Raw genomic sequence first — 121,896 nt, 5'->3', positions numbered from 1 at the left:
TATGATGTCATTCAGTCATCACTTAATGTTTTTTCCAACCAGCTTATATTTGACCTTAAATGACCTGGAGTAAAAAGCCCACGCATTATTCGACCCATGCGACTCACGTAATTGAGTTACTTCTTCCTGTGATACTTTGCTATGCACTTTGGTCTGATATTCTTCGCTATTTAAGAACACAACAACACTCAGATAGCACACAAACATGCAGCAAGTGACGTTTCGAACGTGTCTGGCGACCACACTAATCGCGCTAAACTTTATGACAACGTTAGGGAAACCTTTGTGGAGTAGTACCCCTGTGTGCAGCACCCGTGCAAAGGGAAATAATGCTGGCGATTCACTGGTAAGCATGCAGTCATTTTATAATTACAATGCTATTGAAGAGAGGCAGCGAACCTCTCAGTGAAGCGAAGCGACCTTTCGCCTGAACAGCGACGCTTCTTCTTATTATACTTAATATGAGTAAATAGAATTCTTCTTTACAGGATCTCTGGCTCGAGACCTCTAAAAGTCTTGTCAAGCCCAATGGAAATCCGTGTATTATAATTCTTATTGAAATATTGATAGTCCTACTTCCTTTTTATTATTTTTTCTTTCTTCTCTTTAGAGATTTCAGAGCGCTTTAGTTTAGATTGCCACAGGGTCATTCCTACAGCAGGCTCTCGTTATAGCCCGTTTACTCTGTAAATGGGCGTGCAGGTGGCTAACCCATGTTCTGGATAATTACATCACGCCGATAAACACAGAGCAAAAGGCTTCGGCAAACGGCAATACAGGTACGTCAGCTGTCCAAAAGTCGATGATTAAAATTTCGCTTGCGAAATTAACCATGACAACAGAACTGTTCTGTTCAAAACGAATCAAAACTGGAAATACGTTGTGAAATTTCGTTAGTTTGACATGCGGTATGACGATTACACACACGCGCTCGGTTACCAGCTTTCAATGGAAGTCACTCAAAAAGTTAAACAGCGAGATTATAAATCTTTTCGCTGTTTATTTTTATAAATGCTTACTTTAAAGTATTATTTTTATAAAGTACACAAGTTAAGAATATAAATTATTAATTAGTGATATTATGCAAATACGTGATTATTAAATAATATTATCACCAGGGGCGGCTGATGCGTATGCACTGCGGAACTGTAGCACACCCAATTTTCCTCGATATATAAATATATTTATTAATTTATTTATATTTGCTTGTAATATTTAATTTTATCATCAACAATCCTATACAGTTCTCTTAATTTGTATAAAAATAATAATAAAAATCCATCTTGTAGCACTTAGCAGGGCGAAGGACGCTAGCAGCACTGTGGTTACCACAGTGCCATATTGCTACGCACGCAAGCATATGCACGTCATAGTGAGATGCGAGCTATTAGCGTAATGCCGTACTGTCCGTCGCGCAGTTCCACTGTTGTTTAAATGCAGTTTGTGACAGTAGTAGGGTGTTCGTAGTGCTTATCGTGTTTACTCCGTCTCTTTAAATATTTGGACATTACAATTAAAGACATAACATTTGTTATAGTTTTTATTTTAGAACATTATTGGGGTTATGATAATGGATTTTATTTTAAGTAATTTTGAATTATACCAAACTGTATAATTTTATTGATAATAAACAATATTGTTTCATGTTTATTTTTTTTTAATTTTTACCATAATTTTGATATTTTATCCAAACATGTATTATACACTGTACTTACAGTGTGTATGTATATTTCGAAAGTTGCAGCACCCTCACGATTTCAAGCCACGAGCCGCCACTGATTATCATTCTGTCCTACGATAATAGAAATCCAAACAGGAGAACATCTCTGCTGAATTATTTTTATTTTATTTTTGTTACTTGAAAAACTAACGCTTTTCGACACGAGAGGGAGAGAGAGAGAGAGAGAGAGAGAGAGAGAGAGAGAGAGAGAGAGGGTGTAATTGAACAGTTAAAGGAATAGTTCGGTTTCTGGAGAATCCGAATGACCATTCGGTTTGGAACATTCAAAATTATGTTACAATCTCAGTCTGTGGAGACACCGATTGGAAATCTTTTACGTATCAACTGAAACCTCTTCGTGAAAGGCAAGTTTCTATGGCGCTATTTCAGTTTGCTGACGTTGTCTGGTCTGCTACCACAAGGAGCTCCAAAGGAGTAGCGTCGTGCCTGCTCTTCTTATACCCGCTTTTCAAGCATAAATGAATGCAATAAACAGAATATGCATTAGTCACGCAAAATGGAGATATGGAATACTTATAGACCTGCTTCTCGCATCATAAATTAATTCTTCTTTTATCATTTTTATTGGAAAATTCAACAAACTATTATTCAAACTACTATCAGCCACCAAGATGGGAGTAGGGAATAATATTTGTCTCAGGTACTGAGCTGGCTCTCAGTTTCCCTACGCCGAGTCACCGATGGGTGGATAGTTCTATCATGGACTGCTTAAACCCTGATGATAAGCTTCGCGCTCTGATCTCGCGCCTCTTCCTTTTCCTTCCAAATGTGCACCTTACATTTGGAAGGAAATGACCACCCCAAATGTGGAAACAGTGTTCCAAGGTTGGTTGGATCTGAGTCTTATAGTGTTAGGAGTTGAGCAGAAGAGAAGTAATGTTTTGAATGGAAAAGAAGGCCGATCTTTTTAGAGGCTGAGGAGACTGTGGATGCAACATGTTTGTGACGAGATAAACTGGATGTGACAGTCAGGCCAAGAAGAAAAAGCTGATCTTGAAAGGAAATTGGTGCATTATTAAAAGTAAGCGGGGTAAAAAGGATCTTTCTTGTGGCACGTGCTTGGTCTTCTCGGTAGAATTTCCGAGTAGTCTAACCTTTAACACACGGATGGCGCTGAAATGTGGGGTAAAATTAAAATCTTTCATCGGTGTGATTGCCATAAAAAAAGACGCTAAAATAGAAAAACTAAGGCGAATATTTATCTAATGTCACAAAAAATACTTATTTCTAGACAAATCTGAAATCCACCGATATTTTTGCTCATGATGCCTCCTGAGGGGGAGGAGAGGGGGTAGTATAAAATGCAGCGCTAAGAATGTATGGAATTCCATCTTTTGTCATAAAGCTTTCTCTCTCTCTCTCTCTCACACACACACACACACACAAAATGCACAGTTAACAGAACTAATGTTCTAATATAATTTGTTCTTTCTTTCCCTTCTTTAGTCCCTCGAAGACCTTGCTTTACAAGACACACCAGGTAAGAATACAATAAAGTAACTGTGAGCAACTGTAATATTTTTGTGTAATTCTTTTTATTTCTGTTGCCATCCTTACATCTAAAATCCCGTTGACTGATCTTGTCATGGAGCCAGCCACAAAACAGTCCGTGCTTTTATATTAATATAATCTTTTCCCCGTGGTGCACCCTAGGGTGTTGGGAATCCTAACCATTATCGGACCTGGACCCAACACCACTAACAGAGCTCTGGTGAACACTTCAGAACCCTGGTTAGGAGAAGTGTATATGCGACCACAGTAAAGATACCACTACTGCAACAACAAAAACGGGCCCGAGTCCTGTAAGGCCCACACTAACCTTCTTACAGCGGGGGTCAGGCACCAAGTGAGGCCAGGGGGTGCTAAGAATCTCGCAGATGAAAACAGGCAGCCTCTTAAATCAATGGAAATGGCAATCGGTACCCTCAGTACTCGAACTTTGGCAAGAGACTACATAATGAATTTATTAATCAAAGAACTAACCAATATCAACTTAGATATCCTGCTAGTGAATGAAACAAAAAGATTGAAAGAACTGACAGCAAGATGGTATGATGGCTCACAGATACTCCTTGGAGCATCCTCAAGCAATGGCAAACAAGGCGGAGTGGGCTTCATTGTTAAATCTAAGCTCATCAAGTCGATCCTTTCTTTGCATTAGGGGAAAATATTAAGGAAAGTGATCGGAACTTACTCCACCTTTACAAAAAGTTGTCTCAGACTTGAACTATGTTCAGGTGCAAACTTGACTTACTTGTCTGTTTGCTTACTTGGGAAAAAGGATTAAAACCTATCTTATAAAATTGCTTGCTTTAACATATGATAAGCTACTTTGTCAATACCACAGAGGGGGTAGTGGCGTTTTCTTTCCTAAAACTATTTTTATGTGTCTTCCACTGACGGAAGGTTTCAGACATACAGTACATTAGTACCGAGGGGTGGGGGAACAAAGGATTTTTATGATTTATAAAAAATATTTCAATTGTATTTATTTATTTATTTGAAATTTACATATTCGAAAAACCCGGCTCTAGAGGGCAGCCATGGAATTTTTTTGGCCATTTTTAGTCTCGCTCAGAGAGATAAAAATCGTTTATCACTTAAAATCATAAAACCTCAATGCTCACGACGAGATGATCCGAAACCGTAACCAGTTCGTTGGAAAGCAAGTACGTTAACTACCTCTCACTTCTGGCTATTATCGGCAGAAGTGTGAAAATGGTCCGGAAAAGGCATGCACAGCATGCTCATGAAATAAGGTTAACCACTCCGTTTTGGAATAAATTAGATTTATGTGAACCAAGTTGAGTTACTGAGCCCTGAATGCTTAGTACATCATCTGGTCCTAAGTAGTCACAAAAGACTATCGGGGGCCTTATACACAAAGGAGATGGGATGAAGAAAAAATTCTCCAATAAATAAAACGTTTAAATTAAGGCAGTCTTCAGAAGTGCAACCGACCCATTTGTTTAATTAGAGAGAGAGAGAGAGAGAATTATTATAAAGCTTGCAAAGGCTAATAAAAAGGTTTCAACACTCTGCGACCAGAATTTGTTTTCTTTCTAGGAATGACTTTCATTTTCGGGAAACACATTTATTTCTTGCTGGTAAGAAAAGGAATTCTGTCAGATTAGAAAAAATGGAAACCATCGTACCAACGAGTTTTTTCTTTCGTCTTTTTTATTGTTAGTCATTTCTTATAAAGCGTTGCATTTAATTCCAAGTTTTCCTTCCTTGGAGAAATCAAACTGCTCTTCTTCGAGATTGTTGATTGCTCTTTTCCAACTATGAAGATTTTTCAAACAAAGCTGAAGTGCAGTTTGGAGATTGATGCCTTCAGTGATGCGCTTTAACGTTTGGAGCGCAGTTTTGCACTTGCGATTAGACAGAGAGAAGTACAATTTTGACTTTCTGTTCCTTTTAAATACAAGCAGCTATCGAAATCCTGCTCAAGAATTGAGTGGGCGCACGATCAACTTCTAAACGTGACCCACTTTTATTTTCCTGCTCTCTTTCTTTATAAACTTTCAATCCAGCTAAAACAGTTAAGCAATTAGATATAATTTAACTAATAGTTACATTTTGCTTATAATAATTTGCCTAATTAAATTATCACCTTTCTGTATCCAAAGGAGATTCCGGGGGAAACTTCACCCCCCCGAGATAAGTTACTAATGCTACTCATCGTTTACATTTGAATATGCAGTTTGAATTAAAAGTTTGCCATTTGATTTTACATCGGTGTCAAACGACTTAGTGACGAAAATATTAAAAACACCCTTCTAAGTGGAACAGGGTATTATTCATGGACTAAGATTAATTTAGTGGCTATATTTATATTAGTTTAAATCCAATAATTATTCAATAAAAATCAGGCGGTGTTATCATACCTTGCAAATGATAATCACTAATGTCTAATATAACAGCATTTAGAGTCCTAATTATTATAATAAATAGTGCAGAGGAAAATGGCAGACATTTCTATTTCTTTCTTCACTAGGTTTGCCCATAAATCCTGATGACGTGGAAATGGGAAGGCATCTGCGAGGTAAGAACCTCTATTAATTATAGAAATGGATAATTTTATTAATTTTTTCTGAATAGGCAAAATACGTTACGCAATTTCCTTTTAGAAATGAGTTTTCATTAATCTTTCATAAACGAAGGTAGAACAGGAAGAGCTGGGTGGCGTTCAGCAAAGCTTGATAACAGAACGGATGGACCTAATTAGTTAAGCGTCACTGGGCTGTCTATAATTGTGGGAAGAAGAATGCCGTCAGATGCACAGAACTAATATTTATTTCCATCGGCTAGAATGTGTCTGTGCATCGCGTGCGTTTCTTACAGATTAAACTTTATCAAATTCATTTATAGCGATGCAGGACATTTAACTGCACTTCATGAGTAAGCTCGTTTCGACTTCATGGGGGTCACCGAAAAGAAAACTTCTATTTTTAAATGTAATTCCTAGTCTGGATGTATCGATTCAGCGCTCGCTGCTCGATTTTGTGTTATCGCTGGATGCGGTAAAATCATTCATATAAATTTCGTGGTTACTTTCGAACGCGAGAATCTCCTATAGGCATCAGACACTTGAAGATGAGAAGGGGTTGCTTCTTATATTACAGAGTACAGCATTAGCTATTTACATTGATAAATGCATGTGTTCTCTGTCTGTCCTGTTGGTTTAATGAGGAGGGAAAACCCTTCACTATCGTTTAAGGCGTGGTGAGCCTGCAGTTCCTAAAAAAGATAAGACCTCAAAAAAAATATTGTCTGCTTCACGGAGATCGAACCTACCCTCCCATCTTGAGACACCGAATTCGTGACGCGCATGCTCTGTCAATCACCTGGGAAAGGAGAGACATCAGGACACAATAGAAATAGTAAGGGACATTACGTCGCTAGTGAACGCGAGCAGGATAATCAGCCAGGCATTAATGATTTTAAGGGTTGTCTAAAAGCTACTCGGATTTCACTTAGCGCCACATGTCACCAAATGAAGAATTTCGAAGCGGTCTTCGATGAAATCCAATTTCGAAAGCTCTAAACACGAGCTGGTAGCCATTAACGGTGTCGTATCATCACGAGAGGAATCAAATTCCTCGTACAATGGACGACGAGAAAATTATCTAGTTTACATGTAATGAAAATAATTACACAGCCATTTCCAGAGTGCACAATCCTGTATTTGAATAACCGAATACGACACATTCGGTTATGTACAATTAAAATATAAATTTCTAGAAACGAGGATCTTCATTAGAAAATTCCTGTTTTCCCCTTGGCATAAAACCATCAAAGCAAATGTTAATCGCTCAGAGAAGAAATTAAAGTCCCTTTAAGTTTCCCAACTGAGTAATTTGCATCGTGTTCGCAGTTATTTCGATTTTTCCCTAAAGAGAAAAATTGCAATTTTGCGACCAAGATTTTCGTAAGACCTCCTTGGTAGAAATCCATGCTTCTAACTCCAGCTGGACGTTGGTTCACTTGAGTTCAGTTTGAAGCCCGTTTGTTTTGGTTTGGACTATACTATTTTGGCTATTAATGGATATCTGAATTTTTGTTTCGGTAAAATGATAAAAACATAAGATATCTTCGAAGTGCTACATTAAATACGGCTGAGAGTAAGAGAATCAATCAGTTAAAATTCTTGTTAAAAACGGCAAATATAAAGACTTGTGTTCATTAATAAACCCATGTAAAAAGTATGCAAATAGTTAAAACTGAATCGTGGTAATCGTCGATAAGCACATAGATCACCCCCTTTCTATAGGAAGGAAGGAGTAAAATACCCAGTGTGAGAAGCAAGGAAGAAAAGGTCTCTCTCTGTAATCTGGTAAAGTTCGTTTCTGTTCTTTGTGTACAGATTTGGTAGTTTTAACTTTATGTATTCTAGACTTTGTATTAAAATACCCAAAATTAAAACGGACCCAAATAACTTAACAAAACCAAAATAAAGATTTTCATTCATAATAGGAAGGCTGTATCATTATTATATGAATTAAAACATGCAAATTGACAAATAAGAAGCCAAATTACATACTTTACGCAAACGCTGAATGCTATTAAACTCAGCCTTGTTTTTCAGGAATGAAGAAGATAGGAGTATGTGATGTAAGCTAAAAGAATTGTGCGTGGCGTCATTTGAAACGCTTTAGCAGTGGAGAGAGAGAGACGTTGACAATTTCCCTAAAATACATGATGAGAAGCTCAAGTGTAAAGGTTTAGACTTTGATGAGGGTAATACCGTCTATTTTTCTCAATTCCTTGTTCCTGTATGAGTTCTTATGCGTAGACTGTAGCATTTGCTTAAGTTTTCGCAACGGGGGTTAGCATATATATATATTGATTAATGTGGTCTGAACTGGAAAGACGTTTTTTTTTTTTCCCAAAGCATACCTTAAAGACAAATGTTGCTCTCGAATCTGGAGCGAAGTTTGTTCACTTTAACACGAATGCAAGCAATGGAAGATGTTCGTAATGTTCAAACTGTTGTAAGAACTGTGTGGCAGCAGATAATATTCAGTCATCGGACTCTGTCGGATCTTGTTGAAGCATACATCTCAATCTTGTAATCCAGTTTAGAAATACACGCATGGCAGATGCAGATAGAAGTCTGTTATAGAGGTTATTATTAAAAGTTATGCAGCATTTACTCCTTAGCTGGAGAATTTTGAGTAAAATGCTGAGTTTTTTTTTTATCGCATTTCTTCTCTTGCAACTGGTTTTGCTGCTTTTGCTAATCTTATTTCTAAGTCAGTAAATATTAAGTTCGTATGAATTGCATACAAACGGTCTTTTGTGTGCAAGTTACACAAACCATAAACTCGTTTGCAAAACGACTAAGAATCTACACGGTCGGTCGGTTGCTTGCTGTAGTTGTCGACTATTACTTTATGATCATCATATCACAGAAGTGAGAAAAATGTTATTACCAATAAATGAAACAACTTAAGTTGCTGATTTCACTTTGACAGAATATTAAGAAATGTAACGGATGCATGTAAGGGGGGGGGGAGGTTCTCTTCGCTTTGGCTAAATTGGCTAAAAACATTAGCGTCAACGTTACTTGGGCTTGGAATCTTCGGCTACATCAATGTATGAAATGAGGCTTCCTTCAGGTTGAAATTATAGAATTCGTTCAAATTTCTCGAAATTTCAAGCAGAAACGCGACATTGTTTTATTTAAAAAGAGACCAACATCAGACTGTCTTGAAAGAAAATGGTTTCTAGAGAGGAACATCGTCAAGATGAGAACAGATAATTGTGTTTCAAGATCTTGCACAAACACCTAATCACAGCTGTTGCTCAATAATTACTGGGAGTTTTTGCGAAGGAAATAATTTCTTTGGATAATAATTCGAAAACAAATCAAGAAGATGTTTAAAGTGGGAACAATTCATCCCTGGAAGAGAGTGGGAAATGTTTCACCTTCTCATAAATGATGTGATGTGGATGCTACATGACTGAAGAAAAGAAGTTCCACATTTGTGAACAGCCAGTTCTAATGTTGCAGAATATTCAAAGATGTTTTACATCTTTGCTGTTCAGAGCTTGGCATGCCGAGGAATAAAAAGCTGCTGCTGATATCCTGGCAAACCTTTTCCAGAAACCATCTGCAATTACTGAGGTGTCTCTCTTGTACCAGTACTGAGATTAAATGGGGGGGAGTGCTATATCTGTTCTTCATTTCGTACATTTTATCCCAGACCCCTTTGCTGTTTGTTGACCCAAGATTTTTTTTTTTTGACTCTGATAACTAACGTATCCTGCTCGAGTACATTTGAAACAAATGTTACTTAGTTGTGGTGTTAGCTACAAAAGAGTCCCTGCTTCATTTTGAGCTTTTAACTGCGGTATATTCTACATTTCACCACAGTTTGGAACAGAATGGAAATATTCAATTATCGAATTTTGGTACTTTGGGATGTACGTTCTCTAATGCACAAACAGGCCACAGAATTAAAAACTTCTTTATTACGGTGTTGGACCTCCTTTAGCCGGAATTACAGGGCATATGCAATTTGGCAGATTCCACAGGTTGTCGGATTGCATCTACGTCTATAACATACCACACGTTCACCAGACAGTCCTTTAACTGACTCAGATATGAAGGAAAAGAATTTTTCTCTTGGATCTGTTTATCTAGGATATTCCATACATTCCCAATGCGGTTCAGATCCGGGTTTTGTGGTGGCCAGGATAAGATGGTGCAAGTGGCTCTAATGCTCGCTGAGCAATTCGTGAGCGATGGACAATATATTGTTGTCCATGAAACAACCGTCCCCTGCTGGATGAAAGTTAACATTGAGAGATGGATTTGATCGGCGACAATGTTCAGATTTGCCTTGAAGGACATCCGACCTACCAGCAATATTAGGGGACCCGTTCCGTACCAACAGAACATGCCCCACACAACGAGTTGTGCTTAAAAGCCCAGCTGGGTTCATTGCTTCATGGGACTCCCACCAAACTCTCTCTCTACCGTCAGTACAAAACAAGTTATACTGTGATTTGTCGGACCGCGTGACTTTTGTTTAGTCTTACAGTGTCCAGTAACGGTGTTCCTGATACCATTGTAGACAAACGTTCTGGTTCTTCGCGGAAATCAGTGGTTTCCGTATAAGCATGCCACTGCCAAGACCGATCATCTGCAATTCTTTGCACATAGTTCCGTGAGATATGGGTCGGTTCTGCTTCACACAGGACCTTTAATGCTCAGGTTTTTTTATTTCATTTTCCTTTCATTTTCATACTCACTCACTCGATATCGTGCTGAACGTAGGGATGCTGTTAGAAAAGAAATGCCATAATAAAACTAGATTCATATTAGGCGGATGGACTACGATGGTGGTCGGAAAAGTTCTAGGCCCCAACCATTGATGTTGCCATCTATGGTTGGGGCCTAGAACTTTTTTTTCTAATTTGGTACATCTGTCATAAGTATCCATGTGACATTGCAAGTCATTCTATCAAGTAGTTTGTTTTATACAACTGTCTCAAGCAATAGTGTTGTCTGTATCCCTTGAAATGGATAAAATCGAGTATCGTGCAGTTATAAAATCCTTTGTAAAAGAAGGTTTAACGCCAAAAGAAATTCATTCGAAGTTCATAAAAGATTATAGTTTCTCTTTCCTTCGTTTTGGACAATTAAGAAATGGGCTGCCGACTTTAAACGTGGTTGTACCAGCCTTGAAGATGATCCACGTGAAGAACGTCCAAAAAGTCTAACAACACCAGAAATCATTGATCAAGTGCGACGATATCGTATTGGATGACCGGCGAGTCAAAGTGTGTGAAATTGCTGAGACTACAGGCATTTCAAAAGAACGAGTAAGATATATTTTGCATGAAGAATTGCAAATGAAAAAGCTTTGCACATGATAGGTGCCCTGCTTGCTCACAGCAGATCAAAAAAACGCACTCGCATGAAAATCTCTGAACAGTGCTTGGAGCGTTTTAACAAGAATAAAACTGATTTTATGCGTCGATTTATTACTATGGATAAGACTTGGATTCACCATTACACACCAGAATCCAAACAGCAGTCTAAACAGTGGACAGAATCCAGTTGTTCAGCGCCAAAGAAGACAAAGCCAGTTCAATCAACAAGAAAGGTCACGGCATCGGTGTTTTGGGATGTTAAAGCATTTGTTTATTAATTATCTTGAAAAGGATAAAACAATAACCGGGGAATATTATTCCGATCTTTTAACCAGACTAGAAGAAAAACTTGGTGAGAAAAAACCCAGTTTGCAGAAGAATAAAATCATCTTTCATGAGGACAATGCACCTGCCCACAAAGATGTTTTGGCAATGGGAAAATCGAGGGATCTGCAATATGAATTGTTGGAACATCCACCCTATTCCCCAGATTTGGCTCCCTCCGACTTCTATCTCTTCCCAAAACTAAAACTCTTCCTCGCTGGTTAGTGTTTCTTCGAATCAAGAGGTGACTGCAGCTGTAGAGGGGTATTTTGAGATCTTACTGAGAACCACTACAGGGACGAGATAATGGCGCTGGAGCATCGCTGGAATAAATGTCCAGTCTTAAGGGAGATTATGTTGAAATATAAAAATTATTTTGAAATTATAAATTCTTTTTTTTATTGTTAAGATGAGAACTTTTCAGACCACCCGCGTGCATTTGAATGGATTTAATGTCAGTGTCTTGATAAAATATTGTTCAGAGTTTGGAAGTGCAGATTCAGCGAAACTGGGATGTTTAGAGGGGACGGTTGCAGGTGATGTCGGTTCAGGCAATCGCCTCAGGTTCTTAACTTTAGTGGACTAATTAACACAAACAGAGGAATTGACGCCAAAAAGAGTAGAAGTACATCAGGAGGACAGGGATGCAAATAGTAGTTCATTTGAGACTATCTGAAATTTGGCGTCTATCTTGCCGCCAACATGATATATATATCTGTATATAAAATATTCATCAAAGCTCGATTTGCTTTCTCAGCAAATTAAGTAAAATTAAGTAAAATGCTGGGTTATATTCCATTAATTCTAGCCCTACCCAAGGGCCTATGAGTTGTGGAAATACTTTCTGAAAATGAATGCTGTGGCGAACAACAAAGCGGCCTTTTGCAGCTGCCCAATTTTTAATCCATCTAACTCGAGTGCTTCTAGATGTTTTTTCAATGTTTTAGGGATGGCGCCTAAAGCACCTATTATTATGGGAACAACTTTCGTTTTCTTTTGCCAGATTCGTTCAACTTCGACTTGCAAATCGCGATACTTTGTAATTTTTTTCATTTTCTTTGTCATCAATCCGACTATCTCCTGGTAATGATATTTCGATAAACTTAACACCATTGTTTTCACTTTTTTCAACCACTGTTATATCGGGTGTATTAGATTCCAAGCTTTTGTCAGTATGGATTTTGAAATCCCAGAGTATTTTAGCTTTTTCATTCTCAATCACTTTCTGGTGGACTTTATGCTTCCAATAGTCATTAGACACTTTAAACCCATACTTTTTACATAAATGCCAGTGAATTATCTTGGCTACGTTATCATGCCTTTTATGGTACTCAATTTGTGCGATTTTGCTGCATCCACTTATAATGTGGTCTACCGTTTCTTCCTTTTCTTTGCACAATCTGCATTTACTGTCTTTTTGAAGTTTTTGTATTTTTGCTTTCATAACGTTAGTTTTAATAGCTTGTTCTTGTGCTGCAAAAATTACCGATTCTGTTTCTTTGTTTAGTGCTTCATTTCTCAACCATTGCCAGGTGAAGTTGCTGTCAGCGCTGTCCTCTATGCTGTGAAGGTATTTTCCATGCAATGCCTTATTTTTCCATCTTTCAGCATTATATATATATATATATATAACTACTTTCTTACATAATCGAGGATCGAGATGCGCTATAAGGGAGAATGCCTGCGGCATTCTTGCGACAAATTAGCACGATGAGTGCAAGTCGAGAAGATTTCAACTATGGAAATGTACATATTGGAATAATGGGTCTCCGCGATGAGACCTCTGACCCCATGGAAATACCCGTATAATAATAATAATCAGTTCTGTACTAAATGTCTGAAACATTTTTTACATCATGCAAAAATATTTTTAAATCTGGTTCCTGTTGTTCAGGTCAAAATGGAAAAGCTACCTTCCTTGAGGGACGGGGGACGAAACCACTTATAGAAAGAAGCAGAGAACGCGAGAAGCAGAGAATGTAGTTTTCAATGGAAAATAAAAGGGTAAACTAGCGGGCTGATGTCGCAGAGCAAATGAAGAGGACGAAGCCTATAATCAAGTACTTCTTAAATCACTTACGTGGACAGTGCAAGGAGTGATTTTTTTATTTGGTATTGCTGGGAAATTGAATTCCTCAGACTTATTGAAACTAGACCGGGAAATTCGTTCTTGCAAAAAAATGCAAACACAACATTTCGATCTCTCTTTCTTTCTCTCTTTCAAATCCCTCCCTCATGTCTTGCCAATTTTTCCAGGACGAACTTTGTCCCAAGTGCAGTTTCGGTCTCTTTTCAAGTTCTCGGAGAAGTGGTTTTTTCCAAACACGATCGCTTAGCGCTGTTCATTCAGCTAAAGCGTCAGAAAATAAGAAGATTCCCGAGTTGAAATCTCTCTGCTCAGTAAACTGAACCAAAGAAGTTGATATCGCAAGATGAACTGCTCGAATCGCTTTCGTGTGCTGCTTCCTCATTTTGTAGATGCAAACTTGTGCAATAAAAGAAAGCAAAATACTCGCATTTATATTTAAAAAAAGAATACAGAGGACATTATAAATTCATAAGGTTGTTGCTTACTTCTTTTGATGTCTTCTTTTTACCCTCTCCTCATGAAAACTCGGGGTTCCGAATTTAATTTGCGATAATTGGATGAATGCGATGCCCTCAGTAGCTCATAAAATGCCGAGTTGATTTTTTTTTTTGCATTCTCATCTGAATACAAACGAGCTGTTTTGGCATTTAAACAAATTGGAGACGCGCTCTTCTCGTGAGCGATTGCTGCATTAACGAGACTGCATTCCTTTTTTTTAATTATAGTAAGGTCGGGGTTTGCGAGTGGTCCTTAATACAAAAAGCACTTAACATTTATCGTGAAAAAACTGAGTTATAAAAGAAGGAAATATTTCATTTGAAATGAAGTTTACATTTTTCAATTTCAGAAAATAATTTCGACGTGTTAAAAACATAATGTGTAATTCGAGAGCAGCAGCTCGTTTAATAAACGTAAACTCTAATTATGCAGCTCAGAAGTAGCTCTGGTGATAAACAACATTAATTTGTAACAGGCTGAAAAATAACTATAATGAGGATAGACCGTGAATAAAACAGCCGTTGCCATGGCATTTGCTACTTGCGAGTAAAATCACGCATTCGCAAAACTTAATATATATATAGGTGCATCTATTCTAAACAAACCGTCAAGCTTATCGAAGTCTTCAGTGAATTTATTTCTCTTTTAATATTAAGATTAAATCTTAAACATCTTTGGTACCAGATAGGCCCAATGTTTATGCAAACATTTCTTTTTCGAGTTCTATTGAAAGATGCGTCTTGTTTAATGTTCGCGTGTTTTACTTTTTAATCAGATTTCATAAAAAGAAGCAGCGTGTAGACGCATAAATGTGTAAACCGTAAACTATTTAATGAAATCTACTTATTACTTTTTCCTGTTAATAACTATAATTAATTATTATGTATTATTGCACGAATGTATCAGTGTGGTGTTGGGAAGGGTTCCACTACAGATTTAGAATGCCATACTGTCCACACAATATAAGTTTAATTTATTAATTTGCATTTTTCTCAAGACGTTCACTGATTGAAACCAAGTAATTGCTAAATTTATCTACTGAATGTTGTTCTTCGTTTAAATCTGTGCCAGATTTTAAAAGTCTTGGCGGCGTTGGTTTCTTCCCATTACTTACTCATCGCCTTTCCTTTTATATCGTTCCCTTCTAAAATTATTTCAATGGCATTTTCCTCTTTTAATTTCCAGTTTACCCGATTATTATGGTAATTCCAGTCAAGCTTGCAGTATTCATTGCGAGGATATTTTGTGTACATTTTATTGTTTTTGTTTCATGCACCATTTTATTTTATTTATTTATTTGCCTCGTTCATATGATTTTGTTTTGTTTTTCAGTTTATTTTTTAAATTTTATTTTTTTCATCCATCCATCTTCAAGGCCCACCTTTCCTAATTGGGTTGTTGGGGGAAGCAGCTGCAAGATTGACTTCCAATGGTCACGATCCTCAGCTACCAAGCTCAGGTGTTCTGGTGGGACTCTCAGACGTGTCCACCCAAGGTTTTGGATATAGTCTATCCAGCGAGTCCTTGGCCTTCCGCGTGGCCTCTCACCCTCTGGCTTAGCAAAGAGGGCCTGTGGGAGCCTCTCTTGTGGCATTCTGACCAGGTGTCCGTACCATCGTAACTGTGATCTCTCAACACGAAAAAGCAGCGGTTGAGTATTGAGGGTTTCCCCTAATTGCAGAGCTTCTATATCTTGTCAGCCCCGCAACCCTCGATGGAACCTCATTTCAGCTGCTTGGATTCGTGTCCGCATTCTTTCGATCATTACCCAGCTCTCATGACTATAGGTGAGGATGGGGACATAGACTGTATTGAAGACAGCCAGCTTTGCCTTCTGGCTTAACTCCCGCTTCAATACTACCGAACGGCCAAGCTCCCGCAATATTGCGCTTGCTGATTCAATGCGAGTATCTAGCTCTACGTCCCACTTTCCATTACTCGTGAATAGGGACCCAAGGTATTTAAACTTCTCCACCTGCCTCAGTGGGGTTGCACTGACATGTAGAGTGCACTAGGATGGTTGTCTTGAGACCACAAATGTCCGTTTTGGCCACACTGATTTTCATCCCGGCTTCTGCACATACAGCTACAAACCTATCCAGAGTCTGCTGGAGGTCATCTGTGGCAGAGCTAATCAAAACTAGGTCATCTGCAAAAAGCAGACGTCCAATGCCTCGGCTGTGCTTATCAATCTAGTCCATAAATACGATGTGGTATCAAACATTTGCGAGACTAGCTCTGTTTACGAGAAATTACTTTATTTATCTACGTTTACAAACTATTACCTTCAAATAGTTCCCTTGCAGCAATACAGCGCTCCTTCCACTTCTGGAATGTGTCCTGGAAGTCTTCTTTTTGAAGCGTGTCAAGCACCTTCTGCGATTCGCGCTGGATCTCCACAATGGTGTCAAAACGGCGACCATTTAGCTGGATCGTCATCGTAGGGAAGAGGGCGAGGTCCGCAGGAGCCAAATCTGGCGAGTAGGGTGGGTGCGGAAGTGAGATCATGTTGTTTCTGGCGAGAAACTCACGTGTGAGGAGAGCTCGGTGACAGGGTGCATTGTCGTGGTGAAACATCCAGTTTTTCAAGCGCCACAGATCCGGTCGCTTTTGCCGAATGTCCTCCCTCAGACGCCTTAAAACCTGGCAGTAGAACTCGCAACTGACGGTCTGGCTCCTGGGGATGAATTTTCGATGCACAATGCCGCGAATGTCGATAACGACGATGAGCGTTGCACTTGGTCGAGCTGGGGACCTGCCTCGCCTTTTTCGGTCATGGAGATGATGGGCTCTTCCACTGTGAAGACGGTTGCTTCGTCTCAGGGTCATACCCGTACACCGAAGTTTCTTCACCGGTATTGATCCTCGACATGAAGGACGGGTCGTCCACGGCACGCTGACGGAGTTCTTGACAGACTTCTACGCGGTTTTCCTTCTGCTCCTGGGTCAGCAGCCTAGGGACGAACTTGGCAGCAACATGGCGCATGTTCGAATCAATATCGTGATTATTGCCTGGATTGTTCTGTATGACACAATGACAATGGCAGCAATGTTGTGGAGTATTCTCCGACGATCCTCATGCACAAGTTGCCGAATGGTTTCGATTTACGGAGGTTGAGCTCGTTGCAGGTCTTCCTGATCTCTCATCGTCTTCCAGTGATGTTCTTCCTGAGGCAGATTTGCCCAGTTTCACGCAGAATTTCACGTTCGCTCTTTGTTCTAACTTGCTGTCCATGATGAAATCGCAGACGTGGTAACACACGTGATCAGAATAGCACCAGTTGCACAGCTCCCGATTTACACAGAACGATGTCTTTTGGCACACTGACTTACGAAGGTCTGTGCTCCCAGTGACTGTGCGTGCAGCCTTGTACTGCAATCTATTGGCGTATTACAAAACTAGTCTCGAATCTTTTTGATATCATCTCGTATCATGAAAAGGAGGGGTGACAGAACACACCCTTGGCGGAGACCAACGGAGACTGTAAAAGGTTCAGAAAGATCTTCGTTGCTCCCAACCACACCCCTCCATTTCTGGTCATCTTAATTGCTCTTTCCTGTTTACCCTGACACAAAACTCCGGGCATTCATACAGGGACTTGCGATATAGCTGCTTAGGTCTATCAGCGTTGATGGTAGCATTTAGTTTCTGTAGCCGTAGAGTGCAGACAACAAGGTGGTGGTCAGTTGACAGTTCTGTCCCTCTCCTCACACGAACGTCCAGTACTGAGGAAACTAGGTCTGCTGAAACTATAAAGAAGTCAATCAGAGATCTTTGTCCAAGTGTATCCCTGTACCAGGTATACTTATGGACTTCTCGGTGCTGAAAGAAGGTATTCATTATGGACAAGCTGTTAGTATAGCAGAAGTACAATGATTTCAACCCATTCGCGTTAAGGTCGGGGTCTCCGTTCCTCCCAACCACACCCCCTCCATGTCTGGTCATCTGTTCCAACATGTTCATTGAAGTTACCCATTAGCAGGATTGGTTCCATGTCTGCCACTCTGTCCAAAACAACATCCACTTCCTCTAAGAAGGCAGAGTATTCTGACGATGCATAGGCTTGCACAACAGCTAAGTTGTGGTTTTTCACCTGGAGCCTTAACACTCATACTCGGACTCCCACCAGACACTACTGGTTTCACTGCTGTACTCGCGGATAGTGGAGGACCAAAGAAACTGAAGTTCTTATCTCAAGACTAAGCATGGAAGTATTTACCGCATCCCTCCAATAAATATGGCTGCGTCTCACCGGGTAATGAATTACATCTGGCACTTACAAGTCATATAATATTTTTTATCCAAGAAAAACGGGGGGGAGGGAAGCATCCATTATTTTATGCCAAATAGGCAAAGGCAAACTTTTTGCATATCGAAATTTAAAAAAAGGTTCGCAAAAAGCTTATGTTTCAGAGTATGTCCTTTGCCATAAAGAAATAAAATGAGAAGCCAAAAAAAGACTTCAGTCGACTCCCAGAGTCGAGAAAGAAAAATGCGTTACAGGTTGCCAACCTTCCTCAGTGGAGTTGACAAACAAAATGATTAGTCCAGGAAATAACTCGTATAGCAACACATCCCTTATTAGTTCAGTTTACAAACCAGTTCCCTCATAAGTTTTCCCATTTTTGGGAAAACTTATGAGGAAACTTATCCTCTTAAAAACTTATAAGATGATACTACTACTACGTGTGTATCATCTTATAAGAGGATATATTTACATTTTTAGGCAATGTATAGAACTTGTTGCTTCTATTCGGCTCTATTGAAATATAAAGTGTAAAACATTAGCATTTTGTGAAGCATTCCAAAGTCATCTTCCTTATGGCGACTACCAAATACGCATGATCAAGACAGAATGCAATTTAGTGTGTGTGTGTGTGTGTGTGTGTGTGTGTGTTTCAAATTTATATATATACGAAAAGTAGAAAGATTAATATATATTCAAGCCGAATAGCATTCTGTGCCTTCGAGGTATTCTTGGCCTGGTTGGTTTCTGTTTTGAGTTGGATCGTAGCTGACAGCGAACTTAGAACTGTAAGATATAAATAAATGAAAAAGTAAATAAATGACGTAAAATAGAAACAAACCGATATTGGATAGTTGATGAAAGAATAAGATAATAAAATGATCTCTAGTGAACAAAAAGTGCTGTGAAAATCCCCACGGAGGAGTGAGATTTTCTGATATGGTTAACCCGTAAAGAATGATGAGACGTGGGAATGGAAGAGAATTTTCACAGTCCTTCGTTTCCGTACAGTAACCCCCCCCTTTTTTTTTTACCGGAATGTACAGCACCATCTGAGTCCCCCCAAATTTTATCCGGGCTCCGGAACCGACATAGGCTGACGAATCAGGTCTATGGCTGGGTCAATATTCCTGGCTTTAATCCGTGTGTTCAGGGGGCCGGTTTGCCTGCTTGCCGGATGAAACCCCCCAGATAAACTGGCGGAAAAAACCCTGCTGTCCACGCACAAGACCCGCTAACTTGACTATGGCTGAGGAAGATCCTTAAGTTCTTCACGTCGTCGACGGAAATCGAACCTAGGACACTCCTTCCCCAGGCATATTGGCTGAGAAGCCACTAGGCTAACCGCGCGGACATTTTCACGGTGAATTGGCCGTTGCGAGCAGGCGGTCGTCTTTGGACGACCGCCTGCTCGCAACTAATTATGTACGGTGGGTGGATGAGTGAGTATAGGGGACGATAGTATTCTCTGCACCAAACAATACGCCTGATATAAATATATACTCGTTTATATGCAGCGATTTAGTTCATTATGTGTATTATGCTTGATTATTTGTGATCTTTCTTTATAAGAGAAGTTCATGTAAGAACTAATTTGAAGTTGAGTCTCATCAAAACGAGGCTGCATGCAAGTGCACGATCTTTGAATAATCCTCGCATTCAATGCCAACTATTATCAAACTACTCTCAATCCGAACTTCAACTTAGCATGCATCCAGTAATTACGCTACATTTCAATGTTCTGTTGAGCTTGTCTCAAAGGCCGTGTTGCCGGCTGGTAGATATTAATGATCGAGATTAAAAGGCAATACGCGCCGTATGGTGTACTAGAGTAAGGTTGGACTAGAAGCTAGTGAGCTGGTCAGGTCTTCTATACTAAACTAAAGTATGAACCTTCGAGATTCATAACCGGACTGTTTGGAGTTACAGAAGCTATTGAAGTTATTAGCTATTACAGCCGAAACAGTGAACACTGAGAGGCCAGCATGTTATGCATGCGTTAATTCCTTGTATTTTTCTGGTTTGCCTCTTTCGAGGAGCAAAAACTCTGCATCCAGCCTACGAGATGGCTATGAACCTTATAAAAGCTCAATTGGGGGGGGGGGGGGGCTCAGCAGCAAACGAGCATATCCACAAACAGGTATACATAAATGAAACTAATTCACACAACTCAAATTTGTTCTAAATAAGCGAATACTTGAGCAGTGAACAATACCAGACAGACTGAAACCAGTCATAGATGATCTTAGTATCATTAACTGCCTTTCATGATGCAAGTTAATGTCTTGTAGCGCTTATTTCACACTTCGTTCATTTTCTTCTCATTATATCGCTCCTCTGTTATCCAATAGAGCAGACTGCTTGTCTTTCTACAGCGTAATCGTTTATATAGTTTGCAAACAAGCCTTGTTGGTTCTAATTTATTTCTTATACATAAATATCTATTCGAAACAATAGCTGAATATTGTATAGCACGGCCAGACATTAACACACTGTGGCAATTATGGATTTAGGGCCGTATTCCGGGATAATTACAAACCACTTTCTTAAGTAATAATGTCTTCAAGTCGCATCGTAAGTGATGAGATTAGTACACGGTGTGTCCGTAAATCACATTTTAACTTCTAATAGCTTCTCAGTTGAGTCGAGATATAGGAAACGGGTTCTGAAGACGTGCTGACTGAGCGCAGGGAATATACGCACACTATTATTATTTTGAAATTATCCATTTGCGCCCTTCTTGGGTAGATAACATAGCTGCCGAGCATACAGAGCACGAAGCATTGCTAAAATACCAGCATGTGTATGAAATGATGCCAGTTCATATTACTGTACAGTCTCCACACTATGATGCCGTTTCTTGCACGTGATGGTTCATTATTAATATCATCAATGGTTAAGCGGCCACGACGACCCTTAACCTTGCTCCTATAAGTGTATTTTTTGGTATGTAAACGCGTGTGTTCTCCTCGCCGTTTTCCCGAATTGCTGAATCCCAAACCCTGGCATCCCCCTCCGTATGAGACTGATTAACTCGCCTTCACATGAAGGCCCATATGACCAAATTATCTTGTTTAAGGGATAGTTTTCATTGATTACAAGTTAAATGAATTCTGCACAATCTTCATACTTGGTGTGTACTGCGGATGGTGAGAAAGAACAGATACCAAGTTCGCATAATAATGTGAAAATTTTGGATTATTAACGCGAGTCTCATCCACGAAAGACTGTTAGCTTGTTACTCACCCATACTGGTATCAGTACGGGTGAGCTTAGGGTTAGATAACACATGGAAAACCTGCTGTTGAGAACAGCGAGATTCGAATCTGAAGAGCGTTAACCACTCGGCCAACCAGGCTGGCATCGTTTTTATTCTTTTTATTTCATTGCAATAACAGAGGCTTGGAAGATGGATTTCATCTTTTTATTAATAAAATGATTATGTAATTTTCACATCAAACATGTAATCCTCTAATTTTTTTTTAATGGAACTGCACATTTGCGCAGAGGACCTCTTTTTTCATGGGCCTCAAACAGTGATCAGAGCCGAATACCGTTAAAATGCATGCCTAGCTGAAATGTTTCGGTGAATGTTATAACGAATGTTACCTCACTGTTCCTGTAAACCAATTTCACGACGAGAAAAATCGGAGTACTTGAAAACAAAAGAGAATGAATTAGTTCGTCAAATTCATCAAAAGATGAAATTCATAATCGAAAATCTCTCGTCTCAGGAAGACAATCTTCAGATTCCGTGTTAACTTTTAATCCGCTTTGTGTAACCGCACAGCAAACATAATTTTTCTTGTACTTTCTGATTATCCTGACTAACGAAGTTCTATTTAGGGATGAAGGACAGCAGGATTAACTTTAATTCTCTCTCTCGAAATGTTATTAAATAATCATATTTATAAGGCTTTACCGATAATGCATTGGGTAATATGATGGAAGAGCTCCAACTCGATAATTAAACACGATATTTGTCATCAGAGATTTAATTTGTATTAAATCTCTGATGACATCATCCTCTCTATATGAGTTAGAAGAGAGAGAGAGAGTTTTGTCTTAATGCTCGGATCTTTTTATTTTTTAGATTCTATGCTGGAGAATGTAATCATGCAGGATATTAACGTGCTGAACCTTCTCTCTTAAGGCCTAACAGCACGTACACTTTCTTTTCTTTTAAAGCAAACCATCAGTAATTACAATCAGCAGAAAGGATTCAAAATATTTTGGTGCAGAACTTGTTCGACCTGACTAAAGTAAGCGTGTGTGTCAGCGGGGATAATTTAGATTTTATCTGAAATCCATACGCATCATACCTTTGTATGTCACAGCGTTTAATGAAAAGCTGAGTACATGAAAAAAAATCACTCGCTCAATGAATAAAGGAATGAATAACCAGTCTTCAGCAAGTTTAATGCAATAAAAAATTATGCATCTGGTTTAACGCTCTCATCAGAATTCACACCATCATAATACTTAATACTCCTAATACTTAAGTAAACTGCAGGGCGTTATACAGTCAGCCTTTTCCTGAATCGCTATTTACGCAGACTGGAAAGCTTTCGCTACAGTCTGGTGGGTGTTCTCCGTCTGGTTTGTCTGAAGGGAGGGAATCCTAGTTAAAAGGAGAAACAAATCTTTCCACGTAAGAATGGTGCACTCAGCTTCAGCCCTTGTAAATCTTCCTTTCCGTCATAAGCGGGATTTGAACCCAATCAGACACAATGCATGGCTCATCTAAAGTAATCGTATTTAAAACTCAGAAAACAATTATTTTGAAATTTGTTATCATTTTTATTAGGATGCTTCAACAATTTCTTACGGTTCAAGAATTAAAAATATAAAAAAATAAGTTTAAAAAAAATACTGGGAAGAAATTTTGTAATCGAGTCTGAAGATTCTTAGGCTGCTCTACGAGTTATCTGAAGTCCTTTCCACGCCATTACCGTCCATGACCTGTCAAGCAGGTCATGGACGGTAATGCTTACGAAGTAAGCATTACCGTCGGTATTGCTTATGTTATGTTATGGACGGTATTATGGACGGTATTGCTTACGAAGCCTTAATTTAGGATAAGATGGCTAGATTTTTCCAATTCCAGCGAACCTAAATTGGAAAAAATCATTTAATGCCTTTTATTATGACAGACAAGTTCCGCTGACTCATTAATCGAAATTTTAACAAGTGCACATACTCAAAATTAATGTGGTTTCTGCTGTTGAGTTTTGAGCTGCGGGATTAAAATATTACTTAAATCAATACTAAAGTGTAAATCATAGAAGAAAGAAGTTCCTCCAATCGGCAACTAGAATCGAATCTATAACCATCTTTCTGAAAAACGTTACAAAGGCAATCCATCAGAATAATTTGTCTATAAATTGCGTGTATTCTCTCTATCCAGTTTTGGGAATGAAAAACCAGAGTTTGCTGGAGTAAAAGTGATGGCATCTCCATACCTGGCTTAGTTGGCCAAGTGGTTAGCATATGCACTCCCTAACCAACTGGCTGCCGGTTTAAATCTCACTGAGTATTCATGTTCGTGCTTTGTCTTTAGATGAGAGATGAGTTCCATTGACCAGAACCTCACATGACTACCCGCTTATTGGAGGTCTGAAGTGGCTTGAAAAGGTTCCATGTTTAGTTGATAGAGCAGTTTCTGGACTATGTAAAAATGTATTAACAATTAACAAAAATAGAAAAAGTAAGCCCAACTCCTCCTACGGTAATGATAGTTTAATGATTTTTAATTATAGTTTTTAGCGGATACATTAACCGATTGGTTTTTGAAAAAAATACTGTAAGTAGACTTCCAAATGTTCGATTCGAATTCCACTGTACTTGTGAAAATAAATATAACTTGTTTCAATCAGAAAAAAAAATCGCTATAAATGTTTTAAAATTTTCAGATGAAGACAGTGGGGTGTCCGATACTGAGGTTCCAGGCTTATTTCCCATGAGCAGTCATCCATATTTCGAAACGATGGTAAGCTAATATCGGCTTTCATTGATTATGTTATATAAATTTAGAATTACATATAACAAATTTATATATAATAATATATAATTTATATATACTTATATTATTATATAATATTATGATTATTATTACGGGCAACTCCAAGGAGTCCTTAGACTCATCGAGGGAGACCCTAACATCATGTCAAGAACAACTATTCAACATCCACACAGTATCTATCATACTTTGCCTTGAATTCATTCACAGTCATGGTACCCACAACAGAATCTAGCAGCTTATTCCACTCATTTACCACTCTCTCAAGTACAAAATCTAGCTCTAACACCCTTGCTAACCACACTCTTTCCCAGTTTCCATGGATGGCCCCTAGTCCTCCCACGACCAGTCCTGTTCTCAAATATATCCTCTGAATTAATCTTATAGAAACCCCTTCAGTAATTTGAATGTCTCAATCATATCATCCCTTATCTCCCTATCAACCAATTTCTGAAACCCACAAATCTTCAACCTGTTCTCATAAGGTTCATTCCATAGACCTGCTATCATCTTGGTCACTCGTCTCTGGATCCTCTCCACCTCCTCCCCATCAAGAAGAAACCCTGGCGCCCATATCTGGACACAGTAGTCGAGATGGGGTCTTATCAAGGCTCGATACAGAGGAACAATAACTTGCTTGTCTCTGCTTGTCAAAATATTCTTCAGTAACCAAGTGATTTGATGAGCTGATTTAGCCACTTTTGCAATGTGCCCCCCTAAACTTCAACTCCATATCCACCGACACTCCCAAGTCCCTGGCCTCATCAATCTCCTGGAGTGCAGTTCCACCAATGTGGTATACTGCTGCTAATCTTTTCACCCCAAAATGCATAACCTTACACTTTGCCACATTAAATTGACATCCATTCTCTTTAGCCCAGTCCTCCAAACTATCCAAATCATCCTGCAAAATTTTGACATCCTGAGCATTCACTATTGCTCTTCCCAACTTTGCATCATCGGCAAATAAATGAACAGTTCCTCTCAGATCCTTTCCTATATCGTTAATGAACAAATATAATGCATATAATAACGTAATTCATATTAGAATTACTTTATTCATATTTTAATGGGCGTAATTTTCCAATGCAATAAAAATAAATATTTATTGCATTGGAAAAAAATAAAAATAAATATTTATTTTGAGCGGTTCTTTCCCTCTCCTTTTTAAATAACAGTGCATTTTGTAAGGCGTTACTAGCATAACGGTAGTCAAAATTCAGCAGGCTCTATGGTAACAAATTTACAGTTGTATATTCCTTTCATTAAACACGTGGCTGCCAGAATGAAATCCTTTTCCTTCTCTACGATTGAAGTTACTAATATGCGACTCTGCTATGATGTTGCTGTTGTGTGGGATTTCCTCAATTTTCCTCATCCGTCCCTTAGGATGGATGAGGAAAACTAGGGGAATCCCACACTGTAGATCCGTCTGTGTGTTCACGGGCCGGTTTGCCTGTTCTGAGGAACGAAAAACCCGAGTTTCCTGGGAACAAACCCTTTACCTCCTTGTGAGACCGGCTAACTCACCTTTAGTCGAAAGAGACCAGATAGAGGTTCCTCAACGTTATGGACTCTTCGACCAGTAGAACATTACCTTTTTGCCTATTAGAGGCGTTGAAGTACTACAAAATTATATTTTGTCTGTCCACACGAAAATACTAGTGCTTTACAGTTTTTTAACATGACAAATTCCCCCCCCCCCCACACACACACAATATTTATTGGGTGAATGCCACGGAAAGATCATTCTACTTGCTAATGAGACTAATTTTATACGTCGTACATCACGAGGAGTTTAAAAATAAAGACATCAGCAAGCCGATGTCATATTACTCGCAGATCACGTACAAAAAGAGTAATGGTTTCCTTAGTAAGTCCCAAAAGGGGAATTTATCAGTGGGGCACATGTGGATTTAATGTCTCCACGGCTGGCTGTGGTGCTGGTTTGGAATTACCACAGAATGCTAAGAGACGGCTAATATGTGTATGGATTATGTTCTTCTGGTCAGTTTGCCTGTTTCGGAGTGAAAAACATCCACCCCCCTATGATAGCAGCTAACACCTAGAAAATATCACTGATTTTTTTTTAATTGATCAAATAAAGGAATGGAAATCGACATCTCAGACAACGTGCGAAAATGTTCTCAGAGGTTATCGCTGGTGTCAAAAAATTATTTCCGCAGCCGTCAAGATGAGGTTCGAAATAATAATGACTGTGAATTGACAGTATGACTTCTTTGTTGAGAGAGTTTTCCGTGAAGATGATAATTGTCCACTTCAAAGGGCACGTGTCCCCACTTAAAACTAGGAATAACGTCTTATGAAATTTGCGGATGTTTGCCTTTAAACGTGAACTTCCGGAGCTCTCCCAATATTCGGATCTTATCCCTCCGACAAGTGAGATCTAAAAGCTTAAACCAATCTCCTGAGCAGAATTTACGGAATTAACAGCGGAACACTCGCGTGCACAGTTTCATACTTAGTTGACATTTCGTGGCTGTTTACAGATTTCTAACTAGTGGCTAAACTTTTAACGAGTAAAATTAATATTTTTAGTGATAAGCAATCGAAGCGTAATCTAAAGCGAGCCAAATACTTAGTAAATCTGCGGAGCATTTTTTTGCTTTAAGGAAATGAGAATTCTTCTTCATTGCTTCCATTTCATCTGTTGGAATGGATTGTCGGCTCGCTCACAGTAATAATGCCTGCGGATTAAAACCTTTCCAAAGTGCGATTCGCAAGAAAACGCGCTTCTCTTCGCACACAGTCTTTCCATTTTATGCAGTTCCGAAGTGTGGAGTTCAACAACCTTACAGTGTGCTAATCTACTTTCAGAATATTTTATAGAAACTCAGTCATCTTGTTCTGCCTCTAAATCTAGCAGTGGGTCTATTCATACGCCGAACATTATTTTTGCAAAGCATTAAGATATCGCAAATTTGTTTAGTAATAACGACACTTAAATATGTCAAAATGCGATTCACAATACATCTGAAGGTTAGCGAACTTATCTCGAAGTTGTTTGCTTTAATTTAGTGTTTTGGTTCACAAGTATGAAAGAGAAGAAGATATCTAACTTGAGACCTGGTGATTCCAGATAGTTGATGGGGTCTGAAAAAAATTGGACATTGGGGAGCAATTAGGTGGGCTATCAATTGAACCGGAATGAAATCTGAAAAAAAAAAAAGGATGATGCAGAAAAGGGAGAGAGAATTTATGATAATCGTTACGCTACTATGGATCATGTTCCAACTAGCTGTTGAACGTTTTCCCGCTTAGTTAGAAGTAATTTATATTTGACAAGAAATCATATGCTTGTTTAATTTTTTTAAAACATCTATAGCACTTGTATATAGAAGCTGCTGACTTTATATCATTCGATTTAGCACATTCTATAATGCAAAAAACCGTATTTGCATAATGGAATTACATATATAATTTACTTTGTCACTAAGTAAAAACTTTCCACAACTAACTCTGATCGAGTATTTTAATAATAAAGTGCTGCACCTTTTTTTACTACTTGAATATGGAAAATATATGATTTTATGCATTGATCGCACCTTAGTATCTTTTAGTTCTGGTTCCTACTGACGAGACCTCAATGTTCGAAACTGATCTGGTTAATGATGCAAGCTTTTGATGTAAAGTCAACAGCCTTTTTATACAAGTAGAAAAGTCGTGAGGCTACTTCATTCACGAACTACTTTTGCTTACATTTGGGTAAAGGATTAAACCAAATGAAATTTGCCAAAAAAACTTCAGTCCAAGTAGTGGTAATAAATAAGAAAATGTTCTGGGAAAGTAATGGCGGGATTGCGATTCTGGTGCGCTGTCTGAAAGGCAAAATGCCATCATTCAAGCTCCAAAATGGAGAATATGCTGCGAGTTTCAAATATTTATGGAATCGACTTCTTTTTGATTTTCAAGGATCAGTGCTTGGCCCATTCCATGGGATTATCATAGTAGGTGCTTTAGAAATATTTCTTGTTTTGATTACACGAGAGGACAGTGTTGCAGTATGTTTTGATCCGCGGTTTCATTAAGCACTACCGAACTTTCTAGCGTTCCGCAAAACACATTGCAGAAAGCAATGTGCTCACATGCAAAGCATATTCATAAAAGTGAAACAGCCGCCGTAATGGGCACCACATCGGGACACAAAATGCCCCTATGAATTCCTCGTAAACAAATATCAGACGCATTCATTTTACACCCTCCATTTAAATATTTAAAACCATGCACTACCACTTTTAATAGTTTCCGATCTATCTTCCAAACATATCAAAATATGCTCTCCTTCCCCCAATGTATTTGTTGACTATCATCTTCTCAATGACCAAATGTATGGCAAAAGGTGATTCTTCTTTTATTTAAGATCACATCTCATAGAAGCTCAGACCAAAGGATGGTTTTCTCCTCATTCACTCGCTCATTTGACCCTAACTTCTCACTCCATAAACCTCTCTTCTATCTATCTTTCCATCCTCTCTTACTCTAAACCTCGTTTTCGAAATTTTAATCTAGTTCAAACTAATTCATCCATCCCCGTTCAGATCATAACGTTGTCAAATGACGGATCATCTGGCTGTTCAGTGCAGATTTCGTTCGTCAGAATTGCGACTTACCTTGGTTTGTGTGATTTTGGTGAATTTTCTGTGAACTTCACAGAAGGCTTTTTAATGTTTGCTTTAAATGAATTGGAGCATGATTAATAAATAACCAATTCTTGTTTCGTATGCACAGGACAGAACGTCTGAAGATATCGAAAATTCTTTATGGCCATCTGGAAGAATTCCGTATGTCATCTCCAGAAATTACAGTAAGTCATCCAAACTTTGGCTAATTAAATAATTTAATACAACCAATGAATGTAGAAAATGCTGAGTTTTAAATTTATCAAAAACAGAATAGTTTTAATGAACGTTTTGCGAGGGCGAGGAAACCGAACTAATCTAATGATAGCTGCAAGGTTAGGCTTTGATATTGATGGATAGATAGAAAGATGGTTGTCTTTTCGCATCTTGTGAAATACAAATTTCACAAGATGCGAAAAACTGAACAAACTGGCAAACGGAACTCTCCACTTAAGTTATTACATTTCGAATAGCGAGAGGGAAAACGAAAGAAGAATGTTTCAATTGAATTTTCTAAACTCAGCAGCTTTCTATTTAAATTTTGTAAATAGGCGCCTTTCCCTTTTTTTTTTTTATATATTTTTGTCATATGAGACAAGCTATTAAGTACTCATAATATCAACTTCTCTCCCCATTCCAACAACCTTCGCCATAAGATTTCCTAATTTCAGTTGCAGGAACCGCTTTACGAAAATATTAAAATGAACAAACGCAATCAGAAACGCAAATGCATTACCTTCATTTCTCCTTCACGACAACCTAATTTTTGAGTGTTGTATTGAGGAATGAGCCTAATCTTATTCAATTAAGATTAGGCAGTCATGAACACGTCTTTGTACGCAAACACTTCTACTTCCATACTTGTTCAGCGGTTGTAAACCCTTTTAAATTCTGCACGTTTTGCTTCTCATTGTCGGCTTTATTTTCCAAAATGAATAACAAAAGAAGCTCTTTCTTTGAATAAAATCTATATTCGTCACCCCACCTCCCCTCATCCTCCAAATAATTTTTAGCAAAACAGGATTGGCAATTTTGGATACTCGGCTATACGAGGCTTTGACTTTTGCCTTAATGAATGCACTGCAACTCGGTAGCCCAAAAACTATTCTTAAATGAATAAAACCAATAAAATATTTTAATTATTCAAAAATCATCCTGGAAATAGTGTTCAGCACGTCACTCGCTTTTATTACTGCTAATAATAATGTTAATACCTACGGTTTTTGTTGTATAATGAAACCTATAGAGCATTCATGACTAAACATACACACGTACCTACAGTAATACGATTTTTAATAAGTAAATATTTCGTCCTAAGTATCACTGTATATCTACAGTACAGTTAATTGAAACAATACTAGGAATTACACACAGTTAGGGACGCATTCTTACAATGGAATCCCTCCATGCGTGCAAGAGCGTGTTATAGAATTAAATTAAAATATAACTGAAAAAAAAGATTACATTTAAATGAGATAACATAAAAAATTATTTTACACAATTTAGGATGACAATTTCCCAGACTTTAGGGATAGTAAGAACGTCATTACGGTTTAAATTAGGTCTATGACATAGGGCTTCAGAACTTTCTTTATATAAACGTTCATGTCTATATGAAGATCTATGCAGAAGTTTGGTTTTCTTCCAATAAATCCTACGGTTTTCAATTACGTGTTGTGCGAGGCCAGATTTCTGCAGTTTAATGTGACGGATATGGTCTTGATGTTCCGAAATGCGTTTGTTAATGTATCTACCTGTCTGTCCACAGAAGGAGAATTTACAGGAGCAAGGGACCTCGTACACACCAGGTTGCATACGAGGTGAGCGTTTGTCTTTAGCAGAAGCAACCAATTGTGGGTTAAGTTGATTGGTTTGTAGGTAGCAGCCAATTTTTATTTCTTCATAATTTTGAAAGACGTTCGGAGATGCCTTTGACATACGGTATGGGAATACTACGGATTTGTTCTTGTCTAGGTTGATGTGCGGGGGGAGTGACTGATGATTTTGTGCGTTGTGTTTGGATTGAATCCATTTTGTATGGCTGTATTTTTGATTATTTCCAATTCTTAGTGCAAAGAGCCTTCGAAGGAACAAATCTCTGAGCTCTGGTTACTAATGATTTAATGATGCCAAATTTTTGAGATGGATGGTGAACAGAAGAATTGTGAAGGTAGCATCATGAAAAAGTCGGTGTTTCAATGTTTTTATACACAACATTGAAACAATATTTAGATTTTATCTAATGGAATGCGTTTAGGTGAAATGGCAAACGTATGTCCTCTTGCTAGAGCAAGAGGTCTAACATGTTCTAGTATGTCATAAGTTTTCCATTTCATCTAAACGTATTCCATATTTAGATTTTATACACAATATTGAAAGAAACATTGGCCATCTGTCCAATATTGAAACCAATAGACTGTGTTTCGAAATTGCAAAAATAATATATGATGCCAAACCTTTGGACTTTAATATTCCTCCATCAGAATTGAAAGCTCTTACCTCTGTTGTCCAAGATACCAATACTTATGATCGAAAAATGAATTTACTACTCAGAGATCGATCGTAATACATACGCCCAACTTGATTATGATCCTACAAAAAGACAGCTCAAGAAACTTAACAAACTACTAAATGAAACCATTTCCTTAGATCAAGAACAATAAAAAAACTCAGGACATACCATGCTAGGCCTCCTAGAATATACAGTCTACCTAAACTCCACAAGAATACCGTTTCACTCAGACCTCTCGTGGATTCTATTGGCAGCTCGACTTACAAATTATCAAGATTTTTATCTAGCCTTTTCCGGCTTCTCATAGGAGACTCAAGCATTATCAATTAAAAACTCCAGAATGAATGTTCCAGAATTTAATCCAGAATTAAAATGAATGCCGATCACCGTGTAACTCTAAAAGAAAGGATAAGAACTCCAGAGTTTCATGCAAAAATAAAAGACATTCAACTGTTGGAAACTGACATGCTAATTAGCTTCGACATTGTCTCCCCCTTCGCCCCAAAAGGAAGCAATATACGTGCTAACTCAGAAATTCCATCTAACATTGTCAGATTATTCAAATTTGTTATTACATCCGGATACTTCACTTGGAAAGAGAAAATGTACAAGCAAGAAGAAGGAACAGCAATGTGGTCTTCCTTACCACCAAACTTAGTCCCCTTAGAACATTTGGATGAAAACATTTCACGTTTAATTCTAAACAAAAAATCGGACTACGATACGTTGATGACGTCTTTGCTGTCTGGGGTCATTCTGAACAAGAACTACACTTGTTCCTAGATAAAATCAATCTTCTTCATCCGCGCATCAAATTCACGCCCCAAAACGAATCTCCACAGGGTATCTTCTTCCTGGATATACAAATCCAAACAAAAGATGGCTCCATCTACACTTCTATCGTAAGCCGACTTTTTCATGATGCTACATTCACAGTTCTTCTGCTCACCATCCATCTAAAAAATTTGGCATCATTAAATCATTAGTATCCAGAGATCTGCTCCTCCGAAGTTTCTTTAAACCAAGAATTGGAAATAATCAAAAATACAGCCATACAAAATGGATTCAATCCAAACACTAACAAAAATATCATCAGTCGCTTCCCCGCACATCAACCTAGACAAGAACAAATCCGTAGTATTCCCATACCGTATGTAAAAGGCATCTCCGAACGTCTTTCAAAATTATGAAGAAATAAAAATTGGCTGCTACCTACAAACCAATCAACTTAACCCACAATTGGTTGCTTCTGCTAAAGACAAACGCTCACCTCGTATGCAACCTGGTGTGTACGAGGTCCCTTGCTCCTGTAAATTCTCCTTCTGTGGACAGACAGGTAGATACATTAACAAACGCATTTCGGAACATCAAGACCATATCCGTCACATTAAACCGCAGAAATCTGTCCTCGCACAACACGGAATTGAAAACCCAAACCATAGGATCCATTGGAATAAAACCAAATTTCTACATAGATCTTCATATAAACATGAACTTTTATATAAAGAAAGTTCTGAAGCCCTATGTCACAGACCTAATTTGAACCGTAATGACATTCGTAAGAGAGAGTAATATCCCTAAAGTCTGGGAAATTTTCATCCTAAATTGTGTAAAATAATTTTATATGTTATCTCATTTAAATGTAATCTTTTTTTTTTTCAGTTATATTTTAATTTAATTCTATAACACGCTCCTGTACGCATAGCGGGATTCCATTGCAAGCATGCGCCCGTAACTGTATGCAATTCCTAGTATGGTTTGAATTAAATGTGCTGAAGATGTCCAATGATACTTTGGACGAAATATTTACTTATTGAAAATCTTATTAGTTACGTGTTTATGTTTAGTCATTAATACCAACGGTAATTTTCTCAGGAAACTGACCTGCTAGTGGGAAAAGTTCCTGGGGAACTTATGAACGTAATACTACCCAAATAGTGGGATTACGGTCAAAGATCTACTAAGGTTAATGAGGTCGGTATATGAATGTCTGTTAAGCGCGTAGATTCTCCGGCAGCTGCACTGCAAACTTCAGCTGTGAAAATTCCAGATTTCGTTTAGAATCAAACCATATTTAGTTTTATGGCCAAAGTTTAATGAACGCTTTGCACCTAAGAGGAAGAAATAATGTAACAAAGGCGAAGGATGTTTTAGAAATACGAAATGATCTTTTGAGCACGCATTTTACACAAATAAAGTCATGAACGCGTGTTCATCGTTATTTGAGGAAGATGCAAACATTCTCAGAACCGCATTTTAATCTCTAAGTATCTGAAGATAGGTCGTTTTCGTGTTCTTTGCATCGAACGTGCGAGGGATTCATATAAATATCATCGTTATATAAGATGTTTACATGAGATTATCGCGAATTCCATAGACGTGGCATGTGGCACATGCCACGAAAATTAATATGAAATGCATCGCTTGATTTCTTTTAATTTTCTTGTAAAACTGAGAACGCATCTTTTATTAAGACTTTTGCTTACACCAGGAAAAAAGTTGGTTATCCTATAACTTCTCATCACACGATTATAATTCTCAGACTCGTTTGAAAATTCAGTGAATTCGCGTGTTGTTTCGAAACGGAAACGACACATGAAATAGTCTATGCCTCCGTATTTAATAAACATCCCTTTTAGATTGAATTATCTGTTTATTGCACATGGTATTTATTCAATCATTCTGGGAAAGATTTCATTCTGTAATCCGATTCTTCAAGCCTGTTTAGGCGACGACAAATAACTATTACGAAGTCAATATGTGATCAACTATTGATGATATCTACTCCAGAAAATAAATGACATCACATATTCCACATAATATTCTGTTAATTGACCTGACATACTAATGCGTACTTATATTAGCATCTTGACAAAATCTCTTGTCAAGATCTTATGACGTTTGACTGATCATTGGTTTCAAGAAATCAATTCTTACATACCATATGCACACTTCGTTGCTTCTAGAATTCATTTAACAGCACAATTTGATAACATTTCATCGCCTTAGATCTCGATACATACATACATATAGTTTAAATAGATGAAAGATTTCAGGATTATATGCTAAAATACTCGGATTAATCTTCTAAAAATCCTGTAGTCTTTTTACTCTTCTTGTACTCTTTATCATATCCTCGAGATCTTCCCTTTCATCAGACTATTTCTGCTGTTGTTGTTTCTGATATTTGATGTCAGATGAAGAGATGAGGAAAAGGTTAGGCGAGTGACAGCAGCTTACGGATGTATATAAAATATTTTAAATGCAAAAATGTTTAAGAACTTAAGACGCCGCAATTTTTGTAAAAAATATCCTAATCTGCTGCTCCGCAGTGCATTTTGTGTCATACGCAGTATCTTTTAGATAAAAAAAAAATCACAAATCCTAACTTCCATTAACAGAATTCTTTCGCTGTGCAAATTGGCAAAGGCCAGTTTTAATTTCACTCTTGGCAAAAAGAAATGAGATAATACAGGTATCTAAATATAACATTTCTCTCTAGTATTTCAGACAATTTTTGTCTGAAGCATCTTTGAGTTTAATGGTGCTTCAGTTGAAGAATCGACTGATACTTGTAAACAGAGGGATAAAGTTTTCTTATTCACTTGTTAGATTCTACTAATAAAGAAGCCCACTTAATGTCTGAAACATCTGCCCATCTTCTCAGTAATTATAGCAAACTTTGCGGTTATATACGAGCATATAAAACTATATTATTTTCCGACTCTCCTGCAGGTCGTGTTGACAGTAGTTAGCATATCCGCCTCCACCCACCAATCTATAGACTAATTCCACCGTGATTACACAGATTAGAATGCCTTTAAGTGTTACATGAATATCATCCTGTTTATTAAAGGCATCAAGTGGCTTCAAAACATCCTGATCTCTAGAGCAGAGTGTCTGAATTATTTAACCCTTAGCCCACCCTCATGGTTCTAAAGTGCTTATAAGTTAAAAATATTTCGCTAGAAGGATTTGCATAAAATATACAGAACAAGACTACTGACGGCAGGGAAACAATACACGCATGTAAGTTAAAAACTTCTCTTGAAATAGTGCTCACATTCATGAAGCTTATGATGTTTCAAGAAATTAGACCAATTATGGGTGGTCCAATTCTCTTGAGCCCTCGCCATACTTCTTCAACGTTTTCCTTTTCTACGGATGGTTTATGCTGAAGTACAGTATGTAATTAGGTAAATCATTATTTGCGTTTCTTTAATTTTCTCCATCCAGACGTGTTTATGTTTCTTTATTTTCACTATTACTACTTCTTGGTTTAATTCTTTCATTATTTCCTAGCAAAAAATACAAAGTTGCATTTTGTCTTTTTTTTCCTTTAACTTACCTTTTAAACAGGCAGTGTCAAAACATTTTCCTTGGACTGACACCTTTTGCGTTCTCCGGCATCACTTCTATGGTATCTTGGGTTTCACTTAGTTTTTAGCTCAACAAGTTGTTTTTCATCGGTCCAGCTACTACTTCATTTCCTCCAAACCTTACAGCACTGCTATAACATTTCGACTGGTGCATCTAAGACCTCTCTAAATTTCTTGATGCTTTTCCAAAAAAGAAAAGTTCATTTAACTGATGAGCTCCTTCTCACGCAGACTCCAGCTACTGTCTGCGTGGTCAGCACTGTGTCTTTATAGATATTTCCAGAGCGGTGTTCAGCAGAACTAGCTTCATCGTGTTTCCCCTTCCTCCCATTCATTTTCCGCTAAACCTAAAATATCACGAGCAACAGCAAACCAACATCCGCATACAATTCAATTACTAATTCAACGAAATCTGCTACTCCCATTCATCGATGATTCCATCTACTTCAGTTCTCTGGAACGGTCTACTCCATGACGTACTTCCCTGAAGACTAACTTCCACCTCGTTCAAAAGAATATCAACAGATTACTTTTCACTTCACCTATGTGGTGCCCGCCGTAAAAAGTTGTTGTAAATCTATAGTACATTTGTACTGTGAGCGGGCTAAGAATTTTGTTCAATATTTATCATAACACACACACACACACACACACACACACACACACACACACACACACACACACACACACAATTAATAAAACTTCTCGTGATATAATATTAATTTTTACAATAATCCAGAAACCCTGCTGTAGACACCAAAAATGGAACTTTTACAAATTAAAACGATCACGACATCTAGCTGGAAAGCCAGCCTATTTTGAAACTCGTTTTGTGGTGTTGTTTTGTTTTTTGGACGACGTGACATTGTAATAAAGAAGTCATAATAGCATTCCCTTACCAATGCCATTAGAACATTGTTTTCATTTTCAGGTATGCAAGTAAAAAAAATCAGGTAGGAACATGAACTGTTTATTTCAGAATAAAAGAGTGTGTTATTACTGTCGTACAGAGTTACCTGGCCACATTTCACTTTTCCCCTCCAGATGATCAAGAAAGAGCTGCTATTGCTAAAGCCTTTGAGGAATACCACACTAAGACATGCGTTCGTTTTGTCCCAAGGGAAGAGGAAGCCGATTATGTCCACCTAATAGGAAGCTACGGGTAAGACGCGTTATTTATTAACATTCCATTGCAGTGAGATAAATAGTCTACTTAGTCTACTTTGTAGCCTTTAAAAACTGTTTAGTCTTCAAAAAACTTCATAAAAGAACCACTTCTATCTATAAAAGTAATTAAGAACCATATCAACTTTTTCTATACTCCTGTAGCTTTATTATTATAATAGGATTCTAGGACTGAGGCGGGAGGCCACTCTACACTACACAAGTAACATCTGAATTGTACCATCTGTTGCACTGTATTTTGTACAGGATTTCATCTGTTATTTTTCGATATTCAGACAGAAAAAGCTCGTCAAAAGATTCCTAGCGTCATGAGAAGAATCGAGCCTAGCTCTTATCTAATCGAAGTGCGCATGTCTCGTCGTTCGTTCCTTCACCTGTTGCTCACGGTTTACCAAATACAGATAACAGTTATTACCCAGTGAGCACTCAAATGCAATGTTTTGATTCATTTCGAAGTTGTGGAGAAACTTTTGCGTGCGAAGTACAAACATAATTTTGCGTCAAGGTACAAGATGTATCATGTTTAGTAACATATCGGATGCACTGTATGTAATTAGACTGCTACAAAATACTACAGGAAAAAACATTCTCACGAAAAATAAATTATATTTCTAAAGAAACACCATAAATTTTCAAAATGGCAATTCGGTTATTTTAGAGTCCATATTGACCGCATTTGCTGATGCAGTTTACGGATATAGGTTAGTCTGAATAATCTACATCCTTCAAGGAATGTTCGATTTCTTCGAGTTATGTTTTCAAATTAACTTGAAAATTCCAAATTTCATTTAGAAACAAAATTTTATTCCTACTAACGATTTCACCTCAATGAATGTTAATTTATGAAATAAAAAAAGTTCCTAAATTGCTATTATTACGCAGATGATCACGCTGTGTTAATTTTATAGTATAATTAGGATTAGGCACATTATGAATTGGGATTAAAAAGAGCAAACATCCATCATTGGTTAATATAAGGTAGGCAAAAATATGTAATTTTGAAGTTTGAATATATTCGCGAGAACTGTATTAGTACTCTTCCGAACACTGTTGCATTGGTCCGTTCAGCTGTTTGTCCCAACAGTAAGTTCGCAGGTAACAGCAGGTGGGTGTCGAAAGGACTGCGGTGGCTCACGTTTTAAATGTTAAAGTTCATAAACCAACTTTATCGGCGCGTAAATCACAATTAATGAAGATGTTTTTACCAAAAGTGACATCACTTGCAAACTATCATTCGCCCTGCATCAACTGGTGTGTTCTGAATTTCTGCTTGGCGACAGCGAACAGTTAGAAATTACTATCGGGTCAATGGGGGAAAAAAAGTAAAGGTATTATAAGGATGAGGAAAAAAGAAAGGAAGAAGAAAATAGTACCGAAATTGGTAAGCAACTGAGAACAGTTTGAACGAGGTCATAATGATGTTCCATTAACATTCCGAACGATGAACTTGCGCTACATGAAAATGATTCAAACTGCGCATAGAGGGGGGGGGGGAGGACGTTTCTCTGTTTGGGCGAATTTAATAAACGTCTTACACCTACGAAGAAGTCGAAATTACTTCTTCACTGGAAAGGTTTCATGTAATTCTTTTGCACAAGATCAGAAAATTTCCGTTTCGCTTTGTAAATTACTTTTGGCTGCGACTTGAATGCATCACTGAAAGCGCGTGTCAAGTTTAGCTAACGACTGCAACTTTAGTTTCAAGTTAATGGAAAGTTTAGTCGGCCCTTATCTTCCTTAAGAACGCAAACGCGTTTTGTTCCACTCGTTTTTGCTAAATTTACTGGTTTCTTGTGTTCTTTTCTCGCTCTAGAAGAAGCAGATGTACGCGTTAGTGCTCAAAGCAGTTCGGCTAAGCTAACGACACTCGAAATTGCAATCGGTCTCGACGAGTTGCTTAGTTCTGTAAATCTTACTGATTATTCCTGGAGAGGTTTTCGATATAATTTAAAATGAATTAACTCAACATACCTTTAAAAGTTTAGAAGACTGTCGCGCTGAAAGTTTTATGCTCACACTTTTGCCTTAATGGTTGACCTTCTAAATGGAGCCGAACCGCAATGATGGTATTTAATTCATACTCGATATTTCATTTGCATGCACACATGTGCACGCACGCTATTCGAGGCGCTTTTCCTACGCACTTCCTTTCTCAATTCTTTCATTTTCTTCCATATTCACATTTCTGTTATTGAAAATGTCTTAAGTACACGGAGCGCACTCAATAATATGATACCGTATGAAGAATCGCAATTGAGGATCCTGCAGATACCTTCAGAAAGAGTCACGAGTGGCGATGAGAAGCTTTAGGAACTTCTCAAGACGTCATATTTCGACATTTCTACCGCTGTTGGAGTGATGTATGTTTATTTATTTTTTTAATTGTTACTTATTTAGTCAGGAAGCGCGTCATTGTCATGTCCAATCAACATCGAATTCCTTTTCTATTAATCCGTTACAAAAACGGTGCACTCGCCCCGTGGCTTCAAGGTAACCTGCGAAAGGAATCAGAAGTCATCGCATTTCAGAAGTGATAAGAAACTTAAATAATTCCAACTGTAGATCTTCGAATTATTTAACAAACAGAAAGTCTTGCTAAGGCTTCAACAAGCTCCGCAGTACTAACGGCATCACATCCGATGGAGCAAAAGGACGACCAAAATGATCCAAAATGATTTCGCTGCTGCCGGAAAATCGTGTGGAATTTTCCGGCAGCAGCGAAATCATTTTGGTTATCGACTTTCTTTGTGCACGAACGCCAACGTTTAATACAGAACCAGGGTCATTATGGAACACAAAAGAATAACAAATGATTAATCCCAAGTTCTTTCCTGACAGCGCACTCAACGAACAAAACCCAGTATATATATCTATTCCAATTCCTTTTCATCCAAGGGAAGTTCCTGATCGATTTCGTTTTCATTATTGATGTAGGAGTTGCATTAATGCGAGCGAGTACACCCATTATTGGGATGCTGTACATTAGCGATTCTACCCTTTTTTGATCTTCACATTCGCTATTACAAAAATTCATTATTCGAATTATCTTGTAAATAGCTCTGCTTTAATATATGTTTATTCTTTTTAATTTACATTCGTGCGTGTTTGTATTTCTTTATGTTTTTTTTTTTTTTTTTTTTTCAGATGCTCGTCAGCAGTTGGCAAGCACTACGGCATTCATCCCGTATCTCTGGGTCGCGGATGTTTGACTCATGGGATAATAATTCACGAGTTAATGCACACTTTGGGATTCTGGCATGAACACTGCCGACACGATAGAGATTATTACGTCACTGTTCTTTGGGAAAACATTCAGCCAGGTAAAATAATATATGTCGACTGGCTTATACTGTATACTTTACATTTCTTTATTATTCGTCCTCTCTGCCCACTGGTATAATAACAGTCAGTCTTAAAACAGTTTATTTTTCTACTAATTCTGCTCTACACATCAATCCATATATCTAGACTCATCCCCCCCCTACTCCCCAAAAATAAAGAATGAAATTGCTCTAATGACTAATATTTTCATCACTTTTTGTTAGTGGTCATTATCAATTTACTTGCATAAAAATACAGATGTAGTTGTTTATGATATTTTTTATGTGGCAGAATATTGCCATCGATATAACCTTTATTAATGATATCGAAACCGAACTGGCCTGTCGTTAATTTGAAACCACCTGCTCGACATACTCAACCCAGCAGCGCAGCTGCTTTTCAAGCAGATTATAGTTAAGTAGAGGTTATTACATAAAGAAAATAAAAAAGAGATGAATTGTAATAGATATACTAAAGCTCTCATTCACAATGGAAAATAGTAATTTTTTTTTTTCATTCTGTATTATGCACTGAAGTACAGTTAAAACTAACTGATACTCTTTCGAAATATTTATGAATCTGGGGTATGGAGATACTGTGCAAGAAACACATCGATAGAAGCAGCCGACATGGATCGCGTAAAGGAGTTTCAGGTTTCAATTAGAGGTTGTTACGACAATTATTTATTCTTTCCTGCTACAAAACCGCTTGAACCAACAAATTCATTATTAGCTAATCTTATGAAAGCAGAACATGCAGGTGTACAAATCACGAAGTAATCCAATGGACCAAGAAAGTCGAAAAGAAATTGTATCGACGCGATCCTTGAGATGATTCACAAAGAGTAGCATCGGAGTTACAAATGGGAAATCGAGAGTGGAGGCGTTTGCTTTCCCTTGGTTTCCATGGCGGTCGTGATTCCCACACATCACTGACGAACGCCGGATATCGTTTTCAGGGGTTCACGAGCTGCCTTACTCAAACTTGGAAATAACGGAAGCGAGTGACCTATAGAACGTGCAACAGAAATAATTCACTTTATATGCGGAGTTCTTCGCATATTTCAAGTGAGCATTTTTACCATGCTGTGAGTTGGAGTGCAGCTGCTGCCAGTGGTTCAGGCTCGTGCAGAAACACTAATATGTATTATTAGATCACAAACTGATATTTTGGACAGCTCGTCGGTCGTATATTCTATAAAAGTGCACACTGCGAGGTTTCTCATTATCCAACATGATAATGTTCCTGTATAAAGTTCATTGTGGGGGAAAAAACAACAACTCCTGATTGTAGCTTTAAGATTACATAAATATAATCTTATATTGGATCAATATATATTGACCCAAAGATGTAAGTTTCATCTCAGACATCTAAAAGTAAGTAAAAAAAAAAAAAGTTACTTTACCAAAAGTACTCGTTAAATGTCAAATAACTTACACAGAATTGAGTGTCCAGTTAAATCAGGTTTGCCAAATATATATAGCCAATAAGATTACTGTTAATTGTGAAAATAGTAATTGAGCTGTCACTGACTGCGAAATCAATCTAACGCGTAACTTCCAGTGTGCGTAGCTACGTACCACTCCGCAGTTATGATCAATATTCCGTAAATTAGTCTGCTTGCTAAAAGGGAATCTGAATATGCATTGAGTAACATTTACTACGCACAAAAATTCGTGAAATGCACTTTTATAAATCCGTATTTGTCCATATTCTTGTATAGCCAGATTAAACTTTTCCTAAGAGCTTATAACTTTCGCACGAGGATTGCCTTTGTTTTCAGTACCTAAGAACACGAACTCAACCTACAAGTCAAGTATATACGAGTATACAGATTCGCCTTTTATTAGCACGTTTCGATTTCGCTAGCCTGGCAGCTTCCTGACGGATATGATGTGGCAATCATCTCAATATGAGACGATAGCCACGGTTGGTCGGAGGATTTTTGCTCTTTTTAGTTCTCATCGGAGACTAGGCATAACTAACAGTTCGAAACAGGCCAGTGAAACCTAACGCCCTAAATAAACGTCGAAATAGGTGGGTTTGAGTTTGCCTTTTAACTAGTACAGACCAAGGCAGCTCCCAGGCCGAAGGTTATATTTTCATAAGCTCTCGGAAATGGATGTGTAGTATCCCTTACACATTTGGGAATCGATATTTATCAAAATGTCCCATTGATTCTGGTGTTTATTGCTGTATTGGTGGTTATTATGCACGAGATGTTTTTCTCTCTTAGTCTAATCAAGTAAATGAAACTGTTAAAAATTCTCTTTTCATATTCAGTAAGTACTTTTCTTCGGTTCTTTATATGTTGAAAAAGACCAGTATTCTAGATCATTGATAGAGAGGGAAGGAGGGTGGGGGAAGAGGCGAAAAATTAATCCGTAAACTGTCCCATCATTTGGTTAAACTTGATATCTCCGTCACCCATTTGGAAACTGCAGAGGAAAGACCTTGGGTACTTCCCATCCAAACGAATTTCGAACATCTTTAGTTTTTTAAATCTTTCCATGACAAGTGCTGGGAGATCGGTAAATAACGTAGACAAGATAATCCTCCTGCCGATCGAAATTGATGAAGTCCATCTTATTGTTGATTATTATATGTGCAAACAGCAAAATAATTAGCTTCTGGCGGATTTCTCCGTTTAGAAAAGAGCAACGTGAGACGAATGAGAAGTGGTTCAGGGTGAATATTGACACTTTAATCAGGAATGAGTTGAATCCAGGCCATCTTCCAATATCAAGGCATTCACAAATGTTCCAAATGTTCAAAATCTAATACATGGCAATTATAGAATTACAGAGAAATGTCAAATTATTCTTGTTTTGGAAATTACGAGATGCTTTTAATAAAGACTACGAGGCCGGAGCGTTGCGTCTGTTATTATGAGCAGGCGCATGAAACATTCCTGTTTAATGCCGGAAGGCAAAACTCTGCTGCTTCCCTCGTGAGGCCTGCTGACTGACCATCAGTTGAAAATCTATATGAAGTTCTTCCAGTTCTGGACTGGAGGAGAGCAAGAGTACTAAAAAAACCCTGGAGATATCTGCTGCTGTCAGGACTGACAGATCACGATTCTCGTGAGATTGTTACAAACTCCTAAAAATAAATAAAATAGAGTCTGGTACCATCATTAAAATGATTCTCTAAATACTTACTAAAATAAAGAGCCAGAAGGCTTCACTTCGGCGTTGAAAAAAATTATAAAAATCAAGTGGGTATTAAATCCAACGTTATTTCAAAGCCGAATACAGAAACTATAAAAGTTTCGTACGAATTTTGACCAGAGAATTTACGGGAATACACTCGCCAGCATTTACGAGGTGCCCTAGCGGAACCTTACAGGAGAGATGATTGCTTTGCCCAAGCGTCCATACACTGGCCTCCTGTTGGTCCATTTTGATAAGGTTTCACTAGTCTGACAGCTGTTTTCAACTGGTTGGTTTTCGTCAGAGGCCAGGCAGAAACCTAAGAGAGCAAAAACTCTCTTTCGATACTAAGGAATTTGAAACGTTGGAGAGGTGCATTTATCGTAAGCGAACTCTGGGTCGGTGCGTAAAAGTATTTACTAAAATAAAGAACCAAAAGGCTTCACTTCAGCGATGCAAAAATTATAAAAATCAAGTGGATATTAAATCTAGAGCAACTCGTAAATACCGGAGAGTGTATTCCCGTAAGCTCTCTAGCCAAATTTCGTACGAAACTTTTATAGTTCCTGTATTATTGGACTTTGAAATAATGCTGGATTTAATAGCCACTTGATTTTTGTCATGTTTGCATCGCCGAAGCGAAGCCGGCTCTTTATATTTAGTAAAGATTTTACGCACCGACCGAGAGTTCACTTACGGAAAATATGCCTCTCCGATGCTTCGAGTTTCTCAGTACTGAGAGTTTTCGCTCTTTTAAGTTTCTTCTGGAATTTCGCTCCAGGTAAGGGGGGAGGGGCTTAGATTTCGGGGGAGTTTTGTCTTGAGAGAGCTTTTTGAGTGTCTGTGGGAAGGTTTCCGGGATGATTCGTGTGGGGCCGTGTCAGTGGGTAGTTTTCCCTGGAATATGAGCGGTTCTGCCCAGTGGTAGGGTGAGCCTATCACTGAGTGAAACCAACGCCGAGTTCGACGATCACGCTTAGCGGGTGGTCTGGGGAATCTCCTAATTGTTAAAGAGGGCTTTAAGTATCTGCCTGGTCTGACGAACACCAACCAGTTTGAAACAGCTGTCAGGCCAGTGCAACCTTATCAAAATGGACCAATAGGAACCCAATATATTGACGCGTGGGCAAAACGATCATCTCTCCTATAAGGTCCGGCTAGGTCAACTCGTAAATGCCGGCGAGTGTATTTCCTTAAGCTCTCTGGTCAAATTTCGTACGAAATTTGACCAGAGTTTCTGTATTATGCTTTGAACTAATGCTGGATTTAATATCATATCCACTTGATTTTTATGATTCTCTAAATGTTTGTGATGATAATGGGAGGATCCATATACAAAATCTCTTTGATACAAATAATGTTCGGTGTTATTTCATGAAGAAGCAATTCTGAAAGCGTCTAATTTAGAAACGCTTTCAGTTTATTTAGAAAGTGATGCCTTCGATCTCTCTTCTTTCATCACTTTCGAGTGTGCAGTAACAGTCGCTCTTCCCCGAAATCATAGGCAGAAAAAGCTACGAACTATTTTTCAAACAGAATCTTTCTTTACGATTTTTTTTTTCATTCACAAATAACGTAACTCTCTCACACACATAAAATGCACTGCTAAACAAGGCCGCTTCCCGAACAAACGATAGCAGAAACTATCGGGAACCGATACGTTTCGGTTAGTTTTTAACGAAGGCGAATGTTCACTAATACTTTTTATGAGCAGCACTTCACACTTGGCTGATACTTATTACGTGAAACTCTTCACGATTATTGACTAACCTGGGCAGTTCGATCCTCTCTCAAACAATAAGGAGTGGGTTCAAATCCCATCTTGAACATGGATGCTTCGTGACTGTTTAGGAGTGAAAAGTTGTATAGTGCTGTGCGAAACACGCCCCTGCTAAGGTGGAGATTTAAAGCAGTTAGAAACAAAACATGTTTATCATGTCACAAGAACACAGTTTCTCTGGATCACTTGTAGTTAGGTCGATTTATCCTATCCGGTAACACATTTCCAAATTTTAAATCGGTATTCGTAGAATATGAATAAAGGATGTTCTTTCAGCTACGAAACCTCCAAATCCACTGCCCAATCTGCAAATTAGCCTGCTTAACAGACTGCTAAAACATCTTACTGATTGTTTCTCTGGAAAGTTCGGTTCGGTTTATTATTTTGAAATTAATTCCTTATGCAAGCTTCCCCACCTTAAAAATTTCTTCTTTTCATCTTCAAAAGCTTTCAAGTCTCCTTTCCTGACTCCCATTCCATAATGCATTGAGTCTGATCCACAGTGCGCTTTTTCGACATCCATCATGTCCTTTATTACCACATTTTTTTTATCTTGTTTGTAACTTACCGGGAGCATCCGCAATTCATCTCAGAGAAGAATGATTTATGCTTTATATTAATATATTTTAGCTTACAGCGTAACCGTCGATTGATGGATGGACGGGCGGGGGGGAAAGTCGAGTAGGAATTTCTTAATGTCAGATTTCGAAACCTACAGATTGTACTTTATAGGGAATAGAATGACAGTATCGAAAGGAAAGCAGATAGAAAACATAGAAATAATAATAAAATAAAATAAAAGCTTCTCTTCAGTTTGGAGTCGAACAGTGTAGGAGCAGCGGCAGCGAATCCTAACCTGTCTTAACCGATTTAATGAGTCGCCAATTCCGATTATCAGAACCATTAATGACCACACCGATTTGTGATGCGCATAGAACTGCTTGTTTAGAAAGGGAGTCATGCCTGTAGTTAAAGAAAACTGAAGTTTCTGAATGCTTTGGAGGCAATACTTGCGGGATGTATTTAAACAATGGAAGACCAAAGAGGAAATTAGCACAACATAGAAAGCTAAGTTTTCTCTTCTTATCAAAACGTAAAGGCGAGAAAGAAGTGTTTTGATATGACCAAAATAAGAAAGGAACACGTGCGAGTTTTGCTCTCGAAATTAGCAAGGTTATCAAATTTCGACGAATAATAATTGTGCTCGGATATACGATTTAAGATTCAAAGTTCTAAAAAAGGTATTGTGTTTATTTGTGGATACAAGATCTACTTTAAAAAGGAAGAATCGGGTAAACTCTTATTAGCAAATTGAATTTAATAGTCATCTGGAGAAGGAACAAAATTCACGGAGCGCTGTGGTATTTCAGCATTAATTGGATCGCTTGAGGATAAACAGAGAAAGAGAAAAAAGGAAAAAAAAAACTACTGCAAACCCCGTTGCAAGAGAGCTTGTAGGCCCTCTCTTTCAACTGGGTAAATGGAAAATTACAATATGTCGAATGCCCTAGAGATATTGTTGAACAATTACTGAAATTTCTTCAGATTGTACCCACGACGTCTACCCAAAAGCAAGTGATAATAAGCCGGTCAGATCTTTTGTCGATTTTTAAATCCATTCTGAAGATCGTTTATTATTGCAAATTTTCCAAGCGGTGTTGAAATTAAATATTAATTAATCAGGTTCGCTCGAAGAATGAGTCGAAGGGAGAGCAGGAAGATAATTCGAGGTTAAAATATTGATAAAATATTCGAGGTAAAAATATACTTAGCAGAGATTTAAAAAGCAAAAAAGAACATAACAGGTCACTTGAATAGGATACAAATTTCCTGTTTGGGCCATTTCGAAAGCAACGTTTCACGACTGATACTTTCTTGCAAACAGAATGAAAGATGGAAATCTGAATCTGGATGACTGCCAGCTGCTTGATTCTTCTCTTGTACAGCCTTGTATCACTTCTCAAAAATGAAGTAGGGGGATGAGAAGTGAGAATTTAAAACTGGATGAATCTTTTTCATACCTATAAACAAAGAAATCAAGATGATTCTACTTGCATGATAAACGTTTGAGCAATTACGTTGTTTTGTTCTTACAACGCAAGACAACATCTGCGCGATCGTGGCTGCTTCTTTACGGAAGACTGTCCTGCAACAGTTGAATCTAATGTCATCCACAGTACAGATGAATCTTTCCATCATCGTTTCAAATTTTGGAAGCAGAACTGGCTTGGGTACCACAGTTATACATTCTTTCTTGGCTGTCCCAACAGAACATCCGATGCCTGCTTTTTTGGCCAACTTGATACTTTAATTTCTTTCTTTTTTTACATTTCTTGAAATATATTTTATTTATTCGAATTTGTTTGTTTTTCCTTCAGAGCTTTCCCTCTCTCCTTTTTGGCATTAAATACTTAATCTTGCCAAAACATATGGTCTAGCGCCATCTTTTAGATTTCTTCTTAGTCAACATGATTGATATTCCTTCAGATACTCCGTGGTTGGCATACAAGACAATTATGTACAACTGCGTGTCCGTTATATGAATGATTCAGCAAGTAGTAATACATGTATCTAGTCGGACACAGCAGCGAGTGCATGTAGGGCTATCAGTATTCACTAGAAAAGCTCAATCATACAAAAATTGTTTCGTCATATTCCATGCTATGAATGAGAAAACGTAGATTTTGTGGCACGAATGCTAAATACGAAGAGTGTCCAAAAGCAATGGTTGCGGTGATGAATAACTAATGCATAAATAATGCATAACTGATAACGAGAGTGGTATTGTAATGTGGAGTGGCGAATGTGTCCACAGTGTGAAACAGGAAATACATAAAAGGAGGGAAAACTATTTCGGCATGGATTACAATATTTTGTGTTTGAAATAATCAAAATTTGCTTTCATATTCTCATGTGTAGGGATTGGTTGATGCTGCTGCCGACGCCGCTGCAGTCATGACACAAAAGCCTGATATGTCTGTTCATTGTGAGTATTCTCTGCTGTGGCCGAAATGTATTTTGCGAAAGAAAAAAAAGTCTTACCTTGAAAGCAAGTGTTAAGTTTTGGGTGTGAAAATACTCTAACTCGCCTTCGGATGTAAAGAAGTTTTTACGAATTCGTTTCATGTACAATGAAACATTTCTGAACTGTTTAGTTTTTCAAGTCCAAACTCTGAATCAGAAAAGACAACAAAACTCTTTCTTTCTTTCTGTACCTTACAACATGGAAAGAGTCATTTTCAATATTGCGATATATTCTGAGATCATGTCCTTGACTGATGCATTATTTTATATTAAGACCACATCAACGTTTCAAAAATTTATTTCGCCTTCACTGTCACTGACCGAGTGGGGAGCGTCTCCCCATTGGACAACGAGTTGGAATCATCCCGTGTAATATGGGTATTTTGGGACAGTACACGATTTTCGTCACCCGATGTGAGACCACCTAAGCTAAATGAAGGCCCGTAGAGGATTTAAAAATTCCCACGTTTAGTCTTTACAGGGTAACCCATGAAAATTAACTCCCAATCACTCCACAGCACTAAGTGCGTACGAAGCTTTCGCGTGTGAAAGTGGTATATTATATTCCATATTGGAATATAATATACAACTTTTTACGCTCTCCACCGCTTTTCTGTTTTACTGATTAGTTGCGCGCATAGCGTCTCCCATAGAGATGTTGGTTCCAAGATCGCTCGCCACAATATGGATATTGTGAATGTCTTTACGTTCTAGATGATTTTCATGTGCGTAGTTAGCACTCTTCTCATTGGAGACCCGAAGTGAATGGAAAGAGGGCAGTAATCTAATTATTAGATTACTTTGGGATTGTACAACTTCTGAGATTAAAAAAAAAACCTTTGGATCATTTTAAGAGTTTCTATTTTTGTTGCTACTCAGATGTTTCAGTAGGTTTGAATAGCGTGCTTAGGAATTTCCATTTCTATTAAGACCATAAGATAGCATCCTATTGTATAATAGATAAAGGTAAAATTTGTTGCACAAGATAAAATTGCATAGTTGCAATTTTATCTTGTGCAACAAATTCAGATCTAAAATCAGCATGTTTATTAGATATTTTGGTCGTCTTCTCAGTCTCTCTCCAAAAATGTATGAAAGAATTTATTAATACGGAAATGAAGGCCTGTATTGGCACTTTCTTTTGCATTTTAAAGTCGCAGACAAATCACTTTACTTCTTATAAATTTAATCAGTTTATTGACAGCATGGTATGCCGCGAAAATGTATTCCCTGTGTGCTGTAATCTGTCACTGGCATGTTTGCGTATTAAAATTGGGGAGACCTATCTGTCTTGGGGATGAAAAGAGTTAGAAAAAATCCCTGTCACTTCCACATTATACTGGCTAACTCACCGTGGATTGAAGATACCGTATAAAAGTTCTTTGTTTTCTAGATGTGATTCAAAGGGTATCCGGAGAGTTCACCGAAAAACAGTTAACCGAAAGACAATTCATTCGAACGACAATTTATCGAAAAATCAATTCATCGAAAAAGCAATTCCTCGAAAGGTAATTCCCAGTAAAAGCAAATCATCAATCAGCAGTCAATCGAAAATACAATTCATCGAAAATACAGTTCACCGAAAAATGAATTATAAGGCAAGAGGCGTGAAGATGTGAGTGCAATTTTTTATTTATTTATTTTTTTTTTTTAAAGGGATATACAGGGTGTTCGGGATAAATTTGACATATTTATAATTAATTATATTTTTCCGTAAGTTACATGTATTAACACACACTTCTCTTCATTTAAAAGTTTGGACCCTTCTTCATTCATATACAAGATGTCAGAAAGGATGGATAGCTGGAACCCACCTGAATCATGGAAGAGAATAACTTGTATCATGATGATTCGTGCCCGCCATCAAAATAAGGATATTACGACTGCTGCCCAATGCTCCCTGAATACAGTAAAAACAATCAGGCATGAACTAGAGACTTGCAATGGTGACTACGAGGATGTAGCAAGAAGAAAGATCCCTAGCAGACGATCTGATTGCGTTCGTACAGCAGAATTCCTCGCAAATCTGCAGGAACAGGTGTTGAAGAACCCTGGCATTGGAATTCGGGCTTTGTTCGTGGAGTTGCTAACTGTAGTCAAGCCCTGGATAACAAGGGTAGCCAATGGTAGGCCGTATGTATGGCAGCAGGATTCGGCCCCTTGCCACACCTCTGGGAAAAGTCAAAAATGGTTGTCTGAAAATTTCTACGACTTCACCAGTCCAAATGTTTGGCCTCCAAACTCCCCAGACCTTAACCCCATGGATTATTTTGTATGGGGTGCAGTTGAAAAAGACACCAATCGCACTTCCAGTAATACAAAAGCCCAGTTAATGGATAAAATTAAAACAGTTTTTGCGGCCCTTCCCAGGGAGACTGTAGCATCAGCTTGTTCGAGGTTCCGAAGCAGAATTGAAGCTGTGATCGATGCTAATGGTGGTTATTTTGAGTAAATCTTGTTGATAGTATTGTAATTAACTCTGCCTGTAATGTTTTTTTGTCAATTCATTAAATTTAATAGATACAAAGAAGATTTTCTTTTTCCTTACGAAACTGTCAAATTTATCCCGAACACCCTGTATGTTTCAGGTCACTTATAAACGGTAAACTACTATTTATCCGACTTCGTCCGGAAAGCGATTTTCTGCGGGGCATACTAGTTGTAGTGAATGATATCCACTGAGGCGGATATAGTTGAGATGTTAAATGAGCATTTCATAAAGGTGTTTCATTCCTCAAGAAAATTACATCCGACAGAACTCTCTGGAGACATCCAGGGAGGGAGTTGGAGATCTGCGCATGCAGATACTCTCAGCAAAGTGTCCCCAAAGGTTTGAAAGCCGACCAAAAGAGAAAACGTGTGCTGTCATCAAGGGATTTTTGATCATTTTGAGAAATCAGGTGCAAATGTTTAGCTCGTATTGTGACAATTGATGAAATATGGCTTTGTCACTATGACCCGGAGAACATACAACAGTCAATTGAGTGGAGACACAAAGGTTCTCCATGGCGAAAGAAGTTTCGAACTAAAACGTCAGCAGGGAAGGAGAAACTGTTACATCAGCTCTTTAGGAATTGGAGGAGATACTGAAGGAAAAACGTTGCTAGAAACTAAGCAGAGGCGTGTTGCTTTTGCAGGACAATGCACCTGCTTATGAAATCCAGACAACATACAACTTGGGATTTCAATGTCTACCTCAAACATCATATTCACTAGAACTAGGGCTGACCCTAGGAATTTTGTCGCCCCGTGAAGTAACATATTTTGCCGCCACTTCCCCTTAAAAAATCTTTTAATGACGTCTTAAAAGCCATACTGTTAAGCTAGGCTTCAACATCTCTGATCATAAATTCTAAATAGCAGCATAAATTCATAATTTAATGGAAAAATGATCATAAACTATATTATTTTTACAGAGAGAGAGGGAGTTAACTCTTTAACACTACATTCTTTTAATTATTATGATTTTTAAATAATATACAGTACAATGAAGTTTTATTACGTAAAAATTTAACTAACGACATCCTGAAGTCTGGTTTCAATAGAGAAGGAATAAATGATTTTGTGATTTATTTTTCGTATACTTTAGGCCAATTTTGCCACCTCCCAAAATTTGACGCACCGTGCAAATGCAAGTTTTTCACCTTCGATAGAGCCGGCCCTGCCTGGCGCTCCATCTGACTATTTCCTATTCCCAAATTAAAAAAAAAACTTGAGAGGAACAAAATTTACAAATATGAATTCATATCTGCAGCTGAGGACTGGTTTGTGAAAAAAGGGAAAGATTTTTTAACAGAGGATTCGAAATGGCTGCATCGTCGTAACAAGTGTATAACAGTTCGTGAGGAATATGTAGACTAATGTGTAAGTTACTAAGTTCTAACTCAAATCCTTCACGGTGGTTATAAGAAATATTCCGCTCACCCTCGCAAGATTTAAAAGTATGGGAGGCACAGATGGGAAGCAGAATATAGAATGGTGGGGAGATATCTTAGAGGACGTAGAGGAAATGAAACATTTCAGATCCTTATGGATAAGGATCTGAAATGTTGAAGATATTTTGCTAAAATTGTGATGATTGCACAGCGCATTCTAGCATATCGAAAAGTGTCGAAATTATGTATACAATAACTCTCAGACTTAGCAGAATTCGCAAATGTTTTCAGAACAAGAAGCTGTCTGCACGGTTCAGTTTTAGTTCCAAATGGATCACTTTTATCGTAACATTTCCGTAAAGAAGTTCAGAAATAATATTAGAAATTCCGCTCTGGCTGGATGAAATTTAATGAATTTTTTAATTTCAGTCGGACTAGAGTTATTGTGACAAAATTTGATAGAACGAAATGTCTTCTCTACAGATAAATCGCTATCTGCACAATGAAGCAGGATGTACACTTATATTAAATGTTCTAAAATGCAAGAAAATAATTATTACGTATCAATGATCCCTTCCGTATGTTGTCTGTAATATGAGTAACGTTCCGTATTGTTACTGAACATTTTTAAACATTACTTTGCAAGAAATATGACTTTTCGATGAATTATAAAAGAATTCATCGAAACATTTTCGGTGAATTGTTTATTTCGATGAATTGCATTTTCGACGAATTGCCATTCGTTAAATTATCGTTCGATGAATTGTTTATTCGGCGAATTTCCTTTTCGATGAATTGTCTTTCTATTAACTGTTTTTTCGATGAATTTTCAAACCGATTCAAAGATTTATAACCGACTGGAAAGACCGAGAGCTTTCTGGCGAAAGGACATTTAAAAAAATTTTTTTTTTTTTATTATTATTATTACAGACTGAATTAAGGATTCTCTCAAAACGTAAATTTTATAAAATACCTTCAACTAATACATCTTAACTAATAAGAGCGGTGAACATTTAAACTCTATTGTTGTCCATGGAAGATTGCTCGCATCACATCTTAATTGTCTTTTAATTTTTAAGTTCAGATTTAAATGATGCACTCCGGATGAAACACAGAATGGATTCTGGAACACCTTTGAGCATATTAATTGGTTTTTTTTTTCAATAAAAATAAAAAATGCATTTAAAAAGGTTTCGTTATTGCAGCAGTTGATGCCTAACAAGTTCGACGTATGCGTATTTATACGTCAAAGTCACAAGAACAAGGGACGAAAGCAACTGAAAATTTTCAGTGAAAAACACGAAAAATCAATGGCAGTGTTTCCATTAACACACGCAGACTTCACATGTGCCTTTCTGTCAGGTTTGAATCTCGCGATGAATGTGGGATGGTGGTGGATTTTTATTCCAGGAAGCTCGGGTTTTTCACTCCGTAAAGAGGGAACCCAATTGATAAAAACACGTAACTGACAGATGCAATATACTGGCCGCCTAGCCTTAGTGCTTCGGTAATAATTGCAGCCAACTTAAGCTGGCCAAAGAACATCGTGACAAAGGGGATTAAATCATGGTAACCCGATATATTAGAACTGGATGTTCATCAGAAGATAACTGGGAAAGGACTTCCTCCTCGATATAAAGGAAACTAATCTACTCGAAATATTCCTTCCGGGAAGAGAAATTTTAGTACTTTTTATTGATGAGGGACGTTTTCCGTAACGAGAGCGTCCAGTTAGAAAGATGAGAAACACTTGCTTCGGCATAGATGACGACGATACAGTTGCAAGAAGTCCTCGATATCAGTCGCAGCAAGAAAGCATCCAATTAAGGGAAAAGCATGACTGATTTAATGAAGCTTATTTTTCATTACTGTAACAACATAAAAATATCCATTTGAAAAGATTTCAAAATCATGAAACCTGAAAAATATTTAATTCAAAGTTTTATAGTTCCACGATTTTGAAATCCGTTTTAAATGAACATTTTCCTGCTGGATTTATTGCAACAATGAGACGAATAAATATCATTAAAAGAAAAAAAGTTACACTCGTTTACTACAAGTCAGACGATGATTTGTTCAGTCTGACATGAAGGGCAACTTGGGCATCATAGCATATTGTTGTGACGCTCCATTTTACTTACCTTGTGACTTCTGTTTTCCGTTGATTACCTTCGTTTTGGCTTTTTATGAATCACATGATAACTATTGAAAATAATGTCAGAAAAGTAACCGATACTAATATTATATTATTTTTATATCATTCCCAACATGCGAGTTGCCAAGCCTATAGCAGATAATATTGCAGCCAACTTCCTGCCATCTCACTGTTCTATATAATACCTTGAGATTTCGCTTATTTTTATAGACAAAAACTGTAACACAAATCTGATTGAGAAAAAAAACAACTAGAAATCGTGTGAACCAGAGTACGTGTTCTGCGCAGAACACGTACTCTATTTTTAATCTATCTTGAATGAAATTCGCTGGGTGCTCGGAACAAGAGAATAGCGATATTTCATTCCAATTTGGTTCAAATCCAGTGGAACGTGAAACTGGTAGACGGATTTTTCTGCCTTAATTCTTAAGTTTTGTCCAACCCTCATCTGGGAAAAGTGCCTGCAGGGGCAACCCCAAAATGTGTGTTTATTTTTCTTTCCATGTAAGAAAAACGAATAGGTCAAAGTGATCTTTTATTAATTCGATCACCTTGGCGAGCTGTCCTGTCTGTTAAGTATTTTTGTCAAATGCAAGTGGCAAAGTTGAAGATATTCAGCTTTGAACCGAAACTGCAGCAGTCCGGATTGTGGTGTCGATGATTGTTTTAATTCGTAGTCGGCGATCGCTTAGAAGTGTTGCCGTTGCAACTACTGAAATGCTGTGACACTCCAATAAAAGGACATCCCTCGCATTTTCTGAGAATTAAAATTTAATGTAATTAAACTGGACTTTCATTACGCATCCGCGAGTTAACAGTCAATTACTCGTTCTTGACGAGGCATTTCGTAAATTTCACGTAAGAACTGCATCACCGTCTTAGTGGACAACAAAGGAAGCTGTTACCATGAAGGCCGATTATTCAATAAGAACTCTCCTACAGGAAATTAATTCGACTGACATCAGAGAGTTCGAAAACAGCGACAATACAATCGTCGGTTTGGTTGTATTTGCGATTGAACGTACTGGGTCGGGGAAGGACTTCACTTGTGTACCAATTCCATCTCTTCTCTGCCGTTCCTGTTGCTTGAGTGAAATTCAGTTGCTCGGGTGGGCTTCTCCGAAAGAAATGCATTTAATTTTCATTCCTTTTGTTCAGTAAGAAATGGAAATTCTACGGAGGGACCTCATGCACGTGCTTTTGATCCCCGTGATCCCACATACTTTTCCAAAAGGTTGGGTTTTTCAGTTAGAATTAAATTGTTTCGCGCTCTTCGAGAGAGAGAAACGAGAGTATAATCAGGCCACTGCTCCATCTTAAAGGGCATTGCGCAATGGAGGTAAAAAGGCCCACCGTAATATTCTGAAGATTTTAAAATGAACGGGTTAAGTATTTTTTTTAATTAAAAAATGACTACTTAAACTCAAACGTTTCGGGTAGTTTCCATTCGCTTCACGCTACTAATAAGAAGAGAAGTGGTCTTACAGAGAGTGATGAAAGTCACTTAATGACACCCCCCATGCCAGTATGTCGAGTCCACATCCACTTGGTAACGATTTAGAACAATCTCCTCTTTATTTATATTCTAATCGGCCATCATAATTCAATGGAGAATTCATTAGCATCCGCTAAGTAGTAAGATGTATTAGAAGGTATTAGTGTCGGTCTCGTCCATATTTAAATTTCCCTGATACTCACGAACAAAAGCAGGTCAACTCTTTTGCGATTTCAAGTGCTCAATGGCAGTCAGTTATTGCTTAGACATCGTCGTTGAATTTTGACGGACGTGTAGTTTTCATGATGCTTGCTTCTCACCCAAAGTTAATTACTGTGCTTATTCTTGGGCATTTTAAGCATACGACAGAGCAGATTCTCGCTGGATTAATTAAGTAACCCTTCTTAAATTTGGAATTGCTTCACTATGAATATGAGGTTTTTTTTAATTATTTCACATAATAATTGCTCTTAAATTGCAGATCCGTAAAGTTTTAGAAGAATTATTTTGTAAATGTTATGCAAAACAGAAATTAGAAAAATGTTTACCAGGTTTTATTCATGCTTTCGTTAAATTTTATTCATAACTAGGAATCATTCCACACTTTGCTTTCCAAATTTATCAATTGAAATTTCAACAACTACAAGTTATACTCGCAAGTTAAATCTTCTCTTCTCTCTCTGTTATAGGGATGGAGTACAACTTTGCCAAGTATTCCTTGGAGAAAATGAGGAATCTAAATTTGTCTTACGATTATCATTCCATCATGCATTATGGTTCGAGGGCTTTCTCCAAAGATCAAAACCTTCTCACGCTTCTTCCTAAAGTTGTGGGTGCAACCATTGGACAAAGACACGGACTCAGTGATGGAGATTTAAGGAAGATTCAACTCTTATATAAGTGCGACACGATTTCAGCCTCGTCTCTCGCCCTAAATGGTAATTGTTTCATTCCATATCATTTATATTAAAGCTTGCATTAATGCATAAATAGCGATCGTGCTTTGGTACGATCGCAATTCATGCTCATTATTTACCCTTCGTGCTTCAGCAATATTTTGCTGCACTCTCGAGTGCAGTACTTATTCTTAAGCGATAATTGGTGCTAAATGGCGTGAAAGAAAAATTCCTGGTATGTTCTTGTTCACACAGACCCACCATCTTTATTTCTTTAGATTCGGCTAGAAGTATTTCGGGTGTGCTCGCTCTCTTCTCACGCATTCGTATTACTTGTAACAATATTTTTGAAAGAAGCAAGTAAAAAGGAATATTCACAATTGCAATTCAGTTGCTACAAAAAGTGGCAAATAAGTTCATCTCAAGAGAGATGAAATATCAGATTTCATTTTCTTTATTTTGGCCCATTAATGTGCAAAACTAGCGAACAGTTTTTTATCTTTTTTTTTTGAAAGCCTAGACTTCTTTTATTTACACTACACTGAGGTCATGTGTGTGTACTTCTAATAACCAAAAGAAATTCTTATGATAAACTTTATTCTAATCCATATCAATGACTCTTAGAATTAAGACATTGTTTAGGATGGTAACCTAAATCTATTATCAGCATTCACCAAGAGACGTATCTCATGTGGCGATGACATGAACCCTGCTAATTATCCAAATTGATATTCAACCTAGTATTCAACTACATCGATGAAATTTAATAAGGGTTCGTGGGATGTATAATCTCTCCATAGTTTTTCGTATTTCTTTAATAACTTGATTATTAATTCAGCCGACTTCTTACGAAATTCACTTGTAGGGATAAATTTGGCCATGAAGTTATGCAAATATCCCTGAGTGTTGTCCATTCCATCAGAACAATTGCGACCCAACGGTGTCTCTCATTTAATGTTTTTCAAATTCTTTTATCAAAGCAATCTTTTGCGATAACACTCAAGATGCTTTCTAATTATCATTCCAGAAAGATCCTTGGCTTTAATCTTTGTTGTTCAATGGTCAAGTGATTAATTACCTAGAATCCTTATGCGTTGGTAATGTGGTACATCAATACTCTCTTTGATGTTACATGAAATCCAAGATCCAACCCCTCCTTGGTAGGTTCTTGTGTACGATGCTTCAGATATTCACGAAGACGCTACAAAAATTTATTACTTATTGTATTATTTGCTCTTTTTCTTTCATCAGGTAAACATCTCCCATATTAAATACCCCCATACTAACACTTGACTTTCCTCATTCCTCCAAGTGAGTGACCCATAACCTTCCTCCAATATAGTAACACTCCCACTTTAAGCTGCACAGACTCCATGGGTGGCTCTTGTCCGTCACGGTCTTGAACTCTTTTTCTGAATAATTAAACTGTCAGATGAATGATGCAATAATTCTTTATTCTTTGTCATTCTATAAATTTTGGATATTAGAACATAATACCATTCAAAATGTACTTTAATCTCAAATTTTCTTTTACACCTTTAATGCGAACTTATTAGACCACCCTTTATATATTCTATCCTGACGATGGTTCCAAATTTCCTTTACTGACGCCATATAATCACGTGCAACACACAATCCAATTAGCTGCCATTTCTCTGAGCATTCATTCTTTGCTTTCATAACACACACACACACACACACACACACACACACACACCTTCACGGTGTCCAACCAATTATTCGACAGCGAATAATTAAAATCAAAGTTATGAGGAAATAATTTCAGTTTTTTTTCACGATTTCCAGAAAAGTTCAATAATGAATAAAGGCTTCGCTTTGCAACTAGCACTTAGTTTCAGAAAGTTCTTCCATATTTAGCAAAGATTCCTGATGATTGAACTCTTAGCCCCTTTAATTTTTCATGGAAAAATTTATTTGCTATTGCTTTGCAGTCTCTTTACACGAATTAAAAAGGTGCTGCTCGATAGCAAGCGCATATGTTTTTCTTTTTGCTACCAAAATTCAGATATCACTTTATGGGTGTTGCTGATGTTTGCTTGCGCTGTAGCGGTAAATCTCGAAAGAGTGAGTAAAACAACTAAGAAAATTAGGGAGGAATGTGTCCATTTTCAACTGTTACCATTTCTTGTTGCAAAATGCGTCCAAAATGACGACTTGCTACTCTCTCCAAGCAAGCTGTCATTCATGGTGTACTTAAATCTCTTCGCTTTTTAATTTTAAAAATAATTAAATTATAAAATTAGTAAAAATTAAATATACTTTAAAAATGTTTATTACTAAAAAGCGATGTTCTATCGAGATTATCTTAATTCGTTCCTTCGAAACAACATTCTTTTAGTGATGCCGATTTTCTTCTAATATTCTATTTGAGAAGATATTTCGTTTATTTCTTTTTTTTTATTTATGTATTTTCTTACTGAAAAGTGTCTGCCAGTATGTGGTCCCCGTCGACTATTAGATGTGCCATATCGAGAAAGCTTGCTGTGGGGTGGCCATACTTAGGAACCTTTTGTTGGCTAATGTGCCATTAAATTATAAACTTGCGGCAACAGTTAGGAACCATGTCCGCACAGAAACGACTTGATTTGGACAACTCTTTTTTCAAAATTCAGGTAACCCTCATATAACGCAGTACTTATATGGCGCGGTTTTGATATAAGACGGTCTACAAATTGTAGTAACCCCTTATCTTTTCATATATTTTTCGACGCGAGACTTAAAACTCAAATTTTATCTTAGTTAAATTTGCGTATGCCCGTATCGCGCATGCAGTTATAAGTAGCGAATTTATATTAGGGAAAATGCCATTTAGCACTCATGTACGTCAATTCTTTGCCGTATAAAATATTTATTGTTGAAAATTGTCTTCGTTTCTGCTAGGAAAGTGCATTAAGAATCAAAAGTGTGTTCATCTCAAGCTGAGCACTTTATTTTCTGGTGAGTTACATACAATATGTAACGCTTTTTTATATAAAAGTTTTATTTTTATAGTAATGGCCACTTAGAAGGCTTTTGCGATATGGTTGAAAACGAAATTAGTAAATTAATTGATGGGGAAATAGATTTAAATGAAGAGGAACTGGTACAATTAATAGATGACGGCGAACCAAATGGAGAGGAAAGTTCTGCCAAAGATTCTGATTGCGATGAATTCGTTAAAGAATTCAGTTTAAAGAAATTAGCAGAAGGATTGAACTTGGCAAGAAAATAATTTTATGGATAATGATCTCTCAATGGAGCGCTCTGGAAAATTCACGAGACAATTCGATATTTGTTTAGCTCCGTATTATGAACTTAATAAGAAACTGCAGCATGGTGGTAAGCAAGGCCTTATTACTGACTTTTTCATAACTAAACCAGCTGAAGTATGTAATGAAAACTATACTAATGATGTCCAAGAGATTCCAAGTGATGACGACGTCCGGCCACTCATAAAGAACATCTACGAAGTGATATATTTGAAGAGAGTGACGACGATTAAAATGTGCACTTCATTTTATTTTGCCTAAAACATTTATGAATTATGTGCAATGAAGTTTACGTACAATTTGTAATTTTTTTATACTTTTATACTATGTATTTCGTTTCATAGTTAATGTTGTCTTAACTTTCATGAATTCATTGAATTAAATAACATATATTTTTGTTGGATATGTCATTGTTTAAAATCTTTAAAAAAAACTATTTCGGAACCTAATCCTACTTTTTCTGTGTGATCTGAGTCTCGCATAACGCGCCTTTCTATGGACCCTAACATCCGCGTTATACGAGGGTTATCTGTTCAGCATCAGTTTATTTCAAACTGATGCTGGCAATACGGTGTCCACGTACACGAGAAAGCAAAAAAACGTTTTCTTATTCATACAGCATCCTTGCAACTGAACATGTAGAAGAAAGATGTTGTTGCAGCTCGTCTAGTAATAGGTGGATAATCAAGCAAGAATTGCTTGATTATCCACTTATGGCGCGTTATGTAAATCGCGTTATGCGAGACTCAGATCACATAGAAAAAGTAGGGTTAGGTTCTGAATTGGATGATGATCCATTTTTTTTACTAAAACAAAAAAAAAAAAACACCTTTAAGTCGCCTTCAGATGAAAAGCTTTCATAAACGGTTCTTCGCTTTCGTACAGGACCTCGAACCGAGGCCTTTCCAAAGGACAATATCGTTGACGTCTGAGCTAAAGTGGCTCCACTCATTCGCTGCTTAACGTTATGATTTTATTATTGCTGTTGTTTTTCTTTTTTATCGTGTTTCTTAGCTATTTCGAAACGAGTTCTACAATTATACTTCACTTCTGGGCGCAGTTAATTCGGCAATAAGCTTCAGAATAAGTGGACACAGAAAGGAACACATTTACTCTTACCAGGCAATTTATTCGTTTCCGTTTGATGTAACGTCTCTAATGAAGATGCGTAATAAGATGATGCTTTAGTTCCTGAATCAACAACAATCCGAACGATTTGGAGAAAATTTACGCAAAGATTACCGAGTGTTTTCCTAAATGCGTTGCCTTAAAAATGTCAAAATGTTTGAAAGATTGATAACATGAACAAATGCAGTTATGATTTCGAAACATGTCGCTTAGTTATCCGCGATTTTTAACTAAAGTAAACAAAACCCAGAAAAAAGTTCATATAGCAAATCTAAGGTGAAATTTTTATATTTAAACTTTTTCACAAAAGATGACTTTTTCCCCAGCATGAACTAGCAGTAATGGACTCCGACCTCCTCCTCCTGATAAGCATTGCTGAGTCTTATCTTGCGCACGGGGATATAATTGATTCAATAAATCAAAAAATGAAAGAAATTAGATATTTTAATAAAATGTGATACCGACAGATGTGTTATGAAACTGTGAATCCACAGTTCTAAGTTTATTCGTAAACGAATAAAACTAGACAGTTGTGACTTCTGTAAGCATTTTCTCACTAATCCAGACCCGAGTATTTTGACGAAGCGCATATTAAAATAGCACGTGACAATTCTCATACATATTTCATTTACGATGAACAAGCAGCAGCGTTTTTAACATCTGCTTTTGTGGAGCAGCTTCATTAAAGCGCTGTTCGGCTTCTCGAGGCTAATGGTGCCTCAAGAAGTTTGGTTGGAAACTAGAACTGTTACGCTGCTTGATTACTGATGAATAAACGTCTTAAAATAAAAAGATTTCCGGTGTCAACACCCGCTGAGATTCTTAAAAGGAAAATCGAGAAATATTAAACACCCACTCGGTCCGTCTATCGGAATAGGAGCTGCTTTCAGAAATTACGATACAAAACGTGTCCAATCAACTTCGCGAAAATAAGGAGACGTTTTGCCTTTTAAAGATATTTGAACGCCACTTCTGACTTTTTCAGCATAAAAGGGAAAATCACACGCACCAAAGTCCAATATCAAAAAGCCTTCAAAAAATTCAGTCAGCGATTAAGAGAAAAGCTCTGCGATTCAGTCCGTTTAGAATTATTACGAATGAAGTCTGCACGTGCAATAAGAAACGAATGTCTTTTGTGTGTAAACCAAACGCTATCAGCACGAGCCGAAAGATTTTTTAATCCCGTGTGAAACCTTCTTCGAACAGAAAATGCGGCCATTCGGGAAACTCGAATGTTGGACATCCCTCGATTTTACACGCGATTTATTTGAATTCTCATTTTAATCGAGGGAATAAATGAAAGCTCGAGCGCTGTATAAGAAGATCGACTTCTTCTGAGCATTAATAATTCGTATTTTTCCCCATTTCCTTTCCTAGTAGTTCCGGGTTTCATAAATCTGACTTCTTCCTTCATATTGATTACAAAATTCACTTAAAACTTTTGACAGTTTAATCGAGTTTTAAATTATTTCGATTTCATGCTGTTTTGAAGGTTTCCCCTAACAGCTCAACATCGAGAACTCTCTGCTACGGACTGTGCTATTCGTAATGCCCGCTTCATCTTAAAATCACTTAGCGAACATTTTTTTTATTAGTCTACATTGTTTTTAATTTTTTTAGATGTTGTACGTTTCTGTGTTTAAGATGCATTTGTAACAATCATCCCTGTAGATGTAATGCACTAAAAATAATTGAATACAGGAAGCGAGCGAGGTAACGTTCGAAGCAAGAATGGAACTCATGCTGGCATCACGAAAATTGCTGTCCTGATGTTCTCGCACAGCAAGCTTCTGGGAGGGGGGGGGCTAAAACGTGTGCTAAAAGAGCTGAACACTCTTTTAGCACACGTGCTAAAAAAAAAAGAGTGTTCAGCTAAACTGGCTATTCCTTTGATCAGGCTGCTCAATAAGTATTAGAACAGGGAAGATTCCGCAAGAGGTGAAAGAATGATAAAAGAAAGAAAGAAACTCCATTGCACAAGGGGTGGTGTAAAGACCGATCTATCCAACTATCGACCAGTTAGTATCTCAAGAGTGGTGGTGACGATTTTGGAAAACTTTAGAGATTCTGCATAATTTGGAGGAAATGGATTTGGGTTATAGAATATTAGCATGGATAAGAGGACAGCTGACTGACACATCAAAAAGTGGTATACGGGGAATCTGAGTCTGCAAGATTTAAGATAATAAATGGTGTACCACAAGGATCGGTGCTTGGTCCACTGTTATGCGATCTGTACATTAATGATATTGGGAAGGATTTGACAAGCGACATGCAGCTATTTGTTGATGATGCAAAGATAGGTAGGGTAATCAAGAATGCTGCTGATATACAGTACTTGAAGAATGATTTCAATAGGCTGAAATTTTGGGCATGGGAAAATGGGTGTCAGTTCAATGTCAGTAAATGTAAAGTCATTCACTTCGGCATGATTAGATATCAAATTTCGTATTACATTGGTGGGATTAGGCTAGAAGAAACTGACCAGGCTATGGATCTTAGAGTGTCAGCAGATAGGAAGTTGAAGTTCGAGGCCATGTAGGAAAGATTGCAAATACAACTCAAACGATAATTTCAATGCTGAAACGGACGTTCACATGTGAAGACAAAGATGTCATTTCGTCTCTTTACAAGGCCTTGATAAGACCTCACTTGGGCTAATGCACGCAGGTGCGGTCTTCTGGTTTTCGTTGTGATTCTGATACAGTAGAGAGAGAGAGAGAGAGAGAGAGAGAGAGAGAGAGAGAAAATGATATCTGGATTGTGGAATAGTGATTATGAAGAGAGAGAGAGATTGAGAATTTGTAGACTGCAGACACTAGCAAACAGGAGAAAGATGGATGATATGATTAAGACTTACAAACTTCTGAAAGGGTCATGCAGGATTTCAACTGATAGAGGCTGGGGGAAAGGACAAGAGGACATCCTTGGAAGCTTACAATGAATGCCGCTTAAAAGGGGTAAGGGCTAGATTTTTCTCTAATAGTGATTGAAACGGATTGCCATTGGATGTTGTGAGAGCAAGCAGTGTAAATGAAATCAAGAATAAGTATGAGAGCTGGTGCGGTAGTATGCGGCCTCCCTCGATGAGTCCCTGACTTGCTAGAGGTATTTCTTAATAATAATAATAATAAGTTAAGGCAATTCGAATGAATTAAATTTGCTGTCGTCTCATCGTAGAGATCAATACAATACAATACAACAAATGTTGCTACATCTACTGTCACACTGAAATGTTGGCTGGATTGGACTGCAAAAATTAACATCTTTTTATTATCAGCATTATAATACAAAAAGAAACAAACTGAAAAATAGAGTGAACATTAAATCTCATCATGGGTTCAGATTTGAAAACGTTGCTTGCAATTATTGATTCAAAATGTTGAGAATAGGTCAACAGTCAAAAGCGCATTTTGCCAATTGGTTGTCTAACTACACACACACCTTGTTTATGTAAGAGGTCAATGCAGGGTCACAAGAATCGTGCAGTCCAAAGAAGATCGATCAATCAAATGACAACCAAGAACAGTAGTAGTTCTCCAGAGATTAGATCGAAGATCACAGCAGGTCTGACCGTATTGTGGATGACGATATAACAGCAGGTGACTTCGCCCAGTTCAACTCCTGTCAATATCTGCGAGTGTAGTATGCAAATTAATGCAGACGCCACACACAAAAAACAAAATGACCTGGTCCGACAGTTCCCAATTGGAGCTGTTACGCGGTCATAGTATATTGCAGCAGATTCATCCCTTCATGAACAGTTTCTATATCCGATAAATGTTATTCCAGCAGGATAAGGATTGCAGTCACTAGTCAAGAGGGGTGGGGTTAGAGGAGAACGAGAATGACTTTGCTAACTTCGGGAGTTGGTCAGTCACGAATTTCCATCGAACTGCGCTTCTGCGAGATTAAGCGAAACAGGATATTCGAGAAAAGGATGCGTTTCGGACACATTTCAACTGCTGGACGGGTCGATTCTTCATCGACTAGCATACACCACATTGGGAATGCTTTCACTTCTTCATACATTTCTATTCCGACGTTCTGGTCCTGTTTCGAGTGTTAAAGCAGCTGCTCTTAAGCAACGCATCCAATAAGCTGGACACGAGACGAACAGGGTTTTCTTTCAACGCGTACAGAAAACAAAATACTCAAGTAATGCGCCTTCGCTTGAGAGAGTTCACATTCCTAATTAACTCTCATTAAATACTTGATAATCCCGAAAATTTTAGTAGCAACGTCCGAATTGAAACTTGCCTTCTCCGTGGAAAAGATTGTAAAAATGATATTATTGTTGTTTAAATGAGCTTCCTGCTAAGAAAATAATTTCCATTTTGTTAGCGTATAGGAAAACATCGAGCTAATTTGCAATTCCGAATGGCTTTTAGTAGGTCGCCTGCCTCGTTTCATTAATTAGATGAAGAGCTAATCTTCCTTTGTTGTCCCTCAATTATGAGTCACTCGAATAGGAAACCTGCAACGACTTGAAAGCATAGCCGCAATCTAAAATTAATAGATGTGGAAAGTATTATTCCGTGATGAAGATCAGCGATGCTTTTTCCTGTCATCTCGAGCGGCTGCTCTTTCAAGTGCAAAGTGAGATTTTTCATTTAACATTTCATGTTTCGAAACATGCATCCTTTTAAAGCTTTACAGTAAGTTTTAAAACGCTTTCTAATAATGATGGAAGAGCACAAAGAGAGTTTGAGTATTAAGAAAGGAGAAACTACCTCCAAAGAAACCATTTCAGTAGGTAAGTCTGTTCCAAAATTTCCTCCTTTTACGCTTAAAATGTGCACTTAAAAAAAAAACTTTCTTCAGCGTTGCATGTGCGCAGTAATACATCGAGGAAAACCTTGAGGAAATCCTATCTCACAGCAGAAATAAATAATACGACATTGCTTTCAGATCATATATCACAATTGAAAGATGATGCGAACAGCAGATGGAGCACCTCCTTCATATTCATCCATCGCACAATCGATCACGACAGAAACATGCTGATTCGAAACCTGGACTAATAGAATTTTTTTATGAACTCGAAATTTTGAGTTCAAAAAAATTTCGATATCAATACTAATACAGTTTTTAATTATTGTTTCATTCCGTATATTAAATATTTAATCTTTAGTACGAGTAGCATTTTATTTCCCGAAGTAAATTCACACTAAATCCACTAAAAGATGTCACAGGAAACATCGGTATGCTACTATATTAGATGCGAGAGTCATTTTGCCATACGATTTTAACTACGGTTCGGAACCGTTTTGCTCATTTCGATACTCGCGAATATAACGGAAAAATTTATTCACTCCGCATTCTTCACTGTCGCTTAAATCAATAACCACCGTGTGACACCACGGATCCAAATGTCGATCTCCTTACTTGGAGAAGCTTTCGGTGCATACATTGGAATGGTTTATCCAAAACTAGGATCAGGAATCAATAACCTGGGATAGAGTACATGTGTATAACCACCGCGTGGTAGTGTGTGACAATCAAATAACAGCTGATTGAAGTTCGGAGCTGGAAATACTTGTTAGGGAAAAAGCCCAAAATTACACCAGAATTTAGCAAACCACAAGTACTTTAATAAAAAAAAAATAAATAAAAACTAGCGTTTAGAGACCACCAATTCGTTGTAAGCGCTAGTGAAATAAAAGACCGCAATGTGTACATTGCGGTCATTTATTTCTTATTTTAATGATAAAATATGAATACATTATCAATTAAATCACTTGAATAGAAAAATGCCAACATTTAATTATACTAAATATCAATAATCACCAGTAACAATCTTTATCTAATAGCATCTGCATATATTTCTTGTCATATTCGGCTTCGGTGGTTCTTGTTAACTAAAAACGTTAATTATTAAAGTGTACGCCTTAAACTCTAGAACGCTAAATATATTGAGTTTAGTGGAACAATTGGCTAAATAGAATGAGAGGAGAAATAAGATTTAAAAATAGTACACTGCTTGGAAATAAGTCAATGGACACCCCGCCTCATCCCATGGGCAAGGTGCATCACGTGCCATGTAAGGTGTCACGTGTTTGCAGTCGGTATACATTGGAAAAATATGATGCTTCCAAGTCAGTGCAACGCGTCCGAATGAGATGGTTGAGAGAAGGAAACTGATGGAGTTTGAAACAGGCTTTGTGATAGGGTGCCATGTTGTAGGCCTATCTGTTCGGAAAATTGTTGACAAACTGGGCCATCCTAGGTCAACATCAGTGACACTATACTGAGACGAAAGCGCAGGGAGTCAACTGCAAGTGCTATCCGCAGTAAACGACCCACTACACTCACAGAACGTGACCGTAGGGTGCTACGATGGAATTGTAAAAACAGCCATTCGTAGGTCGACATGTTGAATCCAGACTTCGGGGAATCAGCTGGAACATGAATCTGCACAAACACATTCAGAACGAACCTAGGCGCACAACATGCGATGATTGCAGCAAGCGTACGGGGAATATTTTCCACAAGCGTGCGATAGCAATCAATGGGAATTTTGGACCAGTCTTCCTTTAAGTATACAAGGAGGTCCTGGAAGAATGGTCCAAACTTTCTCACTGACCGCAATCGTACACTTGTGGAAAATATTCCCTGCAAGCTTGATGCGGTCATCGCAGCGAAAGGAGGTCCCACCTCTTATTAAGGTGGGAGCCGTGGCTCTTTGTTCCTCACTATATGGTGTTCGTTGACTTCTTTCCAAGCAGTGTACGATGTAACTGGTTTTGTACGATTAATATCAAAATGGTAAATGTAGGAGCATTTTTCGATTGCAATGAAAGCGTTTTATCGCTTTTGCCATAACCAGTCATTTCGGTCTTTTTTCTGCTAAAATGTAATGCGTGTAATCGCCAATTATTTTTGCAATACGAATTTGACTGTTAATTGAATGGCAGCACGACTTAAGTGCTACTGCGATAATGACATTGTGCCCGCCCGCCTCTTAACTCTCGCTGTAACAAACTCAATTGCTTCCTTCGTTTATAACAACCGTCTGCACGGAACAAAGTATGTCCGCGATGATAATTCTAAGGAATGTGATATCCATTACTAAGTAGGACTATTCGATGCATTGGATTCCACTGGTCTCAGAAGTTCACGTGTCAAAAGACACTGTCGGTTTATTGCAAAGGCGCGGGTTACAGCACTGGTTAATTATTAAAACGACCAGTCCCTCCTCATGCATGGACGTTGAAAGAGCTCTGGACACGTCTACTGCTCTTTGGTAAGGGTTGCGGTTTTTTTTTTTAATATATGTTGCTTTTTCATTCCCTTTCATGTTTTGGCGTACACGTTTCGTTGTGAAGCATCAAATGTGTCAGGAAACGCCGTTTGTGTGTGTGGAAAAAAATCCTACGAAGCAGCAGTCCGCTGGGCTGTTTTCTTGTGACTTGACTGGACGAAAAACTCAAATCTTATAGCGAATTCTAGCGGGAGGTCAGACGCTTGATTAAATCTTAGTGCATACCCCTAAAGTACAGCTGTGTCGTCTGCCTCGTTCACTGATGAGCATTTCTTTTCAAAATTCGCTAAGGTTGTCAGATTAGAAGAACCTGTTGAATATCTGAGACGTAATCAAATGGCAGCGTGAATCATACGAAGAAGAACGAAATGCATTTACAAAATATTTATATACCCGAAGTCTGATTAATATTTTCAGTATTAATAGTAATGACCCGAGAGTATTAAATATTTGGCCTTGACACGGAGGTTTAGACACGAGCAGGAGTATGTCAATACCCCTGTTCATTCGAGCAATCAGCTTCACAGTAATATTTTACTGAACGAAGCGGCAGAGAGTTTTATTGCTTTAAAATTAGAAGTACGTTGAATTGAGACGGAGCAGCGTTCGAAGGCTCCCATTTTAGGGTCTGTTAGCTCTCTATTTTAGTGGTCATTCAGTTGTTATGCTACACAAATTTGCTAAGAAATCCCCCTCATTTTCGCGTTGTCTCATCTCTTTGCTCGCAGAGTAAAAGAAAATGTTTTCAAAAAAGTAGGAATCCAGACAAGCCATCGGACGATAATTAGCCTGAGTTAATCCGCGACAGAAGTGTCGCGAATACCAATCGCAAGGATTTTGAGTGCCATTTTTTCGTAATTACACAATTAAAAGCGATTATCATCCATGTTACGACAAGCGATAATTTCTTAAGAAGTGTATTCAAGATGCCAGTTATGTTGTAATGTTTAAACATCGCGTGCGAAATACTTGCGCGCCTTTTGCTATGAGGATTTCGTTGCTCTTTTCACTACCTAAGAGGAAGACTCCGTTTTTCTGTTCTGATCTCAGATGTCCGTTTTAACTTTAAACCACAAGAATGGTGCGCTTTGGACGTATAGCACTCTCTCCTCTTTGGGTATTCGCTTCTGGAATGAATGCCGTAAAATGTAAACGGAGATAAGTAAAAATAAGATTAGACGCAAATCAGAAGATGAACGAAGAAAAGTAGAGCTAAGCGATTGGTTTCCATTCGCCTACGAGCAAAAAGAGAAGACGCGAGGGAGATAAAAACAAACAAACACCGGGAACATCGCTTACTTTGATAAATGAGTTGATAACGCGGTAGCCGCTGGGGTGAAGCTTAAAGAAACTTGTGTAGGTATGGCAAGGTGCACTTGCGGAAACTTAAAGATCACTTTGCGAGAGATTTCTGAAATGTTGCTGGCCTGAAATCACTCGAGGAAAATCTCGTCTTTCCCCCACCTCCCTATTGTTTATTGTGAGCAAAACAATTGTCTAAACATCTTGTTCATACACAGAGGAGAAAGTTCAAAGGATTACTTTAGTTTTCTGAATATGTTATCCGTTGAAAAGCCATTAAGCGATGCACATCGCCGGAGGGAGGGTTCGACGCATGGAGTGAACACAGTGTCGCAGTAGAAAGCAAACCTCCTATTTCATGGCAATTGTGTGCGTTTTATCTTAAAATTAGTTTAGTCTAAAGCGAAGGAATTAAGTGTCCAAGAACAAGTCAAAACGTATCCTTTATGAATTTGTATTACTAAATCAGGCGTGAATAAACAGACTTAAAATAAATTCAGATGTCACGAAGCGATGGACTTATTTGACGTCAACAGAAAAATTTACGATCTGGCCTTCATAAGCTTTAAGTTCTTCAAATTCTAGAGTTACACGATGAACAGGAAAATCACCATTCTTACGTATGAAACTTAATATGAAATTTATATGAAAAAAAAAGAAAGAAACTTGCGTATGAATTTCTGAAACTATGTTTGCTTATAAAAAGTAATTTGCATTGTTTTCTTAAGAATACTTAAATTTCATTTCAGGTAAAAGTGAATGTCGAGACAGCCATCCTAAATGCCACAGATGGTCTTTGTCTGGCTACTGTATCAAACACGAGGAATACATGGCGCGGTACTGTCAACGTTCCTGTAATTTGTGCCGCCACATCGTTCAAAGGATTCGAATTTCAGAGGAGATCCTTGCCAACCTAACTCTCCACTGAGATTCTGTAATTGCAGATTATTGTATCCCTCTCGTTCGGAACTTCTTGAGGCAGCAACATCTTTTTGCATTCTAGAGTCACGCCACTGTTCAATCTTCGTGAGATATGCTAACGAAAAGTCATTTCTTATAAACCTCGGAAATGCCCTGCTCTGTATGCTGAATATTTGCGTCAATTTCCCTTTTCTGTGTGTGAGGAAAAACTGTGCAACTTACCAGGTCAAGCATGTTACAAAAATTCCTTCCCAAAGCTTCTTCTCCGAAAATTGCAAAGAATTTAAAAGAGGCGCATTGGACGATATATATATTATTACTGAAGTTTTGCCTAAAGCTCCTCTAATTTCAAATCAATATAAGACAGCAAGCTTATTTTGTTTAGGAGCACCCTAAGTTTACAAAACTTATGCAAACTTCATAAGCTTACATTAAATCAATAATAGATAATGAAAAACATTTTGAAAAACATACCTTGAAGATGTATATTTAGGGTGGAACCACAGTACTTCATTCACACTTCTGCTCTCTTCATGAACCTTATAATTTAACTGAGACAGTACCATTGTGGATAAATCATTTTTAAAACTTAAGAAACGAACCGAATGACCATAAAACATAACTCAGAAATGAATTAAAGCGAGTTCAAAACTTCAAAGTGCACTCGTTGTATTTTTAAGAATAAATGTACATCAAAGGACAGTTAAAGAATTAGCCATGGCTTTCGTCTTCAAAATATTGCAGAAATACTTTTAAAAAATATCATTTAAGTGATGTGTTCGTTTAATTCTTAACTGTTGCATTTCCCACAAGCTGTCAATCTACCGAAATTACACGCTTAAAATTGTTATTAGAGGATGATGTGATGGTCCTCTCTGCTAATTAAGGAAAGAAGTGGGTTATTTTTTCAGCGCATTTTTACAATAAAATCAGCTTTGTTCTCTAATGCTTTTTAAACTTTAAGACTGCTACTGAAAATATCACTCTCATAATATTGCGCTTCATTTCACCCAAATGATATTCAGGCCTGCATTGTAAAACTGTCATCTACATTAAGAAAAGATTGTATTAAATGAACTGCTATAAAATGTAGAAAATCACTAACATGGACATTAAAGTTGGGTTCTATTGTGATTGCGATCTTGGGGTGCATTCATTCAATGCAATTTTTATGAAAAATCCCACCCACCAAAGATGATTTGAAATCAGCGGCATTTAATGTAAATTTAACGTGGAATCCTACTGCGCAGACCACACGAGGTCTTTTTCCAGCAACATCATGACTCCTAACAGAAGACTCCACGCCCCCAAAGTGCTAGCGGGCGTGCGGTTTCCATTACCGGTAAGAGATCATTAATGAAGTTAAATATTTCGTTTGAATTACCTTTTCTGAGGGGAAGTCATTTCCCACAAGTAAAAGACATCCGTTTTCTCTATGACAACCATTCTGGGATATTTCTGTCTGCAGAACATCCCCACAGCGAGAATAGTCGAGCTGATTATAATAAATGTTATCTCGACGATTTTATTAACTTAGACGACTAAATTTAGAAATATTTGCTACAAATCAGAACTGATGTGTAGCCGAGCTGGTGATAGGATTGTTATTGAGCAGCCTCAGATTTCAGTCATTTCGCCAGCTTAAATTATAATTAAAGAGGCTCTCAACACAGAATGTCGTCCCCTCTTTGATAGTTTTTTTTTTCATTTACTATTAAACGGATTCAGTCCATCACGATATACGTTAAAAATGAAAACACAAATTGGGTTTTAGCTTTCGGATAAGTCAGTTTCTCATATTTAGGTAAAGCTAAATGGTGCATACAATCACATTTTATTAAATGTAAATTATCAGTGAACCAAAATGTTTTCAGTCTCCACGTTTTATTTCATTAAATTACAAATCGGAAATCGTTATTTCAACAAAATATTAGCTGGTCTATTCCATACTTTTAATCTGTTTGTTAACAAGAAGTTCAATCCTTTTCCGATACCAAGCCCGATACAATTCAGACTTGCTCGCTTAGGCGAAGAACCACCCCGCAGGAAGCGAATGATCGATGGAACAAGTGATGGCAGTCTGAACTACACGCTGAATGAGGAAAAGTTGCAATTCCTTGATTTGATCTTCAAATAAAGATTCAGCAAGATGCTGAGTTGGTTCTGTTTTTAATTCGTGAGGAAGCTCGTTGGCTTCACAGCAAAGTTCGAGGATTAAACTACGAGTGCTTGTGGTTGCATCGCCTTCAACAGGAACGAAGTCTTGTAAAAGTGATGCCTCAGCCTTCAATTATTTGAATCGCCAAGGCCTTTCTTCATAGTAGCATTTTGCAGGTGTTTAAATTAAAATACAATGCAAAAGATACAATTCTAAAATATAAACTTTTACATGAATCACATAAGTTAATATTTTAAGGAAGAATATGTCTCACTCCTAGTGGGAGGGAGAGAGAAAAAAACTTATATTTCTTCCACTTAATCCACCTTATACTGACAGCTCATGTCTGAACTGTGCCTCTGAAGACAGTCAAGAACGTTTGAAATGGCTTTTCTGTTGATGCAGACAGTCCCACATGGGTCATCCGAATTTTCTATAAGTCGCCTCCTGTCCTTACTCACTGATATTCAGCAAAATGGCGACCACCACCCAATGAGCTTTATCCTCAAAATTGGTGTTTGTGTGAGAGAGAGAGAGAGATATTAACTGTCGGTATACCAAACAGAACTAAAATCTTGATCGCTTAGTGCCTTACATCAAATAGATCAGCAAAATTTCATCATCACAGTCTGCAAAAGGAATTCATCAGTCCCGAATGTTAATTTGCAGGAGTTGATGGCAGATGAAAATAGTTAGCACGAGCGATCAGTTCAGATGCGAAACTATTCTCTTAAGTGCCTGAATTGGAGGCTTCTGCGTACGACAGCTTTCAGTAGGCATAGTTTAGAGCTCTCTAAATGGGAACTTGGATGCTGCAGGATGCGCTCATTAATGGCATTTTTGTTCATTTTGTTATAAAAAGCTACCAATTACTTATTCTCTCGCTTTTAATAATGTAGCATTGTGTCAGAAGTTAAAAATCTATGTTCGTAGTTGCGTCAAGGACAACGCACGATACGTTCACTGTTCAATATTTCAGTTTGGATGGAGTTCTGCTTTTTAGATTTTAAATGATAATATTCTAAGCTTATTTCAGATTCAGAACTAATCCACTGAGATTGGAGCTTGTTCATTTTCACCAAAAGAACTTCAAGCGCGAGCTTAAACTTTCGCGATTTGTTTTAAAATCAAACATTATAAAACCTCATACAATAAATGCTTATGTCGTTTTTAATCTCATTCCCTTAATCCAATCAATCATTAAATCTTGATTGATTTAATCATGTTTCTTTATAAATATTGCAAAAATTAAATAACTAAAGCCTAATTAAACTTTTATTCAATGGGGGGGAACGGGATGTCCAGTGATGTTTCGCAGAGGAGTTCAGACTTCACTCCTCTATGATGCGATTAATTCCAACGTAAAGAAGTTCAGCAAACAGGTGAGAAAAGGGGTGAAATATTAATTGCTTACGGCGAACTGCGTTAATTTTTCAACACTTACTGCCACCATTTTGATCTTTCCCCGAACATTACTCATTTTACGAGGTGGCTATAAAATGTTTATCGCCCTTTTTATTGATGCCATCAGAACCTTCAGTGTAATTTGTTCCAAGAGGCTACGAAGCCATCTCTGAAATGGAACCGCATCTGCAACGGTTGTTCAAGCATCCTGCGACGCTTCTCACATCCTAGCAGCTTGATTAAGATGTTCGTATTTCTTTTTAACAAATCTCATGTGCTTAGATGTTTACATAACAATCATTACATAAAGATTGAGCCTTCATAGTTATGATTGAAAAGGATAACTTGTAGTTTAGTAGCGGAAGCCTTCTGTTTATTGCGATTACAGTTGCGGAGGGGGGGGGGGAACAGCGAGTAAGAAGCGAACAGAAATCCAACTAGGAAAATGTTGCAAACGATCTTCACCATCACAGACTCATATTTTAAAATAAAGTACGAAGAAGAGTTCATACTAAACAAATATAAATTTAGTTGCTTTTTTTTAAGTATATCGAAAATCACTGTAAAACAGAATGTTGGTGGGGGGGAATAATTCACCACACTTGAGCACACTGACGACTCATTATTCAGTTAAAAAATTTTAAAGGCGACCGACTCTTGGCGAAAATGCCCTCGTATGTTGCCTGACTATATATGGACAATATATCATCGATAGGGAAATACCAAAGCACATGCAGAATCGACATGGAACACTGTTTTAGTCGCGAAGCTGCCGATTTCATGTAATACTAAAATATTTGCTTTCCAAAATGATGTTTTTCCAAATAAAAAGGAATAGCTCATCGCAATTTGCACACAATTTTGTAGAATTACTTCGAGAACCTTAAACTACTACATCATCGCAACAGAGTGAAGACGGCTAAAAGATGTCTATGCTAAAAAACTAATTTTTCCAGAGACTTGGGGTGAAGTGTCTACTGAACATCTTTTGTATAGAAATCTCCAAGTTCCTTTATTTTATATACAAAATGATTAGGGTTAAGTCACTTAAGCCCATGAGGCGAGCTTCTCGCGTCTATTAAGTGGGTGTTCTGCGGCTACTTAAATCTGCTCTGTTGTAGTGGATCGAGAGGAAAGGTAGAAAACCTTTTGAACATCCGTATGAAGCCTGTCGAGGCGCTTTCAGCTGGAAGCCTTTACCGATATGTTGGTGATTAAAGCTGTCGCCGAAATGGCAGCAAATCCAAAAGATCTTTCAGTTTCCTCTCCAAATAAGAATCCCAACGGGAAGATGCCGCACTGAATCACAGACCGCTTCTCGTGCTTCGTAAATTCTTCGAAAGCAACGATAAAGTTCGGTGTGGAGACCCCTCGGCGCGGAAAAAAGAAAGATGAGTCGTTAAAACAGATTGATTTGCTCACAGACTGCGCTCGCCATAAAAACCTCGCGGCACCTTCGCGCTCGCCAAACGTTCGGGGTTGATTTCATCTGTTTTGTCCGCAAACATGTGCGGTTAACCTTTCGCGGAACATTCTCTTCTCCTCAACTCCGATGAAGCGACATAACGAACCATTCACTCACCCTAATGTTACGCGCGACGCACTCCGCAGTGGACGTCAACTTGTACTAAAATTCGACACGAGTTGATACAAAGTTGAAATCGCCGGACGAGACTTCGTTTACGCTGCCGGCTTTCTTTTTTGTTGATGCGGTTTCATGCTTAAAAGTGAATTAAACAAATTCTAATTTTGCTCGGCCTCAAAGAAGGTGAATTTTAGGATTAATAAAAGGATAACAAAAATGTCATTTATTGAATGGAGTTTGGAAATTCGTTGTAATCCATGGAATGGCTGAAACGATATTAAGTTATTTTCGACAAAAAAAAAAACGATAACCAGCCTGGTTACTGCAGCAACGTAATAAAAAATCACGTGTTGAACTCATTTTGAGCGAGCATTTCGTAAATCAATCACTTATATATAACAGTTGACATAATAGCAAACTAATATTATATATTCAATTTGTACATTCAAAAAACGAAATTACAAAACTGTGATTCACATTTTTTAGCATCTTTTTGCTGTCTTCACTCTCTTGCGATGATGTAGTGATTTGAGATTCTCAAAGTAATTTTTATTTTATTCCTTTTTATTTAGAAAAAGAAGTCCGTCATTTTGGAAAGCAAATATTTTCGTATAACATAACTTGACGACTGAAACAGTGTTCCATGTCGATTGTGCATGCGCTTTTGGCGTACTTTGGTGCGTTTTAATATCCAGCTCGAAACGTTTCATCGACGGGTGGTAACATCGGTTGATTTCAACTTGTTTTGTTATCTTATTTACGTCATGCGCAAGTATCCAGTTGGTTGATAGCTGGGATGGTTCCCTAGCAAAGTTTCTCGATTATTCGAAGGAACAACAGCAGCAGTTCACCGAAGAGATCATTTTAGGAAAGATAATTCGATTTAAATGCAAAACAACTTTTTTTGGTATTTCAATGAATCAATGTTAAAAATCAAAAACGCAGCAGTCAGTGCTTTACAAATACTGAATATAATAGAAAGAAAGATTAACAAATAAAAGCTCAGAAATCGTTTATGACATAGGAGCGACCTGCATTCATCTGTAAAATGAACGAACAGCGTTGGCATTATTACCAGTTCAAGTTCATTTCTTCTGCTCCTTTCTTAATAACGATGGAGTGGACAAACATGGGTTTACACAAACCAGCGATTTTCAACTGCAAATGAAAAACTAATTATTGCACTGTGGCATATTTCCCTTATGCCGTAGTAAAAGGGCAGTAAAGGGTTGGCCAATCGAGTACGACCATCGTAACACCGAGTGCACAATTCTTATCAATCATTCAACATAAGTGAGTGATGTTGTTCGACCAGTTGTTAGTGAAGATTAGAAAGAGGAGGGGGGGGTAATTGCATTCAATACTCGAAAGAATGTAGCCTTACCGTTTAATTCCAGCTGAGTTGTATCAGCTTTGTTAGCTCGAATCCAACAGTTAATTGGCAAAGCAATAAATAGCTGAGGTGGCTTCTAGAAATTTTCAGCAAAAATAACGAATAATTCTGCTTATTAAATTACGATCCATTTATCGTCAGAATTTCTGAACGTGGAGGCAGAAATGCTGTGAAGACATTTTATGGGATGTGGAGCCTCCGTAGCTCAGTAGGTTTCGATGAGGTTCGGAAAGGCTTGGGCTCGAATACCGCTGAAGACGAACCTTCATCGGCGATTAAACACGAGATAACGGCGAGGGTCTCAGATGTGGATGGGTTTTTTCCCTCCCTGAAACTGAGTTTTCGTTCCGCTACTACGGAAACCGGCTAAGAGAACACACAAATCGCTCAAATATATTTAGGAATAAATCTCATCACCTTATCCTGAAACTGTGGTTACTAATGCTGATCTGGGCGGGGACTTCAGACCTTCAAGGCCTGAAGTACCTTAATTATTATTAGACTGACATCAGAGATCTTTAAAAAATCGTAAGGATTCTGCCACATTTCTCATTATTCCCAACAATTACTTCTGTTAATTGGTGGTCCTCCAGTCGATTTGTCTTTTATGTGAGGAGGGAAAGAAGAAGAACAGCTTCAGATCAAAAGCCATTTATTATTTTTCTTACTTCACTCCAGAGGCAACATCGTAGATACTTGCGCCATTTAGGTGATGTTATCACTAAACAAGAGATAGCTAGAGTCGTTAAAAGCGGAGGCATTTACTTCTTGATGTTGGAAAAGTAAAATATATATTTAAAAAAAATTCTAAATGGCTTGTTGGGTAAGGAAAGCAAGAAGGCAGCAAACGATAGGCTAAGACACAATATTTGAGCCAAAGAAATCCAAGCTGGTAGAACGTGTTATACAATGTGTTGAAAATCTATTCAAATAGTTTTCACAAGAGCCACAAAGTCCAGCGGCATTTTACTGAAAAAAGAATTAAAGATTCATATTTACTCCATACTGAAGGAATTCTAGGATTTCCAACATTAAAAAGGATTCAAAGTGGCATCGCGTTTCACTTCATGTTTCTTGTTTTCGAGCAAATAAAAATTTCTTAAGTGTTGTTGATTAACTTCGATTCTAATCAAATGGTAAAATTGTAGGTTGTCTCCCTAACGTTGTTTCTAAGCTATAAATTGATTAAAGATTCAAGTCTTTCCATGATACGATGAGATCTGTTTAACGGAGCTTTCTTTTGATGATTATGCACATATAATCAATGTCTGATGAGAATAAACTTCCAAAAAGATAGAAAGTTGTCTCTTCATAAAAAAAAAAACTTTTTTAATGCGAATTTGCTGACTTTTCCAATTATATTATTTCTCCAGGGTGACGCTGCTGTTGAGCAAGAAAAGACTCCATTAGCATGCAGCTGAATACTTCAGACGCTATTAGCTCTCTTCAAAGTCATTTATTCTCTTTCTTTCTTTGAGATGAGTGTCTGGAATTTTGATGGATTTCGTTCAACGATAAGAAAGCAGCGAACAAAAGAAGGGTCTTTTTCATCAGTTGCAAATTAGATCGAAGTACAGTATTGCTCCTCCTGATCTGTTTCGTTTGTTGCATTTTTGGATTAAACTTCTTAATTTGACATCGGCATCTTAATCCACCAGGGCATTTTAATTTGAGAATACTTATATTTAGTAAAACAAGAAATAACGAAATCGGAACTGCTAAGCAGTTTCATTGGTCAGATCTTAATGGATTTAGGCTACGAAAGATTAAATGCTTGCCGAATCTCTGCGGTGCTTTTAATCCGTTACCAATTTGGAAAGTTCTCATTCACATCTGCCGAATGTTAATTGGTGTTTTGATTAACAGAGCGACGACCTAATGCTATCAAAATAATCCTCGCAGTTCCGTCTGTTTATCATATTTGGGCGAGATTTGTACATCGTGAGATTGAACGATTCTGCTGCGTTGCAGTTGCTTGCATTCACTGGAGAAGGCAAATCAATTCGCCCTCAAGTCTCCTGTATTTCGGAAGGAATATCCAAGCGCTAATATTATAGAAACGATTCTGCTAATTTTCGATCAACTCGTCTGTGATCGTCCTTTCATTAATAATTACATTGTGATCAGCATTCATTATTAAACATTATGGAAACAACTATCTTGTTATAGTGAAACTTCACTTAAATAATCAACCGAAGTTTCGACCCCCATATGGAGGTCATCATCTGGAACAGCGTTTCCCAATTTTTTCCTAAGACAGAACACTTCACAAATCCTAAAATTTTCACAGAACACCTTGGTTAATTTGTAATGTATTAATAATTAATTATGGCATAATCATAAAGAGTATTAGTACATTTATGTATACGGCGTGACATGTTGACAAATATAAAATTACATTTAAATCAGTTATTAATCACGGGACTAATGAAATCTTGTAGCATATTGTAGTTTCCTCAGGCCAACATCATTAAATTAATTTGTGCTGATTTACATTGACATATCCCATTCTGATCACCAAACATTTATAATAATATTATTATAAGTACTTACGAGTGAATGTACACTGTGTGTCGGTAGTTTTCTCCTCTTTTGTACATCCTGGAGATCGCTTTGTAGGCTGAAGGTGGATGAATATCCACCTTCAGCCTACAAAGAGATTTCTTAACATCAAAATTAAACAAAGTCCCTTGTCTAATTCATATTAATATTTAAATCTGTAGGCCTATTACTTTTAAAACGCGGCACTACGGTTTCGAAACTTTCACCCTACAATACGAACTTGCGAAGACAGTATTCAGTATTACTAGATTTGAGAACCAGATACAGACTACCTTGATCTTCAATTTCAGCGGAAAAATTTTCTTAATACTTCCTTACTGATTGGTCACTAATATTTGCAAAACAGATGTTATTTCGCTCAGTTTTGAGAACAGAGGATATGCCGCCCATTGTTGCACTTGGCTTGCAGGCAATTTTTATGATCGGTCATAAACAGCGGTATTCCCTTTCCCGAATGTTGAAAGATTTCAATGTGTGAAAATTAACGATAATTCATGAATATTTCCATGTTTAAAAATATGCGGCTTGGTCACTGACATTTGCAACACATTTGTTATTTCGTTCAGTTTTGAGAACAGAGGATACGCCGACCATTGTTGCAATCGGCTTGCAGGAAATTTTTATGACCGGTCATAAACAGGGTATTCCCTTTCCCGAATTATTTTCAAGTTTAAAAATACACGGCTTGGTCACTGATATCACGGAACACTTACTCACTTTCCGCGGAACACAATTTGGGAAACCCTGATCTGGAGTATGCACATGTAGATAAAGAAACAACCGACGTTACGATGCAACAGTATGCTTAAAGTCACACTAATTTGGTCAACCGTTAATACTACTGATCCGCACGGTTAGCGTAGTGGGTGTACGCTTCGCAACCATATGCCTGGAGAAGGAGTGTCCTAGGTTCGATTCCCGTCGCCGACGTGAGGAGCTAAAGGATCTTCCTCTGCCATAGCCAAGTTAGCCGATCTTGGGCGTGGACAGCAGGGTTTTTTCCGCCAGTTTATCTGGGGCTTTTCACCCACAAGCAGGCAAACCGGTCCCGTGAACACACAGGGATACAGCCAGGAATACTTATAGGCATAGGGGTGACCATCCTATCCACGTACTTTGGTTACGAAATCCAAGCATGCTTGGAAGGTTGTGAGCCTTAAAGGCCTGTTAAAGCCATTGAGATAGATAGATAGATAGTTAATACTACTGGCCTGACCTCTGGTGAAAAAATCCTTACTACATCAACACTAGAGTCCTGTTATTGATCATTAAAAGATATATTAAGCTACAGAGCAAGGAGCTTCGCATGATTACTCACGGCTAAATTAGGAAAATAAGGAATATTATTGAAATTATGCTAAGGCAAATGATGCGAAGCCATTAGCCTCTATATACAAGTAGCCTAGTCGTGAAGATGTTAAACGCGCAAACAGTTCACACTTGGATAAAGGATGAAACCAAGAATATAATTTTTTTGGCATTTTTAGTTTAAGGGAAATTATTGCTAGAGTCCTGAAGTAAGGGTTTGCTAGAGAACTTGAAAGAACTTATGTTGTGGCCCTCCTTGGCACAGGCTAGTATAAAAAACTTACTACATTACACTCGCCCTCCCAGAATCCATGGAGTTCCCAAAATTCACAAACACAAAGTTCTGCTTCGGACTATAGTTGCAGGTATAGAGAGCTCTAATTCTTACCTAGCTAAGAAATTAGCATCGATAATTAAGGAATTGGTAGGTCCTCCCCCCCCCATCCTATATGAAGAACGCTTCATAAACAAAATTAAAACAAAGCTCTCTCTGTTTTAATTTTACGGCTCTCTTTGCCCACGTACTACGTTCCGGTTACTTCGTGTGGCAAAATAAATTTTACTTACAAAAAGAGGGTACGGCCATGGGCTCACCGCTGTCCCTCTCCCCCGATTTCTAACTTTTATAATCTGCACCTGATCCTAGAAAGCATTTAGAATTTAGTTTTCTTTAGCAATACTTTTTTCCCCATTATAGAATAGAGAGAAGCGAAAAGGTTACTGCCGCAATGTGTTCCACCTAAGAACTTTCCGATTGTGAGATCAATAACCAGAGACATCACAGAAATCGAACACTGTGTTAATATAAAACTGGCTGGTTTTTAATGGATGATGAGAGAGCAATCTGCACTCTGTATTACATTACGTCTCAGCTTGCAATTTTCAACATTTCTTCCCTATATAAAATTATCAAAATCCTATCATTCTTTCTTCACTGATATTGATTGTCCCTGGATTTATTTCTAATTCGTGTATAAATAGTATATTCATTAAAGCGCAATTTAATTTTGCTTTTCATCCGGAAAAAAAGTAAAATGTTTAAAAATGTTTTCTGAATAAAAACGATAGGAACCTGGAAAATTACTCTAAAATATACTTCGAATATTACGTCTGAGACTACTTCAATTAACTTATTAATCAACTTAGAAAAATGAAAATGAAACTCTAGTAAAATAAAAAAAAACATTGACTTGATTGCATTAACAATTGCAATCAAATTAAGCTAAGTGTCCTTAATCACCTTGACGTATATTCAACCGCTTATCTGACGAACACTTAATCCTGAGTATAATGAAAGGCACACAAGTTTCTGTGTTGGACTTCGAGTGCATCGCCATACAGAAAGACGAAAACAAATAACCAAATGCCCTACATCTAAGTGTGGTGCATAAAGGGGAGGTGAAAATCAAATGCGAATAAAATCCTGCACGAAAGTGAAACAGACAAAATCAGGTACGATTCTGTACCTGTCGGAAGTTGAATCTGACTACGTCTAGCAGGAGCACATAATGACAGGCGTTGATGTTTCCTCAGAAGTGGAAACAGAAAATTTGTTCGGTCTTAACATTTACAAAGAAAATTCTGTATTCTTCAGATACACCGAAAGGGCGGGATTAATTAAGATAAAAGATGTTTTACTAACGAGTTAGCAAAATTAAGAACACCAAAACGGAAGTTTAAGCAATCTAACAGTTTTTCAAACGATTGCGTAATTCGACGGTAGGAAAAAAATTGCAAAGCACGGTTAAAGCAGAAGCAACCTGCGCCAATAAGAAAAGTAGAATTCGTTTGCAATTACATTATGATTTCTGCTGATCTCAAGTGCGCAGTTGACGATATTCATATCCACTTCCCTAAAAAATGGCTCGTGCCATTTTTTAGGGAGGTGGATATGAACCGGGTCGTAATTTTCAGGAAACAAATATGCAGCACAAGACGCTCAAGAATGAAGCAGAGAGAGAGAGGGAGAGAGAGAGAGAGAGAGAGAGAGAGAGAGAGAGGAGGGAGTGAAGGAAAGAGAGCAAAATTATTAAACCATCCGAAGGAAAGTTTGTTGATGAGCAAGTTTCGTGACTACTTTAGATATAAGTTAAGTTATCGAACTTTCATAAAATTGAAGTTTGTAGATAAATTAAGTCCATCATTCGACTGGTTTCCTTCAACGATATCCTCGTCAGTTACAAGACACTCTGATGCTTTGTATGGGTCTACATACAAAGAAATCGAAAACGGGAGATGCAAAAGGCGTCCATGAGGCACTTGAGAAATAAGAGCGGTATCTTATTTCTCAAGTGGAGCCAAAAGTGAATTTAAAATCAGCAAGGAACCTCCAGAAACTTTCCAAACAGGGAAAGATGTCAGACGGTTATTGCTATTTCCAGTTCTTTTTACACCGGAAATTTTTTAAAAGAATTTTGAAAGTACTGAAGAAATGGGAGGAATTTAAAAAACAACAGAAAAAAATGATCTTACTATGAAGATGATACTAACTGCTGAAGGAGAGGAAGACTTGCAAAACTTAATTGAAGAAGAAATATTAATATACTCAAGGAAAAAAACAAAGCCTTAACAATAATTTTCTAACAAAACTAAAATCAGGAGTAAATAGAGAAAAATACGTCTGAAAATTAAAAAATCAAACTGATAAAAGTTATAGAAAGAGGAAATGTCTTATTTAAAAGCATCCAATTACAAAGAGGATGCAAAAAAAGTTCAAAAGGAATTTGAATTGACAAAGTTAACCTTGAATAGAATGAAAACCAGACTAACATTGTAATATGCAAGATAACTGGAATACGAATGGTTAAATGCTTTCTATAATTTGCTATTCTTGGTGGACCAGAAACATGGAAAGTGAACAAGGAAGAATCGATGCTTACCAGATGTGGGTTTATAAAGTAGGGAAATGAAGTTGAGGAGATGATGGAAACCTAAATACAGAAGTGACTAAAACACGCAGAAAAGAAACATACATGAATGAGTTACGAAAATCTTCAAAAGAGATTTATTAGAGAGAAGAAGAGAAAGAAAACGAATGAAGAAAGAAAACGACACCCATGGTTCAAGAGCAAACGACTGGATCGGCGTAAACTGTGCTAAGAATAGCTTCACTGCAGATAGGAGTGCATGGCAGTTAGTCTCCGGAATGAAGATGATAAAAAAGGGAAAATCTGTGCAGCGAAGAACATTTAGGATTGCGGCTTCAACTAAAGACGAGCTGATGCGATCTTCCTTCCGCATTTCCGAAGCGAGCGCACACGTACACCCTTTTTTAACAGACAATTCGATCAGAGAAGTTATTAGTTACATAACTGTCGACTATCTGAGTTCCCGAACTCGATTTCCTTGTTGCCTTTAATGTCTAAATCCACAAAGTACAGGGCGATGATACACAGAAGAATGCCGTAGCCAACGGAGCGATCAACTTCCGAATTCTTCGGTACGAAATTGAATTTCTTTAAACTAAGAATCTTCATCCGTAAGTGTGTAAAAAAAAGTTTAGTTTTAAAATTTATTCTGTAAATCACTTTATCATTTTTTAGGTCTTTAGGATAGCTCACCAAGATTTATGATGCAAAAGAAGGAAAATGGAAAATTTAGATTAATTTAACTAGCTAAAGGATCTGCTAGTTCGTCCTGTGGAATGAATTATTGCTGATCGATATTTGTGCTAATAAAGCAACTTAAGTTGATTTGACCATTAAAAAAAATGAAATCTCTAACAAATTAGAACTATACTGTAAGAACTTAAGGTCACATAATCCAGAAAACTGCGTTCCTAGAGCCCAGAGATGGAAATTTTTTGAAAGCTCCGTTATGCGTCTTTAGGTCTTCAAAGACGCAAGTGGTGGCCTCACACAGAGCGACAAAAATGTCTTTCTGCATTTAAAGAGATTCGCAAACACCCATTCCACAGTAGAATTTGAGCCCATTCAAATTCAACTTTGAAATCTATTTTTTGGGAAGCGGAGGATTTAGAGGTATCGAGATGAATCCCAAACCGCTACTAAATTTTTAGGGCACAAATTTAATTAAGTAGTTTGGAGCTGAGTACTTAATAAAACGGAACTTTAAGTATTTATTTTAGCCCAGGGGACGCCGTGAAAATTGTTGAGACACGAAGGGCGTCTTGAACAGAGCAAGTTTGGGAACTTCTGGGAAGTGGTTTGTGCATTGTCTTGGGTTGGCTTGCAGACATTCTTAAAGAATAATAATGAAAACCAAGCGGAAAGAGAACGGTTGACTTAGAATACGGTTAAAGCTACTGTATTAGGAAAGTTACTCGTACGCGTCCTGAGTTTTCTTTCTCACAGGATGAAAATCTCTTCCACATCACATGAGAGCGAATAACTTGTCTTCAGTTGAAAAGTCGCTTAAAGGTTGTTCGCACTTTGAATAGGTCTGTCTAGCCGAAGGGCAAATGTCTCGACATCCTCACCACTTCACGGTGGTTCTATGAGGAGATCAAAGCTGAAAACCGAGATCTGGAATTCAATCTGGTTCACGTCAGACATCCAGTGAGAAAAATTTAAGGACACCTAAAATGAAAATTTTACGTTCCTGTGAAATTCCAATGTCTTCAGTAGCATGACGACTACCTTTAAGTAGAAAAGGAGATCCGTTTAAAACGTGACTGTTTTTAGAACGCCAGAAAATTCAAAACCTCCCTCCTTGAAAGAGGGGACTCTAAAATGTTATTTTTGATGCACTAAAATCTAGATGAGCGTCTTGCTGCTTCTAGTTCGTGCGGAGTTTTCAGTGATGGTCATCGGAACTTGAATGCCATTAGCAACCATTACAACAGGACGTTTCATTCCAGAACATAGAAGTCATTTCATGAGTCAACTGACACGTGTTAGCTTGTGGCAGTGAGTTAGTCAAGGCCATCACGATGAAGAGGAGGAAGCTGTCGGTTGAAATAAATTCGTATACTATTCCAGCTAGAATGGAAAAGAGATCTCAGAGATAAAGATCGTGCAAATGCCAGAAAACGAACTCGGTGAATTTATTCGGTGGCAATTCAGTTTGGAGTGAACCCTTGTAGAAATTTCGGAAAATATTCGTATGCAAGGAATCCGTGATGAAGCAGAAAAAAAAACAAAAAATGCCGTTCTTATTTCGTCAGAAGAATGGCTTCATTTGATGTCTTGTCATTGACGTAAGCGTTTATTAGGAAAGCATAATTGTAAAAAAATGTGAAAATGCTTGATATTTGGGAGAATTTTGACATGTGAATGAAATGAGGTTGTTCTTGGACGATATCACGGGGTTTTGGATGGCCGAACTACATTTAAAAAAGGTTTATTAAAGAAATATATTTTCATATAAAAATAAGCAATTTTACACTTTCAGTTATTCATTTGTATAATTACATTTATTACAGAATTTATCCAGCAATAAGATTTCAATAAACATCCTTAAAGAGTGTTTAGGCCCATTGCCTTCCTTGCCGTACTATGTCCTATGGCTGTTGCCTGTGTGTTCAGGGGGACGGTTAGCCTGCTTGCCGATGAAAAACCCCAGATAAAATGGTGGAAAAACTTGCTGCCCACGCCCAAGGACGGGTAATTCGGCTATGGCTGAGAAAGATCCTTAAGCTCCTCACGTCGTCGACAGGAATCGAACCTAGGGCACTCCTTTCCCAGGTATATGGTTGCGAAGCGCATAGCCACTAGGCTAACCGCGTGGACAGTTCAATGTATAAAGTTTAGGATTTCGAAATTCTGGAAGAAAAATATGGCATGCAAAGCATACAACTGTAGTGATATTTTAGAGAAGTCACCTGAGATAAAAGATCTCAGATGACGAAGGATGTTGATTCCATTCTGCAAGACACTACAGCCATAGAATTAGTCGCCAGGATTCAGAAGGATGAAGAGATATTGGAAAGGGCACGGGGAAGGGAAGGGGGTGAAGATTGACTAAGGTGTTTTCTGGTGTATGGAATGTTAAGTATGAAGATCGATTGAGAAAATGAAATTTCCTTAGTGGATAGGAGTAGATACATGATAGAGACAAGTTGGTAAGGGGCTATTACCAGATTAATATGGGAGTGTTTGCATAGAATGGGGAGAGATGGCCCCTTGTTCTCCCCCTTTCCCCAGAAGCAGTATACAACTGGTGTAAGTGGTGGATTTTCTGCATGGCGAACGGTCAGCGATTGGAATGAGCGAGCAGAAGGTGAATAGGTTTACGGCTTGATGAGCTGTGAGGGCGGAAGTAAGACCTCCCAAGATGAGGCTTCACTCCATACAGGCCCGATGATAATAATCCCCGTAACAAAGCAGCTCCACATTTGCACTTACTCAACAGTATTAAGTTACGAAATCATCATCGTATTCATTTATTTTGGAGCTTGTAAAAAGCTTAAGTCGTACCAGCAGAATTCTGTCGAACCAGCAGAATTTCAAATTATTTCTCACGAGTCAATTCCATCTTCACATTTTTTTTTTTTTTTTACAAGAATACTATTAGATTTTTGCAAACATTTCTTTCGTTTCTGAGCAAAGATTCCAAATAGTCTCACATTTCCTGAGTAATAGTTTAAGATTTTCCTTCTCGATTGCATGCTCTTATCTCGCAACCAGATAAGTTTTTATAGCGCCAGTCATTTTTGAAAACGTTGTTTAACTTTGCCCTTAAATGAAAGAGCTTTTTGCCTCGTTTTAATGATGTGCACACAAAACCGGGAGAAAATGTAATTAAAAACCTAACTTAGAAAGATATCCCAACATTATCACAGCTATCGAGAACGGTAAATGCCATTATCCAGACGTTTTGGCTTAGTGGTTAGCGAAACCGCTCTCCAACCAACAAGCCGTGGGTTCGAATCCCGATGTGGACATAAATGTTTGTGGTAGTCTTTAGGTGGGAGATGAATTTCATGAATTGGATGCCTGAATTGGCTTGAGAAAGTTTCATCACTAGATCAGGATTTCCGTATTGGTAATAACAGAAGGAAAAAAAAATTCTTAGTCCCTCCACGGTAAGAATATACTATAGGTAAGTGTTAGTTTCTGCCTCCTATTCTTAAGTAATTAAATGCGCTGTCTGCTACGAGAGCCTCCCTTTCGTGATGGAGACCTGAAGTAGCTTGAAAAATATCCCTTAATTAGAATTCGTATGCAAGTTTTTATGTAAGAAGGGATTCGCGCAAATATTTGTCACGCAGTTCCTTATAAGAAGCTGAAATTTCTGAAAAGCTGAACTATTTCTCTCCCATACAAAGACTACGATACTCGCGGCCCCAGCTGTTGATGTCATATGAGGCAAATTTCAGGAGAGAAGGAGTAAGCACACACACCGAGTAATTAAATGGAAGAGAAGCCGCGAGCAAAAGCTACACACAAAAAGCAACAGACTTGTTTCTAAAAAAAAATCTTAACTTTAAGTAGCGAAAATGCATCAAATCTTGTTGTGCGAGTGAAAGAGTGTTTGAAAAGAAGAACATTAAATGACTTCATTCGTTCACTGTTTGTGTAGTTAGTGTTAAATTTATTTTTTTCCCTAATCTTGCACTTCGTTGCGATTTCATTCTCGATTGTAAAACGGTTAACTCTTTCAAATTCTCGTTTCTGATCCCAAACTGTATTTCCTGCAAGCAAGTAGAGTCTGTTCTGTTCAATTATTTCTGGTTTAGCGTTTATTGCTCAGTTTCTTTCCGGCAGTTATATCTCCCTCTAGGAATGGATTGTGCTGTATTTTATTGTAAAATGTAATTCTGCCGCTCGTTGAAGCACTGCCTTTGGCTTTTATCTGCGGTTCTGCTCAAAATTGAAGTAATTTTCGAAGAGGCAGTGGGAACTGCTCATGCAAGTTTACGACAGTTCCGAACTGTGCCAGCAGGCAGTCTAGTAGCCCACACTCTCAGTAAAGCAGCTTTTGTAAATGTGTAAATGTTCGCCTCTCGTCAACATTTACAAAACAGCCTGTATTTTTGAATAATGTCGGATGTGCGAATTTAAGCATTAACAATATTATCGTTTATTCTGTTTAGAAATGTAGAAAATTAACTAGGATTTACTTGGGATTAAGCTAGAAGCGTGTCAGTGACACAGGTGATACGTTGAGTAAAAAGAGCAAGAAACTGACTTGCTTTACGCTTTAATATTTTATATATTATTATTGATTATATTAATAAAATGGATTAATATACAAAGAAATAAAAGCAGAATAGGAAAATTATTCAGAAATGTAATGTAGAGTTTTCTAAACGGGGAATCCTCTCGTGCAACCCTATTACAAAACTTAGCTTGCTGTGTACAATTTTTTGTTCAATATTCTTCTAAACCTTTTCCCGAAGAATTTCAATTTGAGTAAGCTGGCTGAGAAGGGCCAAACGCTCAATTTGCGATAATTGAATGAGGGAAAGATGTAGTTTTATATTTTTCCGTATCATCACCTTCATCGCACATACATTTCCATGACCATTGTTTGATATAGAAAGTTATATTACTGTTTTACTTTTCTTTAATAAATAATAATAATAATAATATGCATCTCTCAAAATGCGTCTCTCTTTGCAGCGCAGCTCGTGAGCCAGTAGAAATTCCTAATCCTCGCTGTAGAAGGAAAAACCGGACCAGTCCCGCAACATGCTCTTCTCATAGATATGAAATCGCGAAATCTAGGTTTGGTGATCTTCGAATGAAGAGATATTTAAATAACTACATTTTGATTCACTGGGATCACTTACCACAACTCCTTGATGCCAGCCATCGATAATTCAGGGAATGATAAAAATCTAAGCACTACTGAGACCAAGTAAATCACACCACCAAAAGACAAACGTAAATACTTTGATGTCATCCAAATATTGTAATCCCATGAATCATTGTGTCGCTTTATTCTGTAATCGAGGATAAAAAAGGTGACATCACAGAGGCAGCATCTGTAAATGCAACGGCGTTTTCATGAGTGCACTGTCTCTCCCTCCTTGGAAATGTTCGCGGTGTCACTGATTAGAATGATGGGTGTTGAAGAAAAGGCAACAAACATTAAATATTATTTATTACAGTCAGTTTTCAAATATACATTTCAACAGGATAAAGGATTAAACGAAACAATAAACGTTTATACACATGCAAATCTTTTAAAATTCAACAAACCTGGCTGATCGGTCTGTGTTTCAAGAATATCTGTTACAAGTCAGCTTTTTAACACGTTAGAAATTCATAAACACAACGTATTCAACCGATGCATTAAAACCAATTTATTTAAATTAATCAGATGTTTTTTTCAAATAACATTTTTTATACAGTGGATCATTAATTAATCATTAATCCACAAAGAGAAAAAAAGAGGGAAATCAGTGGATCATTAATAGTGTTTGCTTTCACCTGAACAAAGCGTAAGAATTAGGGCCAAGGTGAAAGTACGGTACTGGTATACACTGCTGCCTCCACATAATAAAATATGAACGAATGCGCCAGAGCCGGATTGAGGCTACACGTCCTGGGGGCTCGCAATACTAAAAGTTTCAGATAAATATAAAGAAACAAATTGACTTACTTTATCCGCAAATGCATGTTTGTTGATGTTTTTTTCCTTCACATTTTATGTTAAGATTCTTTTGATTTTGCCTTTATATAAATGAAAATATAAACCTTTTCAAACTGCAGAAGTGTTCCTTCCATGATAATTATGTATGTATTTTATTATAGCGGAACATCACTTAAAAAAGGATCCGGCCCTGGGGGACGTAGGTTAATCCAGTCTGGGAATAGATAGAATCGCTCTCATTTTCTGGATCATTTCAGGGCAGATTACAAAAATAAACAGCTGTGAAAAGCAATCAGCTAAATGCAAAAGAATGCTACTTTACAATTACTTTAATTACAACAGCACATTCGCAGTTGAGTTCCGTCATGGAAATGTTCACTGACATAGTAAACAACAAGAATCATTCGCAATGGCCACTGATGAAGAATACGAGTATCTTATTAGGCACCTCTCTGATATTCTGTCAATAAATTTCTCTTCTTGTGTCTAAATTATTTCTTCCTAACTTGTTATATGAAACCAGAATTAACCGACGGAATTAATATTACTTTCCCATGAAGTTGCACACAATTAAAATCATTACATTTTTCGCCACATGAAACAGTTAAAATTATAATATCATGCGCCACAAACTTCGGAAAGAACAGATGTTAAACTTGGGCCAAATTCTGTGCCTTTCTCTAAACCAGTTCTGAAGCGAGTTCAAAAGTGGGACGAAGCCTTTAATCAAAGATAGTAAAAAAAAAAAAAAATTTTTTTTTTGTTTAAGTATTTCTAGTTTTGATTAAAGGCTTCGTCCCACTTTTGAACTCGCTTCAGAACTGGTTTAGCGATTGCCTTAAACAGTAGCAATGTATTGATAATCATTTTAATGATTATCAATACATTGCTACTGTTTAAGGCAATCGCTAAATAAAATTAAAAATTAATTTTTAATTTTATTTAGCGAGAGAGAGAGAGAGAGAGAGAGAGAGAGATGTTGGGTGAGACATATAATTAACATTTTTCGGCATAAATTTCTGGTCATGTCACTGCCCAGTTGGGAACACTTTTATGTCTTAATTAAGAAACAGAGATTCACTTCGACCACTCCGAAAAAAAAGAAAGGACTCAAGAGTTTGGGTTATAGCACTTCGTCAACGGCTTCCGACTTTAAACGAAAAGTCATCAGAAGAAAATAGCCACAGCGTATTTCATCTCATCTCATTCAGCTGTTTTATTTTATTTCATTTCAAGATTCTATAGGTCGATTTCTTCAACTTCCTTGGTTTAAAGAAAACAAAGTTTGGAACCTATTTGTGAACGTGACAAGTTAGTCACAAATAAATCGGTATTAAAACAGCAATGTCTAACCTTGCGACTTCCGATAGTTAGGTGAGTATTGAAGCCATCCAACCTTCTTGTCTCTAAATCAAGTAAAACCATCGGCACAGCTCATTCATAGGGGCTAAATTCAGTGTAATGAGCCATTAAACAACAAGAAATTAGTGATGACACATAACACATTAATAGAAATAAGGCTCATTTGCAACCCACTCCTAAAACCATATGCAGGGTTATTTTTTAACAAAGCCATTTGAACAAACGCAACATGCATTGCGTAGAGTGCAGGATATTTGAATTTTCAGAGATCCGTAATAGATATTCTTTTATAAGTCATTAGTTTCAAAACTTAAAATATGATTGAAGATAACTTTAAAAGGAGCGAATCATTTTGGTTACACTTTTAGCTAACGAGAGGCACAGAACGCTTTAATATAACTGTGAATGATAAGCACTCGAGAGGGGATTCTCTCCGCATGTACCCACGAAGACAAATGTCGGTGTGATATTTTCGCTGTACAGTCATTGAGGACGTAATAAATACGAGGTTAAATACAGCCATGCAAGAAGGACATCGGTTAAACGACGGGTGTGAACAGGCTTCACTATAAATATATTCATAGATATTTCGCCTATATTTATGTATACATCTTATTTCGTCAATATCAAGAGCGGTTCATCTGTTCTTCTAATTGAATCTGATATTTACAATCGTCTAACGTATTTTGTACACAGCAGGAGAATATTTTATCGTGTATTCGCTGCCGAGGCACACCAACATCACGAGCATTTGAACGAAGCTAAGTTCGGGCGCTTTGGTTCGTTCTCTGTCTCGAAATGAAAACGAATAATAATAATTGCAATTTGTCCATACTTAACGAGGTTTTATACAAGTGGCTATTACTGTGCCGCCGGTTTTGATTTTAATAAGTTATTCATTATCACAGTAAGTTAACTCCGGGAGTGGGAAGAAGCTCAGTAGCGAAATGAGTCGAACCACGCAGCCATGGCTCTGATGATAACGTACAAATTCTTCTGATCTTTCAATGATCAAAACAGGCGAAATAAAGATGAACAGGCTTGTCAAATTAGCACTGATGTGTTCACACCTGCATTCATCAAGTTCTTTATTTCCTCCAATACTTAAAGAATTTCTTTCGGGTGATGTTCGATTTTAATCAAGACAGTCTGCTTTAAACGTACAAAAAATCATGACAGACAATTTCTCTCAATCGTTTTCTGATAAGGCTGAAAATGATTAATAAAACAAATAAATAAATAAATATTAAATAAATAACAAAAAAGAAACCGAAACAAATAAATCTTAAATAAAAAAATGTATAAAAAGAAAAATACGGAAGGAATATAATAATATATCGAGATGAGGAATGTCTTCGGTTACAACAAAACAGTTGAAGTGATATTCTGAATAATAGCAATGCAATACAGAAACAGGCATGGAATACCTACAAGATAAAGTCAAGCCTCATTTGAGGAGGGAAAACGAGTCGATTTCAACAAAATCCTTTGGTTGGAAAGACAAAAGTTCAAATCCCATGCAGGAAGCGATGAGCTTTCCAGTTGAAAGTGGATTAGCCGCTCTCATACGGGGCGGAGCAGGGTTTCTTCTTCCTATCAGAACCCAGATGTTTCGTCCCGCTAAACAGGAAAATTGGTGCTCGACAACCCAGGCAGTGTACAGACAGCATACAATAATATGCCTATAGTAAGGCAAATAATAATTCAATTACTAATAAGTCAAATGCCTGAGTTTCGCAAGAGTATTCCATCGCATTTGTTCAATCTCTTGTGGATTAACAGAAAGGGAATTTAGTCCCCAAGCCGAATTGTCTCCGGCTGGTGAGCACAACGACAGTTACTTCATTGCGATCCTTAGTTCTGAAAGGGTCGAGCAGAAGCAAAATTTTCCTATCCAAAAGTCACTCATTTTAACGGCTCTAACATTCTTCGATCGTCTTGCTCCGTTTGTGCATTTGCGCACTCAGGCACGGAATGTCTGAGTGCACAAGACCGAGAATTCAAAGACATCGAATTCCGTCTTTTAGGGAACAAGATCTCTTTTCAGAAAGCTGTTATAGGCCACCGAATTAGAAATCTTTATTTGATACCGTGTTGGATCTCCTTTAGCCAGAATTGCAGCACATCTGCGGTTTGGCAAAGATTCCAGAAGGTGTTGGATTGCATCTATGTCTACAACATATCAGGCGTTCACCAGTCCTTTAACTGGCTCATAATTGACGGAAGAGGACTCTTAGATCTGTTTTCTGACAAATTCCGTACGTTCTGGATGGGATTCAGATCCGGATAAAAGTGATTCTTTCATGTTCGGTGAACGATGAGCGATGGACGACATCTGTATTGTCGTCCATGAAACAACCGTTATAACCGTTATCTGCTGGATAAAAAGTCAAGATTGCAGGATGGACTTGATCAGCGACAAAACCTCCCTCCCTAAGATATTCCTTCGAAGACACTCGACCTTCCAGCAATATCAGGAAGCCCATTCCCACCAACAGAACGTGCCCCACACCATGACACCACCTCCAGAACTTTCAGTTGTGTTTACAAGGCAAGTTGGGTTCATTGCTTCATGGGGATGAGGCAAAACTCTCTTTTAGAGAGTTTTGCGGCATCCCCCATGAAGTAGAGAACAAGGCGTGGCGTGAATCGTGGGATCCCATGACTGTTTTCCAGTCATTCCAGTCACGATGTTCCTGACACTGACACCACTGTAGACGAACTTCCCACTTCCTTGCAGAATTGGAAGTTGCATGCAACTTCCAATACCGGTCCTCTTCAATTCCATGTGCATAATTCGGTGAAGTATGGGTAGAGAACAGCCTTAATTAAATAATTCGGTCAATTTCCGCACACGGAAAGTTCTATTTTCTGCACAAATCTTCTCATACGACGGCGATCTTGTTCTGAAAGTAATCGAAAGTCTATTTACACATCAAGGCAGAAATGTTATTTCTCAAAATGTTAGACGAGAGGAGATAATGAAAACACACACACACACACACACACACACACACACACACACACACACACACACACACACACACACACACACACACACACACACATATATATATATATATATTTCGTGGACTTCCTCCACGAGCTCCAAAGATGACGCACTGTCGAAACGGCTCATACCCAGTTACTCCTACTCCTAATTTTACCTATCATATCCTTCCTTCCCCAAAAAATTATATTTTCAACTCCCTCCCACAAGTCTCTGCCCACCTTTAATAATAATAATAAAAACCCGGGTTTTTCAAAAACGTTCACATATCCCTTGCCTCACCAATAATTCTCCCACATCTATCTACCCCCACTTTTTACAAACTTTTCAATCATACTTGCTTTAACAGCAGATTAATGTATATTGCCACATGCCTGGATGCCGTTGAATAAGAAGACAGCCAGCAACATCCTACAAGGCGTGGTGTCCGAATTATTCCTCCTACATATTCTTCATATATCTGTTCACATGAAACATCAGTAATGCCCTAGAATTTGAGTAAAAAGTCAATGACATTATAAAAGGGGAACTCCTAAACAAAAATAGGCTAAATAGCCATAAAATAATAAAGAAGACTATTCCATTTTAATTTTCCTTTTTTAACTGTTCCTCTGTACGGGATTTGAACTCAAATCACCACAACCAAAGGAAGCAATGTCCATCATTTTTTTTTTTTTCGAGGGGGACCAACGCATATTATGTTATGGGCTCAAAATGCTTCATATACGTGCTCGGTATTTTCAAGAGAATATTCATTTGATTAAATGCTTAGAACATAGCTTGGTGTTATGTGCTATTTCGGAGAGGGGCACAAGACAGGAGAGTAAACGAATGAGGTTTTCAAAATTTGTAACACGAATATTAATAAAGTTTAATATTAAGAACATTTAAATATTCTTTTCTTTCCTCTTTATCTCCATGGTTTCTTATAGCCTTTGTTTCTTGGATTAGCTTCAGAATTTCTGAAATAAAAAGTTTGGTGAAGGACGTTAAAAGCTCTGACGTCGTCTAAAGAATGTTTAATCTCATAATGTAAATGAAAATGAAGACTTACTCGTAAATAGTTTCAAGTTTGTTTTCAAAGAAACATAAAGAAAAAGGAGAGGACTAAAGCAGACATCCGAAACCTCCTTCTGAGAAAGAAAAGTGAAATAAAGTAGAATTAAGATTCATTAAAAGCAGAAAACCTGGAAGCGAAAGACGAGATTCATTCCACACTCCCACATCTCTATTCGATGGCTAAGAAGAGAGAGAGAGAGAGAGAGAGAGAGAGAGAGAGGGAGAAAGAAAGAAAGAGTATGAGAGGGGGATGCCTTCTTGGCATTTGCTTTCCTCTCACGTTCGTATGGTTGCTTTTAATGAATCTTAATTCTGCTTTATTTCACTTTGAACTCCACTTCGTTTCTCAGTAAGATTGTTTGTGGTTACGTCAGTCTTGTTCAGCTTTCATTTGTGTTCCTTTGGAAACAACCTTGGAAACTATTTAAGTCCACCTTCTTATTCACGGTATGAGATTCTCCTAATTTCATGCGCAAAATATGAACTGTATAAGAAACCATGGAAACGACGAGGCCGGAGCCATTTTAATAAGTTTAAATAATTACCGTAATATCATTTTATTGTCTTGCTCCAAGAGTTTCTCTCTTAAAATTCGATAACACATTTTAAACACTAAATCGAATATTTGCAGAAAATAAGAAAAACAGACATTCAAGCTGGAACCGCTCCACTAGAATTTTTCTGCATTTCAACATTCTCTTTTCACGAGCATTAAATGATCTTCCGTTGATGAAATTGAGAAGTGCTGCAATTCCTATCTGGAAACAAAAACAACACGGATTTGCTTGAGGTGTTTCGGCTTAATCTTGGGAATATTGCGCTAACTGTTCACAAATACACGAAAACTAATATTAAAGAAACAAACGCGTGGTGATTATTCCACGTGAAATTAACATAAAAATAAATGAGTAAATAACACTGGAAAGAAATGATATTACTGTACATGCAAAAAAGATTCGATTGATCGTTGAGACAATACGTTTGTAGAGTACAAAATCATTTGGTCACTGGCGTAGCATTTCAAGAATGATAAATTTGAACATAAGCTCTTTTTAGTATGAAAGTTATAGTTTTCTTCAACTGAAGATCACACCGAATGCGGCACTGTTCACTGAAAATTGATTACTGTTTCATTTAGGGAAACTCTCTGCTTTCCCGTGGTCATGGTCATTTCTGATGAGAGGCAGAATATTGACTGATGATTAACTAACTGATCGTTAAGTACGGTTGTTTAAATAGATGAAACCTACAAGTAGTCGTTAGGACTTTAGTCCTTATCATACGATCGGAAAATATCAAAGAATCCCAACAATAATTCTTGAGCTTCTTTGCTCAATTCTTGAGCAAAGAAAAATAGTGAAGAAGGCCATTACGATTTAAAGATTAAAATGGTTGCAAGACGTTTACATCCATGGAGAATCGCACCCCTTTCCTGTTTATTCAAAGCCTTGGAATATTCGCAGTCGGTTTAAATGTCTATGGGGATGACAAATATGGCTGTCACGCAGTTTTCTTAATAGCGTTATCGTCCGTATTAAAGAAAGTCGCGGAAAAGGTATCCGGAGAGTTCATCGAAAAACAGTTTACCGAAAGACAATTCATCGAAAAAGAAATTCACCGAATAAACAATTCATCGAAAATCAGTTTATCGAACAACAATTAATCGAAAAAGCAATTAATCGAAAGACAATTCCCGGAAAAAGCAATTCACCGATGAGCAGTTAATCGAAAAGACAGTTCATCGAAACGCAATTGATCGAAAAACAACACTTCATCGAAAAATCACAATTCATCGAAAATACAGTTCACCGAAAAATGAATTATAAGGCATGTGGGGGCGAAGATGTGTGTGCAATTTTTTTTTTGTTTGTTTCCTTCGGATTATTTTGAGAGGTATATATCTTTTTATTATCCTACTATTTATAACTACTATTTATCCTACTTCGTTCGGAAAGCGATTTTTTGGCGGGGCATACTGGTTGCAGTGAATGATATCCACTGAGGCGGGTATAGTTGAGATGTCAAAAGAACATTTCATAAAGAGATTTCATTCTCGTGAAAAATTTTAGCTCATATTCTAACCGTTGATGAAACATGGCTTCGTCACTATGACCCAGAGAACAAACAACAGTCAATGGAGTGGAGATACCAAGGTTCTCCATGGCCAAAGAAGTTTCGAACCAAACAGTCAGCAGCGAAAGTTCTTGCCATTGTCTTTTAGGATATGGATGGTGTAATCCTCACCTTACCTCAAGAAAGATGAAACTGTTACAGCAGCTCTGAAGGAATTGAAGGAGGTACTGAAGGAAAATCGTTCTAGAAGGTAAGCAGAGGCGTGTTGCTTTTGCAGGACAATGCACCTGCTTATGAGATCCAACAGACAATATACGACTTGGGATGCACCATTTTCTAATGCACCGGCCTTAGAAATTTTCTCGCCACGTGCAGTAGCATATTTTTCCGCCCCTCCCTCTTAAAAAAACTCTTTTAATGACGTCTTAAAAGCCATGTTATTAATCTAGGCTTCAACATCTCTGATCATAAATTCTAAATAGCAGCATTTAGAATTTATAGCATCCTACGTTTATCAAGGATGTCAAGCGCATTTATCAGGGCGTTTAACCTGAAGGTGAGTTAGCCTGTCTCATACGAGGGTGGAAGGTTTTTCCTCTCTGAAACTTGGTTTTTTCCTTGCCGAAAAACAAGCGAACCGAATTGGAAAAACACGCAGGGATTTAAGGCCAGTTGCTTCTTCCTTAATTCAAAACAACTCAACCCGATTCCAATTTCCTTTAGCACTGTGTTTTCTAACTGTAATCTGCCGACCACTGGCATCCTGCAAAAGTCGAATAAGACTTCCAACCGCTGCTCATCTAAATATAACACCAAATGAGTATGCTTCTAAAAGGTTTACAGGTTTGTTTTTTAAGACTCTTTATTCATCATTCCTTATTTTATTATTTTCCTTTCCTAGAGAATATTTTAACATTTTCTCTTTTTTTTAACAAACTGCACCGATCACCTCCTCAAAACCCAGAAATATACCCACACATATACTCTTCAGTATTCTGAGCCTATTCCTTCCCTTATTAACTGCAATTACTTGCTTTCGAGGTTATTCGGGAGATAAGTGAATGTGGCACTCCCGTCGTTGAGGAATAACAGAAACAGGAGTAAATAAGTGAAACATGATTGAAAAATCTTCAGGAATGAATTTTTTTCTTCAAGTTTTCCAATATTTTTACTCTGAATTCCTGTATATTTTATTATTATATTGTGAAAAATATTTACATGAAAGAATCAATTTATTATTATTATTATTAGTAGTAGTAGTAGTAGTAGTAGTGATATTAATGATTAATGCTATTTTCCCTCATCCTCCTCAATATAATGATTGTTGGTATAGCAATGCAGCTTTACTAAGGAATAATTACAGAACAATATGGATTCGTATTGTCTTTCTTGTCCGATTTGCTTATTTCCAAGAGGAAAAGCCTAGTCATCTCAGTATTAGGCCTACTAACTTACGTTCAGTAAATTTATTTATTTATTACATTTATTAATGAAAAAAATTTATTTGGATTCCGTATTTGAAACTTACAAAAAAAGTTGAACCGTTCCAGTTTTCAGTTCAGCTATATTCGGGGCTACAAAGAAAAGTGTCGAAATTATGTATACAATAACTCGCAGACTTAGCAGAATTAGCAGAAGTTTTCAGAACAAGAAGCTGAATGCACGGTTCAGTTTTGGTTCGTAATGGATCACTTGTATCATGACATTTCCGTAAAGAAGTTCCTAAATGATATTAGAAATTTCGCTCTGGATGGATCAAATTTAATGAAATTTTTAATTTCAATCGACTAGACTTATTGTGACAAAATTTTGTAGAACGAATTTCTTAGCCTATTCTTCCCCTTATTAACTGCAATTACATGTTTTCGAGGTTATTCGAGAGATAAGTGCATGTGGTACTCCTGTCTTCCCTACATATAAATCGCTAACTGTACAATGAAGCAGGATGTACACTTACATTAAATGTTATAAAATGCAAGAAAATAATTATTACGTTTTAATGCCCACTTCCATATGTTGTCTGTATCATGGGTAACGTACCGCATTGTTAGTGAACATTTTCTAAACAATAGTTTGCAAGAAAAATGACTTTTCGATGAATTATGAAAGAATTCATCGAATAATTTTAGGTGAATTGTTTTTTCGATGAATTGCATTTTCGACGAATTGTCGTTCGATGAATTGTCTTTCGAGGAATTGGTCATTCGATGAATTGCCTTTTCGACGAATTGCCATTCGTTAAATTGTCGTTCGGCGAATTGTTTATTCGGCAAATTGCATTTTCGATGAATTGCTGTTCGATGAATTGCATTCGATGAATTGCCTTTCGATTAATTGTTTTTCGATGAATTTGCCTGTAACCGCGGAAAATCATACTTGAAGCAAGCACACAAAGTAGTTATTCTAGTCTCCCGACTTCATGGCTTTTCATCAATTTCCTGAGACGTGTTTGAGCGGAAAAAGTTTTTCCACGTTGCGTACGGAAGGGGAGGGGGGATGGAGCAGAGTGTTAAGTAGAGTTTTAAAAGTTTCTTCATATGTCTTTTGGGATAAATTCAATTATAGAAAGATAGAGGTCATCATGTCTGCACGATTCCGGTATATCAGGAGTAGCGAGCTTGTACAAAGCAACTTTAGAAAATATTAGTGGACAGTTAACCCACCCGCACTTTAAATGAATTCCATCAAAACGTCCCCTTAATAACATGGACACTCCATTCGTGTCTAGTCCAGTCCAGCCACCATGATCGTACCGCCTAGAGGCAGTTGGAGACGACGCAGTGCTGGAGGGTAGCCGTAGTTGTTTTTGATGGGATAACTGTTCGTTGACAAGATGACGGTGGTGGTGTTGAAGGAACCTCCGTAGCTGCTTCTAGCGGCTGGTGTCAGACTACGAGTTCTCTTTGGCGAGGCGATCGGACAACAGCAATAAACCAGCTGTTTGAGGTCTGCCTGGAGGAAGAAAGCAAAAAGGCAAAAACTGTGAGTGAGAGAGAAAACCTAAAAAATTCATTTTTTTCATTTAACTCAGCTTTGTATTCAACTCTAGATATATTTAGATTCATGAAAGACAACTGATAAGTTTCTCAGTAGACTTAGTAAGCATCAAGAATTTCGAATAACTTCACATTTTTGTCCGTATGAATGCAATTTTAATATGACTCAAGTTACTATGTTTCCATAAGATATTTGACATTTTTCTAAGAACGACTTTTTAAAGTTAATTGTGCAGTTTTGAGGAATTTTTTGTTCCAGATTTTAATGATTCAAGTAACCTCGTTTAGCGTCACATTTCCATGCCAGTACGATATGGGAAGGACAATCAAACGTTTTGGGAAGTCGAATGTTTGTGTCTCGTGAGTCGTTAGCACGGAATTTGGATATTGAACAACGTAGTCTCCATTCATAAAGACAAGAAAGTCAGACACTCTGTATTATTCAATAAGAGAACAAAATCGCACCCACACCTCCACATCACAAATACACCAACACTTTAAATTTCCGGTTAGTGCAGTGTGTTACAGGAATCGTCAAGAATCTCGATGAACAATGTCAGATTACACACACCACAATGTGCGGTTCTCAGCAAGCAAAGCAGTTCTAAGTTTTGTCTTAGCAATTTTAGGACGAACTCGATGTCCATACTCATTTTGATAATTTTGCTATCAGATAGAATGGAGCAGAAAAGTGTTTGGTATAATTCTGAAAATAAAATATAAAATAAATAATTCATTAGCTATAGTCTTTGGCCAGCTTTCTCTGATTGGCGGATATTGAACCGTACCCACAGTCTCCAAAAGTTAGCTAGGGCTTAAACAGCCTCACCTACTCCCTATAGCGAAATAAAAAGCATTAAGGGATTTTGTTTTCGACAATAAATCTTGTAACGGTTTAATTCACAAAGACGAGCAAGGAAAACTCTTTCTAGTGATAACGTTTTAAAATCTGTGAAGAGCTGGTTTTTCACTCTTCGCCGTCACTGATATCTGAGTTCATGGCTACCGACGATTTTTAAGGATATTGGAACGAAAATATCACAGGCTCCATCTGTCTCCATCTTGTGCTCCTAATCAAATTCTTAGTTCCAGAATAGCTGTATCTGAGTTGAGGAGTTAAAATCCCGTTTTCTGGAGAAAATTTTCTCGTTGCCTGCTCCAAAAGTCAATTAGCTTGGGAAGCGGTTGAAAACACTATCGGAAAACTTGCTCAAGTCAGTGACTAAAACCTATAATGGTTTTGTGGTGGTTTGACATTGTGGAACCAGAAACGTTGCCACAGCATAAAAAAGTTTGAATCCTTTGACTTGATTGTTAAAAAAATGTAATTTCTTAACAAGTGCAATAAGGAGGTTGATAAACTCCATTTGAATTTTCACTGAAAACGCGACGATAAATTGCTTTACCATAATTTACTTCTCTATTTCTGCGTAAAATACAATAGATAGATAGATAAATATAGTAAATAAAAATGCCTATTGAAGCGAATGCAATTTTTTGGAAGTCGGTTGGCCGCCTGTCTCTGTTAGTGTTTGAGAAGACTGCGCTTTCCAGACGCACATGGATAGACGTTTCAAGAAGATGAAAAACCAACTCCGGCAGGTATTCCCGATTCTAACTAATACCAGTTGGGGCTTGTAAGCGTTCGCATATGTTATAAGGCCGATATTTCTGAGTTCGTTTTAAATCTCGAGAATGTTTTTTTTTTTTAAATCTTCAAAAAGTTCGTGTAGACAGTGAGTGAGATGGAACTGTAAGTTCTTTCTCTGATCCAGCTTCATAGAGTTTACCACAAGCTACGCAGAGACTACAGTTTGATAAAATGATAAGCATTCTTGTATTTCGTATTTTTAAAGAAACTGTTTTCACCTGAGGGGAGAGAGAGAGAGAGAGAGAGAGAGAGAGAGAGAGAGAGAGAGAATACCTTAGTTGAATGGCAAGCCGTATTCTTATTCCGTAACTACACACACACTACACGTATTGTAATTAATCGTCCTGCGATAGGATGGCAAGGTATAGCTGATTAATAGCAGGCAGTAATTACATTATTTTCCACTTCTCGTGATCATTTTTCCTAAATTGTTTATTTGCATATCGCTTGCTGGATACTGATTAATGAAGATGATAGTCAACAAAAGGTACAAAGCGTGACTCACATTTATATTCATTCATTACCCGTGACGCATAAGATTAGAAGATTGAATGGGTTAGTTGAATAATGTCATTGACAGCACAAAATTAGGATGAAATGGAAAAATACTAAACTTTTCGAGAGAAAAATGCTTTGAATAAATAAATTAAAAAAGAACGTTGTCTTCCCCCACCACTCACAACATTCAAAAGATACTCTAAGCTGAAAACGAGGCTACTGATAGAAACCTGAACTAAAGAGCAACCGTTTACTTTGTGGCAATATAATAATAATAATAATAATAATAATTCGTAGTGCTCATAGGCTCTTAAGGCTGAAGACCACCCAGACTGTGTTTCGTAACCATAATTTTAATATAAAGTGTTACTCTTATGCTTAAATATATATTCTTTTGTGTAACATACGTGTATTCGCTAGTCGGTTGGCTCGCGGGATGAAAAACTGGAGTTAGTTTCGGGGAGAATCCCCCACACACACACATACACACCTCGGTATGAAACTGGCTAGTGTTTATTTCAAAAGCCCTGATTAAGGTTCTGCGCGTCCTAGTCATAATTCCAATCCAGGTCTTTCCAAGGAAAGCGCTTCGTCGAAACCGACTAAATCTACGGAGCCTCATGCTGTGTCACAAAATGCACGATAAATACCCAGTAATGAGCATTTTTAATAGGAAAGTTCGACACAGTTAATGTGCATCCACGCTCTGAGTGAATTTACATCTGAAGTGTGAGAGGGTCTCTTAAGTTGATGTTAATATATATTATATGAACAACATATTATATATTTACATAGTAATATATACTAGTAGTAAATAACAGATTCGTTTAAAAGTAAATTTTGGTTTACAAAATATGAAGATGATTTCAAAGATATCTCGCTTTCATGTAATGCTAAGGAGATCCTTTCTTTCATGTAAGGAGATCTGGTGCCTGAGATGAACAAATCAGCCCATGCCTATCAAATCATATTGCAAAAGGTCACACCTCCTTCATCTCATCTTATGATGGGGAAAATTCTTTGTGGGGAAAATGGATATGTCAGAAGTCGCATCCTACCAAGACAAACTGACTGCGTCAATTAGCAAACAAAAGGACCTTAAATGCTCTCTTTACAATTTAACAGATGAAATTAGTACGAAATGTCCCAGTAAATTTCTGTTGATCGTACAAACTTGAACTTGGAATTCAGCATCTTTTTTCCTCTCCTGATGTGCCTTCTCGAAAAAAAAATCAGTAATAGAAAAACAAATAAATAGATAAAATAGGCAGTGAACCTCCTTAAGGTTAACAATCAGTTGCTATGCTCTGCCCTCGGAGTATTATTCTCTCGGTGGAGAGAGAATCGACATCTTTTAATCGGTAGGCAAAGATTTCAGAAACAAATCCTCTCAACAATTATTAAAAGCACTTAACAATTGCTGACTTGATGCCTTAGTGACAGAAAGTTTTTTGAAAATGTTCATCAACATCGAGACTTTTTAGATTATTATTATTTATTTATTTATTTTTGGTTATATGAATTCTATCCACGAAAGGTTATAACCCTATGGCAGCAAATTTGGGAGTTTTTCAATCCTGATTTGATGTCTCCAATAAGGAATGATGGTCTACTCGACGATGAAATTTATCTTCCAAGGTCATTCACAAACATTCATGCTTCAGCTGATGGATTTGAATCCCCTGAACTGTCGGGAATAAAGGTGGGGGGGGGAGAGAAAGACGACCATGTTCTCCGCCCAACCAACCAGGCCGACACAAAGTGTGCGAGTGAAAGCCATTTTGGATGCGAGGAATTTTATAAGAGCTTTTCGATGGAAGGTAAAAGAGCTGATCTCATTCAGAAGTGGCGTGGACTTTCATTCTGAAAAGGTGATTTTTCCCACTCCAATGAAAATGGGCAAAAGACCCAGAAGGAACACACGATTACCAGATATCATACACTGGCCTCAATATGAGATCTTTGCTGCTTCAGCCATCATTACGACCAAATTTGAACTGTCAAATCAAATGTAAAAAGCCTAATCTGCGCCTGTTACAATTCTGAAGGCTTTACATTCTTATCAGGGCGCTTAAAATCAAACACGTGCTTCTTTAACTTGCCTCTTCACATTATTTTTGGGAAGGAAAGCGGAGGGATGATTAAAGTCCCTTCATTCAGGCTCTGTTTGAGGATACTTGTCAGAGGATACTTTGTTATACAGATTTCTGGACATCATTTTAGAAGTTGTTATGGTTACAAAAAGTTTTAATTTTAAGCAGTCTGTCCCTGCCACCCTCCGCCCAATAAGTTTTCCCAGTTATGATAATAATAACAATAATAAAATGCATCACAGTTTAACCGCAATAAAATGAGTGCGTCATTTTTAAAAGGTACATAACAGCAATTTTAAGCACTGGCAATAGAACAACTAGAATTTTTTTAATTATTCGCAGAAATGAGTTCAGGTATTACAATGAAACAAGAGTTCTCCCCCCCCCCCCCATCCAAAGAAGAAAGTATGCTGGTGAATCCAACTTAACTCACTTTGTACGTAAAGTGATTATTTCTTAACGTTAACTTTTTTTTCTCAAATCCTCTTACTTTGACGCAATATTCAAGGGGGTTACCGTTAAATCTCGTCTGTGTCATCTCCTGGTTTTGGTATCGCCCTTTCTGTCACAAGGTATTACAAAAGTTCAGATTCTCCTACTATATTATATCGCAATAAAAAAAAAAGTATGAAAGTACATAAAGTTGGGCGTTGAAATCTTTCCGATAAGTTTATTTCTGAGAAACACCGTTCGCACCTCCATAGTTCGAAATCATGAGATAAATCAGTGAGATGGATTATGTTTGCATTGTCATGTGTATCCCATCCACGAATGCTTGTAAACCTATAGTATAAGAGCACCGTGTGAGTGTGTGTGTGTGTGTGTGTGTGTGTGTGTGTGTGTGTGTGTGTGTGTGTGTGTGTGCTAAAGATTATATCTTTATCATTTTTATTGTTTTATATATTTTGAGTGTTTATTTTTACATCGTTCGAAAACCCTGTTCTGAACTCCAAGCGCTGAACTTTCTCAAACCACTTCAGACCTCCGATAAGCAGGGAGGTGACCTCACACGGAGTGAAGAAATTCACCTCACACGGAGTGAAGAAATCCATCTACAGACACAAATATCCATGCCTGCGGTAGGATTATTATATTGTATCCGCAGCCTGTGGTTACAGAGCGAATACGCCGTACCTCAGCAACCAGGCCATTCATTTAACCATTTTTTCAACTTTTTAATGTTTTTTTTAAAATATTTTCTAAATTATAAAAAACTGCTAACTCCTTTCATTTCTAAAGGGAGTAGGCGAGGCCGTTTTAACCTTGTGTGACTTTTTTGGGACTCAGTGGGTAGTTCAAAACGGGCTCAACCCGTAGCCAATCAGAGATAGCCTGGTCTAAACTAACAACGTTTTTAGCTGCATCTGGTGTAGAGTGTACGGCAGACACCTGTCGCCATCTCGCGGTCCCACTTCCTAACGCAATCTGTTATTGTCTGAAATAGTGTTATTTCTACCGTCGACTTTCTCGAGTTTACGAAACGAAAACCCCCAGTTTCCTGGAGAAAAACCGCTTGCCCATGTGATCGACTAATTCGGGAACCGATCAAAGAAAGGTTTACAAAATGTTCCTCTAGTCGGCAACTAGATTCGAAAACTTACACTGGCCTTTCTTTGGGTAATTTGGTGCCATGGATTCAAATGCCTTTTCCACAGGCTTAAGTTGGTTAAAATGTTTTCCAATCTGAAAAATCCATCCCGTGGTGTGGCATCATTCCTATAAAATTCGTTACTTTGTCGAATGCCCACATTTTCCCTCACGAGTTTCAGTTGATTTCCTTTATTTCGAATCAGATCACCCCAAAGCAACGAGGCTGAGTTGGAGTTGAGCATATATCTTGCTAACTGCGTGTGTTCTTCAAGCATATTTGGCTGCTTTGCTGAATCAGAAAACGGGTTTCGGGAAGGAAAAAATCATATACGATAACCTGCCCTTCAGATTGCGATGAATGAATGGCCTAAGAAATGCTTCAGTTCATGTTACAATTTCAATGCGATTCGTTAATAACTAATAAAATAAATTAAAATGGATTTTATAACATAATAATAATTTGTCATTCCATTAAAATAAATTTCCTGTACTTATGTTTCCAGTGATCTATCGAATTATTATTATTTATTTTATTTTATTTTCTGACAATGACTGGGAAGTCTCAAATGGAATGTATACAATTGCTCTACAATTGTTCTACAGAAGAGTCTTTTTCTTCTGTACCTAGACTATATTGTCTGAAGCAATGGAGACAATCATGTCAAAAATATGATTGAAATAATCCTTTATTACTTTTTAAGCGAAATGAATTGCACGAAGTATTTATTAATATAAGTGAAGTGGAGTAGATGTTATTGAAAATAACTTTTAAAACAAATGCGTCTCACCTCTAACTTATCTGTTTCTAAAAGTTCATTTTCCTTTTCTTTCCTTTGTTACGTTTACCGGTTCTCGGTTCCTCTTGCTATTCGAATGCTTGCTTCATTTTTAAACCCTGTGGGCGATGACTCCTTCTAAGCATATAACCAACCTTCCGTACGGTTTCCGGTTTCGACATCTAACTCCTTTCCAGTTGTAAAAATGTATTTCAGAAGCCGATGAATGTTTAAAGACTTCCAAGTTGATACGCTAATTGGAATTTCCAGCACTGTTAAGATGAAAACTTGAAATTTTTCAACCTACAGATGCACCCGTGATGATGATAATTATCTATTGCAGCGCAGTAGTTTAAAGCCTCAAGGCAAGCGATAGTTGGGCTTTTCCATAAATAAATCTGAGCAAAGAGATCTTTGAAAGAAGAATTCATCTGCAGCACTCAATTCGATTCGCTTTCTCTTTTCCCCTACATTTCCTCGCTTTCCCCCGAGGGTGTTGTTAGTAAGAATACTTCGTTATTTATTCTCAATATTCTTGAACAGTGGAAGCACTTTTAAGTAATTTTATGCCAATTCCATTAATGCCTTGTTTTAATAATACACGCAGATATACAGTTTTGCTTCTGGTTACCAAAAGCAAAAAATAAATAAATAAAATAAAATCATTTCGATCTGCTTTTTCTACAGCTAAGAGGTGCCAAATCTCGTAACTAAATATTTCAGCATAATACCTAAAGTGAAGTTTGGTAATCAAAATTCTGGCATGTCCCAAATATAATCAGATTTGTTATTTGCAAATTTACATAAATTTACTGTTTATAAATTGAAAGTATTATTATAATAATCGAAAACAGTGTACAGTTTAGTCTGATCTATAGTTATAGAAGAATATGTCTAAAAGCAGGAGATTAAAAGATTTTGCTGCAACTTCAGTTTACCTTGTGCCAAACATTTTGAAGAATTTTAGAGAAGTCAAGGAAATAAAGATCTTTGTGAAGCATTTCTTTTATTAATTTAATATCACCTTTTAACTTTTTTGGGGGAGGGGGGGAGTAATTGTGAGCAACGATTACCAGGAAAGCACACTCATCTCAATAATCCTAATACAAATGAACGCGATATTTAAAAATAATTTTCCGTTCAAATCAGAATCACGAAAAAATTCTTCCTTCATCATTTGTTGAAATGGTCAATGATTTGATAATTCCTTTTTCACAATTCAAATTTATTTCAAAATATATCATATTTTTGTTAATAATGCATAACCTTAACTTCTTCATTGTGTTGAAAACTATACGGCTAATTTTGGATTGGAACCACTCTAAACAAAACAAAAAGATAATTACACATACACACTTATCGCAGCTTTACGAATCGAATTAAACGAAGCAAGATAATGTCCACTCACGCATGGAATGAGCGCACATCCCGGCCAATGAATTAGAAATCTTTATGCAGATGTACGTAAACATCACTTACGCAGTATGTGCAAAATACTTGGTCACGTGTGTCACCACGTGTTCTAGGCAACGGCAACTATTTAAGAATTCCGCTGGTCACTAATTGTCAATAGCCTCAATCGAAACCGGAAAAACAAAGAACTTCTCGGAGTTCGATAAAAGGCTTATGTGGGATGCTGATCTGGCTGGAGCCACGATTTTTAAAACAACAGAGCCGACTGGTTTCTCAAAAAAGTGAGATATCAGGGTGTTTAATCAGTGGAAAAATAATCACCATTATTTGTCTAAGAGGCGCAGTCGTGGTGCTAAGAGAGTCTGTCAGGAACCGTCTCACCGAACTGTGCGCAGAGAATTGAAGAGGATCGGTACTGGTAGTCGCTTGTCTATACGGAATCCACTGATTATTGACATTTCATCTACTTATCCTTGCCATCCTATTAAAATAAGAGGTTATCCAATGTGCTGGAAACTTAATTACGAATTAAGCAAATCTCTTCTGAGAAGAAAGCATATTTATTTATTTGGAGAACAATACAAATTTCAAGGGAGAGAGAAGTAACTGAGAGTGAAGATCCCGCAGATTCTTTTATGATAACAAATCCGATCAGTCTCCGCATATTTTCTTAGGTGTCGTGAACCGATTGCCGTGCCTTTTTATTACAGTAATTAATCTCTTAGCGAGTTCGATGTAATGTGTGTTTGCATTTTGTTTTCATCCTGCTAATTAAGCAGGCGTGATTTTGTCACCATTCAAATCACAGCAATGATTAAGACAATTCGAACACCCATGTTTGGTAAAAGTTGATCTCTACCTGATGAACTATGAATAAGCGCTTAAAAATTAAATTCGAAGTTTTATATATTTTAATTTTTGCTGCTGTTTCACGTTGCGCTAGTTGTATGTAGCTTCTTGGTTGACGCCAGTAAAAACAGTCAAGCGGGAAATTGACTAACTCTGAAACTCTGCATGCGTTCTGACTTGAAAATGTAAAATGGCCTTTGAAATTTTTACTGCATTATTTCAAGTTATCTTGAAATAAATCTGCATGTTTTAATTCAAACAGTCGTTCTCATCAAATGACAACAGAGAAAATGTTCTTTTTTTGTGTTATTCCCACCTACGAAAGGTTGTAAACCTATAGAACCTTAGTGCAGTGGATGAGGCAAGTTTTGTTTTTTAGTGTGTTTTATATAATCCGGAAGCCCTCCTCTTCAAGCATCCAATAAGCAGGGACAGTGATCTCGTGGCTGGGAATGAAATTCATCTCCTAACGAAAGACAATCGCGAACATCCATTCCCGTGAAGGTATTCTAATCGGCACATTGAAGAGCGGGTAGCTAACCAAGTTTACTAACAATTACAGTTGTAGCAGTTTAGCGAGATGTTTAATATAAAAGAGGAAAAGGAAGATGACAATGTTACTTCAGTGACAAAGTAACTGCACGGCATTCAAGATTAACGCAAGAACACAAATTCGAGTCCTTATCTGTTATCGTCTCTCATAAGAGGCACAACAAAAAATTCGCAACATATTTTGAAAATGGTTCGCAAATAAAAGAAAGTTGCTCATATTTCCAAACTTCTGTTCCAGAGAATAAATGGAATCTCCTCCGTGATGTTTTCCCAGAAATTGGTGGGAATGAAGGAGAAAGAGCAGGAGTCATCTTAGCGAGTTCGGAGTTGGCATGAGAACAGAAGGCACTCCGTTTCCGTTGCTATGTGCTGACAGGTTTTTAATAAGTGCGGCAGAATTGTAGACGCCATTTCAGCGTGGGAGTGTATAAAGAAGAGAAAAGAAAGATTACAAAATGATCTCTGGTAAGAAAAGTAAAGCACAGCTAGCCGGATATGGAATTTGTAAAAAGTGATCCATTGTGAAAAAAAAAATGCTTGGAACGGCAGAGGGAAAAAAACAACATTAATTATCTGGTGAAAGAAACAAAATTGAGACCTTGATAATATCGAATATCAGAGAGAATTGAAAGGATTCTTGCTTTGCTAGAAATAAGAACGGATTGAGTTTTTAAAGGCACTGAAACCGATTCTGTCATTTCCCACAACAGGACAAGCGAATGGAAGTTTTCATTTAACAACTTTCTTGTGGTTATTTGAAGTTGTGCGTGATGCTTATTGCGATGTTGCAGAAGCACGAAGCAAGCAATTTTGTCCATATTAAGATCAAGAATTGGATATTAAAGTTATTAGAAATGAGATCCTCTGGCTTTAACCAAATTGCAGCCAATCGTGATCCCCAAGTGAGAAATTAATGAGAATCGTCCAATTACAACTGACAGGCAGATCAGTTTTCAAGAAAACAATGGAGAAGAATTCTGACGTCGTTGTTGCCTGAACGCGAATACCGGTCGAAAATCTAATCTAACAAGAAGGCGAGGTCGCAGTGTTTTAATAGGTCAGCCCTTCGGTGAGTGACACGAATTATTAGGTACGAAAGTCTACATATAATCTTATTCGTTAGGGACGGAATGAGTTCTTGAGGCTTCTAAAAATGTTCTAATTAAAGGAAGAAAGTCCACATTCATATGTAAATACAGTAAAATAATTCAAATTCCTGAAATAAACGACGTGCCTTAATTTAAAAGAAAGAAAGAGAAACGAAGATAGCAATCGGATTTTGCTTTATGTCCGCCGTAATTAATTTTATTCCAGTAGTGAAAGATCAAGACGAATCACCTAAATGAACATCATCCGACTGCATTGGTTACTGTCTCAAGAGACTTGGAATTGGATTGTCAAAGAGGAATTTTAAAGGAATGCAACGCACTTAATTGGTAGGGAATAAGACGTTACCAGATCTCATACAGTTTAGCGATATATTTACTGAGGATAGAAAGAGAAGGCTTCTTACCCGGAAGTTGTCGCTCATAAAACAGTAAATAATGGGATTGACGAAGCTGTTGGCCATGGAGAGCCAGTGGCACCCGAAGAATGCTCCGATGAAGCTGTAGTACTCTTCGTCAGAATCGGCAGTCACCAGTTCCCGGTGGAAGTAAATAAGGAGATTCAAAATGTGTATCGGCAGCCAACATACCGCGAAAAGAAGAACCACAATCGCTAACATTTTTACTACCTAAGAGGGGAAAAAAACAGAAGTAAAAATTTTGTTATTAGGGAAGTATTTTGTTTGTTCTACATTACTGAAATCTGCAGGAACAGTTTAACCTCAATTAGCCCTGATCTCTTGGATACATAGAAAAAAATACCAAAAATTCCTTTTGCTTTCAAAATAAAATAAAATAAAATAAAAATATCATAAAATAAAATGACGAATCAGATGAAATATCCCGAAATGAACGCACTCTTCCTACCTTCATCTTGGCTAGAAGTTGATGGTGGTCGCGAGCTGGATCAGCATTCCCTGGAGACGTGTGTCTCCACATCTTCCAGCCGACGGTGGCATAAGTAAAGGTGAGGATGAACATCGGCAAAACAAACGTAATTAAGAAAATGATGGCTGTGTATACCTGCAATTAGAACATAAGATCCATTAGATTCAATTAGCATACCAGCAAACATAGGAAAAGACAATTCAATCTCATATACAAGAAAGAACAAAAACATGGCCACATTAAAATATCAAAGCCTTATCAGTTTTGCATTCTTCACCGTTTAGGCTTCTATTGATTTATTTTTTTCTCACCGAAGTACAAAGGGGAAGATTTTCCTTAAGAAGACCAAACGCTAGTCTCCGTTCATTTGCTCACGTTGCCAACTATTTTGGTCGCAGAAATGAGCATAAAAATATTTCATCACCATTTCTAAACGTATATTCAAAAGGATAAAATAAAATATTAAAAATAAAATTTTATACATAATGACTGATATATTGTTCTAAAATTTCTTAATTTTATTTACTGAATTAATTACGATAAAAGGTTGATAGTTCGGCATCTTATAGTTTAGACCTCTCAGTGATGATTGAGAGCATTCAAAAACGAGTTCGCCATTTTCCTTGCTTCGAATGGCTAATGTTTTGTTTATTTTATTTTAGTTTTTAATCTCCCATGATATGCGCATAATGGCCTGTACGTTCAGCAGGGGAAGTTCATGTTCAAAAATGAGAGTATATAACCTTCACGAAAGTGAATGAACAGAATCATGGATGCTTCCGATTATTATTGAAGGCGTCTCTGCGCTATCGTTGACTAAATTAAAATACTACTCTAGAAGAGAAGACACTGAAATTGCTGTTTTCATAGTTATTGTGATACATTTTTGCATGCTGTTACCCCACTGTGGATTAGAATATGCAAAAAATATGCAATGAATGTGTCTTTGCAGTGCTGGTTACTATTTCCAAGAGGGTCATCCTCTAGTCGGGAATATCCGATGAGAGGACACCACAGAAGCCTCAATTATGAATTATTGGAATGTTACTACAATTCTTTCGCATTGTACTTTACTTTGAGAGTTTTACAAAACGCAGAGCAATGCGCAAAGATACACGAAATAAGTAATCAAACAGAACGAAGTTAGTGTTTATTTCGTCACGTTTTCTGGAAGTTCCTTCTTCTCTTATATCCGCAATTCTCTTCCCTAGATTCTTTTGGTAGAACACACCATTTCCGACACACCATTATCCACAGCGCTTGTGTTAGATGGGTTTCTAAACCTTTTTATCATTCCTTTGAGTCTCATGCATAATTCGTAAATTGTGTGACGCTCTGAGGGAGGAGTCGTGATTTAGTGTCAGTAAGGCTGAAGAATTCTATGAATATGTGATATAAGAAGAAGGTTATCTAAGTTTTTTATAGTTTTTTCATTTTTTCTTAGTCTTATTAGCAACAACCGAAATGCCATAAGTCCAAGAATGAGTCTTCATTTTTTTCTTTTAAAAGCTATGGAATGTTTATTATTAGATGAACGTCGGCTTTATGGCTCATTGAATAAAGATTAATTTGACTCTTGACCGCACGGAAAACAGAATTTCTTGAGAGTTTTCATTTCTAGACGTTCAGCTTTTCATCCGACTTTAAGAATGGGAATTAACAAGTTGACATTCGTAGTCTAAAACTCCAAAACAAATTGAAATTGGACTTGTTTAAGAAAGAAGTGCAAAACATGTTATGTTCGTGATACAAGAAAGAAAAGTAAATGCGTGCATGTAACTAATACTTTTAATAAAGAAAAAACATAAAGAAGATTTCGCCTCTAATGCTCATTTTTCTAAAATTATTATTCACCCCTAAAAAACTCCAGCATTTCGTTTACAAGAAGAGGCAAAGAAATCGTGCTGATGGCTGTCGGGCAAAAAATGAAGATGATCACTGTCGTCACCAGGAGAGACTTCACCTGCGGATGCGATGAACAACGAGAGGACTTTGATGTCGATGCGAAATATTTGGTGACTGCTGATTTTAACTATTTGGTAAACAAATAGAATGAAGTATTAAATAAAGAGTTCTTATTAATTGCCACGAGAATTTTATTAATTTTAGTAAATAAATTGAATTACTGCTGTATTCATATCCATGATTATTGTTTTAGTGATAAAAATGAGAATAGTTAGTGTCGATGTTATTATTAAATGAAGTTTCATATTACGAAACGAGGTTTTATGTGACGAATAAAAATCCGGAAAGTACCTTCATTATGTGACTTTATAGAAGACCTCAACAACTAAAATGCGCACATTAACGATGGTTGCTGCAAAGCAACTTTAGAGTCATTCCGCAATGAAACGTATTAAAAAGGGAAGAAACGAAAGAAAGAAGAAAAAAAACAGCAGTACAGCATTCATTCATCCTGCTTAAAATCTCTTCGTTTTAATTAATATTTTTACTTACTTTTATGTTCAATTACGTAATTAATTACTGATTAAATCCTGATTCTTTTCTGCAGAAATAGGATAATCTTTTCAATGTCTTAATTAAAACTTGACTTCATAAGCCTACGTCACATCCCCCCCCCCCACACACACACACCTTTGTTCTCAGCAGATCGGATTTGACAGAATCCTGATTCACCGAAATGGCGAATGACTGCGCGCTCCATATACCTATGTGCGCATTTTGTTGTAAAATAAAAAAGAAACGATGGGACATAATTCATAAGCATGTTTTCGAAGCGAAATATAATTTTATCAAGAGAAAGGAAGCCATCCAGTGGTAGTTGGTTAAATTATTTTCTTTTAATTTCAAAATTTCGTTTTCGTTTTTGTTCTTCCAGCAATATTATTAATCGATGTTATTATTAAATGAAGTTTCATATTACGAAACGAGGTTTTATGTGACGAATAAAAATCCGGAAACTACCTTCATTATGTGACTTGGAAAATACATTATGGAATATACCAAGAATAGCGATCAGAACTTTACCACCTTTGCTGCGAGTTGCCCGAGTTTGTACTACGTTCTAGGACTACTTGCATTAGCTCACGCTAGTAGTCGCCGATACTTTATAGTTTACTATATTCGGCATGAAACTCTCTGATTCCAATCTTTGAGTTTCTTATTCGGTTTTAAAACAATGTGGGATTCAATATCCCCTTAATTTAAATAATGTTTATATCGCCGAAACGAAGCCTATTGGCTCTTTATATTTAAGTTATTAATCGATTTCATTTCTATTACTCAAAGGTAGAAAAACGCGCGTGTTCCACAAGCACCAGCCGTTCTTTTGCTATAGTAGATTATAGTAAAATATTCCCACTGTTGCTCATGTTATGATTTCCTAAGCTTGGTGGGAAAGTCTATGCGCCGTTTAGTTTAGGGTAAGTGTTATTTCCGGTTTCGAATTCCGAATGCTGTTAGAGTATGGAATTCTGACAGGTGAAATTATTATTATTTTTTTTTTCAAATTGATTGGTTATTTTCTGTATTTTACTTTTAAAATTCATATTCTAACAGAATAACTGAACAAAATTAATAAATATACAAAATGTATGTGAATTTATTTTCCAACACTGAATATTTCTCATTAAGTCTTATCGTAAAGATATCTCTCTTATCCGGTCGCCAAATTGTTGTATGTAGGTGAGAAATCGTGTGTTTTGTTTTTGGAACTCTTCGTTGCCATGGGAAATTATTGATGTAGTAAATTAATGCTTACATTTATTTTTCTTAAACCAATATTGAGTAATAATTTAATACCCGATTATTCCTTTTGCTTCCAAGAGTTGAATATTTCAAATGAATATTAGCTCTATAATATATACTTTGTTAATTTCAATGTTACCTTTTATTTGACTGTAATATTATTAACAAATGCTCTGTAAAATAGCCAAATTCTTACAGTATTGTAACTTTTCTGGTGAAATCTTCTACACTAAAATTCTGGATATTAATTTAATACCCGATTATTCCTTTGGCTTCCAAGAGTTGACAGTTTTTTTTAAATATTTGAGAGCTTGCATGAACAAATAAGACTTTTAATTCAGTGATTAAAAAAAATGTTATCATCTTTCTTAAATTTGTATAACACATCAATGACACCCAATTTGTTCATTTAAATTTACACATTTTATTTGAATGAAATATTATTTACAAATTGTGTTTACTGAATCTAACAATACAGAAAATAAATAAATAAATTGAAAACATCAAAGGTTCTTCCCATGCTTGTGGAATTGCCATCATGTGGTTTTTGACAATGTGACTCTCACGTGAAAGTTAATTTTTCATTTCGTGTTCGTTGGGAATTTATTACTGTAGTAAAATTAAGGGTTGCATATTTATATTTTTGAAACCAATACATATACTTCTGAGAATTATTAAAATCACAGAATCTTTCATTATGTTTCCAAAAGCATTTAAAAGTACACGTTATGTTTTCACGTTTTGGGCATCCAATTTCATTTAAATCAAGAACAGGCCTCCCTATTAACTTCGTTAATGTTTTTGATTTTTCTCTTCCTTTGGCGAGTAATATGTGATATTTGCACGTTGATTGTATCCTCCAATTTCTTAGTTTGTCCAAAGCTAGTGAACCAATTTCCCACTTCAGCTGATGGTTCTATTTTATTAACCAAGAATTCTGTTTTTTAACTCTTTCAGGTAATTCTTTCCAACTACAAGATGATTTTGTCAATTCATATCTATCAATAATTCCATCAGAAATACAAATTTCTTTAGGAAATAAATTTGAACTCTTATTCAAAAGAAATTGGCAATCACTTATCCCAATGATAACTGAAAATTCGTATTTTTCACCCACTGTCGATTTTTCATAATCGTTTTCCTTCATTCTTCTTCTTCTTCTTAGATTACTTCATATGGCACCACAAATAAATAGTTATTTATTATTATTATTATTATTATTTTATTATTATTATTATTATTATTATTATTATTATTATTTCACTGATTATTAGCTATGATCTTATATTTTATGTTAACTTTCTGTTACAAAATTCTAAACAATTAGAACTTCTCAGAAAGAAACTTTCAAAGTATTTTGTGGCTCACCTGTTATTTTTACATTACCAGACAAAACACCACAACACCAAACAGCAGCTGCAGTAGATGAACGATTACCTTAAGTCCAAAGTCACTCGACTCTATGGTTTTTTCTTACCCTTACTATATGCCATATCCTGACCATTACTTCAAAAATGAACCGTTTGCACAGATGACTCAAAAACATTTTTTGCATGCTGTTGGATATACTGTTGGTGTGTTTTTATCTTACTTTGTGTAGGAAAAGGTAAAATTGGTATTTGTGTTATCTGGAGAATACAAACATTTTTCTATACCAAACTTTAAGAGTTAAAGTCGCGTTTTGGGTTAATTAGCAGCTCTCTCTCTCTCTCTCTCTCTCTCTCTCTCTCTCTCTCTCTCTCTCTCTCTCTCTCTCTCTGTAAAACAACCAAATTCTAACAGTTCGGATTTTCGATTATGTGAACGAATTGTTTTCAGATAACTCAAATAATGTCAATAGGTAGCATTAGACAATTGCTAAAATAATCAATACATGGATATTAGTTTTCAACACTTTTTTCCTCCTGTCCTGGCATTAATTTCACAGTTGTGAATTTGTTTAAATAATTAAACAGAATTGCATTAAGATATAGAGTTGTGGATTTAAATATCAAGTTCTAATCAGAATAACTGAGTAAAAATTCACTGTGGAAAAACACAACAACAAAAGCTCACATCTTTGTTCATTTAAGTTTACAAATACATATTTTATTTTGCTGAAATACTATTTACAAGTATATTCACTGAGAAAAATTCGAAACATGTAATTACCAAAAAATATTTCACAATATTTAGTTTAGACTCTTAACATCTTTCCAAAGAGTTCAATGAATAAAATTTTTGTTACTGACTGTTTCTTGGTTACATTACATCAAAATAGCTGGTCACACAAAAGAATTTTTAAATCAGATCCCATGGTAACCACCCTTCCATACATTTGATATTGTGTCAGTCTGGAAATGACACCATGCCTCCCTAAACATTCTGTGTATTCTTTTGTCAGCAAATATACACAAACAGTTTTTGTAAAATGTTCGTAAATGTCCAAAAATAAAGAATTTTTATCGAATTGGATAAAATCTTGAAAGTCTAATTTTGCCATTGATGAATTTAAATGATTAGCGATAATTTTCCCCATGATACGAACAGATGGTAATTCAGTTTCCAAAAATAGTAAATGATTATCAATGTCGTACATTTTTGGTGAAAATTTCTCAGCTTCTTCACAACTAATATAAAAATCTTTGCTTCCATTAGCTCCTGTATCATCAAGTATTAGTTCCCCATCTTGGCATTTCAGAATATAACACTCACCGAGGTCCATTTCGTAGTCAACTCTTCTTTGCAAGTAGCCGAGAATATCAGACCACTTCCTGCGTAATTTTTCCCAAGTGGTCCTGGATAAATACATCACAATGTACGTGTCTTCTAAAATAATAATCGGTTTCCATCCTTTTAGAGCTAGGTGAAGAGTTTTGTCTCGTGCTATTTCCTGAAGAAAGAAAATTTCAATGACTTTTGTGGCTCACCCATTATTTTACTTTACTTTCCTAGATACCAATCACCACAACACAATACGATAACTGCACAGGATGAAAGAATTGCCATAACTGCAAAGACACTTGACTCATTTGTTTTTCCTTATAGTACTGTTTACCTGACCCTTAACCCTGACTGTTCCTTCCAAAATGAAATCTTCACGCAGATGATTCACGGACATGTTTCTGCATGCTGTTGGATATGATGTTGATGAGAGATTATCTTACTTTGAGACATCATAGGGCAAATTTTATCTCAGTGGCTCGAAGGGTATTCTATATTATTTGTCCTTATTATGTTAAGTATTTTATCCTCAAAAAGTGTTTTTGATGTTAGCCCATGTGACTATTTCTCTCACTCATATGTCCGAAATTGTTGGGATGAGAAAAAAAAAAGCATTTAAGTGGTGGAAGTGAAAAGGTCGTCAAGAGGGTGACAGAGGTCTTCCCTGCAATACTCTCCCTCACCCCCTCTCCTCCAGAAGATGTCTGCTCAGCCTCGTGGAGATGAGCGAGCTCATCATTTGCGGATATCTTTTAGTGATGTCACCTCCAACTGATACTGATAACTTTTTCGGTAAAAAAATAAAAAAACGCGTTTTTTTATTTTTTTTATTTAGCCGTTCCCATACCTGCTACCTCAGTATGGGAACGGCTAACTCACATTTAGTAGAAAAGCCCTTATAAACGTTCTTTGATTCCTAGACGAGATAGATTCGAACCCAGTCTTTCGAAACAAATGAATGTTAATACTCATTCAACATCATGAAAATACGCCTCTGTGTAATTTAGTCCAAAAATTACAGAGCTCAATTAATGAACTACATTACAGTTTACCTATGCTTTCTGTCTCTCAACAGTCATGTGGAAGATTAGCAATATTCAACTCTTTACCACCTACGAGACAGCCAACTGATTTGGTACTAGCAATATCGATTCCCCTAAGTTAGATTTGCAGCACTCCTAGCCATCATCACTCATCTTCAGACATATGCCTTGAAAATGCCTCCTGAAGAGGCTCATGTGTTTTCCATTGGCATTTCCAGGTTGTTTGATTGTGTCTGCTATGAAGGACGGCATTACTTAACTACAGCATCATGTTTTATCTTCCGCACTTTGCAACTAGGTCGCCAGTTTTCCCTCTGGTAGTTCACAGGTGGTATGATGGATGGATGGCTTCTTCTCATTGGATTTCCCATCCGTGCGTTTCCTCCTAGAGCGAAATGACCTTCCCTTATTGACAACAAACTCTGGCCATGACTTAGCTTCATTTCACTTCTTGTTATGTAAAATTGTAGCTCACAATTTTTCTAAACTTCAAGGTCATTCATACCGATGTCTTAAGCAGTGATCGACTTACTATTTTTTTCAGGAAAGAAAACATTTGTGAACTTTAATGCCACTAAAACTCCAAAATAAGAAAAAACAGACATTAGAAAAAAATTTACCTGTCTTCTTTCTTAAATTCCTTTCGACAATTGGCATTGCCTTTGATAATATGCAGACAAGATCGGATTATTTCGTTTTTGAAGGATACATCACATCCTTTGCGTTTTCAGTCTTCAAATACTGGAGCGCAAATGTCTTTTTTAGCTCAAAACAATCTCTTTTCCACATTTTATAACCACGTAAAAGTTAAAAATCCATCTAACTTTAAACTGCTTTGTCATTTTGTTTTGTCTCATGAACTTCTCATTTCACTCTTCGTTCCATCTACCCCTCTTTGAAACATCATCTCTCATCATTTTCTCCATAGACTGCAGCAACGGGTTTCTCTTTAACCCTAGGTTGCTAGTGTACTCTAGATTTTGGCGCCTCTCGAAATGCAGTATAAAAATATAAAATTGTACGTTTTTACCTTCTATCGTTTATCAATTCTTTCAATTGCAACTTTAAATGGAAAGCAGAACAACGCTCGGTATTTTTGATATACTGCATGGCTAATAAGCTGATAACCACGTACCCTATCGTGATTATCAGTTTATCAGCCACGTACCCTAACGTGAGCTTAATGCGATTAAAATATTAATACAGAGATTGCAATACAATTGGCTCTCGTTGAATTCCTTAGAATCAGTACTCAATAATTAGCTAAGAATTCTAATTATGACGGTCAACATGCGAAATGAGCATCAAAATGCACAGAACTATGCTTAACTTACCTTTCCAGAGACGTCGTCCCAAATCTCCACGCAGTCGTAAAACTCTTGTCCGCTCCACGTGAATTTCTCCGCCTTCCCGTGAACGAGGAGGACGCTGGACAGCGCAACAGCAGACATCCAGATGACGGCGATGATCATGTTGCTGCGCGATTTCGTCCATCTCGATGACAGCGGATGCATGATAGCGTAATATCTGAAAACCCGTGAAAAGCACTGCGTGAAACACCCATGCGATGATTTTCATATTTTATGCAAGCAGCAGCGCAATGAGAAACTTTTACATCGACAGATTTAAGAAGAAAACGACGAACTCCATTATTTTAAAATTCTATTTTTAAGAGCAATATCGCTTCTTTTGTACAGCAAAAAGTGGATCGGTGAGATTTTAGGCAAAATCTACGTGGTCAGATGAATCTGGGGTTGATAAAAATTTAACGGGAGAAAAAAGATTGCGACAAATTGTGAAGCACGTTTACAGTGCGAAACAGAAACAGTAGAGAATGAATTTCTAATAGTGAAATACGTCGATTTTTATTTTAATGAGACAAATGTTATAAAACTGTACTATATCAGCACAGTCGTTAGGTTAAAGTGTTTTTGTTCTTTTTATTTTAATTATTTTTATTTACATTATTTATTCATTTTTATTTTTATTTTACTTTCCTTTTTATTTTAATT

General features: G+C 37.2%; 2 protein-coding genes across 2 annotated transcripts in view; one reads left to right on the top strand and one right to left on the bottom strand.

The window, feature by feature from the left end:
* Positions 1-225: 225 nt before the first annotated feature.
* LOC150095818 (hatching enzyme 1.2-like) lies at positions 226-71,714 on the top strand. The gene is made up of 9 exons (XM_090409359.1): positions 226-346; positions 3,188-3,221; positions 5,742-5,789; positions 24,199-24,275; positions 29,055-29,130; positions 36,881-36,998; positions 40,166-40,341; positions 56,513-56,761; positions 70,432-71,714. Exons 1-9 carry the CDS (start codon positions 263-265, stop codon positions 70,608-70,610), a joined length of 1,041 nt encoding a protein of 346 aa, XP_090265485.1. The 5' UTR covers positions 226-262; the 3' UTR covers positions 70,611-71,714.
* Positions 71,715-100,742: 29,028 nt separating this feature from the next.
* The window catches only part of LOC150095817 (substance-P receptor-like), a 118,971-nt gene continuing 97,817 nt past the window's right edge, over positions 100,743-121,896 (bottom strand). The window contains exons 2-5 of the mRNA XM_090409539.1: positions 121,219-121,411; positions 112,410-112,565; positions 111,950-112,171; positions 100,743-100,970 (exon numbers count right to left, since the gene is read on the bottom strand). Coding sequence (XP_090265665.1) covers positions 100,743-100,970; positions 111,950-112,171; positions 112,410-112,565; positions 121,219-121,411 — 799 coding nt within the window. The remainder of the gene's footprint in view (positions 100,971-111,949; positions 112,172-112,409; positions 112,566-121,218; positions 121,412-121,896) is intronic.

This window comes from Typopeltis vanoorti, chromosome 19, assembly GCF_054136105.1.
Source record: "Typopeltis vanoorti isolate ZY-2024b chromosome 19, IOZ_Tvanoo_1.0, whole genome shotgun sequence".
NCBI lineage: Eukaryota > Metazoa > Arthropoda > Arachnida > Uropygi > Thelyphonidae > Typopeltis > Typopeltis vanoorti.
Note: the sequence above shows the minus strand (reverse complement) of the source record. Positions and strands in the feature narration are given on the sequence as shown.

Coding starts and splice junctions, on each gene's coding strand:
- LOC150095818 (XM_090409359.1), top strand. CDS start 263: ATGACAACGTTAGGGAAACCTTTGTGGAGTAGTACCCCTGTGTGCAGC. Junction 5,790..24,198: donor AATGGGAAGGCATCTGCGAG/GTAAGAACCTCT, acceptor TAAAATTTTCAG/ATGAAGACAGTGGGGTGTCC. Junction 40,342..56,512: donor TTGGGAAAACATTCAGCCAG/GTAAAATAATAT, acceptor TCTCTGTTATAG/GGATGGAGTACAACTTTGCC.